General features: G+C 45.8%; 3 protein-coding genes across 9 annotated transcripts; 1 reads left to right on the top strand and 2 right to left on the bottom strand.

Moving 5' to 3' along the window:
• Positions 1-4,126: 4,126 nt before the first annotated feature.
• On the bottom strand, positions 4,127-38,105 carry TMEM44 (transmembrane protein 44). Of its 7 annotated transcripts, none has more exons than XM_036851781.1 (11): positions 37,727-38,093; positions 34,739-34,865; positions 32,933-33,026; positions 31,698-31,864; positions 31,393-31,479; positions 26,579-26,749; positions 23,803-23,943; positions 22,085-22,189; positions 17,037-17,195; positions 7,658-7,690; positions 4,127-5,048 (listed from the first exon to the last, which is right to left on the bottom strand). In XM_036851781.1, the coding sequence occupies exons 1-11, from the start codon at positions 37,861-37,863 to the stop codon at positions 4,938-4,940; spliced, it is 1,332 nt and encodes a 443-aa protein (XP_036707676.1). In that variant the 5' UTR covers positions 37,864-38,093; the 3' UTR covers positions 4,127-4,937. The 7 variants fall into 7 exon arrangements, with proteins under 7 accessions (XP_036707676.1, XP_036707683.1, XP_036707678.1 ...); XM_036851788.1 differs by lacking the exon at positions 7,658-7,690 and adding an exon at positions 12,212-12,376 and having other exon boundaries at positions 4,652-5,048; positions 22,089-22,189; positions 37,727-38,105; XM_036851783.1 differs by lacking the exon at positions 7,658-7,690 and adding an exon at positions 12,212-12,376 and having other exon boundaries at positions 4,652-5,048; positions 37,727-38,097.
• An 11,732-nt stretch (positions 38,106-49,837) lies between these two features.
• LSG1 (large 60S subunit nuclear export GTPase 1) lies at positions 49,838-75,937 on the bottom strand. The gene is made up of 14 exons (XM_036851118.1): positions 75,782-75,937; positions 74,003-74,129; positions 70,034-70,154; positions 69,768-69,854; positions 69,191-69,277; positions 64,071-64,131; positions 62,274-62,450; positions 58,226-58,624; positions 57,696-57,797; positions 57,406-57,549; positions 56,839-56,962; positions 54,372-54,451; positions 52,855-53,028; positions 49,838-51,361 (listed from the first exon to the last, which is right to left on the bottom strand). The coding sequence occupies exons 1-14, from the start codon at positions 75,878-75,880 to the stop codon at positions 51,182-51,184; spliced, it is 1,962 nt and encodes a 653-aa protein (XP_036707013.1). The 5' UTR covers positions 75,881-75,937; the 3' UTR covers positions 49,838-51,181.
• Positions 75,938-90,943: 15,006 nt separating this feature from the next.
• On the top strand, positions 90,944-94,030 carry FAM43A (family with sequence similarity 43 member A). The gene has a single exon (XM_036851748.1). It carries the CDS (start codon positions 91,879-91,881, stop codon positions 93,172-93,174), a length of 1,296 nt encoding a protein of 431 aa, XP_036707643.1. The 5' UTR covers positions 90,944-91,878; the 3' UTR covers positions 93,175-94,030.
• Positions 94,031-143,697: the final 49,667 nt, after the last annotated feature.

Raw genomic sequence — 143,697 nt, forward strand, 5'->3', positions numbered from 1 at the left:
CAAGAAGGAGGAGATACGGGGATACAAGTATACATATAGCTAATTCACTTTGTTATACAGCAGAAAGTAACACACCACTGTAAAGCAATTATACTCCAATGAAGATGTTAAAAAAAAAGTGGACGCACGAGAAGCAGGATCTTTGGGTTCGGAGGAGCAGGGCACTGCTGTTTTCCTTCATAAGCCTTTTGTTACAATCTGATTCTCTTTTTAAAAACTGTGTACCTGCACTATATTTCAAAAAACATTTTAAATGTATTTAAAACCAAATAGGATGTTTTACAGTACACCATAAAGGATGCTGAACGCTGTCAATAATTTGGGAACCATAATCTTGTTATCACCCCCTTACAAAACCAGCGGTGTGAAGTGCACCCCAGGAGCCGCCCTCAGCAGCCCCCTGGAGGCGGCGAAACAGGACCCCGCGCCGGTCTGGGGCCCCGGGGGCGGCGTGGGACGCGCCGGACTCGCGTGAGGCGGCGGCTGCTTAGTGCGCACTCGCTCGCGGGGCCGGGCATTTCTTCTCTTCCCGGAAGTCCCAGGGCAGTGGTTTGAATGGGAAGCAGGCCGCCGGGGTTAGGCCGCTTCTCTGAGGGAGAGGTAGTCAGTAGCAGGTCGGGATTCACTTCTGACGGTGCCAACAGTGGCCTCCTTCGCTGTCGCAGCTTGAGGAGACCATTTACTGCCCCGCCAGGACGGTCGTGGAGGAGCCCAGTGGAGGGTGAAGAGGGGGCGAGCGCCCCTGACCTACGACAGGGACTAAGCCCTCTTGCAATCACAGCTGCAGGACCCCGAGGACCAGGAAGAGAAGAGCCTGGCCCTCTGCTGCCAATATCGACTGCCCGTGGAAAATTTCCAGTGGAATTGGGAGGGTATGCTGAGTTCTCTAGGCGACAGATTAACTGAGACACTGGAAGTTAACGCGCTGTTCAATGAAGTGTCCAGTCCAGAAGCAGCGGTGCTGGATGCCTGGTGCCTTGTTTGGCTTTCAGAGTTGGGTAAGGAAACAGCAAATCAGATGTGCTCTAAGTCACTTGATTTAGCACCATTCCCTGAACTCTAAGACTCTCTCTCTCACGCGATGATGACCTTTAGAATAATGCTGGACAGGCACGTGTAAACTTCTTGAAGAGATGTTCGTCACCATTACACCAAATCTTGGGTTCATTCAAGGTAGGGCCTCCTCTGTCAAAACATCGACTTGAACGTCAGAAAAAAACAATGAAAAGTGGAAGAGAGTAGAGCAATGCCCTCATAGTTGGAAACTGTGGAGGGGGATGATCAAGAAGGGACAGCAAAAGAAGTGGAGAGAATCTTGGAAATGTTGCAAAATTAGTCTTGAAACACTAAGACACTGCTCTTCTTTTTCTTAATGATCAATACAGAATTCTTTTTCTGTCACTGGAAAATATTATTCATACATCACATTTTAAAATTTTCAGTACTGGAAGGAAACTGCAAAAATTTTAAACGTCAAATGCTGTGATCTCTTCTTGTTACAGCAAAGCCTGGGTTCTTCATAAAAGGGGATTTTTATCTTAAATGGATAGTAAAATCCAAACAGAGAGAAGTGTATATTATATAATGAAACCTATTTTTAAAATATATCTGAAATTTCTCTTGATATTGTCTCTTTCTTGAGAGTTTATGAAGATGTCAGTCTTCCGTAGGAAAAAAAAATTCACTGGCATATTCATAAAAGGTTAAAAAAAAAAAAGGAAAGAAATCTGTCCTTTCATTTTACAGATGAGGAAACTGTGACCAGAAAAGGAAATGACTTAACAAGGATCACATTGAATCAGACCTAGGAACTGGACCCCAGCCATGCTCCTTGGCCCAGTGACTCTCCTTGCTCTGGAGGAGCTCATACCCAGTTGTAACAATCAGATGTGAGTGTGGCATCAGATGACTGCTCATAAATCTCTTCATCATACTGAAGTACTGGGGGAGATAAGGGGATTGGTTCTTCAGGATCTAGACAGGGTTTTAAGAAAATCTTAGGGGTAGAGCTCTCCCTAAATCACACAGACTTCTTTCCTTGGGAGATTAAAATGGGTGAAATCCTTTTTTTTTTTTTTTTTTGAGTAGCTTATGAAGGGGTTGGGTAATCACTTATTGGGGTTGTTGTCAAGGCAATTCAATCCTCTGAAGTCCCTTCCATCTGTGGGTCTGATTCTTTGGTTACCAACTGGCTTGCAGGTCATATGTGGCCAGGAATTATAGGGAGGAAGGAAACTAATCCCTCTTCAGTGTCTACTTTGAGTCATGTCGTGTTATGCATTTCATATACGTTATTTAATCTTCACAACAAGCTTTCTAGATAGGCATTATTCTCAGTCTACCACAGGAGTTCACAAAGGTTAGGTAACAAACTCCAAGCCATGCAGGTAATAGGCAGCACAACTACAACTATTATACCATCTCTCATCTCCAGATGAGTGAGCAGGAGAGGATGATGACACAGTTGGTTCCCCCAGCTTCTCCCTAGTGTAGGTAACCCCCTTGCACTGCTCAGTGGGTCTTCAGGGCAAGTAACTCCCGTTATCCTCCTGGTCTGACTAACGGCTAGGGATGAAGCTGCAGTGGAGGCCCAGGGTGGGAACAGTCCTGCTGGGAGGAAGGCATTTGGGTTGGCATCTCTTCCCAAAGGCTCCAGAGTTCCAGAGCTTTGCATAACAGGCAGATTCTCATTGAACAACGAGGCCAAACTTTGCTGCCAAAATTGTCAGTTTAAAAGTTCACTCTGGGCTTCCCTGGTGGCGCAGTGGTTGAGAGTCTGCCTGCCAATGCAGGGGACACGGGTTCGAGCCCTGGTCTGGGAAGATCCCACATGCCGCGGAGCAACTGGGCCCGTGAGCCACAGCTACTGAGCCTGCGCGTCTGGAGCCTGTGCTCCGCAACGGGAGAGGCCGCGATGGTGAGAGGCCCGCGCACCGCGATGAGGAGTGGCCCCCGCTTGCCGCAACTAGAGAAAGCCCTCGCACAGAAACGAAAACCCAACACAGTCAAATAAATAAATAAATAAATAATTAAAAAAAAAAAAAAAGTTCACTCTGAGATCCCATTTTGAGACCAGCTTGGACACGATAACAACTGGTTTGTGAAGGAAGAGGCAGGGACGATGGGATCTAGAGAGATGGTTAACATCTGGAGCTCAAGTAGTTCGTGCTGCTCAAAGCCAGCGAGAGCATTTGATGTTCTTGAGTGAATGGCCATTTCCATTAGGATCCAACCAATTTCTGGTGCCCCAGGGACATGAGCCAGCCTCCCGTCGGGAGGGGTGATGTGCTAAAGACAAACTCCAGGGATGTCATCCTATCCCCAGGCCTTCTGCTTTTCCAAAGATGAGCCCTCCTCCTGCCCTGCTGTTACTAATCAAATTCAACATGTTCCCCAAGTTGGTACTGTATCCATGACTGTACATTTCTGCTTCTTGAAAAGTTGTGGCTGCAGGGATGTAAAACTCACCAATCAGCTGGGGCCCACCTGAGGCATGTCAGTCAGCTTCCTACTCTGTATCTTGCAACAGCTACCAGTCAGCCAAAGAATTAAGCACCAACTCCCAGGTTCCTTTCCAGCCTCTTCACCCACCCCCTACACCCATTCTGGCCACATCAGAGTCCTCTTTCCTTAGCTAGATTCCCCCCTTCCCTGCTTCCAATCCTCTGTGTGCTTTCATCTGCTGGAATGTTCTCCCAACCTCCCCCTGTCCCCAGTTAAAAGTTTCATCTTCCCTCAAAGTACAGCTTCAGTGATTAAGATCACAGAGCAAAACTGACTTTAGCAAACTCCATTAAAAGACAACCAGGGTCCAAAGCAGTTGGATAAATAGGGTGGCTTTAGGTTCACTTCTAGTTCAGAGATCATGCAGGGGATTGGAATCTGTGCAGAGACATGTGGAACAACCTGCTTCCCTGAGGCACCCCCTCTTTCATGCTGCTGGGACTTGCACTACCCCTTAGGAGCAACTGGGCAGCTGCAGCTGAGTCACACAGGCTGCCAGGGGCCAGCTAGGAGCAGAGCTGTGTTTCTTGGCATTTCTCCCAGGTCCCCTGGTGGCCAACTTCTGTGGCTGTGCTGGGATTCAGATGTATCTCTGTGCTCCATGGTGAGATACTTCAGTTCACTCAATCAGGATTTATTCATTGCAGCGTTCCTCCCACCTTAGCTCCAAAATAATCCTGAGAGGGGATTTCGGTACCTGAATCGAGCCCCTCCCACCATGCCTCTTACCCTTTGCATGTTTTCAGTTACCTCCTGAAGCAGACGGTCCCCTTCACCTGCAGACCCTAGCCCAGCACACACTGGGCCAGGCTGGAGCAAGTCCTGGTACCTAGAGCACTTTGCTTTGCTCACCCTTGCAATACCAGTGACCTTGCAAACACTTGGTTGATCGAACAGTCCTCTCTCAACTTCTAGCAGAAAACTCAAGTGGGTGACTGGAGGGCAGGAGCCAGGTCCCATCAGAACCTGTGATTGTGTCCCAAACCCCCCAAACGCGGGCCCACCCCTCTCTAGGCTTAGTCAGGTCTTACGGAGCGGGGCTTTACTAAGATCCAAACATATTAGCTGTTTGTTAGATGAACTCGTTTGTAGCAGATATTCAGAGTAGGGTTGAATCCAAAGGGAAAGGGAAAAGAGAGGCCAAACTATTTTAGACTATATTTCAAAGCAAGATTGGTTTGTGAACTTTGAATTTTCAGAACAAACTCTGGGTGTGTCCAGGTCTGTCCACAGGGCCCAAGGTCTTAGCTCCATTCTGAGCCATGGTGCACACCAGCCAAGCTCCGTGACAGCTCCTGGTTCCTCACTTTCATGGGCAGCCTTGGCAGAAGCTTAAATTCCTGCCATGGCTGTCTCTGCAGGTTGATCCCTGCTCAGTTCCTGACAAAACCTTGACCTTGGGCTCTGAGCTGCTGAGCTGGCTCCAGAAAGTGTTACTTATCAGAGGTCAAGTCCACTGGCTTCATAGACCACCTGTGCACCCGGGGTCTGAATATCTCCATGTTGTCTTTGTTCCCTCCAAGGTTTACGTCTTCAGGATCCCACTGTGGAGAAAAGACACAAGAGGTACCTTGGTGGAATAGGCCCTTCCCATCTTACAATTTCCCCAACAACAGCTCCAATCCTGGTTCTCATGGCCCAGGCACAGACAAGAGCAAACAGGTAAGGACAAGTTAACCAGGCCTGTGTTTCTAGAACCTAACAGGGCAAGTATAACTTTAAATCAAGGAATTAATGGACAGACACCCTGAACAGACCAGCCCTACTTCCCCTCCTACTCTATGTTCCCCTGTCTTCACCAAGTCCTTCTCTAGTGAGACTCAGTCATGTTCCCTTTATCCTGAGAATTCCCACCTCCCTGCCTAACTCATTCCTGGAAAAGACCAGGCAAACTCAACCCATTCTTTATGGCCCAGGTAAGTTCCTCCTCTTCCAAGAAGCCTATCCTGACACCCATTGAGCTCTCCCCCGCTTCTCTACTGCCTGTACCACTGGTTTGCAGCTGAGCATGGGCAGCCCTGCCCTGGGTGTCCACCTTGTCCTCTCAGGTAGATGACAGAGCTTCTTAGGAGCAGGGCACTGGTCTGCCCTTGCCCCCCACGTGGTGTTTCCTCTAAACTTGAGGTCAGCAGACTTGTCAAAAAACAAACATTTAAAACCTAATCCAGAGTGGCGGTCACTGCCAGTGAATATCTCATCACTCTGACTCAGACAAGTATGGGAAATTGAAATGCACAGGGGTTAAAAAAAAAGGTTAAAAGAAAAAAAAAAATAGGTGAGCACACAAGCACTGATGAAGCTGTTTGCAAAATCCTCCTATTGTTCTAAAACGACAGATTAAAGGAGAGCTTTTCATGTGGGCCAAGAGCAAGGGCATCATCTTTAGTGATTCCAGCCACAGAGGCAAGTAGGGGCCGGGCTCAGGTCCTCTTTCTGCCACTAACTTGCTTTCTCTTCTCTGGATCTTGATTTCTCCATGTGTAAATTGGGAGGCTGAATCAGCAACTGGATAATACGATCTCTCATTTCTGAGTTTCTATGACTGGTGATTCTGAGTCATAAGGTTGCATTTGACAGTAGCAAAAGACCCAGGAAACAACAAGCAAAGGCCACATAGGATATGTCAGCCCGGGCCAGACAATCTATCTGGGCAAGAAAATAGAGCCAGGCATGGACATGCACTCCAAGAAAAATGTTCCACCAGCTACTCAAACCTGAGCAGAATCAAACAGTCCAGTCCTTAGAGGGTCAGGACAAGGTCCTCAAGGCTCCCTGAGCCACTGAAAGATAATGCCCACACCCCACTAGTTATAAAACACAAATTATAGCTTTGTTTCCAACAGAAAGAGAGTCCCGTTCAATTACTGATTTACTGCTCATAACTGAACTGAGTTCTACTACTTGGTCATGAAAAACAGCGTCATGTTAAGAAGACCACCTCATCCCCAGTAACCTTGCAGGCCAGGGTCTGAGCTGATTTCGTTGGTGCAGCTCAGCCCCTTGTACGTGTCTGGGGCTGTGTCAGGCACATGTGTGCTAATTTCTCATCTGCCTGTGGAGGTGGACTTGGGGGGGGGCACCTCTAAGCAAATTCCTTCCAGACGTTATCAGAGATCCCAAGTAAAAGAGCTCCCCGGCCCCTCAGCCTCCGAGACCCAGTTGCCTAGTAGTGGAAGTGGGGGCCTGTTCCATTCTCTGAGAATGGACAGTGTGCTTTTTGATGAATTCTGTTTTCAAGTGGAGACCCACGTTCTAGATCTCAGTTCTGGACCAGTCTCACCAGGAGGGCCCAGGGTGCTCATCAAAAAGACTGATGCTGGGGACCCACCCTAGACCCTATCTGTGGGTTGGGACCTAAGGCTTGGCATTTGAACAAGCTCCTAGGGTGATTCTTAGCCGCCCTGATGTGTCAGAACCACTGCCCCAGCTCCTAATATGTCTTCTTAAGAGTTATCCTTGCTACTCCTGACCAATTCCGCTGCCGGCAAACAGAAACAGCCCACCACTCTGGTCAGGTGCGCTCTTTAAAGCGGGTTAAGCCTTCGAAAACAATTTAAATCTCTTCCTTCTGAATTCCCAGAATAATGTGTTTTAAAATGTCATTTTAAGTAATAAAAACATCGCTGGAATCCAGGCATTCAGAGAATTTGAGCAAAAGATAATCTACTCTCTTATCAGAAAAAAAATCCTGGGAGGTGACAGGCACAGGTGGCTGTCATGAATCATGTGCTTATTTGTCACTTGGAGGCGAGGAGGGCATAGAGACAGCAGCCAGCTGCCCAAGGTCTCACAATGACAACAGAGGGGAATGTTGATCTCAACTCCTGCAGCCACTCCCGGCACCACTACCATTAGTGACCTGCTGGGCTTCCTCTTGTTCAAAAACTTTTGTTCCAAGCACGTTTCTTCCTTGGGTTATGCATCTTCTCTGAGCCCCTACTAGATGGTTTAGACAAAGCAGAAAGAACTCTGAAATGGAGAGCCTGGAAAAAACCCTCGACTTTCAGACTCTCCTCTCATTTTCAAATTCTTTTTTTTCCTAGAGGAATCTGGCACGGGCCCAGCCATCCAAGGGGGGCTCACAAAAACAGGAACTGACATCAAGCCACAGGAAGTCCCTTGCGGAATAAAGAGAGAGCACAATTGTCCATACCTGCTCCGAGTTTAGGGCTTCCCAATACTTCTGCTGCAGAATAAAAAGAGAGATTAAAAAAAAAAGTGTTGACTAGATTTTGCCACCATCACAGAGCAGAGATCAGCGCCAGCCCCTGCCTGCTCAGTGAGCCAGAAGGCAGGCCCTCCGCTGGTCCGGAGGCAAAGGAACAACTGACTTCAGCAAGCAAAAAGGCAGCAGCTACTAGTGGCTACAACTTAGTTAAATGGTCAGTAGGATAATTGTGATAATTATGAAGGGCTACGGGCCCTTGAAAAAATTACCGTCTATGCAGATTTTTAAATTACTATTATTAGAAATTATTATTAGGCATAATCATAATAATAAAGATTCCATTTATTAACCACATGGCTGAGATGAGTCAACTCAAACCCATAAAACTAAGAAAGAGAGATGCAAATAAAATCCTCATCTTGAAACTATGGGGTATTTGCTACCAGCCAAGATTCATATTTAATCAGCCTTTACTGCACGGTTGGTTCCACCCCAAGCCTCAAATATGTCTGGCTCAGCTTCTTGAAGGGTAGCGTTGCTGTCTGCTCTCATTCGTCCAGCACCTCCTGTAGTGCCCAGGACACGTGTGTGTGTGTGTGTGTGTGTGTGTGTGTGTGTTCATAAGCTATGAATCTGCAAATGTCTGTTATACTGATCTGTGTATGTCTGTTACACTGAACTGCTGCCAATCTGCACAGTACACAGGATTTGGCTTTATTGTCACATTGAAACAAAGCCCCTACTGTTCAATTCTTTCAAAATTTCCATTTTGAACGACTTCTGTTTGTTTGCTTTTGTTTGGTCTTTCTGAGCTCCTTGAGGGCTGCAGTTTGACTCAACTTTGAGTCTTCAGGGCTGGCAGGGCTGGCACGGAATGCACTCAGCAAGTCTGTTACGTGAATCTGTATGTGCGTGCGTGTGTGCAGCTGTGTGTCTGTTAAGATTATAAAAACTTTATTGAACACCTCTATTTGTCCGCTGATATCTGTGCTAGCCCAGAGATGGGGCTCTGCTCTGGGGCCTGCACAAGTCCCATTCTGGGTCAGAGCTGGAGTTAGGGGTGGAGTCAGACAGAGAGGTCTGACCCAGGCTGTGCTGGCAGAGCTGTGCCCCAAGCTCCGTGGCAGGGCACCTGGCAGACTGGAGGCGAAGGGCAGAGGTCCCACCCTGAAACTGAGGAGGGCAGGGAAGGGGCACCAAAGCTGGGTCCTTGGTCAGTGCCCCCCACAAGAGTTCCCTGCTCCCTGCTGGGTAGGATGTGGTGGTCGCTGCAGGAGGGAGGGCAGGATATGGGGGTGTGGGTGGCAGAAATGAAGCTTGACAGTCGTCTCCCCAGTTTCTCCCTCTTCCCTCCCTCTCCCACCCACCCCTTCCAGGTCACATGCTTCCAGCCGGGTACCTATGAACTCCTTCCCCCGTTCCACGGGAGGACAGAATGGACCTAGAAAACTTGAGTCACCACTGACTTCAGCTGTACCATGCCTTTTTCTTTTGAACAACTTTTTAATGATAAGATTTTCAGTCATACACAAAAGCAAAAGAATAATCTAATGAACACCCGTGGACATATCCTCTTTCATTTCCTCTAGCTCCCCCAATTTTTTATTTGCTGAAGTATTTTAAAGTAAATAATTTCATCTGTAAATACTTCAGTATGTATCTCATAGATAAGGACTTAAAAAATCCTGAGCACAGTGCCATTAATACCTAACAAAACTGTGATAATTCCATAGCATTCATCTTTTAATGACATCCTGCTGGGGAGAACATAAACTAAAAAAAAGATTAAATGGAGAGCACACAAAATTACTAAAAATGATGTTTCCACACACACTGCAAAAGACGGAAATGTTGATGACAACATGGGTGGAAAAAGTTACATAACTTCTGCAAATGTAATAGAAATAAAAAGAGAGATGAAAGAAAATATGCTAAGAATAAGAACATTAACGGAAAAACTGGTGAAATCCAAATAAAGTCTGTACTTTAGTTAATAGTAATGTACTAATGTTAATTTCTCTGTGTTGACAAATGCAGCATGGTGGTGCAAGATGTTAACATTAGAGGGAATTGGGTGAAGGTATACAGGAACTCTCTGTCCTACCTGTGCAACTTTTCTGTAAATCTAAAATTATTCCAAAAGAAAAAGTGTACTTAAAGACAAGCAAACAAATAAAGAAGTTTAAGAGTCCTCCAACTGAATTTGAAATGAAACCTTGAAACCTCCTTTCCAAAATCTTCAGCATCACAACAATCTAAAATTTCAGAAGAGTACCCTCTAGTGGAAGTAGTAGCCAGGATTTCTTTTTTAAGTTACTTTCTAAACCAATGATAATGTGCCTAAGGAATACAATTAACCCAAATCTTTGTAACTGAGGTCTCTCTCCACCCCCCACAAAGAAGTAAAAATAAATAAACATTTTTGTAGTCTTTTCCCTGTTTCAAGAGCAAAATTTGTTCATTTTTGTATAGAAATTTTTTCAAAACCCAAAATAAAGATTGCCCAGAATTCTATCCCTAAAAGAGGGCCTCTATGAACAGTTATTGAATAGCCCTCTGAAATACACACACACACACACCCCCAAATTATGCAAATGGCTCTTCTCTCTTAAAATATAGTGAGCATTTCCACATATCCTTAAATTGTCTTTAGGACCACAATTCCATCATCTCCGTGAACCACAGCATGTAGGGTTTCAATTCACCTCATTTCTAAAGCACAATTTTTCGTGCTTCTGAAACCAAGAGGCAACCTATAGGCCCTGTCCACAGGGCACGTGGTAAGTTCTCCTTTGTTCCTGAAGACTCTGAGGTGTGTCTCAGCCACTGAGGAAACAGGGTCACTTTCTAGGACTGGGAGCTGGATGGGCCCTCAGAAACCATTTGTTCAACTCCCTCCTCTTACATCTGGGGAGAAGTGACTTCCCCAAGATGGGGGAGGTGAAATGGTGTTGAACTCAGGACCCATTATAAAGGTTTTTTGTTTTTTCTGATCATAAAGTTTTGACACTTGCCAGATACACACCAGCTACAGTTCCATCTTAGATTTCATCAAGTAGATTTCCTTTTTGATTTTCCTAGTACCTTACAGGCTTTTAAACCTTAACACCATACTCTTCAAAAATCTCATCCTTTCAATTTCTTTAGTTAGTTAATTAAGTAGTTCTATAGCACTTACTCTGGATCAAGCGCGGTTTCACCTCCCATACTTTCTTTCCTCCTCTACCAGCCCAAACTCCCCACTCAGCTCTTCCTTCCCGGGCTGTCGTGAGGAAAATGGGATGTGAGGAAAAATGGATCACAGGCCGTGGAGTGCTGTATGCAAGGCCCATGGTGAACTGGATCAGTGAGAGAGAAGTTCTGACCCACACTGGGCCGGTTTCCCTTATAAAGATGACAGTTTCACTGCAGGGACATCCCAAGGTTGGGATGAAGGGGAAGCCGAGATGAAGCCCTATGTATTACAACGGTGGGCAGCAAGGGTTGGGAGCGAGCACCTCTGAACTCCACTCACAAGGAGATGCAAATACTGTATTTAGGCCAAACTCCAAGACCACCAGTGGGAAAGGCCTTGGCAACCTTGGCTCCTGTTCCTGATTTTTTTTTAATTATTTTTTCCCATTAAAACAGGAGATATAATTGACATAAAACATTGTATGTTCCTGATTTTTTTGGAAGAAACTTTGCTGTTCATATGCTGCTCAGAACCGAAGAAGTGACCCAGGGAAGGGCGGGAAATGGCCACGATCAAGTTGGATTCAGGAGCAGGGCTGCTGCAGGTAAAACACAGGATACGCCGTGAAACCTGAATTTCAGATAACAAATAAGGTTTTAGTATAGGTGTGTTTATCTGAAATTCAAATTCACTGGCCTCTTGTATTTTTTGCCTGTTAAGTCTAGCAACCCTACTCAGGAACACAGGGAAGGCTTCCCGGAGGAAGCAGGATTTAGCCAGGGCCTTGAAGGGCAGGAGAAGACAGATGAGCCAAGGAACCCAGAGAAGGGAAAGCTGGCTGGATGTGCAGAGGAAAACCTGGAGAGTTGGCCCAGAACCAGACAATGAAATGTCCTAGAGGTCAGGCCAAGGGGTCTGGACATAAACTGTAACAGAGGGCCTTAGAGCAGGAAGGCCATGGGGCTGATCGAGTGTTGGGAAGACCTTGGGTAGGACAGCCCTGAAAGGAGGGGAGACGGAGGCAGGAGCTCAGTCAGGGGCTCTTCCCTGGATTTCAGGCAGCGCGATGGAAATGCTTCTAGAGACTGCGGAGGCCAGAAGAGGTTTTCTGAGCGGCACCCAGGCGGACACAGCAGCCCATTTTGCTGGTGGTTGACCCTGCTGTTTTCCTGATGGAAGCCTTTCCACTTCTAAGAACTGACTCAGTGTAATTAACCTCCGCCTAACTCCCCCAGTACACTTTCTCACTTAAGGTCACTTGCTAAATGGGACCTGAAAGATGGCCCAGCTCAAAGCTCAGCATCTGCGGGAACAGTGCTCTGTCGGAGCCTCACCAGCTCCCTGAGCTCATTATCTCCACTTACAGAGCAAGTCCAGAGGAATGAACGGCGTCGCCTGGCTCAAAGGCTCTCAGGGCCAGCGTAGGTGCCCGAGCCCACTTGCAGCCCGTTGTCCACTGCGCTGCATCTGGCACCATCGGCAGGCTTGCAGGGCCCCAGCAGCACCCCCATTTGATCCTCAGAATCACTCTGTAATGTAAGTAGGGCAGGTCTCCTGATTCCCATTTACAGAGGGAGAAACTAAAACCCAAGAAGTCCAGGGCAGAACCAAGGCCGCCTGGCAGGTCAGCGAGAGCCTGGACAAGCCTGTGTCCACCCGACCCCTGGTCAGCCCTCTCTCTCCTGCTCAGCCCCGTTGCCCTGGGGGGCCCAGTACAGTCTTTCCTTACCCCCAGGGAAACTAGCTGACTGTCCACACATTTCCGGACGCACCATCTCTCACTGCTGCACAGCACACAGGGGCACACAGATCTGTGCAGGGCAGATACCATGCCCTGAACTTGATTTCTGGTCTTTGGGACCTATTAGAAATTTCTGGCCTCTTTCTTCATACTTATATGTATTTACTTCTAAAATTAGCACTTTTAGAATCAGTATGTGTGTGTGTATTCTTTTTACTAACTAATTAATTGTTTTTTCCTTGAAAGGATGATTTGGCTTTAAGACTGACAAACATCCAAGGGACTCTGTCCTGGTCTGCTGGTGCTGGAAGCAGGGTCTGGCGAGGGAACAAGCAGTCCTGGTTGTCAAGAGCCTTAGGCACAGAATTAGCAGGACACGGGGGCCTGGGACGCGAGCCTCTTCAGACAGCAATCTGGTGTCTGGCGTTTGGCTCTGTACACACACACACACACACACACACACACACACACTGAGCCAGCTCCAGGTGCAGTCATTCTCAACATGCAGACTTTCTTCTGTTGACAGAAACAGCCTCCTTGCAGAATTCCTACAAAGCTTCAGTGGCATTGCTAGGAAGCACAGAAGGAAAAAAAACGACTAAACACAAAGCTGGACTCAATCTTTTCTGGCATCCCAGAGGCTAGGAGGCCAAAAAACCTTTAAAAGGCACAGGAGCAGTCTCAAGACTGAGGGAATGTCGACCCTGCGCTCATAAAACAGGGGCTGGCTGCCCCGGCAAGTGAGCGGGCCGCTCCGGAAAGCCCTGCTCCCTCTGGGCCCTGGGCCCTCACCCACGGACCATGAGCCGGTGACCCTTCCCCCACATGTGTTCAGAACGCCCTCCGACGGCTGTGTCAGGAGCCAGGCTGCCTGGTGTCGAGCGGCTGCGTGAGTGAGTGAGTGGGTGCAGTCTCCGTGGAGTGTGCCCTGTCTTGCGGAGACGTCCAGGAATCCGCACAGCCCACGCACATGGCCTGTCTACAGAGTCGTGGGTCACATTCAGGCTCCACTGCCATTCGTCTGGTGCCCTGACCAGCCCATCCAGTGGACACTTGCGAAAAGGTGAAAATAACCCAGCTCTCCCTCCACGCAAGCTCCCATGCCTTATCTGTCTCTGCTTCACCTCTTTTCAGGAGTGTTCTGCATTCACTGGCATTCCTTGTAAATCCCAGTGTTTTATCCTGTCTATTAGACAGGACCCTGCCTGAGAACACAGGTAGCGCATAGGTGAGTGGAGAGAGTCCTGTGGAGAGAGTTTTCTTATCTGTAAAATGGGAATGATAGATAAGAAACTCGGCCCTGGGTAGTTCCTGCCGAGGCAGTGGGGTGTAGTGGGTAACAACAGGGTTTCAGAGCCAGACAGAGCTGGGTTCAAATCCCCAGGTCTGCCAATTATAACGATGACAATGAAGACGATGATGATGATGATGATGATGAAGATGATGTTTTCTTGGGCAGGTTACTTAAACTCACTGAATCCCAGGCTCCTCTTCTGGGAAACAAGAATATTTAAAGGTACTTGCCTCGGGGCTGTTGGGAGGACTATACCAAACAATGCTTGTAAAGTATAGAACATACCACGCCTGCCTCATGACACACACGCAGTCACTGTGAGCAATGAATTTAAAGACGCGTAGTGAGCTGAGTGCTGTGGATACAATGTGTGTCGTGTTGAGGGACCTCTCTTCTCTCCACCTCCCCCAGCACGGCAGGAAGTAGGTCTTCAAACCTGTGGGTATGTGCCCCAAGGACATGGACACAAAAGCACCCTCTGAGAGTTAAGTCACAAAGTTGTAAAGGACCACAGAGGTGACAAGCACAACACCTTAGCGACAGAATGCCTCCCAGGCCTCCAGAGTGGGAGCGCGCAAGCATTCACTTATGGACCCGCGGGTCAAGCAGAAGCCCAGCTGGCTGGCCAAAGACACAGACGACTGTAGCCAGAGAGCACAGACAGATGCCCTGGGTGTCTCAGCCCAGTGTTAGGAAATATCTGAACTGTGCAATCCATCCTGGGAGTAAGAGGAGTTGCAAACCAGAAGAGGTGATGACCTGGGGCCCCGCCTCAGTCCCTTGGGGGTGTGGTCTGGAGGAGCAAGGTCATGATCAGACTGTGACCAGTCTACCAAGTACCTCTCACCGCGTGTGGTGGGTCAGGCCAGCCCCCCTGCCCTCATGCATTTTTCTTTCAAATCCCCCTCAAGAACATGTTTCTGAATGAGTGACCCAAACAGGTGGGTGAAATGCAGTGTCACACTCGTCGGCTAAAAGACAACTTCTTGCTCCCCTTCAGCCATCAGGGAGCCAGAACTTTTAAGGAATGTTGCTCTGAAAAACTGGGGAGCCCACCCAATCCCACCACCCTGAGGCAGCTGATGGTTGATAGGCTTGTGGCTTAACTTTAATTTTCTTCTTTACATCTTCCAAAATTTCTACAATAAACATGTATTACTTTTAAGCAGAGAATATATAGATTACCAGAAGGCCGGATGGGCCACAAGCCTGACAAGCTACACTGTCCCCTGCTCACATTTCATCAGTGTCTGTGTTTAGTGAGATTCTAAGTAACTTCCGATCGGGACTCAGCGCTTTGTCACATGTAGCGTATGGGTGTTTTGGGGAATGAGGTAGGAGGACTGTGCTGGGGGTTATGGAGGGGCTGGGTGGGGTGAATGGGGGCACCTGAGCTTCTAAAAATATACTCCTTGTTTAACAAGGGCAAAAGCATTCATCTCCATTTGCCTCATGTATGAGTGCGACCCTGTGCCCTTGGAATTTAAAAGGAAAGAGCGAACAGAGAGGGAGAAAAAGGACTGCAAAACACAGAAACGGCCCAAAACAGCCACAAAGACAAATTTCTGAATTCTTCAAGGTCACTGTCCAATCCTTAGCTCAGTTGAGGGTTTCCACTGAGCGAGCTTGCATCCCGTCCTCCCCAAGCCCCCTCCCCCATCTCACCAACTCAGCTGTCCGTTCCCCTCACTGAACACTCTCTCTCTCTCCCCTTAGCCTTAGACTCTGCCCAGACTGCTGGCTCTGGGCTGCCAAGCCATGCGCCTTGGGTTGTCTGACACATTCTGGGACCAGATCCAAGAAATAAACAGCACCAAATGAAGGACTCGGGGATACACGGACCCCAAATGGTCCTTGGTCTGGAGCAGAATTTCTCCCTCAAAACCCACCTCTCAATGACCAGCTGTGTGTGTTCCAGGATCAAGAGATAAAGATGAGGGCAGCCCAGGCCCCTAGACCTAAAAGCCTGTGCACAGCCTGGCCGGGGAGACAGGTCCCTGCAGCCCTCAGGCTACACGGCAAACAACAGCAGGGGTGGAAGAGAGGTGTATGCTCTGGGCACCCAAGGGGAGGAGGCTTTAATCTCTGGTGTGTACGTGGAGGGGAGGGGAGGGGAGTTCACACAGGAGGTGGCATCTGGGTAGGATTCTGACACACGGCAGTTGGGCCAGAGGAAATCCCAGGAAGAAAGGCCCAGAGCCCTGGGGATGAGGGAAGAGTCCACGGCCAGGGAGGACATGTATGTGAGGGCAGGGGAGGGGCACGAGGCTGGGGCAGGTGTGCAAGGCCTGAACCCCACACTAAGGGTTCTGGACTCTACCCCGCAGATCAGGGGCTCTAAGTCTTTCGGATTTCAGGGTCCACTACGAGTGGGACTGACTCAGGACAGCTGATTGATTACTTTGCCAAATAAGGCCATTAAGACCAACACCAAACCCTCAACACCATCTTAGCACTTCCTATTATCGTCAATTCATAAAAGGGCATTTAAATATCAAAAGAGTGGGAGAACCAACAAACCCAGAATGAAGGACGGCCCCTCCCCCTCCTGGTACCACCTGGCCACTATGCTGTCCTTGTTCTCACTTGCCACAGACAAAGGGAAACTTCCTCCTGACCAGGGCTGGGAGCCACAGCTGTGGGGCTGAGAGTGACAGGACCGCAGACCTGAGAGTTAGACCCATTTCCGGTATCCAAAACGTGATGTGTTTTGTTCAAAGATCCAAAAATTCAAAATGAGGCAAAGCTTATGAAAGTGCCAGGCACGATGCCCATTGAGGGCCCCCGTGTATGACCCTGACAGCATCACAGGGAGAAGCCTGGTGATCCTTGGGGGGGGGAAGAAAGCCTTCCATGGTCAAATGGGTTTGGGAAACACCAAGACTCTTTAAAAAGTTTGTTAGTCAGCATTTATTTCTGTAAGACTTGAATGTGCCCCGTGATTCAGCGTGCAGTGTTTCCATGACTCATTTGACTGCGGAAAATCCTCCTCAGCGCAGACAGCATGGGAAAGTCCTTGGGCAGATGCTTATTCACTACTGAGCGGGCATGAGGCTGGCGTGGGCCGAGAACAGAGCAGTGCAGGCACCACAGAGGCACCGGCAAGCACGGGTGAAGGAGGCCCTGTGCACCTGCCGGCGGACACAGCACCTACCTCGAGGTCAGAGTTGATGGACGAGACCTGGGAGGAGCTACTGGAGGACACGCGCGCCCGGATGACCTGAACCGGAGGGTACGAGGGGGGCTCCTGCAGGGACGTGGCTCCCGTGCTTGTCTGTCCATCTCCAGGCAGCCTGGTGGCACTGCAGCTCGCCTGCAAGGTGTGCGGGGAAGGGCAGGCAGGAGACTTGGTTGGCATCTTTGTTTTTTGCACTGTCAGAGCATCCACGTGCTTCAGCATCCAAAAGGCACGAAAGGACGCAGCCGCCGCCACCCCTCCTCCTGCGGCCACCCAGCTCCTCCTCAGAGGCAGCCGGCCCTCCTTTGTGTGTCCTTCCCAATAGTCTGTGCACACACGAGCATATGCATGTACATATTTCCCCCATTTCCACTAACGATAGTACACTCTATACTCTCTTAGGCATCTTGCTTTATTTCACTTAACAACATGCCTTAGAAATAGTTTTATAGCAGATTTTTTTTTTTTGGTAGCATTGTACACGTGTTCACAATCTATTTAAACCAGTCCCCTGCTGATGGACGTTTAGGATATTCCCAGTCTCTTGCTTTTACAATCAATCCTGGCTGCAGTAAATTATATTGTACATTAAAAATCTCAGGATATAAAGGATAAATTCTTAGAAGTGGAATTGCTGGATCAGAGGGTATGAGCGCTTGTAATTTGGATAGCTCTTGCCAAAAGTGCGCTCCATAGAGGCTTAACCAACGCACTCGCCAGCAGCATATGAGAGTGAGTTGGGAAGGGTTAAGGGAGGAAGAAACTTGTGAGATGACCTGTCTGTCTGTCTGTCTGTCTGTCCATCTATCTCAGAAGAGAGCTTCCTCCCACAGGCCTCACAGGGGTGTCCCCAGAGATCCTCAAGGCTCTGGGCTGGGCTCTCAGAGCCGGGCAGTCATCCCACTGACACAGCACAGGGGGAATAACCCGCCTTCTGGACCGTATCTTCCACCAACTAACCATATGACCTCAGCAAAAAACTTATCCTCCTGAGTCTCAGTTTCCTAATCTATAGAAGGGGCTGGTAATCCCTGCCTTGCTTCCTTTGAACTGGTGTCACAGGGCTCGGGTTTAGTAAACGTCCTGGACACATGAGAAGAACAGCTGCTCGTACTGGTCCCCAAATCACGCAGGGCTCCAGCCCTGGATGGGTCAAGGGCACACAGTTCCCTGTGAGAGTCTGGCTGGAAGGGAGGAAAGTCCACAAAGGAGACAAAGACAGCTTTCTGGGTGGGGGAGGGGGGAGGCGGGGCAGCAGAGGCCTCCCAGGCCACAACAAACGAAAGAATCTATAAATTCCTCAGGTCTGACCACACCTGAGTCAACAGATAAAATGGAGTTTTCAAATGCTGCAAGCTGTTGACTCCTAGGACCCCACGCCCTCGGCCTCCCAGGCTCAGCCTGACCCCAGCTGCATCTCCTGGGAAATCTCTCCTTGACCAGTGCTCAGGAGGGGGTGCTGGCAAAGAGTGAGCACCACTCTGGCTCTTTTGCCCACTTCCTGATGGTAGTTCAGACAGGACGTGTATCAAGGCACATGGCAACAGGGTACCAATATCACCACAACATGCCCATCGGGACATTCTCATGAAAAAAAGAAAATAATTTGCTAATGCAGCAGGCATGAAATGGTGGCATGAAACAGCGGCATAAAAAGCATGTCCTCTCTATAAGAGCTCAGGTGCCAGAGTCAGACAGGATTAGTCTGACACCTATTTCTGTGATTTTCTAACTATGGGATATTGGGCAAGTGAGTTAACCCTCCCTGTGCCTCATTTTAAAAGAATAATAAAATGATTAACTATTAATAAATGACAATGGAAATAATAATAGTATCTACCTCAGGTTGTTATAAGAATCTGCGTTGCTAATAATTGTAAAAAACATTTATCAAGCGCTTACTTGGTGTCAGCCATCATGCCGAGTAAGAAGCAGCATAGCATTTTGGTCAAAGGCACAGACTCGGCAGAGACAGGTCTGAATCCTGGTTCTACCACCAACAAAACGTGTGACCTTGAGCAGGTTGCTTAACCTCTCTGGGCCCCATTTTCCTTCTCTGTAAAATGAGCATAATACCTCATGGGTTGGCTGTTGGACGAAATGAGTTGATCTATGTAAAGCACTAAGACCAGTACTCCAAGCACTGTGACCAGTAAGTACAATAAGCGTCATGGAAGTGTTGGCTGTTATTATTTACTCAGAGCCTGGCAGGTAGTTAGCCCGCAGTAAACAGATCACCTAGAGCCCAGTGAAGTGGCTTCTGCCCAGGCTAGAGAGGGCGGGGCTCCTGGCTCCCTGCTGGGAGCTGTCTTGGAGGCAACTCTCGCCCTCTGGTGGACACAGAAGGAAGAGGCCGAGTGGAAGTATTTGTTCAAAAAGGTGCTGGCCGGCCTCAGTGGAGGAGAACGGAAGAGGAACACAGTCTTCTCTCTAGGAGTCTGCTCTCCAGCGGGCATCCACTCAAGATTCAGGTACTGGAAGGGTTCAAGTGAATGCAACTTCTGCACTATTATTTTTCACAAGTTCCACGGCTTAAAAATTTCTAGTGCAAAGCGTTGGCCAGATGCTGCCAGGGCTCCCTGTGCTTTCCCCAGGGCTTCCCATCACCCACCCACCCACCCACCCTCTTGACAGAAGAAGAGCTTAATGGCCGAAGTGGGCTCTTAATCGTGAAAGCGTGCTCCAAACCTCCCAGAACTCCACTTACGTCACATACAGGTTATTTACACCCACTTTCCAAGGAACAACAACAAAGAGTAAAACCTCTCTCTCAGGCCCAAAGTCTGAGTGTCAGCCCGTCCCAGGGGCAGCCCAGCGGGGCGGCTATCACTGCACTCTGCGTTCCAAACACACCTGTATGGAGAGCCCGTGACCTGACGCACCAGGGTTTTGGCAAACAAGACAGAAGGAGACAAAGTTTATATCCCAGCAGGAAACAGAAAACAAACAAAAGTAAAAGATCACGATAAGTGCTTTGCAGAGCATTTCAAAAGGTAATAAAATAAACAGCAGAGGGGTGGAAGCAACTTTTGAATGAGTGGTGGGGGAAGGAGAAGGTGGCATTTTTACTGAAATTGGAAAGACAGGAAAGAAGCATTCATGCAATAAATCAGGAGAAAGAACATGTAGGCAGAGGAACGGAGAGAAATTCTGTGCAGCCAGAGAGAAGTGAAGAGGGGAGAATAGGAGGCAGTGAGGGAGGGGGAAAGCGAGGGGCTGTGTCAGGAGATTAGATTTTATTCTGCGTGAAATGGGAAGCCAGAGGAGTCTTTTAAACCAAAGAGGAACAAGATGTCATTTACATTTCTAAGAGACCCTTCTGGTTACTGGTTGTAAATGGAGGGGGTGGGACAAGAATAGCAGTGAGAGGAAAACCAGTTAGGCGGCTCCTGGATCTACTGGTTTTTTCTTTCTTTATTGAAGTAAAGTTGATTTAAAATATTGTGTTAGTTTCAGGTGTACAGCAAAGCGATTCATTTCTACATATTTATATGAATATACCTATATTCTTTTTTTCCAGTTCTTTTCTACTACAGCTTATTACAAGATATTGAATATAGTTCCCTGTGCAATTCAGTAAAACCTTGTCGTTTATCTATTTTATATATGGTTGTGTGCATCTGTTAATCCCATACTTCCAATTTATCCCTCCCCCTACCCTTCTACTTTGGTAACCATAAGTTTTTTTTCTATGTCTGTGAGTCTGTTTCTGCTTTGTAAATAAGTTCATTTGTAATTTTTTGGGGTAATATTTTTTAGATTCCACATATATGTGATATCATATGATATTTGCCTTTCTCTGTCTCACTTCCCTCAGTATGATAATCTCTAGGTTGGATCTACTTTAAAAGAAGTATTTGCAAGACTCACAAATGGGTGATATGGGCACGGGCGTATAGTGAGGGAAAGAGAGGAATCTGAGTTTGACCCACTGCACGGACAGTGGTGTCGCTTACTGACATGAGGAAGGTGGGGAGAGGAGCCGGTCTGGACATGGAAATCCAGAATTCCGTATTGGACGTGGCACGTGTGAGATGCCACATGGTGACGATGAAGAGGGAGGATGAAGAGGTAGTGGGGCAGCCAAGACTGGAACTGAAGGAGAGGAAAAGGATGGAGACACAGGCCAGGGAAATCCGCCAGAGCTGGCAGGTAGGGCTATGGGACTGGAAGAGTGTACCCAGAGAAGGGAGCCCTCCTGAGGTGGAGCTGGGGTACTGCAACCTTGAAGTCAGCTCACCAGGAGGAGCCCGCAGAGGTGAGGGTGGCGGAAAAACCAGAACAGGGAGGGGCCCAGAAATCAGAAGCAGGTGGCCAAACGAGTTGAACCTCAACTAGGACAGAAATGACCCCGGGATTTAGCAACTGGGAGGTCGCTGTAGCCTCGACAGGAACGACTTAGTGGGGTGTGGGACATGGAGTGGGCTTCTTGTCGCCTCTTTCCCTCCACCCCTCTTCCTCCTGAAGGCCCCCACGTGCAGGCCAGAACCCTGGGAGTCACCTGGAGCTCGCGGTCCTCCTCACCACCACATCCTCACTGCCCCCACTGCTCTACCCGCCGACTCCACTGCAGCTCTGCTTCTCCATCGGCTGCAGCCTTGGTTCAGGCCACACCATGTCTTTCCTGGACTTACAACTGTCCCTCGCTGACCCCCTTGCTTTTAGTCTCCACTCCCTAGTCTGCCCCCCAACACTGCCTGAGTGACGGCTCTAAAATGCACGTCTGACCCTGAGTCTCCAGTCCTGAAGCCTCCTGGACTCCCGTCACCCTCTGATGATAGTCAGCTTCCGCAGTGTGACGATCTCACCCTTACCTCGCCTCCACCCTTTCATCTCCGAACTCCCCTTCATCTGACCGCCACCACCCGCCCCCCACCAAGGCCTCCGAGAGTTCCTTCCTCTTTTTACAGGCTTTCCTGCCTCATTCCGCCCCTCCTGCAGCTAAAGTGTCACTTCCTCCAGGAAGCCTTCCAGGACTAACTCCCACCCTTCTGGACACCCGGCTGTGGCCCACAGCCACTTACCTGCTGCACAGGCTCGATGGTCAGCTCCAGGTAGCGGCTGACGGCTGCCATCCTCTTGAGGGGCTTGCAGTACGGTAGCGTGGTGAGAGGCACCCAGTCCGAATTCTTTCAAGCGGGGATGGGGAGACAGAAAGGGGGATTCTTAAAGTCAGGAGACCTTTTCTAAAAATAGGATCCCAGTTTCTTCAAAAGAACCCCTACAGTATTTGTTTTCTATTCTTTTATGGCACATCTCACTTTCTGCTTCCTGTAAGATGTATCTTATCTGTCTCTTTGAGGTCACAGTAGGTGGGTGGGTCCCAAACTTTGCTACACAGTGGAATCACCTGGGCTTCTTAAAAAACCAAACAACTGAAGTTTAGCTCTCACCCCCCAACCCCGCCCCACACCAGACATTTTGATTTAATTGGTATGGATGTGACTTACAGAGTTTAAAAGCCCCCCAGATAATTCTAAAGTATGGCAAAGTTTGGGAATCACTGGAGTGGGTGCTAAATAAATGCTTTTGTAAAGCAGTGGTTCTTGAACTTTACTGCGTACCAGAAGCACCCAGAGGACTTATAAAAACACCCCGAGTTTTGGATTTGGTAGAGCTGGGTGGAGCCCTAGAATTTGCATTTCTAACAAGTTTCCAGGCAGTGCTGGTCTGGGGACCACACTTTGAGAACCACTGATGGAAAGACTGCTGAAGAGATTACAAAGGCTCCACTTCCTCTCTTCAAAATACTAAACACACCGGGCCCTCTTTAAATACCTTAGCTCCCCATTGGGATATAATTTTGTAACAGTTTCTAGAATGGAATGAAAATAACTTCCCACTAGAGCCTTCTTGGGAACTTGGATCTTTGGTCTAAGCACCTGTATATCCCCTTTTACCTTGGTCATACCCACACTATCTTCTACTTCATTAACTCAGTCAGATTACACTGTTAAACCTAGAAAATTCGGAGCAGTGGACCCGGTTCACTCACACGAAGCCTCATTTCTACTCTGAAAGAAATGAGGGTAGTGAGGAACCCAGGTAGTAGGCGAGATTTTTTTTTCCTCAAAAAATGATCTTAGAAAAGAGGGAGCTGCTTTATGTTCAACTCTTTACGAGCTCTCTTATTATTATGAGGCACTTTCTCAATTATTTGCAACCAAGGACTTCTGACAAAGAAAAATTGCCTCAGTTAGCATAGTTCTGCTTACTTAGAGGGGTCACCTGATTAAATCAGCAAAAGACAGAGACAGACACATTTACTGGTATGACATAATTGTAAAGGGTGGATGTTATTTGTAAACAGCACTTTTAAAAATCAGCTTTTTAGTACTACCAACTTTTTAAAAAAAAGCTGTGTTAGCGGTGGCGATACTGTGGATGTCAGATGCATGCAAAAGTGGGAACTTAAGTTCTTACGAAATGAGGGCAAAAAGCACATTACTTCTAAACTAACGTATTAATTTATATAGCATGTGAACTTAAATATATATATGTAAATTACCAAATAGCATAATAGCAAACTTAAAAAAAAAACATTTTGTACTTGGGAAAACAGAGGATCCTATTTATTCAGGGCACTCAGCATGGCACGTAACAGTAGTTTTTGAAAGTGACCAACTGGCCAAGCTCGTGGGGACCCCCAGGATTCCCAGGCCCGGCCCCGGTGAGGCTCGCTGCCTCTGCCCATGCTGTGCACAAACACCGGGGAGGCCCCCGTCCAGCTGTGAGACCTTGCCTCGGTCCTTGCCTCCTGGTTTTCTTCCTCCTTCTCTGCACAGGTCAAAAGGGCTTGGGTGTCGGCGTTCTCTCTGGCTTCAGAGGCAAATCCCAAGGCATGCCTCATCTTGCTCTTCATCACCCAGGAAAGGAAAATGATCTGAGAAGTGAAGTTAAGGTCCACGGAGGCGGAGACCTTCAGCCACTGGTGCTGCCTTCACCTCTGCACCCTGAGGGCTCCACCCTGGGCTGGTTCCTTCCCTCCCCGGGATCATCCTGCCGGGTCGGCCCCAAAACAGACCCAGCTCACCGGAGGACAGAGCCAGGTCCGACACTCCCTAGCTCCTGTCCCCCTGAGGGCCCAGCACCCAGCCAGACAACGCCTCTAACAAGCACTTAGTAGATACTTGTTACACAAAAGGATTTTGAAAACCATTTTCCCTGGCTTACAGGAACAGTACACGTAGTGGGTTGAATAGTGTCCTCCCAAAATTCATATCCACTCGGAACCTCAGAATGTGATCTTATTTGGAAACAGGGTCTTTGCTGATATAATTTGTTAAGATGAGGTGGCAATGGATTAGGGTGGATAAGGTAAGTCCTGTGGCAGGAACCTCACAGGAAGAAGAGAAGTAATGCAGAGACACACAAAGGGAAAAAGGCCAGGTGAAGATGGAGGCAGAAATTAAAATTATGCTGCCAGCTCAATATCAGAAAACAAACAACCCAATCCCGAAATGGACAGAAGACCTAAATAGACATTTCTCCAAAGAAGACATACAGATGGCCAACAAACACATGAAAGGATGCTCAACATCACTAATCATTAGAGAAATGCAAATCAAAACCACAGTGAGGTATCACCTCACACCGGTCAGAATGGCCATCATCAAAAAATCTACAAACAATAAATGCTGAAGAGGGTGTGGAGAAAAGGGAACCCTCTTGCACTGTTGGTGGGAATGTAAATTGATACAGCCACTATGGAGAACAGTATGGAAGGTCCTTAAAAAACTAAAAATAGAACTACCATACGACCCAGCAATCCCACTACTGGGCAAATACCCTGAGAAAACCATAATTCAAAAAGAGTCATGTACCACAATGTTCATTGCAGCTCTATTTACAATAGCCAGGACATGGAAGCAACCTAAGTGTCCATCAACAGATGAATGGATAAAGAAGATGTGGCACATATATATACAATGGAATATTACTCAGCCATAAAAAGAAACAAAATTGAGTTATTTGTAGTGAGATGGATCGACCTAGAGACTGTCATACAGCGTGAAGTAAGTCAGAAAGAGAAAAACAAATACTGTATGCTAACACAAATATATGGAATCTAAAAAAAAAAAAATTGTTCTGACGAACCTAGGGGCAGGACAGGAATAAAGATGTAGACGTAGAGAATGGACTTGAGGACACGGGGCGGGGGAAGGGTAAGCTGGGACAAAGTGAGAGAGTGGCATGGACATATATACACTACCAAATGTAAAATAGATAGCTAGTGGGAAGCAGCCGCATAGCATATGGAGATCAGCTTCATGCTTTGTGTCCACCTAGAGGGGTGGGATAGGGAGGGTGGGAGGGAGGGAGACGCAAGAGGGAGGGGATATGGGGGTATATGTATATGTATAGCTGATTCACTTTGTTATAAAGCAGAAACTAACACACCATTGTAAAGCAATTATACTCCAATAAAGATGTTAAAAAATTTAAAAAAATTATGCTGCCAGGAGCCAAAGAACCCCAGGAGCCACCAGAAGTTGGAAGAGTCAGGGAAAGATTCTCCCCTAGAACCTCTGGAGAGAGTATGGCTCTGCCTGGATTTCGGACTTCTGGCTTCCAAATCTGAGAGAATAAATTCCTGTGGTTTAAGCCATCAAGTTTGTGGTAATGTGTTACAGCAGCCCTCGCAGACTCAAATAGTACGTGATAAAATCCATTTCTGAACTATTTATGCTAAATCCACAGGTTTTCCACCCCTCCCCCGACCCCACCCAGCATCTCCACTCGCCACTGTCTGAGCTTAGCTTGCCCTTGAGGCCCTCACACCAAGGTCACTGGTGTGTCAGCACATCAGGCAACACCCCCTTGGGGATCAGAAAGGGGGTCAGCGATCACTGACAGCTTTTCTCTCTGCTTCCCCACCCCAGGCTCCAGCACCGAAGAGGACAGAAAGAAGATGATCACCCGTGCAGGGCAGGTCGTAAAGCCCTTCCCAGCCTGTGAGAAAGACAAGGCAAAGGTGAGGAAAACAGGTTCACAGAGGGCGGGGACCAATCCAGGTGGGGAGCAGCACCGAGACAGGAGCCTGGCTCTTCTGTGATCCCAAGGCCAGGAAGCTTCATACTCCCCTCTGCTGTTTCACAAAGCTCCAGTCAAGAGATATTTCTTCTTATTTAAAAAAGAAAAAAAAAAAAAAAAAAAAAAAAAGGAGGAGGGACTTCCCTGGTGGCGCAGTGGGTAAGACTGTGCACTCCCAATGCAGGGCGCCCAGGTTCGATCCCTGGTCAGGGAACTAGATCCCACACGCATGCCACAACTAAGAAGCCAGCGAGCTGCAACTAAGGAGCCAGCCTGCCGCAACTAAGACCCGGTGCAACCAAATAAATGAATAAATAATTAAAATAAAAAAAGGACACAAAGCACAAAACTGCACGTTGCAATTGTGTGTGCTTCCCCCAGGATTCAAACCACCACCCTGGCTACTGGGAAAGAATTCTTTCTAGCAAGAGGGTAGGAGGGCAGATGAGACACAGCAGCCAAGCCCCCTGGCCTGGGGTGGATACGGCGAGGTCCAGCGCTGCACGGCCGAGGGAGGTCAGGAACCAGGGTGTGGCCCGTAGCAGGTATTCAGGCCGCCGGTCATGGGCCACGATGGCCGAGGCGTAGAGGAGGCCAGCCAGGGCCGACAGGAGCCGGGTCCACAGGTAGATGGAGGGAAATGTCCTACCCCAGCACTGGGCAGAGAGAGAAGGGGGCTGGGCTGGGAGGAACACTGCCACCTCTGTCAGCTCCCTTAAAGCTGATTCTGAGACCCAGGCCCCTGGTGATGTAAGAGGTTGGAGGGCAAGCCCTCTGCCCATGGCCAGTCCCCAGAGGTGCCACTTCTGTTGGGCTTCAAGCTGCTTCCAGGAATTCCCTGGCAGTCCAGTGGTTAGAGCCCCTCGCTTCCACTGCAGAGGGCATGGATTCGATCCCTGGTTGGTGAACTAAGATCCCGCAAGCCACGTGGCGTGGCCAAAAAAAGGAAAGCTGTTTCCTTTGTCTGGTGAACTCCTATTCATCCCTCAGAACCTGGCTTAAACCCAACTCTGGGAAACCATCCCTTGACACCTCCACCCTAAGGGGAGCAAGTTATTCCCTCTTCAGGGTCCCTCACACCTCTGACGTATCCCTCTATTGGAGTGCCTTTCACCCTGATCATGACTTAGCTCCTTACACATCTGTCGGTCCAACAGACAGAGGGCTCCTGAGAGCAGGGTGAGGTCCTCACCATCTCGGTGCCCTGAAACCCAGCACTGGGCAGGGGCTCGTGAATGTCAGCGAGGAGAGCAGGACGGAGACTGAATTATGGAGAGCCAAGGGCCCACCCTTCTTGTCTCAGGGCCACCAACTCTGAACCAGGCGAGATGGGAAAGTCAGGAAAATTAGAGATAACATTCTGGAAATTTTGAAGCCAAGGGGATATTTCTGGAGAATGAGCAATGGAAATACTGGTTTTTAAAAAAGGAAACAAGCAATATTTATATGTAAGTATCCTTTACAGGTATAAAGTCACTTTATATACACATTAAGTATATATACAAATATTATGTATTTCCAATTATATACAATTACATAGGTATTTAAATTAATACATAAATATAAATTATATATTTTATATATATATATATATATATAACTTAATTTGCTCATTAGATGACATACAGGCCTTGGTTAAGGAATGGAAAAAATTCAAGAGAAAAAGCATGTTTTAGCCGATTTTCTCCATTTTAATTTTAACCCTCAAAAAGATTCCTGGGACTTCCCTGGTGGCGCAGTGGTTGAGAATCCGCCTGCCAATGCAGGGGATATGGGTTTGAGCCCTGGTCCGGGAAGATCCCACATGCCACGGAACAACTAAGCCCATGCGCCACAACTACTGAGCCTGCCCTCTAGAGCCGACGAGCCACAACTACTGAAGCTCGTGTGCCTAGAGCCCGTGCTCCGCAACAAGAGAAGCCACCCACCGCAATGAGAAGCCCACCCACAGCAACGCAGAGTAGCCCCCGCTTGCCCCAACTAGAGAAAGCCCACGCACAGCAATGAAGACCCAACATAGCCAAAAATAAATTTTAAAAAAAGAAAAGAAAAAAAAGATTCCTGGGAATTCCCCGGCGGTCCAGTGGTTGGGTCTCCACGCTTTCAATGCCAAGGGCCTGGGTTCAATCCCTGGTTGGGGAACTAGTTTCCCACAAGCCGCGCAGCGCGGCCAAGGAAAGGGGAAGAAAAAGAAAAAGATTCCTCAGGAGTGTTACATCTCCCTCTGCATCTCTTCTAGTTTTGTTCCCGGGCCTCCCTGTTCCTGGCCCGCCACCCCCTAAGCAGACGGCACGCAGCTGGGGACGGTGGCCCCTGGCCCACTGGCCCCAGAGGCTGCGGGTGGAGTGTCACCCCTTCCCATCAGCCCGTCCCACCTCACACGGCCCAGGCAGCACTGCTATGGCGGGAAGACTTTGGGGTCCTCCAGCCCACCCACCCCCACTTTACAGAGGACATTGATGGCCAGAGGGGAAGGCAGCTTGCAGAGCCGGGCTGGGCCCTGAGCTGGATGAGGCCAAGCTGGGGGGGCCCTCCGCTCTCACTCCAGTGCCAACCCATGCCCAGCGCCCACTGACTCCGAACTCAAGCTCTTCTCAGGGTCGGTGCTAGGGTCTAGAGGGCTCCGCCTGCGGCGCTGAACTCACAGCAGTGCTCCAAGCATCACTGCTTGAAGACTGGAACTGGCTTGGTGACTCGAGATGTGGTATGAATTTCTCCAGCACACACAGGCCTGTCTAGCAGGTCAGGACAGACGGCTGGGAGGACGACCTGCCTGGTGGCTTCCCGGCAAATCCGCGCTGGGGACTGGAAGCGGGCTGTGCCTCAGACACTCTTACAGCAGCAGTGATTCCCGGCGTTGTCAGCACAACGCTTTACTGATCAGTGCGTGTTTCACACCCTTTGTCCTGTTCAAGGACTTGCTCCTGGAAAAATGGGATCTTTTCCCACCAAAGCCACCCAGCCAGGCTGCTCCTCAGCACCCCCTCCAGGGTTAAATTAGAAGCGGCTTCTGGGGGATCCAGGGTCCAAGTCCAGGCTGGCTTGGCTTCCCATAGCACTGCAACCCTGCTGGCTTTCTCCCTAATGAGGGAACCCTGGCTCTGGGTTATTCATGGGACCAGAGACACTCAGGGCTGGCAGCCCCTCCGAGATTGCCCAGCTCAGTCCCCTTGCAATCTCCCTCTATCTTCTTGCCAAGGGGCCATCAGGCTTGAATGCCTCTAGTGATGAGGAGCTCACTACCTCCTAAAGCAGGAATAACAATACCAATTGTTCTCAACATGCCAGGCACTGGGCAAAGTGTCTAACCCATGGAATTCCTCCTTTCACCGAATGGGAAGCGGCCCTCCCAGTAACCTCTTGGTTATTGATTCTGGTCTTGGTCCTGTTCTCCGAGACTGAGAAGAACAAGGCTGCTCTTTCTGCCCCAAGACAGCCCTCTGTTTCCTGTATCCATGAGCTTCCTTTTCTCTAGGCCAAATGCAGTGACTCATTAAGAAGTGTCTGCTGGAACATACCCTGGGCAGACCCCAAGCACGTGGAACACAGTGAGAAATAAAACAGACAAGGTCACTGTTCTCACAGGGCTGATGCTCTGCGGGGGGACCAGCAGCAACTTGGTAAATAACTAAAGGAGCTAATTCAGGCTGTGATAAATGCAATGAAGAAAATGAAGCAGAGGGAGGGACACAGAGGTGGGGCTGGCCTGGGGCTATTTTAGGTGGGATGGTGTTATGGGTTGAATTGTGTCCCCCCAAAAAGATGTTGGGAGTCCCAACCGCCAGAGGTAGTGAATGTGGCCTTATCTGGAAATAGGGTTTTTGCAGATGATCAAGGTAAGCTGAGGTTTATTACGGTGGACTCTAATCCAAGATGACTGTGTCCTTGTGAAAAGGGGAAAGTCAGACACAGAAACGTATGGAGGGAAGCCATGTGACGACACACACACACACACACACGGAGAACTCCACACATGTCCTGGGGTTGTGCTGCCACCAGCCAAGGAACTACCAGAAGCTTAGAGAAAGGCCTGGAACAGATTCCTCTCTAGGGCCTTCAGAAAGAGTGTGGCCCTGCTGGCACTTCGGTATCGGACCTCTGGCCTCCAGGACTTAAAGACAGTACGTTTCTGTTGTTCAGAGTCTGGGATACTTTGTTATGGCAGCAGCAGGAAACTAATACAGGTGGTCAGGGCACTGCAGCGGTTCCTTCAGAGGTCCTCATGTGGCACGGCTTCCCAGCCCTGACCACACCCTGGAGGCCCGTCCCAGCGGCGGCTGAACTGAGCACAGTGCCCCCCATGCCCCCCTCCCTTGCCCTGGAGACAGCATCTTTGCTGGTGAGGCCCTGTGCCCCGGGAGGTTTCAGGCTGCAGCTCCCACGAGTGGTCAACTAAGCACCCGCCTCCTCAAATCCTGTTCTCCTGGGATTGCTATTAAACCACAGTGCTCTTGGGCAAGACTAAACGATGGGCCGTCACATTTCCGGTGTCAGGCCCGGCCATCTTCGCGCGTCCATGATACGCGGCTCTTCGGCAGGCGCTCTCCCGCCTTGGTGGCCTTTCCCGCACACTCGCCTCTGCCCTGGGCGCCTTCCCTTCGCCTCTGCCTCCTCAGACCCCACCTGGCCTTCGCTGCCAACCTGGGGCCGCGCCAGCACCCAGTGCCTGGCAGTGTGAACAGTTTTCACCCTCGCTCATTTGAATAATGTAGGAGGCTTCTCTCTTTCTTCCAAAACCCCAAACATTTGATTCTTTCTTAGAGCATTCAAACATCCTGCTTTCCATTTCTGTGTCTTCCTTGGGGAGACTGTGAGCTCCCCAAGGGCAAGCAGGGCATCTCAAGGCACATCTGTTTCCCCCAAGGGACTGGCCATCACAGGGCTTCCCTCATCCCAGATGCCTGGAAAATATCTGCCAACAAGACACTCTCGAATACACAGACCGCAGGAGCTGCATGATCCTGTTCTCTAAAACCTCAGATCTTCTCATTCCTTCGTGGGGTGCTTGCCCATCCAAACTCAGGGGCTCCTTCCGGAGAGCCTGCTTTTCACTTGCTACGAGAAATGGAGAGAACACAGGGCCCTCTCCCTGTGAGCCTCAGGACCCCCCGAGGCCTGGGGGCGGCTGTCCGCTGCCCGTACGCACGTGTATACATGCACACACACCCACGTACACACCCACACGCGCATGTGAACGGAGACACCACCTCTCCACCCCGGTGACCTGGAGCTGGGAGGATACTCCCAGATGCCCTGAGACCAGACCAGCTGGAACCCACAGTCCCGGCCCCAGACTCACGATTCTGGAGAGCTGGGGGATCCGGGAAGCCCAGGAGCCCAAGGCTGCGATGCCGCCCAGCAGGTAGCCGAGGATTTCAGTGTTGTCCTGCGGGAAGAGTGATACACTCAGCACCCCGAGGAGATGCCCATGCTCCCCAGGCCCGTCCTTTTCTGCTTTTAGGAGGTTCTTCCCAACAAGGCCTAACCCTGATGCCCACCCCCAGGGCATTTGTTGGAACTAGGAGGAGGGGAGGGGCCCGCATTCCCCACCCCCCCCACCCCACCCCACCGCTGTCAGGTCCCCCTGAGCAGGCTCGGCCTCACCTGTACCAGGCTTCCCAGCAGCCTCCGCTGTGGCCCTCGGATGGGGCCTGAAGCCTTCGGGACAGCGGCCCACAGAGCCCAGCCTGGGCCCAGGCTCAGCGGCAGGACCAGGGCAAATATGCTGGCCCTGAGCTGCCGCCTCCTCTTTCTCTCCCGGGAGCCCCGACCTGCAACAGACACCAAGATCCCATAGGGCTCCCGGGATCTGGAACTCGACAGACAGCTGCGTGGGAAGAACTGGTGTCGAACCCAGACCCGAGGCCAGGATGGGCTCCCACACTGTTGCACAGGCCAGCCCCTCACCCCCCTTCAAGGGCCTGTGGTTGGGTTTTCCCCCCTTCCCCTTATCCCCCCACCCCCCCCCCCATGACTGGCACTCTTCCCCCACAGTGTTTTATGTTTCCAGGCAGGGCAACGTGATCCTTTATCATACGCGTCTGCATGCACACAGAGTCGCCCGTCCTAGACTGGAGACCGCTGAAGGCAGGCACCGCGCCCGGCCAGTTCTATAATCTGCACGGAGCCCGGCACAGAGTGGAACCGGCACAAGCTTGGTGAATGTACTATGAGTGGGCACACTGGTGCCAAGGCACCAAAGCTGTGAGTAGGATAAGCATCGTCTTTGAAAGTCTCCTTGAAATAGAAGACAGATCCTCCTCTGAACAATTCCAAAAAGAACATTCCTCCTCTGGGCAGCCTCGAGCATCTTACATTACTTCCTGATGCAAGCATTTCCTTTTGGGACGCACTGGTGCCCCTTCTCAGGAACGTCCCAGTCCCACATGCTTAAGGCTACTCGTCCCATCTCAGTCACTTCCAGCCCCCGCTCGGCCTGAGGCAGCCCATGTGCTTCGCTTGGAGCCCCTGGACTTGCACACTGAGTATCGCTGTCCATCCCCAAAGCCCTGTCCACTCCCCTTCCTGACCTCTGCCCATGCTGCTCTTTCACCTGGAATGCCCCTCCTTGAGGCCCCAGTTCCGACGTCACATCCTTCTCTGACACCTGCAGCCCCTCCCCTCCTCTGGTTGCCCATTGTGTGCCCACACCCCCTTACTAGCAGCGCTAACTACCTTTTAGGCCCCTGACTCCCCCCTCTGGGTGAAGCCAGGGAGCTCGCCCATTCGTCTGTGCCTGGCAGGGTCCAGGCTCGGGCGTGACAGGGAGAGGCACTCAGCACATTGATGGATGAAATGAGTGGATGGATGAAGACAGGAACAGATGGCAGCACGCTTACCTGAATTGGACTTGACTTTGGAGCTGCAGACTGGGAAGAGAATGGACACAAAGTTCACCAGGTCAACAGCTGCTAGGTAGGCACCAGTGAAGACCTGGAAGCAAAGGAAAGAGGGTCTTGGTGTTCAAACATCTTTCAGCAACTGTAGCACCTCTCATTCTGGATCTCCTCTACCACATGTGTTCCACTGATGTAGGGCTTCCAGGGACACCTCCAACCCCAGGAAAGGTTGGTTATCACCTCCATTTGACTAACGAGGAGATGGGGTGCTTAAGTAACCATCCCATTATGCAGACGCCCATCAGAGAGATGGGACAAGAACTCAGCCCGCCCCACTTGCCACTGGACAGCATAGTCTCTGCTGTGCAACTATGGCCCAGCCACTGAACTTCCCTGGGCCTCGGTTTCCTCATCTATAAAGCAGGGATAATAACAGTGCCTCCCTCATTGTTAAGTAGATTGTATGGGCCGATACATGGGAAGTTGCTTAGACCAGCGACTGGAGGAAAGTAAAATGCACCCACCCATACATGCACTAGCTACTGACAGTATAGTTGACACTTGAACAACTCAGGGGTTGGGGCACCGACTCCTCTGCAGTGGAAATTCCAAGTATAACTTTACAGTCAGCCCTCTGTATCCGAGGTTCTGCATCCATGGATTCAACCAGCTGTGGATCCTGTAGTGCGTAGTGTGTATTTATTGAAAAAACTCCACGTATAAGTGGACACACACAGTTCAAACCCATGTTGTTCAAGGGTCCACTGTACTTAGTGCTTAAGAGCACGCATTCTGGGATTTGAATCCTGACTCTGTACTTACTAGAGGGTGACTTTAGCAAGGTTATTTAACCTCTCTATGCCTCAGTTTCCACATGTATAAAACAGGGATAATGAGAGCACCCACGTCATAGGTCGATTTGAGGATTAAATGAGTTAATATATGAAAAGCCCTTAATGTCAAGTATATAGTTTAGTCTTTAATAAATATCAGCTATTATTATTGGACCTGAGCTAGGCCTCATTATAGTCTATCAGCTAATGAGAATGGGCTCCCAGAATGAAAGGTGATTTGTTTCTGATAGAATGCTGCTCACAGCAGGGTCCAGAACTCTCCAGATCTGTGTCCAACCACTAGGCTCCCCTCCTTCACATCTACCTGGATGGCAAAAGGCCAGGACCAGCCCCCTGAAGTGGGACCCATAGGTCCTCCTTGGGATATGTGTTTTGGGATAAGCCCCTTCTACACAGATTTGTTTGAGGGTCTAGACTTTGGAAAAACTTGAAACTGCTTCTCACTTGCTCCAAAGCCCACATCACCACCTGGGAAAGGAGTCACACACCCCTGCCTGAGCTGCGGCTGGGCCCTGGGCTCTAAAAACAGTAAGAGCAACAATCCCTTTTTATTGGACATCTACTATGCTTCAGCTGCTGTTTTAAGTGATGGGGATATGGTAGCGAATAAAAATTTTTGCCTTTATGGAGCTGACATCCTAGTAGGGGTTAACATACAGTAAGCCATAAACATAATGAATAAGTAAAGTCGATGGTATATTAGGGAAAAATAGAGCAAGATGAGGTGGTCTGGAGCACCTGTGGTAGAGGCAGGGCACACTTTTAAACAGGTTATCAGGGAGGCCTTATTGAGAAGGAGATATTTGAGCAAAGACTTAAAGGAGGTGAGCAGTGAGCCACGTGGGTATTGGAGGAGCAGGAAGACCAGCAGGGGCACAGGCCCTGAGGTGAAACTGCCTCGCATGGGGAAGGAACAAGACAGAAACCACTGTCACCTGTGGGCCCAACACACCTGGATGGTGAGCTGTTTGGCCAGAATCGCCCCGATGGTGTCACACAGGCTGGTCAGGAGGCAGCAGGCAGCACACAGCGCCGACTGGTCCCGTCCGGATTTCTTCCCACATCTCAGATAGAGAAGGCTGCGGGGACAGACAGGCGTGTGGGCAGAACACAGAGATGTGAGTTTGGGTTCCCAAAGCAGGTGTCTGAAGAGGGCAATTGTGACTTTATGTCCTTCAGAATCACTTTCTTCCCGATATTCAGCAGGTGGTTTTGACCTTAGTTTACAGATGGGAAAAGAAAGGATGGAAAGCCTCCGAGCCTCTGACCAACAAGCCCATGGCAGGAGGCAGACCTCATGGAAGGAGGAAAGAAATTCCTCCTACAAATCCGGCTGCCTCAAGTTCATGACCCACCACTCAGTGCTGACAAATGAGCTGTCAGCTTTTACGTTTTGAAAGGAAACAGGAGGGTTATAAAAGTAACCCAATCATTGCAGTTTAACTGCAGAGCAGAGTTAATTGCCTGGATTAAAAAGGCAACTCGCTTCTTTGAAATTAAAATGAAATCCTTCTAATCCATCTGTGCAGTGAAATGGCCTGGCTTCTGCCAGCTGCATCCAAACTGATTTCATTTTGGGTGCATGTTCTTCACACACTGGGGGAGACTCCTCGAAGTTGCGATGGCACTTTGAGCTGACCTCCCCCTAGGGGCCCCACTGCTGGCTTCTCTCCCTTACTGCCTGCTTTCCACCCCCAGGAACAAGCGCAGGAAGGCAGGACAGACTGGAAAGGGCCAGATGTCTCTCTGTCAGCATCATTGATAGGATCTTGGAAATACTTTGTTCTAGATGTTTCCCTGCTCCATTTCTATGGAGAAACTGAGGCATGATTGCAGCTCTGGTTTCATTTCCTTTAACCACAGTGTGGTACTCACTGTACATCATTAGGACCATTTGGCTGGTTCTGAGCGTCAGCCCTTGGGACTAATGAATGAGGACAGAAGGCCATTGGGCTCCCAAACATTCCCCGACCGGCCAGCCGAAGCCCAAAGCTCACGGTGGGAACACCAACTGTTAATTTGGGTCCTGAAACTGTTTCAAGGCCCAGGAGTGAAGACTCCTACATTAGAGACTCTCTGAGTTGGACCCAAATTAGAAATAATTCATTTAGGGCTTCCCTGGTGGCGCAGTGGTTAAGAATCCGCCTGCCAATGCAGGGGACACGGGTTCGAGCCCTGGCCTGGGAAGATCCCACATGCCACGGAGCAACTAAGCCCGTGCACCACAACTACTGAGCCAGCGCTCTAGAGCCAGCGAGCCACAACTACTGAGCCCGCGTGCCACAACTGCTGAGGCTTGCACGCCTGGAGCCCATGCTCCGCAACAAGAGAAGCCACCGCCATGAGAAGCCCGCGCACCGCAACGAAGAGTAGCCCCTGCTTACCGCAACCAGAGAAAGTCCACGCACAGCAACCAAGACCCAACACAGCCAAAAAAATAAAACAAACAAATAAATAAATTTATAAAAAAAAAGAAATAATTCATTTCAACCCTCCCATTTGAGAAAGGAGAAAACTGAGGCCTACGGTGAAAGGCGAGTTAATGGCAGGCCTTCTGCTTTATGTGGGGCGGCTCTGCATGTGCCCTGCGGCTCTTTGGCCACTTCCCCAGCTCTCAGGGGTCACGGATCCCGGGCTGACCCTGACCCAGTCCCCACACAGCTGAGGCAATGCGAAAAGGCAGAGGCTGTGCTCTCAGCCTGGCCACTGGGCATTCTCGAGGGAGCTCCTTAACCTCTCCACGCCTTAGTTCCTGGAGGGTAAGACGTCTAATAATACTGGCTTCAGAGGGCGGCGGTGAGGGACAAGTGAGATAATACACAAAAAGTGCCTTGTTAGTTCCCATCCTCTCATCTGGGTAGTTTACCTCACAAGCCCGCCCCCTTCTGTAGGTTCTGGGATTTCGGTTCTCCCCATTCACTCAGGCAAGTTAGTTAACCTCTCAGCAGCTCAGGCTTCTCATCTAAGCGGGGTCAATGACAGTCCCTACCCCATGGGGCTGTGGCAGGGATCAGTGAGTTAAGGCAGCACAAGGCCCTCAGTCACTGTTCTAAGTGTCTTCTTATTCATATTCCAGGGACTGGGCAGTGGGGCTGCAGAATCTCTCCACCAGCGTCAAATGCCTGAGGGGAACGTGATTGACTGTCGAAGGTGAGCTGGTGCCAGCCTCCCTCAGGGGTGGTCCTTCTCCCCTGCCAGGGAATATGTGGGTGGCACCATCCTCCAGAGCTTGGGACAGGGTGGCAGAAGATCTGGAGACCATCTTTAGCCAGACTTCACCCTTAGAACCCAGGTTATGGGGACCACTTGGCCAAACCACTCCAGGTGTCGGACAGACCAGGGCAAAATCTGTGGCCAGAGTCGGGTACTAGCCTCCCCTCTTCTCAGCTAAGAGGGCCAGTAAATTGAGGCCCGAAACATTGAGAGACTTGTCCAAGGCCCTTGCCCTCCGCCAAGGGTTGATGGCAGTGTTGGAGCAATAATAATGCTGTTTAATGAGCACTTAGTAAGAGCTTTACCAGTACTATTTGATCCTCCCAGCCGTCCTATGTGCTATCATCCCCATTTACGTGAGGAAAACGAGCCCCAGGGATCTTATAGCTCGCCCAGCTCACACGGCCAGTAAACGGGGAAAGGCTGACACTAGAACCCAGGACTGGCTGCTTCCGGTCCACGGCCCCGTCCACTGCACCACCCAGCCTCCTCCTGCTGGCTCCCAGCCCAGCCTCCTTGTGCGTGGAATCCGGAAAGAAGTAATCTGATTTCAGTCTACAGCAAAATGTTCCTCTCGATCCTGCAATTGTGCTGCCTCCTGCATCCTCCCTTTCTGCCCCCTTCCCTCTAGGTTTGCAAGCGCGAGTTAGCAGAGGGCAGCGCCCCATTGCCCCCCACGGCCGCCCCGGTCCCCGCCCCGGCGCCGCCCGGCCCCAGTCCCCATTACAGCGCATGGACGGCGATCCAGCAGGAAAAGGCGCAGATCCACAGGCCGAAGGAGATGCAGACACGGTGGCGGGCGAAGCAATGGTCCAGGTAGTCCCAGTTCCAGAGCGCGGGAGCGGGGCTGGGCGCCTCCTCCATGGCTGTCTCGGCTCCGCCTGGCCCGGTGCCCGCGCCTCCCTCTGGCCGGGGACCCGCGCGCAGCCTCCCCCCGCTGCGCGCCGCCCCGGGCGCTGCCTCCCCGCGCGTCCCCTTCTCCGAGTCTGTTCCTTCGCAGCGGCCCCAGCCGAGCGCGCCGACCGCCGGCCGGAGATGGGCGCGCCCAGCTCCGCGCTCCCGGAGGCGGGCGGCGGCGGTCAAGACTCGAGGGAAAAGTTTCCGGGAACGCGCGGCTCCCCACCCCTCGCGCTATTGTCGGGGGTCGGCGGGCGGGAGGCCGCCCCCCAGCGGCGGAAGCCGGGAGCAGCCTCCGCACAAAGGCTGCGCCGCCCGCCCCCCAGACAGCGGCAGCACGGCTCCCGCGGACCCCTTCGCTGTCACGCACCCCCAAACCAGGCGGCCAGAGCGGAATACAGTGACCTGCCGGCGCACTGTGAGGCACCTCGTCCGTTCATTAACCCACCATATTTCCTGAGTCAAACAATACATACTTGGCGCCTGGGGAGCTTGCTTGGGCGCTGGGGATCCCGCGATGAGTGGGGCTTGGTCCAGATCGTTAAAATGGCACAATACAAAGGGTGCTGTGGGAGGCCAAGAAGGAGGAATCAAACGCGCCCCTCTGCATCCTCCCTCACTCTTTTCTGAGGCTGGAGCTGCACCCTGTGTCCCTGCTCCGTTGCCCAAGCGGGGCTCTGGAGGCGAAGTCCTCTTACCCGGCGACCCCCGCAGCCAGGGAGCCCCGTGATTTTTGCATTCTGTCCCCTCCCATCCAGCCACACTGCCATCAGTTCAAGTACACAGGGCTATTGTTCTTGAAAACAAACTATTATTATGTTTTAAAATTTTCCTTGTTGATTTTAATAACTTTTCTTAAAGGACATGACTATATCATTTCTTATTTTTTATTTTTAAAAATAGCTTTACTGAGATCCCATTCATATATCATAAAATTCACCCATTTAAAGTGTGCAATTCAGTGGTTTTTAATATATCCACAGAGTTGTGCAACCACCACCATTATCTAATTTTAGAACATTTTCATTACCTGCCAAAAAACTTAGTACCCACTAGCAGTTACTCTCCGGCCCCCCTCAAGCACTCCCAGCCCTAGGCAACCACACATCTACCTCTGTCTCTATGGAGCTGCCTATGCTGGACATTCCTTATAAATGGAATCATCCAATAGTGACCATTTTGTGACTGACTTCTTTCACTTAGCATAATGTTTTTAAGCGTCATCCATGTTGTAGCATGTATCCGTATGTTATCTTTTTTTATGGCTGAAAAATAATCCATTGTATGGTTGTACCACATTTTTTTATCCTTTCATCAGTTGATGGACATTTGAGTTGTTTCCACTTTTTGGCTGTTATGAATAATGCTGCTGTGAACATTTGCCTACAAGTTTTTGTGTGGACATAGGTTTTCAGTCCTCTTGGGCACATACCTAGGAGTGGAATTGCTGGGTCCCATGGTAACTCTGTGTTTCGAGTTTCGAGGAACTACTGGACTGTTTTCCAAAGTGGCTACACTATTTTATTGGTTCATTCTTTTTTTTTTTTTTTTTTTTTTTTTTTTAATTTTTTTTATTTATTTACTTATTATTATTATTATTTTTGGCTGTGTTGGGTCTTCGTTTCTGTGCGAGGGCTTCCTCTAGTTGCGGCGAGCAGGGGCCACTCTTCATCGCGGTGCGCGGGCCTCTCACTGTCGCGGCCTCTCTTGTTGTGGAGCACAGGCTCCAGATGCGCAGGCTCAGTAGTTGTGGCTCACGGGCCCAGTTGCTCCGTGGCATGTGGCATCTTCCCAGACCAGGGCTCGAACCTGTGTCCCCTGCATTGGCAGGCAGATTCTCAACCACTGCGCCACCAGGGAAGCCGGTTCATTCATTTTTAAAAGTTATGACCACACACGGGAGAAATAAAACACTATCTGTCAGGCATTGTGCTAGGAGCGGGGGACACATTGTCGAGAAAAACAGATGTTTTTCTACCTCAGTGGAATTTACAGTCCAGTAGAAAAGAGAGAGATATTAAACAGGCAATCAAGCAAATAAAGATAAAATTAAAATATGTTGGGCTTCCCTGGTGGCAGAGTGGTTGGGACTCTGCCTGCCGGTGCAGGGGACACGGGTTCGAGCCCTGGTCTGGGAAGATCCCACGTGCCTCGGAGCAACTAGGCCCGTGAGCCGCAATTGCTGAGCCTGCGCATCTGGAGCCTGTGCTCCGCAACAAGAGAGGCCGCGACAGTGAGAGGCCCGCGCACCGCGATGAAGAGTGGCCCCCACTTGCCGCAACTAGAGAAAGCCCTCGCACAGAAACGAAGACCCAACACAGCCATAAATAAAAATAATTAATTAATTAATTAATTTTAAAAAAATTAAAATATGTTATTAAACAAAAGGGGCCAAAATTCAAATAGTAAAATAATTAAGATGAATTGATATAAAATTCATGCCAACTAAGACAAGATTAAAGGGTTAAATTAAAAGGAAAAATATATGTAACCCAAGTTTCTCATAGTGTATAAACAATAAATGCTCCTAGTCTGAAACCTCTGCCTTCTGATTCTTTTTTTTTTTTCTTCTTCATCTTTTTTTTTTTCTTCTTTATTTTTGCCTTCTGGTTCTTTTCGGGCTCTTCCGGTGTTTGTCCTCTGTGCTTACAAATGGTCATCTCTGCCTTGCTCTCCTGTGGGTGCTGACCGGTGACTGCCTAGATCCTGGGTTCCTCTAGTGATGCTGTCTACTTACTGCTCCCAAAGGCAGATCTATCCAAAGATAATCTATTCCACTAATTATCTCACTGAAGTGAGGACACAGCCCACAGTCTTGTGTCACTCTCTCACCAGGCCCTAAGGTTGCCTTATGCTCTCAGTTTTGTTTTGACTTGAAGATACCACTATTTAATTTGATTCAATCTTTGTTCTGGTTTCCTGCTCTCTCAGGTTCAGCATAGACCCTGGGGAGGTGGGCCTAATTTAAAAGTTGCGGGGACTTCCCTGGCTGTCCAGTGGTTAAGGCCTCGTGCTTCCAATGCTGGGGGCACGGGTTCGATCCCTGGTCGGGGAACTGAGATCACACAAGCTGCATGGTGTGGCCGAAAAAAAAATAAAAAATAAAAGTTGCTTCAGGGAATTCCCTGGTGGTCCAGTGGTTAGAACTCTGCACTTTCACTGCCGTGGCCCCGGTTCTATCCCTGGTCGGGGAACTAAGAACCCTGCTTGGCCAATTCTCCTCACCCACCTTGGACCAGGTTTACACACATTAACGTCTCTTTCTTAAATTAGTAGTTAATTCTCCACCTTTTCTGTGACTCCTCTGAGAATCTGAAGAAAACCTCATCCCTGAAAAATATGAACTTGTGTGCACACCCACACACAGTTTCTCACATAATCTTAAGGAATTTATGGAACTCTTGAAATTCAACTATGGATTCCATAGCAGAATAGACCCAGACTAAAAACCCCTAGTTTAAGGGTTTAAGTCCTACAGGTCCCCTGCCTGAGCAGTCGAGGCGGTGTGGTCCACAGATTGTCGGTATCAGAATCACTCTGGCTGCCTGTGAAAAAGCAGACCTACTAAATCCAACTCCCTGGGCACGTGTCCTTGGAATCTACATGGATTAGTTTCCTGGAGCTGCTGAAACAAATCACCACAAATGCAGTGGTTTAAAGAAACAAAAACGTATTCCCTCAGTTCTGGAGGCCAAAAGTCTGAAATCAGTTTTCACTGGACCAAAATCAGGGTGTTGGCTGGGCCGCCTCTCCATGGCAGCTCTGGGGGAGAAGCTGCTTCTTGCTCTGCCTCTTCCAGCTTCTGGTGGCTGCCCGCGTTCCCTGCCTTACGGCTGCAGCCCTCTGATCGGTCTCTGCCTCCTGCCTCCGTGGCTGCATTGCCTCCTCCTCTTCTGTGTGCTAAATCTCCCTCTGCCTTTCTCTTATAAAGACACTGTGATTGCATTTGTGGCCTACGCAGATAATCCACCATAATCTTCTTGTCTCAAGTTCTTTAACTTAATCACGTCTGCAAAGACCCTTTTTCCACATAAGGTAACATTTACAGGTTCCAAAGATTAGGACTTGAAATCTTTGGAGGCCATTATTTAGTCAACTACACTGCTTTGCACAAGCTTCTTAGGAGATTCTTTTTTTCTTTTTTTAATTTATTTATTTTATTTATTTATTTTTTGGCTGTGTTGGGTCTTTTTTTTTTTTTTTTTTTCTTTTTCTGGTAGTTACATTTTATTTTTTTAATTTATTTTCTTTATTTGGCTGTATTGGGTCTTTGTTGCTGTGCGCGGGCTTTCTCTAGTTGCAGCAAGCAGGGGCTACTCTTCGTTGCGGTGCGCGGGCTTCTCATTGCAGTGGCTTCTCTTGTTGCACAGCACAGGCTCTAGGCGCGCGGGCTTCAGTAGTTGTGGCACGTGGGCTCAGTCGTTGTGGCTCGCGGGCTTAGTTGCTCTGCAGGGATCTAGGCGCGCGGGCTTCAGTAGTTGTGGCACGTGGGCTCAGTCGTTGTGGCTCGCGGGCTTAGTTGCTCTGCAGGGATCGAACCCGTGTCCCCTGCATTGGCAGGCGGATTCTTAACCACTGCGCCACCAGGGAAGTCCCTCTCACCCCCAACGGCCCTCCGCTTGGCCGCTACCCCGGCGGGCTGTGTTGGGTCTTCTTTGCTGCATGCGGGCTTTCTCTAGTTGTGGCGAGTGGCAGCTACTCTTTGTTGCAGCGTGCGGGCTTCTCATTGCGGTGGCCTCTCTTGTTGCGGAGCACAGGCTCTAGGCATGCAGGCTTCAGTAGTTGTGGCATGCGGGCTCAGGAGTTGTGGCTCGCGGGCTCTAGGGCGTAGGCTCAATAGTTGTGCTGCATGGGCTTAGTTGCTCCACGGCACGTGGGACCTTCCCGGACCAGGGCTCGAACCCATGTCCCCTGCATTGGCAGGCAGATTCTTAACCACTGTGCCACCAGGGAAGTCCCTTCTTAGGAGATTCTTATGAGACACACTGTGTTATGAGATGGCCCTCAGTGGGGCTGGAGAAGCTGCGGGGAGCTGTTCCCAGTCTCTGTATATCTTGGCTCATTGGATGATGCAGTGGGAAGACGTGGGCTTTGGAGAATCTTGACTGGAATTCTCACTCTGTGTCCTTGCAGGTGTGATTGGGGCGAAGCACTGATTCTCTCTGCACGGGAGTATTTTTACCTGTAAACTGAGAATAGGAGTACCTACCATAGAGTTACTGTGATTATTAGACGTCCTGCAGATAAAGCATCTGGCACATGTCAGCAGTGGCAATTATTATTGTTATTGTCCTTCCTAGGAAGAACCTCAGATCCACGAAAAAAAAGAAGTATAAAGAAAACGTGAAAAGGAAGATCAACAATGGAGGGAGACACAGAGCTCAGTTCTGAGCTCTCTTCCCTTCCCCACCACCAGATGTGCCAGGAACATCTGCCTTCTGTGCTTGTGCCTCCTGAGTGAGTTATCTGCAGCTCAGAGCTCCCAAACTTTAGACTCACATATGCAACTGCCTATGCGTGACATGTCTTGCATGTCTTAATTGAGCACGTCTAAAACCAAACTGGGTGATTTTCCTTCCCAAAGCTGCTCCACCGGTGGTCTTCCCTACAAAGGTGATTGGGCGTCCTGGTCCTGAGGGGGTAGGTGTCTGCTCTCCTCCTCTGTTAGGGTGCCTCTCAAGCGCGATGAGTGTTGTCTTTCTACCAGGTGTGAGCACCTTGCAGCCGGGGTTGGTTAGTTCCTACCTGTCTCTCCAGCTCAGTGCCTGGCACATAGTTAGAAAAATATTTATGGAGTGAAAATATTGATTTTTAAACAGGCCAAAGAAATATGATATGTACTTAAGAACATATTGAAAATGCTTTGGGTAGTATAGTCATTTTCACAATGTTGATTCTTCCAATCCAAAATGGTTCTGAAGAACCTAGGGCAGGACAGGAATAAAGACGCAGATGTAGAGAATGGACTTGAGGACACGGGGAGAGGGAAGGGTAAGCTGGGATGAAGTGAGAGATTGGCATGGACATATATACACTACCAAATGTAAAACAGATAGCTAGTGGGAAGCAGCCGCATAGCACAAGGAGATCAGCTCCTTGCTTTGTGACCACCTAGGGGGTGGGATAGGGAGGGTGGGAGGGAGACTCAAGAAGGAGGGGATATGGGGATATAAGTATACGTATAGCTGATTCACTTTGTTATACAGCAGAAACTAACACACCATTGTAAAGCAATTATACTCCAGTAAAGATGTTAAAAAAGAAAAAAGAAAGAAAATGCTTTGGTGATACCTAACATTGCATGTGTGGGTACATTGAGGAAGGCTTTCAAGAAACGCATGAGATAGGCTTTGGAGAATGTTTGCTTTTGGTGGCAAGGCCATGGCAGCAGTCCTGCAAAGGTGCTCCTGGAGGTGGGAAGAGCTGGCCTATGGGCAAGGGAAACAGCAGAGGTTCTGCAGCAAGGGGAGATGGGCAAGAGGGGCAGCTGGTCCTGTCCTCAAGGAGCCAGGACTTCATCCTGTAGGGAACACTTAGGATGATGTATTCTAACCAACTCCCTCCCTGCCATTAGGACCCCTCCCAAATTCTTCCAGTACCTTCCATAGGGCTCTCCACCTGATCCGCCCTCAGGAAGTGTCTCAGTTCCTTTACCAGGCTCCTCCGAGGCCCAGAAGAGAATGTTTTTTTGGCCATGGTCCAGAGTTTGCCAGAAAGAAAAACTAACAAGAGGACCATAACACACGTCCTCCCTCGCAGCTTGTAAACTTGTCCTGTTGGTAGAGGCACTGCGCCCATCGGCATTATCCTGACGAAGGAAGGGCTGCAGCGGGCTGGGCATTTCTGAGGAATGGGCAGCCAATCAGGCCGTAAATCCCAGTCGCTTGTGGTGGTGGGTGGGACAGGCTAGCAGCTCAACAGCTTTTCTCTTCTGAGGATGCATTGCCTCCTGCCAGTGTTCTTTAAAATGCATTATTGAGAGGAAGGGCTTGGGGCTACTCCTCAAACAACAACATTTAAAAAAAAGTTCTGCATCAGTTTCTTTTACCTGCTATAAATACAGAGAAGTTAATTCTAAGAGAATGCAATACTGACTCTTCCAAATCTTTTAAAAAAATTTTATTGAAATAGAGTTGATTTACAACGTTGTGTTAATTTCTGCTGTACAGCAAAGTGATTCAGTTATACATATATATTCTTTTTCATATTCTTTTCCATTGTGGTTTATCACAGGATATTGAATATAGTTCCCTGTGCTAGACAGTAGGACCTTGTTGTTTATCCTGGCCTTTCCAAATCTTAATCAGTCCCGTTGTGGACAAGTTGGAGTGCTGTGATTGAAGCAGGTGGTAGGACTGTTGGGGTCCTGGGTTCTATTTAAAACTCTGTCATCAACACACTGTAGGATCTTGTGAGGGTTTCTTCACCTTTGTCCCCTCAAGTTCCTCGTAACGTCTGATCGCTGAAAGTCACTTCCTGCATATCACTCAGAAGCTAGGCAAGGGCTAATGGAACGGACAGATGTTGAGATGTTACATCAAGGAAAGTCCTTTTTTAAAGGGGCTTTAAAGCAAGGCAACTCACCTTTTTAAAAAAATTATTTAATTAATGTATTTATTTTTGGCTGCGCTGGGTCTTCGTTGTTGCGAGGGCTTTCTCTAGTTGCAACGAGCGGGGCCTACACTTTGTTGTGGTGCGCTGGCTTCTCACTGCAGTGGCTTCTCTTTTTGCGGAACATGGGCTCTAGGGGCGCAGGCTCACTAGTTGTGGCTCACGGGCTTAGCTGCTCAGCGCCATGTGGGATCTTCCCAGGCCAAGGGTCGAACCCGTGTCCCCTGCATTGGCAAGTGGCTTCTTAACCACTGTGCCGTGAGGGAAGTCAGGCAACTCACCTCTTAAAGCGAATTCAGTACTTGAATATATGCATTGAGATAATTATTTAAAAGAAATGTAAGTTCTCACTGCCATTTGCAATTCAGAAAGCAACCAGCCTCCAGCTAAGTTCCTACATGCCAGTATGGGAGCTGGATAAACCCCCTGCCTAAAAGCCAGCAAAGGCAAAGAGTAAAGACGGAAGCTCTGCATGTTTCTGTTAATCGTTGTAACTGTTTGATTCTGTAGTCTTCTGGTACAATTTTGTCTGTGCTTCTGAATGGCTCCTGAGCCCTTATGGTATTTAACTGTCAACTCTTACAACCCCTCACTCCCCGATTTTTTATTTTGAAAAATTTCAAAACTACAGAAAGGTGAAAGAATACCCACCTAGATTCACCAACTGTTAACATTTTGCCGCATTTGTTTTATCTCTCTGTCTCCACTTGGAACCATTTGAAATTGCAGGTATCATGACATTTCACCCTTAATATGCATCAGCGTGTTTCTCCAAGGATAGTCTCCTCAGAACCACACTTCTATTGCACTGATACAATAATCTTATCTAATATGTAATCCGGGGATGGGGGTGGGGGAGGGGGAAGTGGATGAAGGTGGTTGGAAAGTACCAACTTGCAGTTATAAGATAAATATGTACTAGGGGTGTGATGTACAACATGATGAATATAATGAACACTGCTGTATGTTATATATGAAAATTGTTAAGAGAGTAAATCATAAGAATTCTCATCACAAGGAAAACAATTTTTTCTATTTCTTTAATTTTATACCTCTATGAGGTGATGGATGTTCACTAAACTTACTGTGAGAACCACTTCATGATGCATGTAAATCAAATCATTATGCTGTACACCTTAAACTTACATAGTGCTGTATGTAAATTATATCTCAATAAAACTGGAAGAAAAAAATTTAATCCATATTAAAATTTGCTCAGTTGTTCCAATGATGTCCAGTAATGTAGTTGATTTTTTTTTTTTTTTCAGTTTAGGATTCACTCATTTAGCCTTGTGTCTCTTTAGCCCAGGTCCCTTGTTTTATAGATTGTCCCAAATGTGGAATTCGTCTAGTTGTTTCCTCGTGATTATATTGAGGTTAAATGCTTTTGCAAAAGCGGTACAAGGTGATGTCGTGTACTCCCTAATACACCGCATCGGGGGTGCAGAATGCCAGGCTGGCATTCCACGGGTGATGCTGAGTTTGATCACTTGTTTAACGTAGTGGCTGCCAGGTTGCTCCACTGTAGAAAGCACTTTCCCTTTGAATTTAATAAGTAAGGGTGGGTGATACCTAGAGGGGTGTGACCATCCAGTTGCACAACGACCCTTCACTCAGTGCTTTCAGCATCCGTTGGTGATCTTGCCTGAATCCTTGATTTCGTTGATGGTTACAAAATGATGATCCTATCATTCCTTCTACATTTTCTCCCTGGGGTGCTTTTGTAAAAAAAGTTTCCCTTCCTCTCCCTTTTTTGAATATTACTATGGATCCAAAAATCCTTTTTAAAAAAACTCAATGGTTTATAATCCAAAGGATTATAAGTGTTTTAATACTGTGTGTTGCCTACTTTAGAAGTAGACAAGATGTATAAATTATAAATGTGAAATTTACCCCTATTCTCCCCCAACTCTGAAAAAAAGCTCATCATACTGACCTTTGATTGTTGGGTCAGGCAGGAGTTAACAATCATTACCTTTAGCAGTTAACTTCTGAAGATGTCACTAGCCACATTTTAAGTGCTTAATAGTCACATATGGCTGTAGTTACGTACTGGACAGCACCAATTATAGAACATTTCCATTATAGCAGAAAGTTCTGTTGAACAGCACTGTATTACAACATCCATGGCAGCACTATTTTAAAAAACCAAATCCAATTGGGTGATAAGGATGTGTTACTGTAGGTTCATCCATTGTAACAAACGAGCCACTGTGGTATGGGATGTTGACAGTAGGGGAGGCTCTGTGTGTGGGGGGACTGGGGATAAATGGGAACTCTCTGTACTTTCTGCATAATTTTGCTGTGAGCCTAAAACTGGTCTAAATAATAAAGTTTATTAATTGAAAAATTAAAAAAACCCCAAACCTGAGAAACCTCTACAAGTCCACCAATAATAAAACAGACAAATTGTGATATATTCACACCATAGAATACTATTTGGCAATGAGAATGAACGATTTACGATTACACGTGAGAATATGGACGAATCTCACAAACCCTGATTAAAAAAGTGAGATACGTAAGGGTACATGTCGTTGATTCTGTTTCTATGTAATATAAAGTGAGGCGAAAAGGTTAGAATAGCGGTTAGGTGGGTGCTGGTCATGCTCTGTGCCTGCATCAGGGTGCTGGCTGCATCGATGTGTTGCTTGTGAAAATTCAGCTATCGGTACACTTATGATTGTGCACTTTCTGTATACATATTGCACTTCAATAAAACATTTAAAAATTTTATTGAGGATCTACTTTTTGCTAACATAATGCCTTTTGTTTTTAAATTGCTCAAAATGGTTGTTGTTTCCTCTTTATACTGGAGACTTTTTAAAAAAATATTTATTTATTTGGCCGCATCGTTGCAGCACATGGGCTCTAGAGCACACAAGCTTAGCTGTGGCATGCATGTGGGATCTTCGTTCCCCGAACAGGGATCGAACCTGCGTCCCCTGCATTGGAAGGCAGATTCTTAACCACTGGACCACCAGGGAAGTCCTTATACTGGAAACTTTTGAAAGCACCATCTTTCCTTTCCGTAGGGCCTCTCACCCTTGCCTGGTATACAGTATGTTGAACACAACAGACAACAAATGGTTGTTAAGGGTGGAAATTTAAAACGATTTTCCTCACTTCTCCACAAAGACCGAAGATGGGAAAAGGCTGGTAAAACAAGGTGGCAGTAAGTAGATTTCTGGCTTGCTGCCAAATTTTTCCTGGTTCCCCACCAAGAAAACATACACTGTTATTGGTTTCTTGAGAGAAACCACACTTCCTTCTAATTTCCTGAAAAGTAAACAGATGACAGATGTATACAGCAGTTTCTACTTGAAAACGGTGGCATAGTCCTTGTAATTAAATATTGGAAAAAAATTTTGAAACAAAAAATTTGATAATGTGATAATGCTGCACTTCGTAACTTTAAGTACTAACCTGTAAAACAAGGGTGAGGATGCTTAAAAATAAAAATTGCGAGGATGCTTAACGAGACATATTCTGGGCAGAAGCAAAGGTGAAAATAGAAATTCCCTTTTCATGGTGTCCTAGTTTGGGTTCCTCAGACTGTTAACAAAGACTTAGGTTCAGTTAGTTTATTTGGGTGGCACTTCCGTGAAGCAGAAATGAGGAAGAGGAGAAAGTGAGACCGGGAAGGGAGAAAAGGAAAGGTGAGTTAATGAGACAGTTTTAGCCGTGGGCAAGTGGGGCTCACTTCCACTGAGGAAGAACATGTAGAATGTACACACTGGGTGAAAGGGAAGCTGGGGTGCTTACCAACTGGCCCCCATTCCTTACTGGTTGGGGGTTACCCCAGAGAGTGTTAAACCCCCAGCCCTTCTAGACTGCCCTGTGTGCAGGCTGAGCAAGCTCCTGGGGTGCAGGAAAAGTCCTCAGGTGGGAAAGCAGAAAACACAGGGCTTGTGGAAAGCTGTGAGCCTGCACAGGAACCGTGTATTGGGCTGCAGGCGAGCTCCAATTAGGCTAAGGGATGAGGAGTGGGTGGGGCACCTGCACAGACATCATCTCTTACCAGCAGTACGTGCTAGGAAATTGAGTCAGATACTCTTCACAATTGTTACACACCCATGAATGTTAAATATCAAAGGCATACATTGAGAAATAAGCCCTCACACTTACGTTCCACTTTTGACAGGGTTATCAAAATAATAGGGAAAGGCTAGTCTTTTCAACAAATGGTGTTGGAACTACTGGATATCCACATGCAAAAGAATGAAGTTGGCTTGTCCCCTACCTCACACCATATACAAAAATTAACTCTGGCCCAAAGACCTAAATTTAAGAGCTAAAACCCTAAAACTCTTGGGAAAAAACACAGGAGTAAATCTTAGTAAGCTTTTATTTGCCAATACTTTCTTAACTATAATACCAAAAGCACAAGCAACCAAAGCAAAAAAAGATAAATCTGGACTTCATCAAAATTAAAATTTGGTCAATGAATACTTATTAATGAACAAAATTTTTTAATTTCCCACATATAACAATTTTCAAATATACCAAATACATTATGGTCAGTTAAAGGCAAGGCTTCTTTTTAAAAAAAACTAAAAAAAAAAATTATAACACTTTTTTTTTTTTGGCCACACCTCATGGCTTGCGGGATCTTAGTTCCCCCACCAGGGATAGAACCCAGGCCCTTGGCAGTGAAAGCAGAGTCCTAATCACTGGACCACCAGGGAATTCCCAAGGCAAGGCTTCTTAACAGTGAATTCATGAACTCTGGGGACCTGTGAATCTTCTGATACATTTTGCAAAATTGTGTAGGTGGGAATGTGCATTTTTCTGGAGAAAGCATCCATAACTTCCATTAGATTTCCAAAAATATTTATGACACAGAACAAGGTAAGGATCTGAATTAAGGGAATAACGAGGCTCAGAGAAAAAGAGACAAAAGTAAAGAACTGAGAGGCTGAAGCAGCCATAGTGTATTATAAAGGTGACTGTAAAAGGTCAACTGCCCTTGTTGGTCAGCTACTCCTGATGGTCCTAAGTGCTAAGGACATCAAGGATCCCTACACCTAAAACAAGAACCAGCTGCTTAGCTGCCTCTTTCCTCACTCGCTGTGGGTTTGGCTATAGAAAAACCCACGCTCCCCTCTGGGGAAGAGACTCACGGTGACTTTCAACAGAGGATTATGCTCTTCAAGGGCTTTTAAAAATCACCTGTGCTAGCCCCTATTCCAAGATCTGATATGCCTTCTGCCATATTAGGGGTGTGTGCTGGGTATGTGTGTGAGGTGGAGAATCACAAATCTCATAATGTGCTCAAAAATCCATCTAAAATCCCAGTATGTTTTAGCAGATTAAAATTGTTTAAATAATGTGAAATGTCCAAATTGCAGTGTAGCTATACGAACAAATAAAAAATCCATAAGTGGCAATTTAGTTTTACTATCTCTTCAAGAAATTCCCAGTTTACAAATTACTATGCATTTGTATATATGTTTACACAAATAAACATACATCATTCGTTCCCTCATCTCAGATTCAGCCTCCTACAGGAGCAGGTTTCTGGGGCTCCAAGACGACCCTGTTAATTGGAGTTGGTGCTCTGAGGAGCCCCTCGGTCTTGACATCAGCTGTTGGGTGTGAATCACAAGGGCAGGGTCCACCCTATAGCACCACAGATGCACAGTGCAGATGCTACTTCTGTTGCAGCCCAAGTTCACGTATCCAGGTGCTTATAGAGTCTACGACTTTTCTCTTTTTTATTTCTGTTACCATGTTTTTTCCAGGGCTTCCCAGCCCCCGTCTCAGAGCTCACAGTAGCTGCCGTCACCAGGCCACTCCCAGGCTTGTAGCCCATCACAGCCTGGACTCCTTTGGTCAAAGCTCTCACATTTTCCTAGGAAATAAGAGAAAATATTATTGGCGATGTCAGCAGTCTCCTTTACAGGATATACACAGGATTGCTTATGGAGAACTCCAAGAGAGTGGACTTCCATCTCTCACTGGTCCTCTTTCTCTCCCCATTCCTTAAATAAGCTTCTCAGCGTTCTGTCTTCACTTCATTCTCTTTGTCCTCAACTTTGTTTAGTCCATGGCTTCAAACAACATCTATAACTAGACTCAATACCAGCTATTTTCTGGAAATCTCTATCTTGATATCAAACTTCAACCGGCCGCAACCCAAAGTTAGTTAGAAGCTGACTCTCCATTCTTTATTTCGGCTAGTGGTATAAGAATCTGCCCAGCCCTGAAGATGGCACACACTCTGTCTTCCTTATCTATCACATACAGCCAGGCCCTAAGTTCTGTGGATTCCACTCTCAAGAACTTTGTACATCTTTCCCCCTCTTCTCCATCCCCACTGCTCTAACCCAGGTGTTCATCAGCTTTCACTGGACCACTGCAAGACTCCTCAAATCCAGTGTGCACATTTCTATCAGAGTTCTCTATTCTGTATCTCTCTAGTCCTGTTCTCACAGATCTCTGATGGCCGCCTGTGGCCTGGGGAATCAAGTTCATATTCCCTCACATGGCACACAAGGCCACCTACAACATAGGCTCTTTACTGAAAAAATCCACTCTCACAACTTTTTGCCTTTGTTCATGCTACTCCTTCTGCCTGGAAATCTGGCCCTCACCGCTTCTTCCAACTGACACATTTTTATTTGTTCCTCAAAGTCCAGCTTAAATATCACTTCCTTTCTGTAGTTTAGCAAGGATGTGGAGAAATTAGAACCCTCACACATTGCTGGTGGGGATGTAAAATGGTGCAGCCACTTTTGGAAAGTTTGGCAGTACCTCAACTGTTAAACTTAGAGTTCCCACATGACCCAGCAATCCCACTCCTAATGTATATACCCGAGAGAAATGAAATATATGTCCACACAAACACTTGCACATGAATGTTCATAGCAGCATTATTCATAACAGACAAAAAGTGGAAACAACCCAAATGTCCAACAACTGATAAATGGATAAACAAAATGTGGTCCATCCATTCAATGGAATATTATTTGGCAATAAAAAGGAATATAGTACTGATACATGGGTGAACCTTGAAGCCATTAGGCTAAAGAAGCCAGTCACAAAGGACCACAGAGCATATGATTTCATTTACATGAAACATCCAGAATAGACAAATCTTTATATAGAGAAAGTAGATTAGTGGTTGGCAGGGGCTGGGGCAGAGGGGAGTGGAGAGTGAATGCTAATGGGTACAGGGTTTCTTTTTGGAGTGAGTGGTGATGGTTACATAACTGCAAATATCCTATAACCTACTGAACCGTGTATTTTAAAAGCGTGAATTTTATGGTATGCGAATGTTATTTCAATAAAGCTGTTATACAAAATGTACTGGATCAGAAGTTAAAGAAAAACTTTAAAAGTTACCTGATGGAAAAAAGTTTTGTCCACTACATTTTCAATCTGATTTGTTTTTTTATTTCTGCGTGGCTGCATTTTGATTTCCCCACCATTCGCTTTTTTCTCTAGGAGTCGCTGGTGTTGATACTGAAAGGTCACAGGATCTCTTCCAGGAGGAGGATGACAGTACAGGAGTTTACCCTGCAAAGACAACATGCATGGTAACAGCACATCCTCAGGGCCATCTGTGTGAGAGTCCACAGGGGAGGCCTCTCCACCGTGCACACTCTGATGGAACTTTTGGCCTTTTGACAGCTGAGCTGAGTTTTGGTCACTGCAACTGGAGAGTCCCAACTTACACCCTGATGATGATCCTTAGTGTTCTAGAGGCCTACCTCTTCCCACAGCTCCCACACAAGAATGAAATCTTCCCTGTGCCCCCTTTGACCTTGTTTACCGTACTCTTCAGTACATGTATATGATTATACTTAGGAGAATATTTTCCAAAACCAAAGCCAGGACATAGTGGGACAGTGTGGCTGTACTAATGGGGACACTGGGCCTGCTGCTGCTGTCCACTGGGTGCCAAGTTTCCTCTTTCCACCATAAACACTCTAAAAACTGTGGTTGTTTTTACCTCATCTCCCCCACCCTCCACAGTTTTACAAATGGTAAATGAATAAATAATTCATCTATACAAATATTCTATTAACTGTTTTCCTCCCGAATTTTAAAAAAAGAGAATATGGCTGCCTTCTTTTATTTCTATGCTCCAAGCTCCGCTGATGGTGTATTGAGAAGAGGAGGGAATAAAGTGAAATCCTCACAACCCATTAAGCCCCTGGAATGCTTTTTTGTAGAAAGAAGTAGCTTAATAAATAAAAACTACTGGGGCTAATTATGTGCCAGGCACTGAGCTTAGTGGTGTGTGTGTGTGTGTGTGTGTGTGTGTCTCCACACACATACACTGTTCTCATTTATTTCCCATAGTAATCTCATGAGATAGGTACTATTAATTCCTATTTTACTGACGAAGAAAACCCAAAACTTAGCATGTCCTCACTTGTAATAGGAGAATAATACTTCACAGACTTACATATTTTTAATGAGATGACAAACGTAAAACATTTAGAACTATTCTTAGCAGGCCTAGCTTTGAATAAATGTTAGCTATGATTATTATTGTTACTGGACAAGTGTTGGAAGACAGGTATATAAACAGCTACACTACAAGGAATATTGTGATATAGCTGCAGTAGAAACACCCAAGGGCTGGAGGAGATGGAAAAACTGGAGACATAAGTTTATCACCTTCACTGCGAAGAGGTACTCAGAGATCTTCATCTCTTTCACATTATGTCAATCACTTCTATGATTTATATGATGTTAGCTCTCCTGGATCAAGAATATAATTCCAGTTATGTCACAATATCAATGAGAAGATATCTCCTTTATAGCCCAGCTGGCTGCCATTACCCTAAACATACGCTGTGGAGAAAGAAGACCTACTTATTCCAGAGGAACGAGAAGCAGGGTTCACGTACATTGACATAATCCTTCAGGATGTAGCGTGCAGATCGAGGTTGGTCTGGCTGTCCATGTGCTGTCATGAATCCTCGCATACCTGCGAGGAGAAATGAATTTTGCAAAACCTAAGTTAGAAAACATCACAACAAAGACAACTGAGGTGATGGAAATCTAGCCTTTTCTGTTATTACACTGTGCATTCTTATTTAACTTTAAAAAAAAAAATCAATTAATAATGTAGAAAATATTTTGGTTAGCATTACAAAAACATCTGATAATCCAGAATAGACTATATTGTTACATCTGATCTTCTGACAACCACCTAGCAACATGCTGTGACACATTCAATCTCTCTCTACTCCAGTCATTTCTTCTACCTCTCTGATTTTAATTACTGATTCAAGGAGGCTACTTGTACAATGCTATGTCGTCAATATTATTAGCAAAATCCAAAGCAATAGAGCAAGTTTTCTTATTTAATGATATGTCTACACCTTTTTCAGTTTCCCAAACATACAACGAAGATTCCTTTAATACTAACTCAATTAGAAGGGAGTAGCAGAGCACAGTGGGCAAAAACACAAGCTTTGGCTGACAGGTTCAAAACTCAGTTCCCTCCCATACTAGCTGTATGTTGGCTCCTTCAGTTTAGAAGAAAGTATCAATAGTTAGAACCGTACACAAAAATACATTTAGGAAAACGGGAAAAAAACCCCTAAGATTTTAAAAAAAAAGGATTACAGTAAAATAGTTTTTCCCAAGTAAAACACTGAACCCAACAAAACTAAGAAGGAAAAACATTGCTGGGCTTCCCTGGTGGCGCAGTGGTTAAGAATCCACCTGCCAATGCAGGGTACATGGGTTTGAGCCCTGGTCCCAGAAGATCCCACACGCCGCGGAGCAACTAAGCCCATGCGCTACAACTACTGAGCCTGTGCTCTAGAGCCCATGAGCCACAACTACTGAGCCCGTGCGCTGCAACTACTGAAGACCGTGCACCTAGAGCCCGTGCGCCACAAGAGAAGCCACTGCAACGAGAAGCCCGCGCACCACAACGAAGAGTAGCCCCCGCTCGCCTCAACCAGAGAAAAGCCTGCGCGCAGCAGCAAAGACCCAATGCAGCCAAAAAAACCCCCCTAAGGAACAAAAAAAACATTGTTTATTAAAGTCATTAACTTCTACAGGGCTAAAGAAACCATAAATAAAAACTGGGAAAAACATCTGCAGCACAGGTAACAAAGAACTCCTACAAATCATTACGACAAAAACAAATGATGCATAGAAAAAAGTGATTCTCAGAAGACAAAATGGCTAACAAATATATGGAGAGATGTTGAATTTCACTAATACATTAAGAATGTTTAGTCATCTGTTTTTATAAACTGGTTTTGCCCTCACTCTCTTTGATTTCATCAGAGAGAATCAGATGAAAAATCTTAAAAGACTCACATTCCTTTCAGTTTTATCTGGAAATCAAACCAGATGCAAAGTTTAGTACAAAGTCTACCTTTCCCATCTTTCAGGTTAGCACACTGGAGAGGTCTAGATTAGGAAATCTGGGTTCTCACTGAGGCTATGCCTCTGACCAGACACCACCTTGGGCAAGTCATTTCATGCTCTGATTTCAGATTATTTGTCTTATGAAAAGGGGGATGAGAGGTGGGGGAATCTTTAAGGCCCCTTCTTGTCCTATGATTTTGTGACTATAGCAGTCTTGCAACAAGTGCTTAGTATTCATCCTCTTTAAAGTCGCTCAACTAAAGTAAATTCAAGCTCTGATTTTAACCATATAACTGTGGTTTATATCAAATCACCTTTCTCTGCCAGTAAATACGCAAATAACCTGAACTCCTTCCCAGCTGGGGGCAATTCCTTACAAGGCAAGCCACACACGCATGGAAATTTTTTTAACACCGCTTTTTCTTTAGGTAGATACGCGTCTTTCCAGATTACCTTTAAAGTTTGTGTTTAAGGTAAATAAATCACAATGAACTGGAGAAATGACAAAGATAATTCCCATGCAGAAAAAGAAAAAGCCAACATAGCCTTAGATCAGAAGCCCTGTGTCTACACTTGGGTCCTAGGCCTCCTATAGGAAAGGGCCTGAGAGAGCCTGGGAAGATGTGTCTCCCAGGCACTTGATTTCTATGATGAAGACCTGGGGAAGAGGCAAAGGATACAGAGCATCTCCTTCTCTAACTCTAGGATACAGAGCATCTCCTTCTCTAACTCTAAAAAGCACTTAACACTGAAGTAAAATACCACTCAGGCAGTGGCCGGCTCTCCCTCCTTTACTGCTGGACCAAGTCAGCTACCTGGAGGCCACTTGGTGGGCAAGACCAACAGGACAACAAAAATATCAAGCCTGAAAGATGACATGACAAATGCTAAGGAAAAATTCTGAACTTGTACCTTTGCAGAGTATTTCTCTTAGTAGCTATACTGTTATTTTTTGTTCATGTTTTAAAATAAATCACAACTCACATCCATAAGCCGTCAACAGTTCTTCTGATGTTGGAGGTCGCTGGGGATCTTCATCTTCTCTAGGTTTTATGATGTCAATGCCGTACGTAGCTTCTAAAACACGTCTTGGAATATTCTGGCAAACGTAAGATTGTCAAGGAATCCGTTTCTTTGAACTGACCCCCTCCTCCTCCCCATGGTGTCTTCTAAGAACATGGTATTTCAGCACATCTGTGACAAAAAAACTTTTCACCTCTCCAAAGTAGTACGATTACTCGTTAATTTAAAAGACTTTTCTCCCCTCTTTTAAACAAAGCCTTATGCACAATGATCACTTCCAAATGTATCCTTTAAAAATATTAAAATATGATCTCTGAAACAGACCTTAAAGATGATACATTTTTATGTAAATACACTATAGATTTGTGAGATGACCCTAATTCAGACATAAAGCACCGAGTCTTTGTTTCTAATCCTTACAACTATGTAAGGAGTGATTAGTTTTTCCTCCCCTGTCTATTACCCAGACTTTTCTTAAGCCCTAATATACACATAACAACCAGAATTTTGGCACAGCACAAAGGATATTAGTGATATAGGTGGGAGGTGATCTCTCATCTGGTCAATCGGGAGGATTCCACTGCAAATCATCTCGGCTTTGGTAGAGACAAAGGATGGCATCACCAGGCCTGGGCAGTCACATAAGCAGAGGCCAGGTTCCACATAGAGAGTCTGAAAGACAAGTAAGAGGTTTATGCTGGGCATACAGCACAGGAAGGGAAAGGAGAGCAGCACACGAGTGGCAAAGAACTCCAGAAAACACCCAGAGGGAGGAACTGGCGGAGAAGGAAATACAGAGGCCGATGCTGCAGAAATACCTGAAAATGCTTGGTGTGACCGGGCGTGGCAGACACAGACACCTTCTTGTTGCCCATGATGGTGTTGATTGTCGAACTCTTACCAACGTTTGGGTAGCCCACCTAGAAGGGTGTCAGAAGGAATGTTTACAGTAGAAGTTGGCAAGGATCACGGGATGCCGAAAGCCTGCCCTATCTAAAAAGCCTATCTAAAGGTAAGAACGTTGGACTGTAAGTCTGAAGACAGCCCTGAAAGCTCTCATTCTAGTATCTCTTGGAAGTGACGTGACAGGTAGGGATGAACTGGGAGACTGCAGAAGATAATTAATATGAACAGTGGTGTAACCAGTATAAGCCTTGAGAAAGTTCATTCTTTGAGTTGGGCTTTGCCTGTCACCCAGCCTGCTCCCAGGAGGTCCGTGGGCAACAAGAGGGCATCAATGTTCCCTATGATGCCAGGGCCTGACTGATCTCTGGGGTTCCAGTGTAGCTACCAAAGGATGGGGAATACAGACCCTCACGGAACAATTTTATGACATATTTCATCTTACCAGTCCAACAGTAAGTTGTCCACTCTTCACCTTCTTTCCAGAGTGTAGCTGCTTAAAGATCTCCAGTAATTCCTGCTTTGATACCAGGTGGCTAAAGTTGCATATTTGCCTCTTCTGTGGGGTTTTCCTTCCTTGAGCCTCAGAATCCACAGTGCAGCTTTCCTGCCAATCCTGGCCACAGGCCTCCTCGTCAGGGCTGCTGCCATCTTCTGAGCACGTCTGCCAATCCTCCTCCTCCTCCTCCCGACAGTCCTCATACTCGCTGTCATCTTCATCACTCCTGGCAACTTCATTAAGTGAAAGATGTTTAGTCTCTTCGTGTAGAATTTCAGCTTCGTCACAGCTGGAGTTTCCGAACTCAGCTGTGATGGCTTCTCCACTGTCTCCGTTTACTTCTTCCTGATGAAATAACAGAAACCACAAAAGTTCAGAAGTGTGTAACAACTGCACTCTTCACTCTGGTGAACAACATTCAGAGTTGGTTATCTAAGATGAGCAGAGGACAAGGAAAGTTATGAAGGAGAAAGAAAAAGGTGAATAGAGGGAGAAGATAGCATGAGGATATAACCAAACTATCAACAGTGGTGTCCTCTGGAGTGGTGGACCTTCACTTTACACATTTTTGTATTATTTGAACTCTGTACAAATAACATGTATTACTTTTCTAATAGATAACTCTTTTACCTATTAAAAGAAAGCAAGGGTTTAGAAAAACCTGTATCAAGCTGAACTCCTTGGCAGTACATTTTTTTTGCAATGGGCTGTAGAATAAAACAAAGCATTTCTCATGAACGATAAAACATTTAACATTCTCTTCTCTGCACAAAGCGAGAAGGGTATAATTTGTAATTTGAGCTTCATTGTATATTTGCATTTTCAAAGACAGTGGTTTGCATAGTTAAGCAAACTGCTATTCTTTTATAACTGCCTTTAATAAATCATAGCACCATGGAGCATAGGTCTGTGTGTGTGAAGTATGAGAGCAATAAAACTCAACTCTACGTATGGAAATTATTCACCAACCAACGATTTCCTTTGGAAAGAGAAAGGTAAAAATCATTTACGATTCATGGGTGTGTTAATCCTTCTGAATTCCTATGGATAACAAAGCAGAAATATGGCAATTTATAGTATTACCAATCAGTATCAACAAGGGAGAACTGATTCAGATTTAGAAGTGATGGAAACCTATCATTTCCAAATAATCTAGCATTACAATGAGTAGCCGCCACAGGAGAGGGCATGATGGACTCAGTTAAACAGGCATCCCACATTTTAGGAAGGAGATATTAAAAAAAAATGTCAGGGAAAAAAGGTATGATTTCATTGTCATTCCTGGCAACTCAAAAAGAAATATGGAATTGGAAGCAATTTCTATGATAAATGAGCAATAAATGTAAAGAAGTCACTGTGTGCTCTTCTGCAGAACACAAGAATGTAAACTGAACATGAATGTGTATCAGGAAAACTAAGGCTAGAAGCAGTTTTGGTTCAGGAAAAATGATAAAGGCAACAAAAGGACTTTGCAGTAGTTACATCAAAAATAGAAAGAAAGAAGGGAAAAGTCAGTCTTCTGGGGGAACACAGTGCAATTTAAGAGATGGCCAAGAGAAAACCAAAGTACTCAATTCAAAAAATTGTCCTATTTTTTTAAAATAAGAAAGGTTAAGCAACCATAGAGAAAGAACCAAACTTCAGATAGGTGAGAAAACAGCAAGTATCTATTTTTAATAAGTTCATGTTTGATACTCAAATGACAGATGTGATTAGATATATCACAATGGTAGCTGGTTACTTGACTTGGAAAATCATGAATAACAGATTTCAGAAGACCTGGGAGGAATAAATAGGGTTCAACTTTTAAAAAGGAAGAAAGAATATCTTCCATAAATCATGCACTGTTAATCCAGAGTCTGACAGGGAAACAATTCCTCAAGTTAGGAAATTCCTCCAAACAGTTCCTCCCCTGACAGCAACGGGAGGCAACAAGGGTTCCCTGAGAACAGATGGTGCAAACAAATCCCACTTCCCTTTGCAATCTACTCCTTGGTTGATAGGTCAGGGAATACCACAGATGTAAAAGATGAAATGAATAAAACACATAAAGTACTCAGAATAGTAGTGCCTGGCTAAGAATAAGTTTTCTATGGGTTAGTTTTTATTAACATTAATAACAGAATAACTATTGTTATAGCCTTTCAAATACATCTGTATGCATCACACTAAAACGCTTGGTACTGAGCGCTTCTTAAGTCCACAAAAGGTCACAGAGCTCTATCCTTGGCTCCGGTCTACTCAACAGCGTTATCAATGACCAGAAAGAATATATAGAAGGGCCAATACAAAATCTGCAGATGATTCAAAGCTGGAAGAAGAGAAAAGCAAATGACACATGCAAAATGATTCTACCTTGTTCCCAAATCACTAATATTTAAGAGGAACAGCATGATCCTAAGCTGAGCTAAAACCAAAATGAATACCTTGTGCCACATGTAAAGATAGGATGAGATCTGCTCAGTAAGTCTTGTCTTTTAAATATTTGAGGGATGTGGTTTTTCACAGGTTCAATGGGCCAAGAGCATAAGCTCCTTTGAAAGGGGGTGAATTAACAAAAACTCTGAATTACTGGGAGTATCCTGATCACAAGAAGTAAGAGTACATGTCCTGGGCAAACCACACCTGGAATACTGTACTCAACCAGCTGCCACCCATTTTAGGTGTCTGACACAGGCAGGCAGGCGCTCAGGGTGAGGAGTGCTCCGGAGGTCATGTCTATAAGGAGCAGGAAAGCAGACAATGTATCTTCTGCAGAAGAGAGAACAGAGGCAGAGAGGAAGAGGCCTCAGAGCAAAGGTAGGGAAGCTGACTTAGCTTCACTGGACCGAAGAACTTTCTAACCTTGGAGATAAAAAGGAATGAGACACCTGGTGTCTGCCATTTAAAGCAGTCACAGAGACAGCATGCAACTGCCAGGGAGGTGGAGGGAAGAACTCCTTCACAGAGTTAGAGCTCGCTAACTTGTGAGCTCACCAAGGGAGGGTGCTGTATTCACAGCACCCAGCTCAGCACACTAACCAGTCAGCAAACAGTTGATAAATAGAGGTGAGAGGAAAGGAGGTGGATAGGAAAAGATATGACTTTAAGTCTCTTCCAGCTCTAAGATTCTATTACTAATTTCTTTTCATAGTTGGTTATCATTAATTTTTACTAGAAAATAACTCCTAAACTGTTTCTGTAAAAAGTGGATTAAAAGATACAGGAAATAACATGGTATATCTTAATTTAGGACTACTTCATTTCTTTGTTTTCAAAACAAAGTCAAAAGAGAGTTTAATCAAGTCCAGAGAAGTTACTACATTCAGTTGTATCTGACTTTTTGTTCTGACTTCTCTTAAAAGCAATTACAGGGCTTCCCAGGTGGCACAGTGGTTGAGAATCTGCCTGCCAATGCAGGGAACACGGGTTCGAGCCCTGGTCTGGGAAGATCCCACATGCCTCGGAGCAACTAGGCCCGTGAGCCACAACTACTGAGCCTGTGCGTCTGGAGCTTGTGCTCCGCAACAGGAGAGGCCGCGACAGTGAGAGGCCGCGCACTGCGATGAAGAGTGGCCCCCGCTCGCCGCAACTAGAGAAAGCCCTTGCACAGAAACGAAAACCCAACACAGTCAAAAATAAATAAATAAATAAAATTAAAAAAAAAAAAAGAAACAATTCTTTAAAAAAAAAAAAAAAAGCAATTACATACAAGGTCAGTATGAAACTTCCTATACAATTTTCTGCCTCAAATTTAAAAAAATTAAAAATTATAGCTACTATCAGTGTGCATCATAGACCCCTGGGATAGCAGACTATTTAAAAACCAGAGAAAGCAACCTTGTGACTCACTTTTCTATAGATCACCCGACTATCACAGCACTTAGGGAAAAAAGAAACAAAACCCCACACATCAACAATAAAAAAAAAAAAAAAAAAAAAACCCCAGAGCACACTTAACAGAAGCCAAAATCCTCCTCCTTGAAACCCAACCTGAAAAAGTCCCCCAGGTTACCTTAGAGTCACCAATCAGTTGAATGGCTTCAGACAAAGCCGACCAGAAAATGACTTTCACATTTTCCTTTTCGAAGAACTCAGCCCAGGCACTCCGCTGCTCGGTAGTCAGCAAGTCAGCCTTATTTATCAGAATAACATTCTCCTTGTTGTCATCAATTGTTTTCACATAACATTCCTATGCAAGATAAAGATATTTAGATATTTCTCCAAAAGGGGAAAAATTAGGCTAATTATACTGAAGATCCCCAGCTATGACTAAAAGTTTTTACTGCCCCCAGTTTTTTTTTTTTTTTTAAGAGTGGTGGTCAAGGACTATGTTTACACAACTTGCTTTACCCCAAGTCTGTCCCGCATCCTATTAGTTCCAGGTTGCATTTATCAAGTGCTGGCTTGTTCCCAGCACAGATCTGTGAAGGGATGAAACAGAGTTACTGTAGGTAAGGAAGCTTTTTTTTTTTTTAAATTTATTTATTTATTTCATTTATGGCTGTGTTGGGTCTTCGTTTCTGTGCGAGCGCTTTCTCTAGTTGTGGCAAGCGGGGACCACTCTTCATCGCAGTGCGCGGGCCTCTCACTATCGCGGCCTCTCTTGTTGCGGAGCACAGGCTCCAGACGCGCAGGCTCAGTAATTGTGGCTCATGGGCCTAGTTGTTCTGTGGCATGTGGGATCTTCCCAGACCAGGGCTCAAACCCATGTCCCCTGCATCGGCAGGCAGACTCTCAACCACTGCGTCACCAGGGAAGCCCTGCTCCCAGTTTTAAATCATTCCTAATTTAAAGATTTTTAATCATGATACATTCTATGGATCCTTTGAGCAAGCTCTGAAAAGAAGTTAGGTCATCTATACTTAGAAAAAATACTCTTCACATAAGAAACTGGGAAGGGTAAAAAGAAATGCTTTCCTGCCCAGTTTAAGTATAACACGTTCTTATTTCTTTAAATTATACAGTTCCTCTCTTTAATAATCCTGAATTATTTCTTTTAAGCAAAGTTAAAGAACTGTATAACTAGATTTGTAAGCCAGCAGGGACTATCTTCAAGCCAAGTGATGATAGCTAATAATAATCTTACCTATTAATATAAAAAACTATTTTTGAAGTCTAAAAGGAAAATAAGACCCAGTGATTAAATTAATTTCCAAGCACAGCTCTCCATTAGGAAATACACCAGAAGTATGAAAGCTGAATTAATAAGAGCTTCCCCATTAAGATTGTTATTCACCAGTGGATTTTAAAATAATCAGTACTATTCCTACTCTGGTCCTCAAACAAAAATAGGAATACTTCATGTGTGTTCAGTGTCTTATTAATTGAAAGCCTGTATCACTATTTCTTGTGATCCTCACACCTTAATGATTACCCCCTGTGGTGTTTTACACACTTACTTCATTTGTAAAATACCACAGGAGGTAATAACTACAGTGTGAGAAGAGAAAGCTTAGTGGGATGGGTAAGTGAAGGGACTAGGCATATGCTAAAGTAAGCAAAATGCTATTTCAACTAGAGTCTCTTAAAAAATGAGAAACACTGGCAAATGCCTATTAACAAAGTGGCTTCTAAAAGTAGAAAGTTCAAGTGTTTGTGCCTTGCTGCAGATGGAAACAACTGTTTGAAGAAAACATCTGTCTAAACAGTCCCAAAATGCAAGCTCCTGACCTTGGGAGGAGCAGGAGGCCAGATTAAACAAAGCTAGAGGAGGGTGCAAAGGCCTGCCTAGGGTCACTGCTATCGGTGATGCTGTCCTCCCACTGCTGCCCAAGGACTTAAAGTTTGAATCATGTCACATTTTACTTACCAAATCCTCACACCTAAATAGGAGTGGATTTCGAGCATCTACTATCTGGACCACGATATCACTGAAAAACAAATGTGAGATACACCAATCACTGTGAAGTGAAAGGAAATAGTAGCAAACACTTTCCACATTATTAAGCACTGATATATTTAACTTTTTAAGGTACAATTATCCCCAGTTTATATGCGAAGAGACTGAAGTTTAGAACAGCTAAGTGGCTTGTTCAAGGTCACCAGCTACTAAGTGAGGGAGCTGGAATGAGAACGCAAGCACTCTGGACCAGAGCTTGTAGTCTCTGATGATGTTTCATTGTTAAAACTTTTACCTGTATCTTCTAGTAAACTCTCCTGGAGAGATCAAAGAGTATTCCAAAGACTTCAATCCAAGGTGAGGTCTACTGTACACTCAGTGCCTAGTTTACACTTGTGTTAAGTAAGGCCTCAAAAACCCCTAATATATCACCTGCTCACAGCTGCCACCATCAAAGCCTATATCTTATTTAAACCTAGGGCTGATAAGTGTACATGTAGCAAATCATCATCCACCAGTTCCAAGAATGTGTTTAAATGGCAAAAATTCAAAACAGCAAAATATCAACTTAAGTTGCCATAATGAAGCAGGAATGATGAGTCCAATGCCTTCCATCACATGTAAGATGATGTAGCAATATGAAAACTTTCTGCGGCTGACAGCAAGCCCCTCGAATCCCTCACAAATGTAGTGGGGACGACAGCAGCTGAGCACTGTAAGAATAAATACTGCACTTCTCCGGCAGAATCCTCCCTCCCTTCAGACCCTGTGGCTAGGAAAGCTGCTTTAAGGGCCAGCTGTGACTGCCACTGGAAGGAAACAAACTGTGGATGTGCTACCACCTTCCACCAGTCTCCTCCAAATCCGTATCTGGTCAGCTTTTCCTGAGGTAACTCCTATGTGACTGAAGGAAATGTATTAAATCAAGGTTACCATTTAGGACAGAGCTTTTGACAAAGTGCATTCTCCTTCAGAATAGTTAAATTTCCAGCATGATCTTGTGAGTCAAAGAAACTCACAGACCTGATAATTTATGACAAATTGCTTTTAAGTTCTCTAGTTAAGTGGGTCCTAGTATTTCCTTCTTTAAGGTAATACCTACCACTTTCCAACTGTGAGGATTTAACAGTAAATGCAAAAATGACTGCAAAAAATGGACAAAGCCTAATGAACTAAAATTACAAGGTCCACACACATTATGTCTACCTACCAAACAGGTAGAAAGAATAACCAGCTTAGACACGCCAGTAAGAAAAGAAGAAAAGTTTAAGGCAGCTTGCTTCGTGTGCTGAATTAGGATGCCTAGCAAAGTGCCTGCTATGTACCGGGAAGGGTTGATGCAACACAATGGAAGCGCCTTGTCTTACTGGAATACAGCGTTCTGCCCTCGGTGCCTCGGCAGTTTCCGCCATTTCAATGACATATTATACATCAAATCTTTTCTGATAACTACTCTTGAAATTAAAGAGGCAGATGGCATAGCTAGCCTGTTACCAAACAGGAGACATCTGCTGTACAGAACATATCAATAAATATTTCCTATTAAAAGACACAGCAGTAGTCACTTTATTGATGTTTCTATGTGACTCAGATCCACTTCTGTGTGATATAAACTATATTCCCTGAGTCAGAAACATGTTCTCTCTTATAAAAACACAGAGAAATATCACAAAAAAGTAAAAGAGCAAGTAATGCTGTAATCCACTAGAAGCTAGAAGTTTCAATAGTACAGGCTCACTCTGGGGAAACAAATTGCTCATTTAGGGGCATGAAAAGCAAGGGAAGGGCCTTGCTGTTAAACTTGGAAGAACACATATGGTTACCTCTGTTCCCTCTCAAAGCCTGCAAAACATGAAAGCAAAGACTGGAACTCATCAGGACAAAGAGAAAGAAAGAACAGCAACTAAGAAATGTCAGCCCAGCGAGAAGTGAGCCTGTTCACGCCCCAGAGCTCCGAGAAAGCTCAGGATTAGAAGCAACACGTCTAGCTTGCATGGCGAGTGAGGTATAGGACTGAAATCACTCTCAGCAGGGAGCAATTAGGTCCACGCCCCTGTTCCATTCAGCCAGGCAGCCGCACGCCACCCCACAGCCCCTGTGGAGAAAATGAACCCATGGAGAAAATGAACCTGAGAGGCTCCTGAACTGGGACCTCAAGCACAGGAGAAGGTGGGAAAGAGGTGCTGTACTGAAGAGAGGAGGATTAAACGTAAGTCTACACCCCAAATGATGGAAATGCCCAGCTCCCTTGTATTACACCACCACCTTTAGCCCTGTTCCTGGCAGGAGACAGTCCTCCTCTTTAAGAAACTGACTGATCCTAGGTAAAACACCCACAGATATTGACATCTTGGCATATTCCAAAAAAATAAAATTGATCCCTGCTCAGTTACTGTACAGTGAAGTTCACCAGTGGGCAAACTCCACCCAAACAAAAGTCCTGTCAATCAGCTTTGTAATGCTTTGTTCTTAAATATGAACAGACAACAAACATCACTTGACATCGGAGGAAGGCCTCTTATGTAAAAGTCAGAAACCAGAATAAGTAGGGAAAAAAAAAGGAATGCAGAGGGAAGACAGACAATAAAGGAAGTAGGAGAAAATCTACAATTAAATAGTAAACTATAAGCCTGCAAATGGGGGCATTCCCTCAAGGGTGAGGTTTCAATATTTCACATTGTTACCATTTATCTTTGGAAATAAGAAAACAGACATTTTCAGCAGTACATACCCCAAACGTTAATGAGGCCCTGAAGGAGAGATTAGCTCACTCTGCTCCCTGGGAGAACCATACTGGGTCTTCCCAAGCCCCATTCAAGCCTGCATGGAGCCCGCGATCAGGAGCAAGCTTCCCCTTTCTTCAGGCTTAGAGATTTGCCTTGCTACTCTGACCTCCTCACATCCCAGGCCAACAGCCCTCTCTGCCCCTGAGGGAGCAAGATGAGGTGGGGAGGTATATAAGTGACTTAAAAAAAAAGAGAGATGTAATTCACATATCATAAGATCCATCTTTTAAAGTGTACAGTTCAGTGGTTTTTAGTATATTCACAAAGTGGTGCAACCATCCACCACTATCTAATTCCAGATCATTTTCATCACTCTAAAAGGAAATGTAAATAACTTCTACAAATTTAATCCAAGTCCTTTTTCTTAGTAATGGTGCTAAATGTGCTAATATTCTTTCCCGAGAATCCCAGTTAAAGCACCCTGTTTCCTAATGTTCTTATTGGGTATATTTTATGGACTAAACAAACAAACAAACAAACCAACAAACCCACATCCTAAGGGCTCCTTGTTAAAAGCATCATTTCAAATATAAGGTTCATTTATGATCTCCAAAATTTACAAGCAGCTCATGCAGCTCAATATCAAAAAAACAAACAACCCAATCCAAAAATGGGCAGAAGACCTAAATAGACATTTCTCCAAAGAAGATATACAGATTGCCAGCAAACACATGAAAAGAATGCTCAACATCATTAATCATTAGAGAAATGCAAATCAAAACTACAATGAGATATCATCTCACACCGGTCAGAATGGCCATCATCAAAAAATCTACAAACAATAAATGCTGGAGAGGGTGTGGAGAAAAGGGAACCCTCTTGCACTGTTGGTGGGAATGTAAATTGATACAGCCACCTATGGAGAACAGTATGGAGGTTCCTTAAAAAACTAAAAATAGAACTACCATACAACCCAGCAATCCCACTACTGGGCATATACCCTGAGAAAACCATAATTCAAAAAGAGTCATGTACCAAAATGTTCATTGCAGCTCTATTTACAATAGCCAGGACATGGAAGCAACCTAAGTGTCCATCGACAGATGAATAGATAAAGAAGATGTGGCACATATATACAATGGAATATTACTCAGCCATAAAAAGAAATGAAATGGAGGTATTTGTAATGAGGTGGATGGAGTTAAGAGTCTGTCATACAGAGTGAAGTAAGTCAGAAAGGGAAAAACAAATACCGTATGCTAACACATATATATGGAATCTAAAAACAAACAAACAAACAAAACATGGTCATGAAGAACCTAGGGGCACGGGAGTAAAGACGCAGACCTACTAGAGAATGGACTTGAGGATACGGGGAGGGGGAAGGGTAAGCTGGGACAAAGTGAGAGAGTGGCATGGACATATATACACTACCAAACGTAAAATAGATAGCTAGTGGGAAGCAGCCGCATAGCACAGGGAGATCAGCTTGGTGCCTTGTGACCATCTAGAGGGGTGGGATAGGGAGTGTGGGAGGGAGGGAGACGCAAGAGGGAAGAGATCTGGGGATATATGTATATGTATAACTGATTCACTTTGTTATAAAGCAGAAACTAACACACCATTGTAAAGCAATTATACTCCAATAAAGATGTTAAAAAAAAAAAGGTTCATTTATGGAATCCTTATAAATAATTCATACACTCTGACAAAAATAAAAACCTTTTAGCTATCAGGATATGGAAAAGACTTAAAAAATCTCCCAGTCTCAACTTATCAAAGGCATTCTCTTGTTTTCAAAGCCCAATTAAAACAAATCACTCCTTAATTTCCCCCAAAACTACTAACTGCTCCTTCCTCTGCTCTGACTCAGCCCACTACCCTCTCTCTAATACAACAGGAATCACACTCCAGTTTGTATTTTACTAATACCTTAGTGCAACGATTGCGTTTCATCCGACTGTATGACCCTGGTGCTTGGCCCTTTTCTTGGCCTCCCCCATTAACATATTTGCTCTTTGCAAGCAGACACCTACCCCTCTCCCAGCCATATTTTCCGTATCACCGGTAGGAACTCATATACATTTGCTGAAAAACTACAGGTGCTTCAGAACTCATCTTACAGAAGATAGTCACCATTCTTGCAAGTTTATCAATGTGTTTATCTAATAACAAAAACCCCTTATATTTAAAAAGAAATATAGCATCATACTTTCAGGTTTTATAATAATTCTCAGTAGCCCTGTGCATAACTTGATCCTGTCCCCTCAGTCCCTCCCTGGGCTCACAAACATACATAACTTCCCAATCTAATATACCGCCACCACCATATACTCCTTACACAAAAGGAAAACGGTAACCTACCTTCTTTCAATCACCCTCCAGAGCTGGCGCCAAAAATCCAAATTTCTTTCAAATGGAGTCAATATCAGGTCTTGTTCCTCTTCCAACCTGGTTTTAGAATGAGAAGTTTAACACCCAAATTCACTGCATTAAAAAAATAAGTACACAAGTATTAACTGTCAAGTGATTTTTATATACTTTCTGCTGAATCAATATGCAAATCAAATGCAAGTTTTATACTTAAGCTTTTTAAGCCCTGAAAGTTTATTTAACACACGAAGTGACATTTCTCCCAGACATCTCTTCCTGGAAGAATGCTCCAGAGAGCAGTGATCAACTCCAGGGTGACTAATGGCTAGAGAAAGGTATGAAAAGGAGAAAAGGCCAGGAATGGAGCAATCAACTCACCATCTTTGTGCAAGGACGCATGTGCACAAAGCAATGCGGTTTGCACACACACCAATTTGCACTTATAAGATGAAATCTACCATTTCCCTTTTAAAAGAACAAAGCCTTCAAAATGCAAATAGCAATGCAAGCACACTAAAATGCCTAACTCAGAATTTCAAGGCAAATCTTCCTGTAGGCTAACACTCACCGGACAAGTTGACGTCTCCATTCTAGAAAGTTATCTTTCTCTGCCTGTTTGAGTTCTTCTGGGCTAGTTTTTTGGTCCCACTTTGGTCTGCAACAATCATAAAGGAAAAAAAAATTCCACATGAGTTACCAAAATAATATAGGAGATTGGGATTTAATAATAGCAGCTGAGAAAAGAAAGCAGAAAAACGTGAACACCAAATAAAAAATTTTATATTTAGTGGCCTTGTTATGCCTTTTAATGTCCTATATTTTTATTCAACTCACCTCCTTGGGATACACAAGAACTGTTTGTTTTCTTCATGGAGTTTCTTAATTCTCTGGTTCTCCTCAAAAGACAGTAGTCCAGTTCTAGCCTCAGGAGGCACAAATTTAATATTAAGCTTCTCTGTTTGTAGGAAAAAAAAAGTACTGTTATTTAAGAGGAAGTATAGAGAGTGAATGTTGGTCATTACTTAGAAAACTAAAAATATGAGCACCTAAAACAGAATTTAAGCTTTCTTGATTTAGATAGATTCCCCTAGCCTTGAATTAATTATAATTTCTAAAGGAAGTTTTCTAGCCACCCCCCAAGAAAGAATACAAGAACAGATCTTTACTAAAACTTTCAAAAGATCAACCACTTTTTCAAGTACTGATTTTATAAAACTCCACATGCTAAATGCATTTCATGGAAACAGAAGCAATAAGAGTGGGAAGGGATTGTAAACATTCATTACAACCAATCTCCTCATTTTACATGTGGAGAATAATTGTAAGCCAACGGGAGTGAGGGGGGAAGCAAAGATTCAGCAAGGAGACTCACTCCAGTTAGAACTGGTAAATTACTACACAGCTATAATTTATATGAAATATTTATGAACATCCACAATTAAGCTATATAAGAATTCAAAGGAATAAAAAAACATCCAGTCTATGTATGAACCAGAGACCTCTGCTCTAGGGCTCTATCCCCCTCAAGTTGCTCCAGGCCCCTCTACTGTACCACACATGGCCACCTAGTCTCCTGGGCAGGAGATATCTCCACTGAGATAAGCACCTGAGAAGCCAGCTAAGCTTCTTACCAAAATGCCAAGGGGAGGTCCTATCCAAGGATAACAGGACATCTTCAGCAATGTTCCTCTCAACCTTTAAGCAAAGACTGCAATCTGCTACCCTCATTGGACCACCAATACTGCACGGTCCAGTCACCTAGCGCAGCAATCCCCAGCCTTTCTGGCACCAGGAACCAGTTTCATGGAAGACAATTTTTCCATGGACTGGCGGGGGGTGGGGTGGGGTGGGATGGTTCAGGAGGTAATGCGAACAGTGGTTCAGGCGCTAATGCGAGCCATGGGGAGCGGCAGATGAAGCTTAGCTCGCTCGCCCACCGCTCACCTCCTGCTGTGCGGCCCAGTTCCTAACAGGTCGCGGACTGGTACCTAGGTTGGGGACCCCTGACCTAGAGTACAGCCAATTCAGTCACCATTCTCATTCATGTCATCCTCAACCAACAGTCAGAATACACATCCCTTTAGCCCCATACTGGATAATTCTTTCACATTATTTCCTCCTTCCAATGGTGATCTCCCACCCAGTGTTCCCACTTTGCTTGGGCCAACCTCTGTAAACGTCTCCAGCCCCTTGATTCTTTCCTCTTCTCCCAGTGTACCACCCAGCTTGCAGCTTCACTTCTTTCCCTATTTGGCTAAAACCACATGGTCCATCCATTCCACCACTCTCTGACCAAACATCAAATTCCTTAGCCCACTGCACCGAGCCAACTATCCATTCTCGTTCTCATTCAGCAATGATGCTGAGTTCTGCTGGAGGTAATCACACAATAATGCAGCCACCTGTCTCTGAACTGTTTTTACTACCAACACTTCTGACACCGAATGTGTGGGTTTTCCCACACCAACAACCAGTTCTCCAACTCTCCAGACACCAACTGGGTGTCCTACAATTCAATTCTATTCTGACACTAACTATCAAGTGACTTCCCCACTTCAGATGCCAAATCTCTGAATGTATTTTTATGGAGGCCCCATAGATTAAATCATTGGCCACTGGTGATTAACTCAATCTCCAGGACATCTCCGCTCCCCAGTGGTTGAGGGAGGAGTTTCTGAAAATCCCAACCCTCAAATCCCAGGGTTGCTTCCTGTGGCAATCAGCCCCCACAAAGAAGTTACCTAGGGGCCCACCGGTCACCTCATTAGCATAAACTCTAGTAAGGCTGCAAGAGGCTTATTATGAATAACAAAAGACACTCCTCTCACCCCTACCACTCAAGAAATTACAAGGGTTTTAGAAGCTCTTGTATCAAGGATCCAGAGATGAAGACCAAATATAAATGTATTTCTTATTATACCACAATATCACATCTTCCTCTTACTTGCTGAACATAAGAAGTGAGTACGGCCTGTGCCATCTTTTAAAAGTAAAGAGTTCCCAGTGAACACTTAGCATTTCTCATTGTTTTGCTCTCCTTTGCAAGGTCAGGGATCCATCCATGTGAGAACCGGCTTAAAAACCACGGACCTAACCTGATTCAAAACGCACTCTGTACACACACACACACGTACAATTTTGCCTGCAATCTGAGGGGTTCACAGACAGCTGAAACTTGTAGCCTCCAGGTTAAGTCCCTGGCCCTGTGTGTCCAAGAGACAAGTGCTGTCTGAAGGCCACAGAGAGTTGAGACAAAATTCTATCACTTCTACATTATTAAGGAAAAAGGGAAAAAGGCATGAAATTAATTTCAATGAGGAATTCTTACCGATTTTTGAAAGGCTTATGGAAACTTCATTATGTAGGTATGTAGGTTCAAGTCATTGGTCATTAGTGATTAACTTAATCTCCAGCTCCTCTCCTCTCCCCAGTGGGGCTAAAAATTCCAACCTTCTAATTATACTTACATTGCTCACAGGACCAACCCCCATCCTGAAGCTATTTAGGGGTCCTCATTAACATGCAAAAAGACACTCCTCACTCTTCACTTACTCCACCCCCTCCATAAAGTCTGGTTTATTCTAGCCCACTAAAAATCTTGTTCCTATTCTTTTCTCCATTCTTCTACTACTACTATTTCAGTTCTGGCCTGATTCTCTTGCTGGACTAAAGCAATAGTTTCCTAACTAGTCTTTCTTCCTCAAAATCCATCAGTGATCTTTCAAAAAATGTTTCCTACTTGCTTACATCCCTCTAAAGACTCCTTTAAAGCCCTTATTCTCTCCTGGCCCTGGCCCTCCTCCCTAGTGTTTGTGCATCACATCCTGTCCCCATGTACTTTAAGCACCAACAGGGCGAAGCTCCTAACCGTTTTCTGAACAAAGTAGACTGCTGCTCAGATCTCAGTTTCAAGTGCTCTGCCTGCCTGTGTATAATGTCCTGTGTCATCTCACCTGTCCTGCTAACATCTACTCATCTTTTAAGACTCAGCCCCAGGGTAAAGCTTGCCCTGACTGGCCCTAGTTTTCCTTCAGACAGAAATGAACACCAACTCCATCTTTTATGACCCCATTCCCTGATACAGACTTCTTTTATAGCACCTTAGACAAAGTTCTGCAGAAACAAAATTTGTCTTAGTCAACACCATACTTTCAGGAGCCAGTACAATACCTGAGAGTAGCTGGGGCTCAATAAAAGCATTTTGAACAAATGAATGAATTTGCTAAACAACATAATAACACTTATAATAAGAGAAGAGCAATAGAGATGGTAGTTTATAATGCTGTCTCTGTGCCAGGTAGTTTTCTAAGTGCTTAGAAAAAACAAAAACAAAAACAAAAAAAGGGAAAGCAGTGACTAAAACAAATTACATGCATGGAAAAATTCACTATTATGTGTTAACAAGTGCTTCAAAATACAATTCAAATTGCCTACGTTACAGCAGCAGGCCCAGGATTTTGCTTCTAACAATGGTATCAGAAAACATTTTCTGGAAAATGTTGGTATTGTCACTGTAATGTTGACTGGTCTCTTTCCTTATGAGAGACTGAGGTTCTTGAATTTGATATGATGATGGATAAGCTGAAGTGTTTTTAAGAGTTTAATTTGAAAAGTGTGGCACATTCTGTACCTCCCAGTTGAGTTCACCTGGACCTTCCCACACTGCTTCTGGGATATCTGCCTTTGGATTAAAGACAGCTCCTTTATGAGTTTGGTAGGATCGGCAAAACACTTCCAAGTAGACTTATTTGTATATAGTCAGCAAAGACACAAATGTGCTGTAGGCACTCAGCAACAACTTACCAGCTACAAACTCTGTTCCTGCAAGTTCCGCAGTGGCAAGGAAGTCATCCAGGGAGCTCTGTTCAGTCACGGACTGAAGATTAAGACGACCCCAATCATAGCCATCATTGAGTTCACTTGTGTGCAACTATGAATAAAACACAAGGTGGTAATACAGCTGCTCTCTTCCGCTCTTAACATCCAAACTAACTCCCAAGTAACTATTCTATGGTCTTGAGGGTGGTATCAGCCCCTTTAGAGTCAATACTAATAACAGTTAACATTTAAATGAGCACTTTCTTACCTCATGATAGTTACTCTCTATTTATTTTCTCATTTTATTTTCAAAATCTTTTAAGATAAATTTTATTGTATCTCTATTTTACTGATGAGGAAACAGGATTAAATTAGATAAAATAACTTGCCTATAGTGGCAAGCTAATACGTGGTAGAGGTAAGAACCTGAACCCATATACCATATACTCTGGTCCTGGCAGCCACTGTTAGTCACATTTTTTTGATGGAGACCCACAGTAAGAAATACATTTCACATAGTGACCCAAATGCTGTGAGAAACTTAGTGATACAACCGTGTACCATTCAGTATAGTAAAATGGAAACAAAGGAATCCTGAAACAAAGTTACTTTATTACATGCCACACAGACTGGTATTTTCCTGAATTCTATTCTGTAGGGTGAAAAACCTGGCTAGTTGCAAGCTACTGAACTGATTTCCAGACACAACCCATAGTTTGATAAGATAAACACCATCCTAAGCTCTACACTCTGTACAGGTGCAAGTAAGTGAAAAAATTGAAGGTTAAAAGGCTAGGTGGTTTGCCCAAGGCCACAGAATCAGCAAAAATCAGCATAAGGATTAGAATCCAGTTCTTTAGAATTCATAATCGAATCTTCCCACTGCTTCCTAATGGGTACATTAACAACAAGGTGCTTCAAAATCAATTAAAATTACTTGTAATCTAATGTCCAGAGTAACTCTGACCTGATGAATATTGATGAGCTCTGTATGCTGTTTATTCTGCAGATTACACAGATGGAAGTTAGATGGTGTGAAGTGCACATGGATAATTAGAGACACCTTTGACTTTGCACAGATTCTTACAGAGAACTTCGTGAGTTCTCAAATACATGAGGGAATGAATGTCAAAATGACAAACACAAGTCAAACTACTTCATCCGCTTTTCAAGGATCCTAAAAATGATGATCGTTCCCAGGCCCAGGGAACTATTAGGCCCGCCAAACTTTGGAGATAAGTTGTTCAGCTTTGAGTGAAACCACTAGGGAATAAAAAGGGTGAAGCAGGAATCTGAGTTATTTTGTACTTCTGGTACCAACCAGCGGCTATTGGAGGGTCAATTCTTTGAACAAATGAATACAAAAAAATAGTTTTTATGTCTTTCCTGTGCAGAAACTTGCAAACGCTTCCAGGGCTTACAGGGCAAAGACCAAACTTTCATCCTGGCATTCAAGATCTCACTGCAACCTCATCACCACCACCTCCACCTCTGGGCCCTGTGCCTTGCTAGAAGGAGGGCCTGTTTATCTGCCTGGGAGGCTCTAAGGGACTTGAACATTTGCGCATTGTGGTATCCGTGGGGAGTTGGGGGGGGGGGGTCCCAAACCGACCCCCGCGGTTAACGGAGGACGACTGTATTCATCCTTAGAAACCCTATTTTGGCATCATTTCCTCTGGAAAATTTCACTGTGACCTCTGACCCCAAGCTTCACAGCTTTCAGACTCATAACTAGACAGAATGGGAAAGATGACAACGTCTTACCCAGGAGTCGGTGGGACGATGGCTACGGCTCCGCTGAACTTGCTGGCGGATAAGAGCCCGGCCAAGGGTCCCAGCCTCCGGCGCTCTCCTCCGACCCATAGCTGCCCCGTCGGCGCACGAATCTTCCTTGCCGGGCCCGCTGCTGTTTTTTGGACAGTTAGACGGTAGATCTCCGGAAGTGACGTATGAGCTAGCCCAAGTAGTTAAGGCCCGAAGTTGAAGGGAAACACAATAATTGCTTCAAATCGCCACTTATATATCTAATATTTGCCACTATGATGGAAAATAAATGCAAAGTGGTCTGAGGACTTAATTTTCAATGTATATTCCTAGGAATATCTCAAATTTTGATAAGTTGATTAAATTAAAAGAATGGTACCTTCCAAACTTGTGCATCGGTCTTTAGCGTCCGGTGTAGAACTAGGAGACTTGGAAAACGTGGCCGTTCATATTCGGGATACTAGCCCCGCCTCCCTGCTACTTTCGTCAGAAGGAGGCGGAGGCCCGGGTGAAGGGTGTTCCTGCAGCGCTAGGTGGCGTTGCTTCCTGGCGCTAGTTTTCGGCCGGTGTTCTAAGGTGTGTCCTCGCCGCTGTCACGCCCGGCAACTAAACAGCTTTTTGTATACTTGGTCTTCCGGAGCTGTGAATTGGTGAGAAGAGTCTCAGCCTGGATGGCAGTTCGGAATGGAAAGAGCTTGGCAAGTTTCCAAGGAAAGCCAAATGGATCTGACTTAAATGCTTTTTTTTTTCAAATAATTTTTTAAAAAGCGTTTAAAAGTTCCACCTAGAATTGTATTTAAATTTTCCCATAAATTAAAATAAAGTGAAAAACAGTGACCCCGCTCCACTCTTTGCGGCCTGGATTTTGTTTCTCACTTTATCGTTAGAAAAGTCGGGTTAGAGTTGTGTGGGTGTTGGGCGTTTAAGCTCCATTCTCCTTAATCAGGAGAAACACCTCAATGTTGTGATGCTCCGGAGAGGACGCAGCTTGCCCAAGTCAGAGATGAAATATATTCGGAGTCAGGCATCGAACCCAGGTCTCCTCACTGTTTTATTCGTTCCTGGGGCAAGGGGAGAATGACGGTTGTTAGTGTGTATTTCAGAATCCAGTTCTCAAACTTTGATGTGCATGTGAACCCCCTGGGAATCTTGTTAACGTGCAGATTCTGATTGATAAGGTCTAGGGTGGGGCCGGCCCTCTGTACTTTCAGGAGATGCTGATGATGCTGGTCTGGGCCACAGGCCACTCTGAGTAGCAAGAGAAGTCCACTGCCTGCTAGTGAAGACACTGAAGTGGACTGGCTAAAAGTCAGTCACAGCAAGTTTGGGTCAGGAAGAGCTGGGACCCTGACCGTTGTGTGCTACACCTCACTGCTGACTCTTACTGAATTGGAGTGAACTTTGGGAAACACCCAAAGGGCTGCTGACAAACCATGTAGTAGCTGGCAAGGCTTTGGGAAGGCAGTGCTCACAGATCAGTGAAGGAATACATTAGAACATGGTTTCTCCCATTTCTCAACTTAGAAACAGTGTATCTTTAAAAACCCTGAACATCATCTCCAGAAGTAAGATATGGAGAAGACCCATGGAAGAGAATTAGCAGACAGTTTCTGGCATTCTCTTGGAGCTGAGTGGTTAAAGATAAAACTAACTCATACAGTAAGATTCAATGAACTTTATATTCTAGTGACAATAATAATAATAGATGACATATATACACTACCGAACGTAAAATAGATAGCTAGTGGGAAGCAGCCGCATAGCACAGGGAGATCAGCTCGGTGCTTTGTGACCACCTAGAGGGGTGGGTTAGGGAGGGTGGGAGGGAGACTCAAGAGGGAGGAGATATGGGGGTATATGTATATGTATAGCTGATTCACTTTGTTATAAAGCAGAAACTGACACATCATTGTAAAGCAATTATACTCTAATAAAGATGTTAAAAATAAATAATAATAATAGATGATATAAAGAAACCTGCCACCTCATTCCTAGAGCTCAATCAGAAACTTGGGACTTCACCCTCATTTCCTCTTCCAGATTTTGTCACCTTCAGAGATTTAAGGAAAACAAACACTTTTGGTTTCTGTTGTCATTCCTCTTATGGGCTCCAAAAAATCTTGACCAAATAAAGTGATAGTTTAATCAAGATGGGTGGGGCGTCAAAAAGACACTGACATTATAAAATTAAAATAGCAGCAACTATTCTTAGCTGACATATAAGTAAGGCATAAATAATTCTATCCCCCCAAGATGCTCCTCAAATCTACCATTGAAAAAGAACTAACCGACCGAGCCTCAGTTTTCTTATCTGGTTCATGGGAATAATAATAATTCCTGTCCGGCAGAGGTAGCAAATGAGATAATGCTGCAAGTTCATTGCCTGGTATTTTGTGGGGTACCCATTTTCACAACTGAACAATTTTTTCCCCAGAAGTGGACAATGCAGGTGAGAATCCAGATGTATAATTGGTCCATGTTGAGGGATTATGAGGCTAGTTCAGTGAGAAGGGCAAGGAGGAAGGGGACTTGAGGATGCTGATGAGACACGATCATGGTATCCAGATTCAGAGGAACCAAGTGAGATGAGGAGGGAGTGATGATGGTGGTGGTGAAGGATGGGGAAGGTGTTGGCTGCTGCTCCCGAGCGAGGGGGTTGCAGAGATGAATCAGCCCAGTCCCTGCCCTCTAACTACAAAAGCCACTCCACCCACACACTTCAGGGAACAACACAACCCACTCAAACTCCTCTCATCACTTCGTCACGATAGTGGAAATGTTTCTGTCTGGAAGACTGCTCAGATCCTCCTGAATGCCCATACAGCTTAGACCTTCTCTTGAAGCCAAGATTTTCTGAATAGCTGACCCTTGGAGAAAGTTGCATTGATTTTGAGATTGGAAGCCTCATATCCAGTTTCCAGATAGCAATATGGAGTGTTCTTCATTCATGATGTTGCATACTACTTGATTTACTGTGATTCAACAAATGTAGTTCCAAGCCCCGCAAACCCACACTCAGGAACAAACCTTGGAGTAGCTTTCTGCTCTCCAACCCCACACTGTTCTGCCTCTGGGCTCCACCTCTCTCTGGGAGTGGAGAGGGGTGAGTAGGTGGGTTTCTGTTTTGGTTTTCTTTTCACCCCTTGGCCAACAATGTGTCACTGGTAGAAAAATTGTTCCCAGGCAAGCTTGCAACCCTGCCCCTCCCTCTCTCCCATTCTCTACACCTACTACTTCCACAAGGACATTAAAGCAGTTTGCATAATGCTGAGAGTTGTGAAAATAGAAGTCTGGCAGTCTCTGCAGAGTCACTGAATCAGTAGGGAAACTCCCTTCGGTTATCTGCGATTCTCAATTTATCCCTGTTGAAAATGAGTGGATTCTTACACATAATCAAGTTTCAGTAGTTCAGCAGCCCTTTGTGGTTATTATAAATGATTAATTTGAGTCACTTCAAACATTGATTTCGTGCTTGTGCAAGTCATTGTGTGTGCAACGAAACGTGTAAATGACCTCTTGTTTTGGTGTGTAGGCTACAAGATCCTACGTGTACTGTATTTGAACCTGTGGATTTTTTTCCCAACTCTTGTAGTTATATGTGGAATTTCTGGGGTCTTTTATTCACAGATGACTTTGCCATTCTTTTTTGCCTCGCAACAGTCAAGTGAGAAAGGGCACTGTTGTTTTTCTGAACTTTTAGTTGTAGAAATTGAGACCCAATAAAGTTCAGTGAAGTAATACAAAGTAAAGAAGGCTCCAAGTAGAATGAATAATCACCAACTCTAAAATCTGCAGATGGAAAGTGCCAGGTTTCTCTTGTTCATTCATTCATTCATTCATTCATTCATTCATCTCTAGGCTCTGGGGATTCAGCATTGGACAAACTCCTTGCCCCTATGAGCTTGTATTTTAGTGGTGATCAGTCTGACAGAGGGACTCATCCGAGGTTAAATAGCTCAAGTCGCTGGTGGAGCCATGAACTATACCACCAGGCAGACCCTAATCCACCGGGAAAGTCTTCTGACCACTGGGATTTTACTTTTTGTGTCTAACTGTGGGCCCTCCCCTAAGTCACTTGAATAGATACGTTGATAATGTGAGCAGGTACACTTGCATGGTGAGGGAATGAGGAAAAGGTGGAGGAAGTACGGCTAGTCTCAGGAGAAGGTAGGATGGGCCATTTCTATTTCTGTGAAGGACTACCCTAGGACAGGAGAGAAGAGAGTTCTGAGTAGACGTGAGGCAAGCAGAACTAGAACAAACAGGGAGAAGCTACAGAGTTGCCACTGCCATCTGTCTGAACCTACTTACAATTGGAGTGGTTCAAAGATGGAATGGATAGCTTTGAAAGGTAGTGAGCTCTCTGCCACTGGAGGTGTTTAAGCAAAGGCTAAATAACCAGGCATCAGGATGTTCTCAAGTAGGTTCATACTTCAAAGTGGGTGTTGGAATACATAATCACTAAGGTGCTTAACAGACTCCTTACCTCAATGGGTTCCCTTCTGCTTCATGCTACCCTTTGTTTCACCCCAGTCTCTGAAATAACAGGGGCACAGTGACAGTCTCAGAAAAGGTGCCCAGGCTGTCAATAGCAGGGCGGTTCCTTCACCATATAACCCAGGGAGAAGACAACATTGTGCCCTCTTTGTCATGTGAGGGTTGAGGGCACCATGAACCAACCATCTAGCAAATGCGGTCATCATTAGTTACAGTACTGTTAGCACAAACGGAAAAGTGAAGATACAAGGTTTCAGTTTTAAAGGGAACCATGCAGGCATAGCAATTTCTCTGCCCTCTGCTTTTGGAGGGGACAAACTTGGCATTCCTTGCCTCTGGTGGCCCTGATGAGAAAGGCTCACTTGCAAGGCTCATCGTTTCACTTCTCTTGACTGCCTTCTTATGCCTTTGCATTTCTGCCTGGCCCTTGTCCAGGTGGTAAATATTCCAAGCAAGCAGCGCATGAAAGGAGGGGCTTCAGGGCAAACAAGGTCCTGGTGACAACATCTCTGGGGGCTTCAGACACAGGGTGACCTTCAGAGTTTATAGACATCTAACTTGTCTATTTTCTTCTCTTACCCCTGCAGTTTCCTATCATGGCCTCTGCTTTGAGTTGAATGGTGTCTCTCAAAAACAGAGGTCCCCCCCCAAAAAAAATAGAACTTCCAGTCTTAACCTGGATGTGACGTTATTTGGAAATAAGATCTTTGTAGATGTAATCAAGTGAAGACGAGGTCATATGTGATTAGAGTGGGCCCTACTGTAATGACAGATGTCCTTATAAGAAGACACAAATTTGGGCACACACAGAGAAAACACAGGGGGTGAACACCATCAGAGGATGGAGATAGAGATTGGAACGATATGTCTACAAGCCAAGGAACGCCAAGGATTGTGGAAACTAGGAAGAGGCAAGGAAGGATGCTTCCTTCTTCCAGCCTCAGGACCTGTGAGAGAAAAAATGTCTATTGTTTTAAGCCACCCTGTTTATGATAATTTGTTATGGCAGCCCTACAAAACCAACACAGCCTCCTATGATCTTAGAACCAGAGGGGAATTTGCTCAGCTCACAAGCAGGAAGGTGAGGGCCAGAAAGGGGCAACATCTTGCTCTGGGACCCTCATTGAGTGAGAGCTGGGATGTGGGTGTCTGAGCTCCGGCTCTGATCAAGGCACGTCCCTACTCAAATGCCTCCAGTGACTCACCCAGTCTGTGAGATGCCTCCACCTGCTATTCAAGGTCCTCCAGAGTCAGGCCTGACCTGACTCAACACAAAGAGCATAGGCTTTGTATGGACTGGGAGAAAAGACTTGCAAATGATGTAACTGACAAGGGCTTAATTTCCAAAATATACAAGCAGCTCATAAAACTCAATAACAAAAAACCAAACAACCCAATCGCAAAATGGACAGAAGACCTAAATAGACATTTTGCCAAAGAAGACATACAGATGGCCAACAGGCACATGAGAAGATGCTCAACATCGCTAATTATTAGAGAAATGCAAATCAAAAGTATAATGAGGTACCACCTCACACTAGTCAGAATGTCCATCATTAAAAAGTCTACAAATAACAAATGCTGGAGAGGGTGTGGAGAAAAGGGAACCCTCCTACACTGTTGGTGGGAATGTAAATTGGTGCAGCCACTCTGGAAAACAGTATGGAGGAGCCTCAAAAAACTAAAAATAGAATTACCATATGATCCAGCAATTCTACTCCTGTGCGTATATCCAGACAAAACTACAATTCAGAAAGATACATGTACTCTTATGTTCATAGCAGCACTATTCACAATAGCCAAGACATGGAAACAATCAACAGATGAATGGATAAAGAAGATGTGGTACATATATACAATGGAATACTACTCAGCCATGAAAAAGAATGAAATAATGCCATTTGCAGCAACATGGATGGACCTAGAGATTATCATACTAAGTGAAGTAAGTCAGAAAGAGAAAGACAAATATCATATGACATTCCTTATATGTGGAATCTAAAATATGACACAAATGAACTTATCTACGAAACAGAAACAGACTCAAAGACATAGAGAACAGACGTGGTTGCCAAGGGGGAAGAGGGATGCGGGAGGGATGGCTTGGGAGTTTGGGATTAGCAGATGCAAACTAGTATATATAGAATGGATAAACAACAAGGTCCTACTATATGGCACAGGGAACTATATTCAATATCCTGTGATAAACCATAATGGAAAAAATATGAAAAAGAATGTATATATATATATATGTATAACTGAATCACTTTGCTGTACAGCAGAAACTAACACAACATTGTAAATCAGCTCTACTAGAATAAAATAAGTTTTAAAATAAAAAGAGCATAGGCTTTGGAAATCTTTGGCAGGTTTATTTTCTTTCTTTTTTTTAATTGAAGTATAGTTGATTTACAATATTATATTAGTTTCAGGTGTACAGCCTAGTGATTCAGTGTTTTTGTAGATTATACTCCATTTTAGGTTATTACAAGATAATGGTTGTAATTCCCTGTGCTATACAGTATGTCCTTGTTGCTTATCTATTTTTTACACAGTAGCTCGTATGTTAATCCCATACCTCTAATTTGTCCCTTCCCCCCAACCCCAACCTTTCCCCTTTGGTAACCACTTGTTTGTCTTCTATGTCTGTGAGTCTGTTTCTGTTTTGCATATTCATTCAATTGTATTGTTTTAGATTCCACATATACATGATATCATGCAGGTGTCTTAACTTCTCTTAGCCTCAGTCCTTTCCTTGTGTAAAATGAAGGGAATATCATGAACCTCACAACAGTCTTTTTTTTTTTTTTAATTTTATTTATTTATTTATTTATTTTTGGCTGTGTTGGGTCTTCGTTTCTGTGCGAGGGCTTTCTCTAGTTGCGGCAAGCGGGGGCCACTCTTCATCGCGGTGCGCGGGCCTCTCACTATCGCAGCCTCTCTTCTTGCGGAGCACAGGGTCCAGACGTGCAGGCTCAGTAGTTGTGGCTCACGGGCCTAGTTGCTCCGCGGCATGTGGGATCTTCCCAGACCAGGGCTCAAACCCGTGTCCCCTGCATTGGCAGGCAGATTCTCAACCACTGTGCCACCAGGGAAGCCCCTCACAACAGTCTTAAGAGGATGAAACGTTCAGATGGATGTGAAGCATCAGCGCAGTGACTACGTGTAGTAGGTGCTCAATACGCTTGAGTTTCCTACTTTTGCCCGTCATTTAGGGTTCAACACTAATGCCATCGCACAAGCCCTTTCCTCCCTCTAGACTTCTCTCTCCCATCTCTGTCCACACCAACCTGCCCATCCTTCAGTGAAGCCTGTAACCCACCCCCTCCATGAAGAGGGCCCTGGTCTCTCACTGATTGGCTAGAACTTCTTTTTCCCTTTGAGCCCTCAGAGCACTTTAGCTCAGCCTCCACTATCTCAGACTAAACCTATTTGCACCTATGTTTCATCCCCTACGACAGAGGTCCCCAAACTTTTTGGCACCAGGGACCGGTTTTGTGGAAGACAATTTTTCCACGGACTGGGGTGGGGTGGGGGGATGGTTCAGGTGGTAATGCGAGTGATGGGGAGCGATGGGGAGCAATGGGGAGCAATGGGGAGCAATGGGGAGCGGCAGAGGAAGCTTCACTCACTTGCCCACCACTCACCTCCCGCTGTGAGGCCCGGTTCCTAACAGGCCACAGACCATTAGTGGTCCATAGCCCGGGGGTTGGGGACCCCTGTCCTACCACATACCCAAAGTACCTCCTCAAGTCCTCTCTGAATCAGTGAACACTGGATTATAGGCTCCTTAAGGGTGAGACCCTGTGCATCTCCCCAGCACCCAGTGCGGAGAGGCCAGTGCAGTTAATATTTGTGATTGAAGAGCTGTGACTTTGCCAGCTCATTTGTGTGGCCTAGTTAGAGATCCGTCAGGCCCACATGCCCAGAGAGAAGTTCAAAACTGAGAGACAAACTAAAACACAGATTGCATAATATCCTCTCTACCCTCAGTTTGAAAACCTCCAAGTATTTACCACACTCATTTCATTTTACTGTACGTCTTTTGCTATTTCCTGAGAAGTAAGAACTGCTACAACGCTCATTGTTTTGGAGGTGAAAACCCCAGCGAGGTTGAGGGTTACTGGGCAGAGCAGAGGAGCCCAACGGGCCACCAGACTGTCGTGGACCTGGGTGAGATCTCGACCACTAAGGAGACCAAAGTCCGACCATGTAGATCCCACGACAGTCATGTTTGCCTTGAACCTCTTTGGTGCCATGAAGGCCAGTGACAAGGGGACTTTTCAAGGGGCCCAGTGAGTGGCAGCTCAATCGTGTCACAGGGAGATGTACGTTTGAATGATGAGGGCGGCTTCTGCCCAGTCCCCCCATGAGTCCCCAGACGTAGCCCTTCATAGAAGGGAGAGAGTGCAGAACATGTGCACACATTTATGTGTTTGAAAGCCTCTGGCTTTATGTTTAGCTGAACAGATTACCTGGATTGAGATTCAGGCCACATGCGTCCTAATCTTGGCCTGGTCAGAAAATAACTGTATGACCAGTGCGTGTACTCTCAGGACCTGATTTTCCTGTCTATAAAACCGAGGGGCAGGCTAGATTATCTTTTTTTTTTAAAGGAACTCCTTTATTTATTTATTTATTTATTTATTTATTTATTTTTGGCTGTGTTGGGTCTTCGTTTCTGTGCGAGGGCTTTCTCTAGTTGCGGCAAGCGGGGGCCACTCTTCATCGCGGTGCGCGGGCCTCTCACTATCGCGGCCTCTCTTGTTGGGGGCACAAGCTCCAGACGTGCAGGCTCAGTAATTGTGGCTCACGGGCCTAGTTGCTCCGCGGCATGTGGGATCTTCCCAGACCGGGGCTCGAACCCGTGTCCCCTGCATTGGCAGGCAGATTCTCAACCACTGCGCCACCAGGGAAGCCCCCAGGCTAGATTATCCTGAGGGACCCTTCCAGTCCTGCCAGTCTGTGCTTATGACAATTCGATTGCTATGAAAATAAGCACATGGTTGACGTCCAGTCCACAAATGTTTTATCGTATACTGACTTGGTGGCAGGCCTTGTGCTAGGAACTGGGTACAGAAAGATGAATTAAATACAGTCACTCCTGTTGAGGCGCTCACAGCCTAGTGAAGGAGGCAGAGAATTAAAGGCACTAGTATGACAAGCAGGTGATCACAGAGGTCGAGATACACACAAGGGAGCATGGAGTAGGAATTAGGGATCTCGGGACATTTTCCTGGAGACGGTGGGACCCCAGTCCGGGTCAGCCAGGGGACATGGTAGGAGGAGGCCATTCCAGTTAGAACCACATAAGCAATGGCAGGAAGACAAGAAACAGTCTCACGAGCCCTGGAGAAGCATAGGCTCTTCTCCATTGCTGCAGCATAAATTATGAGGCCAGGAGAGGTGACAAATGAGGCTGCAGAGGTGGGCAGGTGCCAGACCTGAACATTCTCACGTGTTATACTGAGGAGCTGGGGCTGTAACCTGTGGCTGGTGGGAAGCCACTGCAGGGTTATAGTGAGAGGAAGTACAATGTCAGATTTGTGATTTGGTGAGAGCGTGAAGGGTGGATTTGAGGGGGGGGCAGGCAGAGAGATGGGAATGGGTATAGATGGAGCTAAGTGACCGGGTTAATTGGGGTTGGCACACAGTTAATGTTGCTCTAATTGCCTTAGTTTTTTTAAGGAAGCACCAGGTCCTCTGCTTGGCTCTGATGGGGAGTGGGTGCCTTCTAGAAAGTGCGAGGATTCAGGGTACACATTGAGGGGAGTGACAGAGGAATGGACAGCTAGATGGGAGGTGTACTGCTGCTGTAACAAGTTACCACAAGCTTGGCTTAAATCAACATAAATTTACAATGCTGCAGGTTACAAGTCCAATACAGGTCTCACTGAGCTAAAGTCAAGGTGTCGGTAGGGCCTCTTTTCTGGAAACTCTAGGGGAGAATTCGTCCTTGACTTTTCCAGCTTCTGGAGGCTGCCTGCATCCTTTGGCCTGTGGCCCCTTTCTCCATCTTCAAAACCAGCAAAGGAGAGTTGGGTCCTTCTCATATCACACTACTCTGACCCGCTCTTCTGCCTCCTTCTTTATTTAAAAAAAAATTGAGGTGAGATTCATATAACATAAAATTAACCCTGTAAAAGGGAAGAATTAAGTGATATTTAGCATATTCACAATGTTGTGCAACTACCACTTCCATCTAGTTCCAAAATATTTTCATCACCCCAAAAGGAAACCCTGTATCCAGTAAGCACTTGCTCCCCCTTCCTCCATCCCTCCAGCCCTTGGCAACCACCAATCTGCATTCTGTCATTATGGATTCACCCATTCTGGATGGCTCATATAAATGGACTCATACAGTATGTGACCTTTTGTGTCTTCCTTCACTTTAGCATAATGTTTTTGAGGTCTCCACTTTCACTTTTAAGGACCCTGGTGATTACATTGAGCCCATCTGGATAATTCAGATTATTCTCCCTTTTTAAGGTCAGCTGGTTAGCAACCTTAATTCCATCTATTGCAGAATCTTCCTTCCCCTTTGCCATGCACTGTAACATATTCACAAGTTCTGGAGATTAGGACATAGACATCTTTGGGGGGGGTCATTATTCTGCCTACCATAGGAGGGGTCAGAATGGGTTGAGGCACTGCCTGAACGGCTGAGGGATTCTACTCAGCATTATAGCTCCAGAAGCAGAGCATAGAGATTGTGGTAGTGGTCCAGGGATGGGGTGGATGCAGTGCACAGAAATTGTGGACCCGATGCTCATCCAGAAGGTCCTGGATGGGGAGGAAGGCAAGGATAAGAGGCTAGGAAGGAGTTGATAGTGGGAAAAATGAAGTGGGCTAGGGCAGGGCTCACTAAACTTTAGTAACTGTTCTATCATGGAGGAGTTTAAGCATGTATACCCCAGCCCCTAACTCCAGAAATTCCCATTTAAGGGTGGGATCCAGGACTTGTCCCAGGGAATTCTGATGCAGCCAGTGGGTGAGTCTACTTGTGAGGAATGCTGATGTAGATCCTGGAGGTCTTGAGAAGGTTAAATAACTGATGTGATAGAGTAAGGAATGAAGAGGGCTGGAAGGGTAAGAGGCTGTGATCACACAGTGGGATTTTGAAGCCAGAGAGTCCTTGAACCCACTGGAATCATTCCCACCTTGGGGACTTCATATTGGGTGTGTCCTTTGCCTAGCACAAAGCTGTCCATATGTATAGTTTTAAATGTTCTAGCAGCCACATTAAAGAAGTAAAAGGAAACAGGCAAAATCAATTTTAATAGTATATTCTATTAACTCAAAGTAGCCAAAATATTATCATTCAATATATAATTACTATAAAATTATTGAGATATTTTACATCCTTCTTATCTTACTAAGTCTTTAAAAGCCAGAGTGTATTTCATGTTTGCATCACATCTCAATTTGGACCAAGTACGTGTCAAGTGCTCATTAGCTGCACGTGGCCAGTGACTACCACGTTGGCCAACACGGGTTGGAATGTTCTCCCTCCATCTCTGTGCCTGGCTGGCTCCATCTCATCCAGGTCTCTGCCCAGAGATACCTTCCCTGGCTCTGCTGTCTAAGCCAGCTACTTTCTACTCCTAACACTGTTTTCTTTTCCTCAGAGACTTACCACTAACGGATATTTGATTAGTTATTTGTTTGCTGATTATCTGCCTCCCCATAGGATATAAATCCCATGAGGGCAGAGACCCGTCTGTCTGCTTTGGGGCAGTATCCCCAGCAACAACATCACATCCACAGTATATCCACAAATCACATCCACAAATATTTGCTGAATGACTTTGAAGATCCCAGATACGTCATTTGTCATCTCTGAAGCCCATATTCATTCAGTGGGGTGTAGGGGGAGGGGGACCAAGAGGCAGGAGCGTTATACAAGAAATAAGGTGGGAGAAAACCAGCCTGAAAGCTTCCTGCGCGCTAAAAGGCTGACTCTTACATGTTACGTTAGAGGCTGGGTTTCTTTCCAGCTGTGACTTGGCTGTGTATTGATTCAACCACTGGCTTATCCAGTTCTATGAGAAACCATCTCATCAAGTGTCACTTCTGCCTGGCACCAGTAGATGGGGCAGTGTCATAAAAAACAGGTGCAGTCTGCGGTCCCATGCAGGTTCTAAGCCGTTTCCGGCTGACTTTGCTGAGGTCTCTTCTGGAACTGCTCTGTGTCTCAAATCTGCACAGAGCGGGACTCACATGTCAGAGTGTTGACATTTGTCTAGAATTTCTCTGTCCTCCCCAGGTTGAAAACAGCCTTATTAACAGGCTTATTAAACAGTCAGGAGCAGGCTCTGTGGGCCTGTGCATCTGGGTCTGACACTCTGGCTCCACTGGAAAGCCTGGCCCGCCAGTGGAGTCCTCCCTGCTGCTGTGGTCCACTGGTTTCCCTGCCACCGCATGAAGCCCAAAGAGGTGCCTCTCGCGGAGGCTGAGAGCAGCCTTAGCTCCCACCACTGGTCCCTCCTCTTCCTGCTCAAACACTTCTGGTCCCTGGACCTCTGACTAATTTGGAAATGTTAACTGCTTGAACATGATGCCTGCTTTTGTAGAGTCTAGACTTTGAGATTATGGACCAGCTAAAGGTCACTTAGCACAGGTTAATTTGGTGGGTTTTTTATCGGAATTTTTTGTTGGGAGCACATACCACCTGCTTCATTGCCACTGCAAGATATTCCAGAAATGTGAGCAGAAGAGGAATTAACCTTGGTTTAAATGGGTTATTATAGTCCTAATCAGCTCATTCCAACACCATACCTCCATTAACCCATCAGTGCAGCTGAGGAGTAAGGCATTAGAGCTTTGGTCTAATGACATTCTGGGACCAGCCAGCCATGAAAAGGCCATTCCTTCCCTCAGAGACTAGGAGGGCATGATCAGAAGACTTCCTTGTTTGATCAGGAAATTTTCTTCTTTCATTGTCACAATTGTCAAATGCCATCCTCAACTACACATGTGCACGCATTTTTAGGTTCTATAATTTTGCCGATCTCTATATCTGGAAAGCCCTTTAATTCTTCCCTCCGTGGCAAAATCCTGTCCATATTTCAAACTTCACCACCTCCATGGAACCTTTTCTGATTTTCCTAGTCACAAAGAACCTTTTCTTCCAGCTTCTCAGAGTACTTTGGGTCTTTCTCAGGGCATTTAGTTCACTCTGTCTTCTTGTTCACATGCATGTTTCAGTCATTCATTCAACAATTAAGTAGTGTCAGGCACTGGGGGGAGATAGGGTGCTCTCACAGGACTTACATTCCAGAAGAAGCCCAGAGGTGGGTGAAGTTTACATCCTTCATTGGACTGGGAGCTTCTTGGAGACGGGAATTAGGTGTGTTCCCAGCTCAGGGCCTGGTACCAAAAGTTACTCAGGAAAGTTAGTTAAATTGAAACGCAGCACCAATGACTCTAGGAAATTGGGTTAGAGTTCAAAGAAAGGTTAAAAGTTAGCAAAGGTAGAGGGCCAGAGAATTTCCATGAGGAGCTACAGTTGTTCTGAAATCAGAATCTGGCATGGCAGCCAGAGACATCCAGATACCCAGTAGACTGGGCCTGGGGAGTGGGAGGGCCTACTCTCCTCCTCTGGGATGAGTTTGGAAGTTTGATGCAGGGTCATCTGGACATTTATCACACATTCCAGCTAGAAGTGGTTTTGCTTTGATTGAGCAGACCATAGAGGCAAGCTGGTTGTTTCGAGGGCCCAGAAATGAGTTACTAGCCAAGGGTCAAGCTGGCCAGATGATTAAAGCGACATTATCCAGCTGGCACAAGAGAAAAGAATAATTAACGCTAACCATTCTCTGTGGAGGGTGGCCGGGCATTATTTGACACAAATAAAAAACGTCATTTGAATTTTTACTAGGAATTCTCATCCATAATGTGATAATGATGTAATAAAACTGAATGACTGGCCTGCCAAATTATAAACTGAGTTCTAACCACACACAAGCATTACTTAGAAATTGAATGTATCTCAGAAAACTGCTCTACTCTGAGGCCTGACAGAAGGAGGGGGCACTGCTGGGGGTTAGGAGCTGGAAGCACCTTATTTACCAAACACATACTATAGTGTTCACTCTAATCATCCTATTACCACTCATCTCTCTTTTCACTATCTGCTCTTTGCCTGTGGAGAAAGGGCTCCAAGATAGTGAAAGATAAGTCTCAGCGTTTTCTTTGCCCCTATTTATTTTCTTTAATAGAATAAAATTCTGGAAAAAAAAATTAAACAGCACCCAGTCAATTTCAGAAAGCTATTACACACGGAAAGAATCACTATTTCCCCAACCTTTTTGTATTTTATAGTGTAAATCCCACCTTCCACCACCTCCCCCAGAAGTTCCGATGGAGACACACATCAGTGAGTTGCAACTCAGGCTGGGGGTGGAGTGTCAGAATTCAAGTTGCTTTTCTTGCGGGGTAACCAAAGGTCTTGGCGATTTTTGTAGATAAATTCTACAGAATTTCTGCTGGTAAACTTGGGATTTAATTGCCAGGTTGGACCGTTCTGCCCTTTCCCTCAACCAATGGCTGCAACCAGGTCCCTTTAAGAGACCAGGAACCCGCCGGGCTTCCAAGCCCGAAACAGATCCTCTTCTCTGCTCCTCCCCTGTCCCCGCGCGGCGAATGGTTCGCGCCGGCCTATATTTACCCGAGATCTTCCTCCCAGACGGCAAGGATGTGAGGCTGGCGAGGCAGCTATCGCTCGCGACACCGGAGGGGGCGCGCAGCAAAGGCTGGCAGCCGAGCCAGGGGATCCCGGGAGCGCAGTCGGACACCCTCCGGAGGGAAGAAATGAGGTAGCGACCATCCCCGGAGCCGACCATGCGCACGCCCCGCCCTCGGAGCCTGGCGCTGCCCTGGCGGAGCCAGCCCGGACAGTGAGCCGGAGAAGCCCGAGTCCCCGGCGTCCTGCGGGAGAGAAGATGCAGTGAGCCACGGCGGGACTGCTGCGCTGGGCCCGCCGCGGCCAGCCGGACCCACCATCTGAGCGCACTTGGGGCAAGCAGCTGATTCTGGGACCCGCTCAGCCGAGGGCCTCTCTGCCTCCAGCACCCCTTGGGGGTGGGGAGCACCGACCCCTGGGCACACTAGCGGTTGAGTTTCCGCGGTTTCTGGCCCTAGCCCTGGGGATTGTGTGTGTGAGTGTGAGAGGGGGCCCCTTTTCACCTTCGCCGAGGAGTTCCTGCGTATTCTCGCACCATCCCGGCTGCTTTTGCTGCACGCGCGCATCCCTTTTTTCTAAAGACATTTTCTGCTCCACTCTCGTGCTTTCTCTCATTTTGCTTGCCCAAGACTCTTTGCCCTGGTCCTGCCCAGGCTGGGGTAAATCTGTGTGCTCCTCCCTCCCCCCCACTCGTTGCAGTTAAATCCTCTTTAAAAAAAATTCTACCCCTACCTCTTTCGGCGGGGTTCTCGAACATCTCCCCCGCCCCCACTCCCTCCGACTGGGCCACTCCCAGCAGAGTTTTATTTTTCGGTCTTGCCCCGGCCGGGCCCGGCCGGGGCGGGTGGCTCAGCCGGGCTCTCAATCGGCGCTCCGCCGCCGCCGCCGCCCAGCTGCGCTGGGGCGCCCTCCGGAGATGCTGCCGTGGAAGAAGCACAAGTTCGAGCTGCTGGCCGAGGCGCCGCCACGGCAGGCGTCCAAACCCAAGGGCTACGCGGTGAGCCTGCACTACTCGGCGCTCAGCTCTCTGGCGCGGGCGTGCCCCGAAGGCGCGCTCAGCCGGGTGGGCAGCATGTTCCGCTCCAAGCGCAAGAAGCTGCACATCACCAGCGAGGACCCAACTTACACCGTGCTCTACCTGGGCAATGCCACCACCATCCAGGCGCGCGGCGACGGCTGCACCGACCTAGCGGTGGGCAAGATCTGGAGCAAGAGCGAGGCGGGCCGTCAGGGCACCAAGATGAAGCTGACTGTGAGTGCGCAGGGCATCCGCATGGTGCACGCCGAGGAGCGTGCGCTGCGCCGCCCGGGCCACCTCTACCTGCTGCACCGCGTTACCTACTGCGTGGCGGACGCGCGACTGCCCAAGGTCTTCGCCTGGGTGTACCGGCACGAGCTCAAGCACAAGGCGGTAATGCTGCGCTGCCACGCGGTGCTGGTGTCCAAGCCCGAGAAGGCGCAGGCCATGGCCCTGCTGCTTTACCAGACGTCAGCCAACGCTCTGGCGGAATTTAAACGGCTCAAGCGGCGGGACGATGCGCGTCACCAACAGCAGGAGCTGGTGGGCGCGCACACCATCCCGCTAGTGCCTCTGCGCAAGCTGCTCCTGCACGGACCCTGCTGCTACAAGCCGCCGGTGGAGCGCAGCCGCAGCGCGCCCAAGCTCGGCTCCATCACCGAGGATCTGCTCGGCGAACAGCAGGAGCAGGAGCTGCAGGAGGAAGAGAGAGGGTTGCACACGGAGGGCTGCCCGGAGGAGGAGGAGGAGGAGGAGGAGGAGGAGGAGGAGGACCGAGCCGGGGAGGGAGACCCGGCAGAGCAAGAGGCCGAGGCGCAGCGGGCGCTGGTGGTGGCCATGCACTTCGAATGCGGGGACTTGCTGGACACGCTGGAGAGTGGCCGCGAAGAGGCGCTGGGGGGCGGCGGGGTCTCGCCGGGTCCTGAGGCTGTGTCGCCGTCTCTGCTGCTGGGCAGCACCTCCGACATGAAGGCCGAGCTGTCCCAGCTTATTAATGATCTGGGAGAGCTCAGCTTCGGCAACGACGTACGCAGCCTGCAGGCCGACTTGCGGGTGACGCGCCTACTGTCGGGTGAGAGCACGGGTAGCGAGAGCTCCATCGAAGGAGGGGCCCCGGAACCCACCACTACCACCGCCGGGGACCAGTCCGACCCCGCCGACTGCGCCAGCTCAGACGAGCCCCACTCGGGCTGAGCTCCCAGCAATGTCCTGTGCGCTCCCCTGTTGCCCCATCGTGACCCCCCCCTCTCTCCACCACTTCCTTACCTTCCCGACCCCCCCCCCCAAAGAAAGGGGAAAGGGGACACTTGAGGCCCAGACCCTCCCCCACCCCCATACGTTTGGCTCTGTTTGAAGCAGGGCTCAGATTGCACGTGGAGATATGGGGGAGGGAAACTCTACAAGGAAGGGGAGAGAGGCAGCCTCTGGGGTCTGGGGAGGGGAAGGGCAGCTGGTGTTAGCAAAGCCCCACAGGCGTGAGGTGTCTGCCGGCCAGTTTCCTGTTTGTGGGGCAGCTGGGGCCTGAGGAGGAGGGGTTAACTTCCTCCACCAGCCCCCAACTGGGAGCGGCCTGGCGCTGTCATTGACATGTCATTAAAAAAAAAAAAAAGAATTTGCTCTCACAATGTTTGAGGCTTTAGTGCCACCTCCTTGCCCCCAGTCTTTTTGGTGCGAGAGCTTGGGTTGTTTACCTCAGACTCAGACCCTTGAAATTCTGCCAAATTCCTCAAATAACTGGTGGGGAAGGGAGGAGGGGAGAAAGAAAGTTGCATTTTGTTTACAGTTAAAGACATCTAATATCTAAAAAAGGAGTTTTCCTTTAGAAACACACACACCTTGCTCCCGCTCAAAAGATCTCACTCCATGATACTGTGTAAAATATTTTTGCACTGTTGTGAAGTATTTTTGACATCTTTTTGGTTTTTTTTTTTTTGTACATAACTGTGTTCTGAGTCCAATGTTTATATCTTTTGCTGTGCAAAAGGGACATGTAAAATGTTGTTCAGCTGTATATACAGAAATGTGTATAAAACATTTTGTTATTTTTAAAGAGTAGCACTGCTCTGGTTCTGTTTGCCCGCCAGTGGGGAGAGAATAAAGAGGAAAATTTAACAGAACAGGTGAGCGTCTAGACCTGCTTCAGAAAATGCTTGGCCGTGGGGCTGGGCGGCAGAAGGTGTGACCATGGCTGGGATGGGGTGGGAGAACAGTCTTTGTCCTTTGCGGGGCTTGGAGGTAATTAGGGAAGGGGAACCCACTTTATGCGTAGCCTGGGGCCTTTCTGGTCCTCTGCAACTCTGGATGCTGCAGCTGGGACCATATTCTTCACTTATTATTAGTTAATGTGAGTGTGGGCTTTTTCTGGCTTCTTTGAGGCAATTTTTGGAGATGCCGGGTGAGTTCTGTTCCTCACTGCCAGACCTATGATGTTATTTAGGGAGGGGTGACTTTCAAGGTCTTCTGAGGTTTTACCACCTCCTTCTGTGGTTCACCTTTTCCTTTCCAAACAGCTCAAGGAGCTTTAGATGTGAATTAGAGAGCTAAGGAAAGTCCCCATGATGCTCTCTGAGGAGTGGGAACATCTCTGTTTTTCCTGGGAGGAAAGTCAAGGAGAGAGGAAAGTGGAGAGGTTCCAGTCATGGCTTGAATGAGTCATGGTGCACGTGGGGTGGGGTCGGGGCAGGGGCAGGTGGAAGAGCCTATTTCCTTCCCTTCTACAACCCAGCATGACCCAGTGGGAGGATGGTTTGGAGGTCAAGGCGGAGAAGGACTGCTAGAGCTTGGTCTGTGTGTGTGTCTTAGCGTTTTCATGCTTTCCGTGTGTTTGTTTCTGTTGTAAACTCCAAACAGATGTCTCTAGTTTGGCTACACCCGATCAGCTGGAAGCTGTAATAAGATTCTGCCAAAACTGTGCCTTCTGCAAACTATTTTTTCCCTTTGCCCCTATGGGCCCCTTTTCCTGTGTTGCAGAAATTGAGCGCTCTCCTGGCCTTCCCTAGTGTAGTGTCCTGAGGCCCTTGGTTTTGTTTTCATCATAAATACGTTCTGAGCAGCTAGACCCAGTGATCCTAAGAAGTCTGGAATTCACTGGAGCCATAGAGGAAGGGGGGGGGGTAGACTTTCTTCCTAATTAACAGGAGTGGTTCAGGCATAAGATGATCTTTAGAAAAGCAAAGGGTGGGTGGGTGTGTGGGAAATTGAAAAATATTCAGAGTCACTTTCTGAGGGCATTAGAACAAGGCCTATCTTATATTTCTCTTCTATTATATTTTGGTTTGGTTGAGAGTCCCTATCCCTTTCCCTGAATACCTCAGCTACACATTATTGAATGATGTTTTCAAACCCCCAGGTAGAGAGAGGGCAGGAAAGTCAGCTGCAGGTCATCGCTAGTTTGCATGATTAGATTTCACATTTCAGTAATTTCATATTTCAAATTATTTCCATGCACTGCCAGTTCCTTTGCTGTTTGAAACTGATGAGAACGTTAATCACGGTGAAGATCATTTGATGAACACTTGGGGGGTGGGGCAGGGTCTTCATGTCTTCCTTCTTAATCCAATTGATGTGTCCAGAGAGAATGCCAAGGTGGCTTTCGTCTGTGACTGATGGGGGTATGGTGATTGGTCAGAAAGTTCAAACAAATGACATTTACACCAACACCATCAATAAATATAAAGCAACTGTCTCTTTAAAGTCTGATTTTTCCTGTTATCTGATTTATAAATAGGGAAGGGGTGTTTAGGGGGTGAGGAAGGAGAAAGAAGAAAATAAGCAAACTGCAAAAGAACCAGCTCTCTTTTTCCCTCCCCCACCGGCACCCTCCCTTTCCCTCTTTCCTCCCCTCTACTTTTTGGCTTTTATCCCCACTGCACCCCAGGGCTCTGGCTGATGTAATTCTAGAAGAGATGCGAAGGTGATACATGATTCACCTCTTCTTACATCTTAGTCTTCCAGGGATGACATCACTAGCGTAAGGAGAGATGTTTTAAATGAAAAAACAAAACAAAACAAAACCGGAAAACCAATTTTCTCTTGACACTCAGGGGGAAAAGAGTGGTGTGACAAAAGCACAGTGAAGCAGAGGAAATACACGTTCCAGAAAGCACCTGAGGTCTGGTTTATTCATCAAATTTAGCTTTTCCGTCTTGCAAGGTGAGGCTCACGTTTCTCCTTTACTACCTGATGGTACTTTAAATGCAGTGAGACTCTTGCCACAGTCTTCCCCAGCCTAAGTAATCCTCGGTGTCCAACAATGCAGCCTTGACTGCACGAAACACGGAGTGAGTGACTTCCGGCTGAAAGAGAGATGGTTGCAGGGGTGGCCGCGTGCGTCCACAGAGGAGGTGTTTCTCCACCTCTCTCGGCACAAACATCCCATTTGTACAATTTTTGTGTGTGTTGAGGCAGAAGGAGAGAGGAGTAGGACAGTAAAATAGACAGTGGTATTACATAGCCTCTCAACTATTACAGTGTCAGACAACACCCACTCTACACACACGCATGCGCCCCCCCCTAAAGAAAACCTTCCCTCTCACTGCCCCTCAGTCAGCAGAAGAGTAGATTTTAAACAAATTAGAAAGGCTCTGTTATACTGAGAAAGCACAATGCCCTCCCAGGGACAGAGTTGCTTTTAAGGGTTCTGCTTGTGAAAGGAGAAGGAACTGGCTGGTAGAATCCACCCCTGGCACCACACTGGAGATTAGAAAACCTCATGGGAGTCACCAAGAACCATGAGAAACGTAACAATTCTATTAGGAGCTCGTTGCCCTCATTTCTAAAGGGTTTAGTAATGTAATAAGAAGAAATCTTTCCTCTGTGTGGTATGCAACCGTAGCCTTAGCATCTGCTGGTAAGTGATGCATGACAGAGCTAGCAATGTGCAGGGATTGTTGGTGCTAGGAACCTTGCCTGACACGTGGGAAACTACTCAGGGCTCCAGGCGGGCAGGAGGGCCCTAGGGCCAGGGCGCTCTATACTCTTGGCACCAGGTTTTTCTGTACTTGGCCACATCTGTCTCTAGGTATTTTTTGATTCCCTCTTTGATTTCTTCAGTGATCCATTGGTTGTTTAGTAGCATATTGTTTAGCCTCCACATGTTTGTGTTTCTTTCAGTTTTTTTCTTATAGTTGATTTCTAGCCTCATAGTGTTGTGGTTGCAAAAGATGCTTGTTATGATTTCAGTTTCCTGAAATCTACCGAGGCTTGCTTTGTGACCCAGCATGTGATCTACCCTGGAGAATGTTCCATGTGCTTGGCCCCATCTGGATCTGGCTTTATGGTTAGCTGGGGCCTTTCCTGCTCCTGCTGGCTCATCCGTGTTCACAATGTGCCTGGGACCAACCCCACTTCCTGCCCTCCCCCCCCCCGCCACCCCCCCAGCTCTGGAGTGACCCAATCTGAACAGCCTTGACTAACCATCATTTTGGTGGTTTGAATGGCTAGGTGGCCCTGGAGCTTGGCACTAATTCCTTGACCGCTCTAGGGCTGTTCAGTGGCACCAGCAAAGGCCCTTGTTTCTAACCCCCAGGGAGAGCAGCCCTTCTGACCACCTCCTTTCCTGTTTCTCTTCTTCATCTACCTCCCACCCCACTTCCTCCTGTAACACATCAATCCCCTTGGACTTCTCCTATTACCCAGCTTCCCACCTGATCCTGGCTTCATTTTTCCTTCTTCCCACAAACCTAGTTCAGACTTTAATCACATGGAATAAAAGAAAGCCCAAACTTTAAAGGAAAAACAAACCAAGTACACAGTCATCCATCAACACCAATCCTGCAACTCCAGGGCATGCTTTGGCCCTGCCCACCCCCCACTTAGAAATGAACAAATGAGGTACAGAGGGGTGATGTCCTGCCCAAAGTTATACAAGGAGACACCAAGACCCAGGGTTTCAAACTCCTAAACCCATGCTCTTTTCACATTCCTCCAGTTTTTATGGCTTGTGACTAGATTTTTAGCTTTGGGATGGCAGAAACTGGCAGTTGAATTGTTCTTTGTTTCCCCCTTTCTTAGCTACCCCTACATTTTACACATGGTAGATGCTGGATGATAAACTTGTGTGCCATTCTTTAACATGCCACTCCCACCAACAAGTGCGCATGAGTGTCTACTAGCTGCACGATGCTGAAGGTAGAGGGGCCAGGTGTCTGTCTTCCTGGCAAGGATGCTGCTGGTGGGTGTGGTGGCCACCCCCAGAGGAACTTGGTCTCCTCTTGTTTCCACCCCTGAGGTCTGGTCTGGCAAGGCCTTGCCCTAGAAGAGCAGGTGTAGTTTGAGGGTGGAGGAGCTCTTTCCCTTGCACCATATTTATTAATCATCTGTATCCCTCCTGGTTGGCTGAGTTCTCCCAGGACAGGCATGTGACTTTAGGCATCTCTGATTCACCAAACTTAGCATAGAGCCCAACACCTAGTAGGTGCTCAGGAAATGCTAAGGAGGGAGTAAAGGGGGTGATTCCACTTCATGCTATGAGAATAGGGCTGATAAAGTTCAAGGTCATCACCCAGATGGAGGAGTCAAGGTTTTAAGGATATTATGTTTGGAAGGGAGGGAAGATTGGGATTCAATTGACTCCTCCACTCCATATCAGGTAGATTCAGTTCTCAAGATTTTCCTTGGAACTTCCCCGACCTTCTTAGGGAAGGGATGGTTCTGGTTTGGAGAAGGATGGTTTACTTGGAATTAGCTTTAATGGAATTGTAGTCACCAAAGTTATTGCCCATATCCCTCCCTGTAATTTGAGCCAAATGAAGGCTCGTAAAATGTGGTATGGCAGAAGCCTGAAGGAAGAGCCTTGAATCCAGGCCTTGAAGTGATCGGGACTCTGTCTGCACTGACCCAGTCAAGTCACTTCCCCTCTCTAGCCTTGGGATCCTCATAGGTAAAATGGATGGATTGCATTAGATAATAGCAAAACTAATGTTCTGAATTAAAGAAGGAGCAAAGGTTAAAGTCAAGCATGTTTCTGCCTTCCTCCATCCCCTAGTGGGTGAGAATAGAAGAAACCTCTGACTGTGGGCTAGAAAGTGTCTGGGGCTCTGGGGACATCTTTAGGACTCATTGTGGCCTGGACCCTCACCAGAGTCTAATTTGGAGGTGATGTTCTCTTGGCCAAGCCAGAGCAGGAGTTGCCTGCTAGACGTCCCTTTCACTACCTCAAAACTTGGAGGCCATGCTGTGTCCTAAAATGCAGACTGATACTGTATCTAAGGGCCAGGTTAGGAAACATAAAATAACTTGCCCTAAGATCACTCAGCAAGTTGGGGCCAGAAGTCAGGTCTCCTAACTCCAAGTCCTACCCTCTTTTTCTCTGTATTTTTTTGGTTGGGATAAGTTAGTTTGAAAGCAACCCAGCCACTCTTCAAGGAAATTTGGCAGAGCCCAGGCATCTGATCAAAGACCATAAGGGCACCTGATAGCACGGTGTTTTGTTTTCCTAACAAGGGTGATCAGGACCCACTGGCAACAAGTCTGGGAGTAGGAGGGAGTAGGCATCCTGGGGCATCTTCCCCACCCTCTCGCTCCTCCCTACTCCAGGACCCATCCCAATCCTGGATCCCTCTCCTAGGGGAATTTATTCTTTGCTGCCTGTCGGGGATTCTCCCTCTCCTCTGTTCCAGGATTAGCCAACAATGAATGGCTCAAGAGGTCACCAGCTCACTCCAAGATCATCTACTCTCCCTGAGAGCCTGAGAGCCAGACAGAACCTCAGCGCACTTCCAGACCAGTCCCTTCCTTTTATAGATGAGGACACCGAGCTCAGAGAAGGGAAAGGACTCGTTCAGGTGTTGCAGGGAGCTTATAGTGGAGCCACGATTAGAACTCAGGCTTCTAATTTCTCCCCCCACTGCCTTGGTGACATGGGCCAAGTGTGTGTGTGTGAAGCACAGGGCCTGCCTCCCTCCCTTCCCTAAGTGGTAATGTTCGCACTTTTGCATCCTCAAGCAATTGTTCCTAAAGCCTACAGTGTGTCCCAAACTCTTACCTAAGTGGCCTTTTCAGGGAACTGACATTTTAATAGGGTATTCTTGGATATTAAAAGCCTTTGAGATATAAAACCCCATAATAAGAGAATTTCAGGCACCGTGATGTAGGAGGCCACAGTAGGCAGGAAAAAATGTTTTAGTGCAGGGAATACCTCTCTTAACATTACAGATATTCTAACATCATAAGCCACGTTCCTAAAGGTCACACTCTTGCAGCTGAACTCATACACAGAGAAAGTGATGTTTCCAAAGTCTCATGGGTTCAAGGAGGGAGGGTGGGTAGGGCCACTGGGTCCTACTATCAGTTCTGTGTGCCAGATCAGGGCTTGCAAATGATTCCCAGGCACCATCTAAAGATCTACAAAACCATCAGCAGTTCCTTGTCCACAGCTGCTGTCTGTCCTGCACCAAGGCTTCCTCTGCAGGTAAACCTGTCTTAGCCTTTGCAGGCCAACTCATCCTCCACGTCCTCGATTCCCAGGGAAAACGCTCACACTACCTGATTTCCAGTAGAGGAGCTCATCTCTTTAAAGGAGCACCATGAGATCAGGTGATCCTGTTTGTGCCCGCACCAAACCACACTACTGCCCGAAGGAGATGTGGAGCCACACCAAGGTGTGTGGGACCCTTCCTCTCATATCTGTAGCAGTTGTTGCTGATGAAGGAAGCTCACGGAGCCCATGGCTGGTCAGACCCTTTTGGAGGCGTTCACGCTGATGAAGTCCAAAGAGGTTTTAGTTACGTAATATCTCTGCCACTTCATTTCTTTGACCCAGGTCTTAGCAAATGTCCAATGTTAACTGACAAACGAAATAACTGGGGGACTAGGGTGGGGTGGGGGGTAGTATTCTTGTGGATGAGTCTGTGGGTAGAGCCAAAAGAGAATTGGACTTGAGACCTGGTTCTAGCCTTGGTTTTCCCGTATATCAGCTCTTTGACCTTGGGCCAGTTTCTTTTTGTGAAATGGAGGTAGTAACAGCTAACCAAACGATCTCTCAGGTTGCTTTGAGGCTCAAAATCTAAATGTTGGATAAGTCAGTGCTCTCGGTAAAGAGCAGTCCAGGAAAGGAGTGGTGGCTGCTGGAATATTCAGATTGAAATAACACAGTCGGGATGACTGAGCCTCAGTGGGGCTCCTCCACGGAGGGAATGTATAGCTGGGCAGGGACATTTTCCATGAAACATGTTCCAGGGACCCAAGGAGGGAAAACAGGCAAACACAAGGAAGTAATCTATTAAGAATAGGAAACAGTAGGTGGGCGTTCAAATGGCATGCTTTATGTGGAAAGATTATGGGCCAATTTTCCGTCTGAAGCTCTAGATAGCCACCTGAACTATGTGGCTCCACCTCCAGCCCAATCTCTTCCATCGGCTGTGGCGGGAGAGCGTGGCAACTGCCTGTGTTCTCTGGCTAGATTTTTATTTGTTCTCTGTAATTAGATTCATTTTGTCAGCATGTGATGATCAGCTAGATCAGTATTTCTAGTGTGATTACTGTTCTACACTCAGACTGACACACACACGCACACACACACGCACTACTTCCTGAAACTTTTCACAAATATTCACAAGCATGATTTCATTTACTTCTCAAATGGATGTCCCTCAAATGGACACGGTTCTCTTAGAGTGATTCTTTAGACTATTTTCTAGAAATGTGGAAGTTCTGAGGTGTTCCTTGGAGACATGCTATGTAGATAGAGTACACACAGGAATAATTAGGATCCTCCTGTTCTGATGGGACTGGTGTGTGTGTGTGTGTGTGTGTGTGCGCACGCATGTACAAGTTCCTGTGGGTATGCCTGGGACTGTGCTCTAGGACGCAGCTGAGCTGTACTGTAAACTCAAGATGTTGTACTTGGCATTAGTGTGAAATGATCAGTGAAAGCTCACAGCGCAATGAGAGAGCTATGCTGATCCTCCCAGATTTCGGCCAAGAAAAACTGCAAATCACGTCACCCTTTCCTTTCCATTGTACTCTGAGTCTCCTTTTTGGCTTGTTTTTAATCTTAAAGGATCCTTAAACTAATAGAAATCACCAATTTCCTTGAGGAATGCTCTGTATCGTGGGAGACCACGATCCACAGGGGCCTCTGCTAGGATGACCACAGATTCTCGTTTGCCCAGGACAGTCCCCATTTATGCCTGATGTCCTCACATAATTATAGTAGAGCCACATTTCACTCTCAAAAGTGTCCTAGTTTGGATGATAAATTATGTTTCCCTACCTATTACCTAGATAATTTTGACCTTAACCTGTGCATGTCTTTATACATGCATTCCAGTTCTCTTCTTCACTGGAGAAACATTTATAATGCACCTACTGTGTACCAAGCACTGTGCTGGCTGTGGGGTGAGGTGGGTGAGTCTGAGGTGGGGGATGGGGTGCACCCAGGGAAACAAGAAGGCATCCCTGCTGTAATGGAGCTTGTAATCCAGTGGAAGAGACCAAAGCATGTAATACCTGTACAAGCTAAAAAGAAGTAAGGTCAGTCAGTGTGTAAAGTATTGAGGGAACACAGGACAAGCAGCCAACCCACCGCTACCCAGCCAAGTGAGGGAAGGATGGTCATAGAGGGCTTCACAAAAGAGATAGTTATCCTTTTCAACCATCAAGATGGTCTTCTCAAAGGCTCTGACTGAGTTAAAACTTTGCCTCATCTAGGTTCTGGGGGAAGTAAAATCCTCCAGAACTTTTTTCTTTTTAAAAGGGTGAGATTGGAGGATGCTTTTGAAAATTTCCTACCTGCAACCTCTCTCCAGCCCTGTATTTCTAAAGGCCATTTTAGAAGAATTTTTGGGTTTTCTTCCTCATTGGTCCATTTCCTGATCCATGAACCTGGCAACCAGAAGGAACAGAATATGTTGGGTATAATTAAATAGGGTAAAGACTGTTAACTGCTTTAACAAATCCCATACTCTTACTGGCTTAACATAAGGAGAGTTTATTTCTCACCTATGCAATATTCAGTGTGAATACTTGTGGTTGTCAAGCAGTCATTTAGGGACCCAGGTTCCTTCTACATTGTGGCTCCATCATCTTCTAGAGCAGGAGACGTGGGCCAAGTTGGACTTGCTGGCTGTTTTTGTATATGAAGTTTAATTGGAACACATTCATGCTCATCCATTCACACATTGTCTATGACTGCTTTGCACTATGGCAGCAGACTTGAGTAGTTGCAACAGTCTGTATAGTCCACAAGCCTAAAATATTTGCCATCTGGTCCTTTAGAGAAAAAATTCGCTGACCTCTATCCTAGTACCTCAAAATTCTCTCTGGGTCACCTGCTTCCGGCTAGAGAATGTCTTCCAGTGGACAGAGAAAAAGTGTGCATGATCATTTGGAGGTTTTAATGGGCAGGCCTAGAAGTGACACACACAACTTCTCACCATGTTCCATTGGCCAGAATTCAGTTCGTGGTTACATGTAACTGCAAGGCCAGCTGGGAAATGTAGTCCAGCAGTGTGCTCATAAGGAAAGGGAAATGGACTTGAGGAAGAGATACAGTCTCTGCAACAGAGACTCTTCATCTTATGACCACAGGCCCAGGTTTAGATGAGCTGAGACTTTAGGAGGATCAGAGGAAAACTGTTATTTATAAAAGTTTGTGAAGACAGTCATCATTCAGTCTGCACTTGGTCCTAAGGGCTGCTTTGAAGAGCTCAGGGCCCAGACTTCAAGTAACTTTTCAGAAACAGTTGCTGTAAACATTAGCCCAACACTAGAAGGATTTTTGAGGGAAACTGTCCTCTCTCTGGGGGCTCTGTGAATTCCTACGGCCTTTGGGAGCAGATCTCTCTTTCTCCTGAGACAACCCAGCCCCTGGATGACAGCTCTGATTCTTGAAAAGTTCTTCTAAGATTTGTCACACTGCCCTGTGAGGCTGTAGAGAACAAGTCAGCGAATTCTTCCTTGGTCAGACCCAGCCGCCTGCAGGGAGATGCCTGGGTCCTTCTCTCCTACAAAGACCTCAGCTCCTCCCACCAGGGACCCAGACACCTGGACAGAGGACGGCTCTGCTTTTCCAGTGAGAGGGAGACCTGGATAGATGCGTGAGTGGTCACTGCAAGTTCTGGGAAGGCCCTAAGTGAATTGCACTGTCCCCCAGAGGTCTGAGAGAGGTCTCACTGTCCCACGTCAGAAATGCCTCTACTGGGCTTCCCTGGTGGCGCAGTGGTTAAGAATCTGCCTGCCAATGCAGCGGACACGGGCTTGAGCGCTGGTCCAGGAAGATCCCACATACCATGGAGTAACTAAGCCCATGAGCCACAACTACTGAGCCCTCATGCCACAACTACTGAAGCCTGCGTGCCTAGAGCCTGTGCTCTGCAACAAGAGAAGCCACCGCAATGAGAAGCCAGCGCACCACAACGAAGAGTAGCCCCCACTCACTGCAACTAGAGAAAGCCCGTGCGCAGCAACAAAGACCCAACGCAGCCAAATATAAATAAATAAAATAAATAAATTTATATATATATAAAAAGAAATGCCTCTAGTAAACAGCTCAATCTGCATACTGACCTGAGGGAGGGCAGGAGAGGGGGACTTTATATGATACTAGACTGGCTGAATTTTTATTTTATTAGCATGCTACATTTATAATAAACTAATCTAATTTTTAAAAAGCACTGTATAGTGCATTTTAGAAATATTTTAATTCAAAATAGTATTTTTAAAAAGGCTTAGGGTACCTAACAGGATTAACTGGGAAATTTACTGGTGTGGGTGTTAATGGAATATGGCATTACTTTATTCATTATTATTCTTTGATAAGTTTAGAGATAAACTAGCAAATAGTTTAAATAAATGCAGCATTATCGAGAAAAAAAAAAAAGAAGAAAGGAAGGAAGGGAGGGAAAAAAAAGAAAACAAAGGCAACAGGCTGTGTCTCTTCCAGAGGTAACCACCACACGGATAGAAGCACAGGATTCCAACTCAGAGACCTGGGTTTGCACCCCATTCTACAAGGCTCCCTGTGTGACGTTGCACAAAGAGGTGCATTTCTCCTAGGTCTGATAAATTTGTAAACAAGGTAATTATGCTTCCTTATGGCATTGTGCAATTCAAAGGAAATCACGTATATAAGCCACTTCTTATGGAAAAGCATGACACAAATGTGAGGAATTTTCCTTGCTGACAGTTGGGTCTCAGGCGGATCGGGAAGCATGCCCCGGAGAGATTCTGGCCATGTGGTGGCCAAGCCTGCTCTATCCTTCTCTAGTTGCTTCCTGGGAGTTCCGCTTCCCCCAAAACTTCTTGAGGATGGAGACCTATTTCCTAGAGACCTGCATTACTAAAGGCTAGACCCTAGATTGGGGTCTGTCCAAGGGACTCTCCCCCCGGGAGGCTCTTCTGGTCAGTGATCCCTCCAGCACTCCAACCCTCCCTCCTTCTGAGGAGGCCACCCTTCTGTGTAGCATACCTTACAAAGGATGCTCTTAGCCATTTTCTCTTCTGACGCTCATAACCACTCAAGGGAGGCAGGCTGGGCAGCATAAATAACTCAATTTTCAGGTGAGAGACCTAGGGGTTAAAGAATGGAATGGAGTAGAAAGGAAGGCCACCGCAAGTGTTTAGCACCTACTGTATGCAAGGCAAAGTGCTGGGCACTTCAAGTGCATGCATCTCATGGTGGTGGAGTAAGTAACGGGCAGATCTGGGACTGCGGTCCAGGCCTCCAGATTCCAAGTGCTCTACAAGCACAGAATGGCATGAGGCAGGGGGATTATGAGCAAGGGATACTGGGAGATGGCTGGGTAGACAGGCAGGAGAGGAAGAGGGAGGGGCAGGTCGGGGTGCGGAGGGGAGGTGGACAGCTGCTGGCAAGTATGAGGCTATTGATGGGGTCTGGGCCATAGTTCCCATTACGTGGCTGTCATCAAAGTGCCCAAATAAATAAAGGTTTGCAATTACAGGGAGACATGGGTTTGGGACTCTCCCAGCAGCAGAGCCCAGATGTTAATTAAGCCTAAGATAGGTTATTATCTCTCTCCATTGGATTGAACAGAGAAATTGATGCAGATGGCAGGTTGGGGACTTGCCCATGTGGCTGTTACGTGTTATTATTTCTGGTTTTTAAGAGGCACCTAACTTGGGGCTCTGGGGTACAGCCGAAGGGAAGGAGGCCACATTTAAGTGCTAGTCACTGAGGACATTTCCCACTCCTCCCTCACGGTTAAGGAAGGGCCTGCCTAGGCACTCAGCGTTTGCCCTGTGGCTTTCTGAAGCCACCTGACTTGTGTTCCCACAATGGGGCTGCCACAGAGCCAGAGAGCAGAGTGTGGGGTGCAGAGTACAGGAACCCTGCAGGCTGTTCCATCCTAAAGTCCTCAGTGCAGCTAGGCAGGGAGGTATTAAAATAGTCAACAACCAGTGCGGCATGTTCACCTACCCATCTGAATGGACACTGGCTGTAGCACTGGCCTAGCACGGGTCTTAGGGACCTCTGTTTGGCCAGGTGCTAACTGTTTGATTGCTGGATCTTGGACAGGTGTGTGTGTGCGTGTGTGTGTGTGGGAGGGGGGAGGGGGTCCAGAGGAAGGGCCCGGTGGTCAGAGTGACCCAAGAAGCACTACTGCAGGGAGGCTTGGGTCAGTGGCTATTTACCAATAGATATGGAAATAATTCAATGTTTCACCAATCAATATGACTGTACTAGCAGAATATCAATCATGAGAAAAGTACTTTTTTATCTGTAAAGTAATTTATGAGTATCAAATATTTCATAATAATAATAATATTTTATTAATAATAAAATGATGACATTTAGTCCCTTCATAACAGCACTATTGGACTTTGCTTTCATGCCTATTTTCTAATGCGCTGCCTTTCAGATACCAAGAAGTTGTTCCTTTTCTTTTCTTTTTTTTTTTTTATAAAGAACAATAATTATGTTTGAATTTCACTTTCTTTTTTTTAAAATTAATTAATTTATTTTTGGCTGTGTTGGGTCTTCGTTGCTGCATGCAGGCTTTCTCTAGTTGTGATAAGCGGGGGCTATTCTTCGTTGTGGTGCGCGGGTTTCTCATTGCGGTGGCTTCACTTGTGGCGGAGCATGGGCTCTAGGCACACGGGCTTCAGTAGTTGTGGCATGTGGACTCAGTAGTTGTGGCTCACGGGCTCTAGAGCGCAGGCTCAGTAGTTGTGGCGCATGGGCTTAGTTGCTCCGCGGCACGTGGGATCTTCCTGGACCAGGGCTCGAACCTGTGTCCCCTGCATTGGCAGGCAGATTCTTATCCACTGCGCCACCAGGGAAGTCCCAAGAGGATGTTTCTGATTGGCTGGTCAGTGGACTGGGAGCCTTGGTTAACTCTTGCTTTTGGGGTGGTGGGGAGGGTAAGTTTTTCTTTCTTCCTCAGTGTCTTCCATCAGTAAGATACATTTACATTGTTGCAAGATAGATGGTCACCTGTGGGTAGGCCACCTGTGTCTGTCCACCTTTGTAGATCAGGTAACTGTATATTGATGAAAAAGTGGGTTCCTTAGGAGTCAACCTTTTATTCTAAGCATCAGTTGGAACCACTGAACAGAAACTACACTCCCAATATCACGTGTGTGGTGCGAGGTACAGAGGGAGGGCCTGGGTGGCCAGGGTGGCCAGGATTACACAAGCAGGAGGACCGCAGGGAGGTCTGGGTCAATGGCTATTCACTCACAGGTGTTTACCAACAAGTACTTCTCTACTAATCTACCGAGCAAAAGAAGAGTGTCATTCTTTGGTTGGAGGCTTGGAAGAGTGGCCAGCCATCATTTTCAAGCAAAAGCTGTGGAGTGACATGGACTCCTCTTGTTGTCCCTGGCCTCAGTTACCCCCGGAGTCCCAATTCTCAAGGACACTATAAAGATTTCCTAATTAGACTTTTACTGTGCTTGGAGACACGGGTATGTAGGCTGCTGAGCAGAGTGTGCCCATGATCTTGAAGATCAAAGTAAGACATGGCTTACTTCTGAATCTTGACCTTGGTTTTGAAGGGCTGAATAATAATAATGATAATAAAAAAGATGGAATGAAGACGTTTTGCAATACTATAGTGACCTAGCTACACTCCACCTGGGAAAGGCGAACAGGCATGAGTTACTTTGATTCTCTTCAGCTCATCTGTTACGAGGCTGACTGAACATTCAGGACAAGCCTTAGAATAAACCGGCATGCACAGACTGTAATGGCCAGTCCTTTGTGTAGATCCTGTGGAATAAAAAAAGCCATAATGAAAACTGCTGATACAGGCCTGGCCTGTAACTGTCCGTAGTTCACCGAGGAGATGTCTGACCTATGAGTCTGCCCAATTATGTGAAGAGTCCCCATTTAGGAAGTCTCGCCTTTAATGTACTCTCGCTTTTCTCCTAAATTCACAGTCACCATGATGACTACCATCATGTTAAAATCTATTTAAATCACCCAGGAATGTTTATAAAAGACTTTTAGTGCCCTCATTAAATTTCACAAATAATAATACTAATATAATTATAGCATACAAGAGTATTTTTATGTCCATTATCTCTTTTGATCTTCACTAGCCCTCTGAGATGGGTAGATATTATGACCATTTTATAGATGAGGAGATTAAGGCACGGCGAGGGGGAATTGGCTTAGAATCGTAGCACCAGAGATATTAGTGATCAGCTGGTCACTGACTTTCTTTTTCAGATGGAAAAACCAGCTGGAGGGAAGAGACTTGCCGAGTCTCTTAGTAACTGGAGCAGAGATAACTTGCCAAGGGTGTTTTCTCACAATTATTTTAAGGAAAGTACCTGAAATCCAAGACATTGTCCATTTGATCTGGGACTTAAGTTTGAATGTGTTTGGGGAAAGGGGAGTGGCTGTCCTCCAGCCTCGGGATCAGAGCCTGGACCAGAGCCTTTAACATGTGGCCCAGTGGTTGTTTTGAGCCCGTAATCACCAATTTAAAGCGACATAACAGACATAGAACCTAAGAGACGGGTTTTAACTCTGCAGAGTGGGGCATTCAGTCCCAGAAGAAGGAAACAGATGGGGGAGGAATCCTGGGAGCCTCAGCCACCATAGAGCATTCTGGAAAGGCTCCTGGTCCTCACTCCCCTCCCTCACACTCCCCCACCTCCCTCAGCAACCTGTACCCCTGTCTGCCAGGAGCTCCGAGGCTTTGGGGTGGGAGAGGTGCTTGGCTGGGCACATTCCCACTGCCTCACCCCATTGACCTCATAGCACCACCCTCCCTCTCCAGAGCCAGACAGCCTCTCCCATCACGCAGGACACGGTGCCGGGCATGGAAGAGTAGGAGACTCACTCGAGGCTCCTGCCCTCAAGGACCTTGTGGCTTTGGTGGGGAGAGAGAAAGGCGGAGGCACACAGAAGCAGCCGTGGTTCCCCGTAGCAAGTTCTCCCACTGAGTTCTCCATAAAACGCGTGAGAATGTGGGGCAAGAGGGGCTGGAGGAAGAGGACAATGCTGATAAGCCCAGAGGGAGGAGTGGGGCAGTGACCGGAGACAGAGCATTTTAGGCTGTAGGAACGTCAAGGGGGGACATGAAGAGTATCATGGTTCCTCAGAGAAATGCCTTGGGGCTCAGTGTGCGTGTGTGTGTGAAGATGGATTGGTGGATGGGGGTCAGATCATAAGGAGCTGGCACACCCGACAACTCTGATCTTTCCATTGAAAACCGTGGGTTTGAAGGATCTGAAGGATGGGCAGCACGGTGCCGTGAGACGACCGGTGTAGGAGCGCTCACTCCTGATGCTGGGGAGGAGGGGTGGGGGTGAGGAGGGAGGAGGGGTGGGGGTGAGGAGGGAGGAGGGGTGGGGGTGAGGAGGGAGGACGGGTGGGGGTGAGGAGGGAGGGCCCGGAGGCAAGGAGAACAGGGAAGAGGCTCTTGCAATAGTCCAGGCAGGAGTTGATGAAGACCTGGGCTGAGGGAGAGATGCTGGGCATGGGGAAGGGGGACAGGTCCCAGGGACATTTCAAAATCATCAGGAGGACAAGAGTACGGGAGAGTGAGGTGTCCAAAATGCAGGGGTGTGCTGGAGCCGGCTGGCACTGGCTCAGGAGACGGACTGTGTACATCTTTTCCTAACTCTGCACTCAGGAACATCATGTTGGCAGCTTTAAAGCAGCCGTGGGAGTAGTATTAACACCACAAAAATTAAAAATAGTCTACAAATCAGGACTTTTTCTCCTCAGAGAGCTGGTTGTTAAACATTTACCAACACACCTTTGCTGAGCTTCTGCTGCTGTGGGTGGTGCAGAGGGCGGCATCAGAGGCAGTGGCCTCTGGAGATTTCAGAGGCATTTGAGGTGAGCCTTGGGCAAGCGATAAGTTTGTGGTCGGCAGGGGGTACGGGAAGACATTTTTAGTGAACGCTCAGTGTGAGCAAAGGCCTACCTTCCTCTGGGGTATCTCGGCACAGAGAATGGAACTTAAGAGATGCTTGGTGACCGTTTGTTGGCTACTGCTAGCATAATCTTCAAGTAGATCTTTATGAATTGATAGATCAGATGCACCAATGAAATGTTCTTTAAATACTTACAGGTACGTGATGCACGTTTACCAGGAACTAGTCTATTTGTGCCAGGAGTTCATCTTTACACAGAGCATTCCCTGAATCCAGCTGTAATGGTTAATTAATTACCTTAAGAATGACTCAGAAATTTTCCTAGGTTATTTTTAGCAGGGGAGCGCCAGAGAGTGTTCCAAAGACTTTCTCAGGATCACAGCTAGTTAGTGACCTTCCCCAGGATCAACACTTTGGAGGTGGAAGTTGTAATAGTTATCTAAAACTGCAAAGCACAATTCCTCCCAACTTTCAAAAAACAGTTAAAAAACTGGCTTAAAACAACAATAAACATTTATTATCTCAGAGTTTTTGTGAGTCAGGAATTCAAGAGTGACTTAGTTGGGTGGATTTGGCTTGAGGTCTGTATTAGCCAGGGTTTTCCAGAGAAAGAGAACCAATAGTTTTACATATATATATATAAAATATATAAACTATTGTATATTATATAAAATTTATATGTTATATATAAACGATATAACTATAACTACATATAACCTATATATATTATGTATATATAATTTATTATGAGAAATTGGCTCACACAATGTGGATGTTACGAAGCCCCATTATCTGTTGTCTACAACCTGATGCCCAGGAAAACTGGTGTTGTAATTCAGTCTGAGCCTGAAGGCCTGAGAATCGGGGGAGCCAGTGGTGTAAATCCAAGTCTGAGGGCAGGAGAATATAAGATGAGGTGTCCCAGCTGAAGCAGTGAAGCAGGAAGAAGAGGGATGAATTCTTCCTTCCCCCACCATTTGTCCTATTCAGGCCCCTCGGATTGTATGATGCCCATTCACACTGCGGAGGGCCATCAACCTTACTGTTTCTCATCCAGAAACACCCACACAGACACGCCCAGAAATCATGTTTAATCTGGACACCCCATGGCCAGTCAAATTGACACAGGAAATTAACCATCATGGGGTGTCTCGTGAAATTGCGGTAGAGACGTCGGGGGGGGCCGCCATCATCTGACGGGTTAGAGGATCATCTTTCACGGGGGCTCGCTCACGTGGCTGGCATATTCGTGCTGGTGTGGGCAGGAGGCTGCAGGTCCTCACCGGGGGCCTCTGTAGGGCTGCTGGCATCCTCACAGCAGGGCAGCTGGTTCCTCCTGAGTGAGTAATCCAGAGAGATCAAGGCAGAAGCTCCAAAGTCTTTTATGACTTAGCTTCAGAAGTCATCATCATCATTTCCACAATATCCTAGTGGTCACACGAGTGAGTCTTATTCAGTGATGGAAGGGATAATACAAGAATCAGGGATCACTGGGGACCAGCTTGGATGTTGGTTACCACAGAACCCAATACAGGAAGTGAGTTAAAACCGGGAGACTCTTGAAGTCAGAGGACATGATCCTGCCATTTGGTAGGTAGGGGTCCCGTTAAAGACTCAACTTCCTTTACCTCTAAAGTGGGACAATTGGTCCTGCCTGGTTTGCCATAATGAGTTGTGATGAGGGCCAAACTGCACAGAACAGTACAGATGTTAGTTCCGGTGATTATTCCTAAGCCGCCTTTGTTTAAAAAAAAATGCAAGAGAGAGAACCCTACATCCTTGCTTATTGATGGCTATTCAGCAAAGCATGGGGGTTCAGACCTCCAGGGGAGGCAGCTGCAGTACGGTGGGTACAAGGATGGGCTCTAGAGTGAGGCTTCCTGGGCTCACAACTCAGCTCCACCACTCACCAACGGTGTGACCCCGGGCCAGATACTCAATTCCTTTGTGCCACAGTCTCCGCACCTATTTCCGTGGAAATGATGACACTACCTGCTTCATAGGGATGTTGTGAAAATTAAATTAGCTAATTCAGGTGAAACATTAAGAACAGTGCCTCCTGACGTTTAGTGACTGCTTGATATAAATCCTAGCTTTGGCTCCAGAGTGGCCACAAAGTCTGGAAACAGAGATGTTATTTTATCACGTGTTATAACGTGATATCCATAAACCATTTATTATATATTGGCCTGTGTTGCCAGACTTGGTGGCCAACCTCTACTATGCCCTCTGATCCTGATTGCCCAGGCAGTTTACTCTGTCCTTTAGTTGTGCCCGTAATCCAGTTGGCTGATCTGGTATAAGATCCTAATCTCTCATTAGAGAGGAGAAGGCCCTCATTATACTTATTAACGTTGACCCCACCTCCAAGCTTCCCCAGATGTGGGTGCTACTAGCACTGCTCTCCAGGGTGTTGCTCACCCCAGTGGGCCTCTTTATTACATGAGCACACAGGGCAGAGAAGATGCCCCGTGCTATTAAGTTGGTTTTGCAAACCGCAGTGGCCAACTACCTAATGGCATAAAGATACACTTCACCTCGAAGGGGGCAGGGTACCAGACATCACATGAAAAGGGTTCCGAACAACCTGTAAAATTGCCCTAGGAAAAGAATGTTCCAGAGTAGGAAGGTTTGGAGTTGCAGAGATGTATCTCATGTTAATAATATCGAACATACAAAACTCTGAGCCTAGAAACTGGTAGTTTTGATGGTGTTATAACTTATGTTATAAAACGACTCTTTGCAAATAATTTACCAGTTTCTGTAAATACCCAGCTCTCTGGTTTGTTTAAACATTTTTTATTTTCTTTTTTAAAGGATTTGAGGCACATCTTTCTGGAGAACATCTATCACCTAGGTTTTCCCAAAACGTGTTCTTGGAACACTAGTCCCATGGGGTGTTACTGGACGTTACATTAAAAAAGTTTCAGTGATCAAATGAGGTCAGGAAACACTGGATTAAACATAGTTAAACAAGCTTCCTTTTTACAGGACTTCTCAGAGCCTTTAATATACTAATATTCCTTATGAATCTCTATGAGGGTGATACAATCTAAAGTTTTTCCCACATTTATTTGATCATAACTGTTTTGGGAGGGGGGATATATTTCAGAAAAAGTATTCAGCAGAAAATAGATACAGGAAAACATAGACCTAATAATTGCAAACCTACCGTTTCATCTGCGTGCCACATCCACATTTGATTATTTCTGGTAACACCATACCCCTTTCTTGAGAACTGCTCCCAGCCCCATTCATGTGGTCCCCAAGAGAGCTGGCATTTTCTTGACCACAAGCAACACACCTCCTAGTCATAGGAGTGAGCACCAGACCTGGGCTGTGTCACTCAGTCCCTTTTCTGAAATCTTTGGATTTGGGACCAATGATTCCTTCCCTGGTGGCTGAGCCTGTAAGACGTAAAATGTGAAGAACTGTTAGTTGTTATGTTTTCTCGTATCCAGAGAAAGCTGTTCTGTGATGGTGTTTAATAGTACTAACAGGTAGAGGGAAAAACATGGGAGACGGAGAGACCAGATGTATTTGACTCCTTGGTTCTGGCTCTGGACTTCTCATTCCATTCCCACTTTTGTGCAGTTTGGATAATCTATGTTGGTACTACTCAAAGTGTACTCAGGTGTGTTTGTGGACCAGTGCTGTTTCCCAAACTGTGCATTATTTGTCTGTAGTGAGGTAAATTCAGAAAGTGAGTGTTTAGTAAATTAAGAGGCATTTTATTTTTCTAGTAATTCGTATTGATGTAATTTACCAAAGTATTGCTCTACAATGGATAATAATAATAATAAAACCTGGGCCTTGGGGCTTCCCTGGTGGTACAGTGGTTAGGAACCTGCCTGCCAATGCAGGGGATGTGGGTTCGAGCCCTGGTCCGGGAAGATCCCACATGCTGCGGAGCAACTAAGCCCGTGCGCCACAACTACTGAGCCTGCGTGCCACAACTACTGAAACCCACGCACCTAGAGCCTGTGCTCCGCAACAAGAGAAGCCACCGCAATGAGAAGCCCGCGCATGGCAACGAAGAGTAGCCCCCACTTGCTGCAACTAGAGAAAGCCCGCATACAGCAATGAAGACCCAATGCAGCCAAAAATAAATAAAATAAAGAAAAAAACACACAAAAAAACCCTGGGCCTTCAGCACAGATAGTTTGAGAAACACTGGCCTATGAGATATTCCAGCAGGGCTGCTATATATGGTTGTGTAGGTAGTGCACTGCACAACTCTAGGAAGTGCAGTTCATATAGGTGGCAATGTGAATGATTCCACCCTGCCTGAGTTGTACAGTGTACAACTGGCCCAACAGTTGACACAGTCCTTTGATCCCAGTATCCTTCCAACAAATTCCTTTTTGTTTTGCTTAAATTAGCCAGAGTCTTTTTGCTGTTGTCACTTTCAACCTAAGGAAATTTAAATAATACATCTTCTACTGTCCCAGTGGCCTATTTCAAGTGTCTACTATATATAAGAGACCTGGTTCTGGAGTCTGACTTTCCCACAGTATGATTCATCCATTTTGCTGTCTTGTTAGTTCTCATGGAGGGAAAGCAGGTTAGTACATACTGTTTGGGAGGACGCCAAACATTCTACTCCACCAAACCAGACAGTCTGTGGCTGAGCACGATGGCATTTATAGGTTCCCTTTCCTTCCACCTCTGAGCCCCAGTATAACAAGCTCTCACAATTAGCTTCAGTGAAGGTAGGCCCGCTGGGCATTCTGAACACTTTGTTGGTGGGCTCGTAATATGGGTGTCTTTTATAATATCAGTTTTATAATATCTAAAGCTTTAAAAATGCTCTTTCCCCTTCTGAGAATTATACTTCTACGATCCACTCTTAAGGATCTGAAAGATCATCAAAGATTTATCCGCAAAGACGGCCACTGCGTTTTAATTGTAAAAATAGAAATTAGGAATAAACTAAATATCCAATATACAGTTGACCCTTGAACAACACAGGTTTGAACACAGGGTCCAAACCTGTGGATTGGATTTTTTTTCAATAAATATACAGTTGGATCTCCTTATTCGTGGGCTTTGCATCTGCAGATATGGAGGGCCAGCTGTATTCATTGTACTCCACCATTTTATATAAGGGACTTGAGCTTCCCAGGATTTTGGTATATGAAGGGGCTCCTGGAACCAATCCCTCATGGATACTGAGGGGGATTAAGTAGATAACTGAGTATCTAATTAAGTAGGTAATAGAAAATGAGTAAAAGAATAATCTGAATCCATTAAAGTTATGTTTACAGAGTTTTTAACAATATGGAAAATTATATAATGTTAGGTTAAAAATCAGAATACAATAGAATATATATGTAAGGGGAAAATGCTAAGAAAAAAGACTGAAGCTATTTAGGCTAAAATGCTAATAGTGACTGTTTCTGAGGAGTGATATTTTATCTTATATTTTAAAAAATGTTTATTTATTTATTTATTTTTGGCTGCGTTGGGTCTTCTTTGCTGCACGTGGGCTTTCTCTAGTTGTGGCGAGCGGGGGCTACTCCTCACTGAGGTGTGCAGGCTTCTCATTGTGGTGGCTTCTCTTGTTGTGGAGCACGGGCTCTAGGGGTGCGGGCTTCAGTAGTTTTGGCACGCAGGCTCAGTAGTTGTGGCTCACGGGCTCTAGATCACAGGCTCAGCAGCTGTGGCACACAGGCTTAGTTGCTCCGTGGCATGTGGGATCTTCCCGGACCATGGGTCAAACTCGTGTCCGTTGCATTGGCAGGCGGATTTCTAACCATTGCGTCACCAGGGAAGTCCCAGGAGTGGTATTTTAAATGATTAACATAAAACATATTTGTCTAAAATTTCTAAAATTTATGTTAAGAATACATATTACAGATTGTAAATCAACTATACTTCAATAAAATTTAAAAAAAGAGTACATATTACTTTGATAGTCAGGGGAAATAAAGTTAAATATTTAAAAAGAAAAAATAAAGACAGGGCAGCTGTGTGTTTGAGGTTGGACCCCAAAACATAGCTGGTGAGGTCACTGCAGGCTTCAGGTCTCAGTCGAGCAGGTTGATGTTCTTAGCTCCTGGAGAACATCTGGACCAGAGGCCCCGATTCACTGACAAGCACACTCAGCCCAGCTCAGAGTGGGCACTCATGCATGTACTGAGAGCATATGTCCAGCGGTTTCTGTTTCCATGGTTAACATTTCCTGATCTTCCCCTTGGTGCCAGGAGTGCCTCTGAAATACCCATGATAGCAAGGTATGGCCAAAGAGGCTTAAAAGAGACTGAGGCATAGATGAAGGATATGCATTCCCCCAGCCCAGCAGCTCCACCCCTGGGTACACAGCCTGGACAAACCCACGCACATTCACGAAAACTCATTATGCCATTGTTTGCAATAGTAAAAAATTGGAACACTGGGAAAAAAGTGGACACATTGCCTTCCATCAAAAGGCGAATGAATATATAAATCATAAATTTTCATACAATGAGATACTATTCAGCATCAAATTAAATGAATTAGCATTAACATAGATGAATCCCTGATCAAGAATATCAGCAAAAAACAGAGCAAGTAGCAGTTTGATTCCATCTATACTAATATCATATTTATTTGTTTATTATCATATTTCATACATTATTTATTATATAAATACAATTTATTAATACTATATTAATTTATATTGTTTACATTTATGATTCCATTAAGATTAAGTTAAAATATGTGAAAACAACATTATTTATGGATGTCCACTCGTAGCGAAAGTAAAGTCATGCGAAATGGGAAGGAGCGGCTGATAGATTGTGATGTCTACCCGGGATGTAGAAAGTAGAGTTGGTCTACTGGAGCCACACATCTGCCATTCCTGTAGGGACATATCGAATTCCTTCCCATTACTCATAGCGAAAGTAAAGTCAGGAATAGTAAACATCAAATTCCAGAGAGTGGTTTCCCCTGGGAATAGAAAAAAGAAAAAGAAATCAGCCTATGGAGGCTTCAAAGGTATCTGTGAAGTTTTGTCTTTAAAAATATATATCTGAAACAAATATGGAGAAGAATGTTAGGATTTGACAAAGCCTGGTGATGTGCACAAATTATATCATTTTCTATACTCTTTCCTTTTGGAAGTATTTCATAATAAAAAAAAAATATAGTAACAAAAAGAAAGTAGGGCACCAACCAGGATGTTCTGAGCATGAGACAGGTGGAGATGACCAGGGGAGAGATGGGCTGGCGTGCACTCGGGATGCAAGTCTGGATGTGGCAACACCAGGCTCGAGGGCCCCGGATGCCGCCATGCATGGTGCAGTCTCGGCTCTGCCCACCAACACGTGCGGTACCTCTTTCCCCTTCCTGTTTTCATGTCCGATCTGGTGGCTCCTCTCTGAACTGCTGTCTGCTGGGAATCACACGTCTCAGCACCTGCCTACTTTTGCACTGGAGAACTGCCTGCCCGCGTGTGCCTCCTTGGGTGGCTCCAGCCTTTGTACTCCTGGGGCTGTGTAAGAAGAGCACAAGTTCACACCCACCTCCTGCCACAGGACAGGGGAATCTTGGAGGCTTGGAGATCCTGATTGGTTTATCTCCCTCAGGCTTTCCCAGGTGCTCACATAGTGCATGGGTCTCCGATGTCCTGGTTTCAGGCACTTATTAATCTGTCTACCTCATCTTCTTTATTCTTCATAAAAATGGGTTGAGTCCTGGTCAGTGCCAACATTCCAAGAAAATCCAGTCTGGGCCTCCTCATCTGGTCTTGGAATCTGGAGACCTACCTGCTCTGGAATCCCAGCTCAGCCAGCAAACCGTGTCTGCTCTCTGGACCTCCCTTTTTTCCTCTGGTAAGTGGGTCATGGACCTCACCAGGTTGGCATGATGTCATGATTGCATAATGTCTCACTTGTCAAGGCTCCAAGCACAGTGCCTGCACAAGACACAACACATTAATTTAACTTTTCCTAGGGACAAATTTAGCAATTAATGTTGGCAGGCCTTTCAGGTTCTGGTCATTTCTTTCTTCCCACCAAGCTACTTCCCCCTCTTCCTTCCTCTGCCCCTCTCTTCCCCCAACTCCCTTTCCCTAGGTTACCTCTGAGTGCTCAGGCTCCTACAGAACAGCCTGAACCCCAGCCTCCAGCTCTGGATAAGACTTTCCAACAGTGATTCTCAACCTTGCAGAACCTTAGAATCCCCTAAGGAGCTACAAAAGCACCAAATGCCAAAACAGCACAACGACAACAGTCTCCCATCCAACCCCCAGCCCCACCCCTTGGACAATATGATTCACTTGGTCTGAAGCGGGGGTAGGGGGCAGGCAATGTATTTTCTTTTACTCCCCACCCCTACCGGGGCAGGTGATCCTCATGTCTATTTGAAGACTCTTAACCCTGAAAGCACTACAACTTCCTCTTGGGCCCCTTCCCTCCTTGGCATGCTCCCCTATTATCATAACAATGGGGAAACCCACCATACCTTCATTTTTCCATTTCCCAAACTCTTTTTTGAGAAACATTTAATAATTTACAAGTTCTTCCTGAAGTTTTCCCTTAACTTTGACCTTGGATAACTTGTATGGTAGACAGAACAGAAATAACCCCCAGGCTGCCCTGAAGGGTGAATTGGGTTTTCCTTCCAGAGCCGATATGTACTTCTGTTTGGCTTGCCCTGGGACCCAGCTACCAGTCTGCACACAGGGCTCACTTTTCCTTTGCCACAGATCTAGAATAAATAGCCAACATGGAACCCAGCTAAATCAAGCCCACTGTGAAGACTCTGTATTCAGGTAATGTTTCCCTGCTTATTTTTGGCTCATCTGCTCCTGAGACACAGGTGCTCCACCATGGCTGACACCTCTGAGCAGCCCTGGTGTTCTTGGCCCTTGCAGGCATTGTGGGCTTGAGGATCCTTCTGAAATCTTCTACATTAGCCCATGTCCTTCCGTCTATGGCTCCTCCTAGCTATTAGACTTCCCAGATGTGTATGACACAGCAAGGCTGGGAGGTTCTGGTTCTCTCTGAGGCTGCTTCTCCAACTCCAAGCACAGACCCCGGGCTAATGGAGGATCTGAAGCCTGGAGAGTAGAAGTGGCTTACCCACAGCAATTAAAAATGGTGTGGTTGGTGGGCCAGTGCTTGGAATTCTTGGCTTTGCTTCCTTCATGTCCAGAGCCTAGGGTTGGGAGGTTGCATCTGGAGCCGCATACTTAGATCAGCAGCATTTAGCTTTGAATGAGCAGCATGGCTAAAGTCTATCTTCTGGCTAAATGAGGTGATGACCCCCTGGGAGGTTCCACAGGCCTTGGCTTCAAACTTGCTGTGAAAGGTGAGGGGGAGGCTCACTTATACTTTAACAGTCATATTAGTTAGACAAGAGAGACAGGAGTACCAAGGAAGATTGGCTGAAATTTGGGGAAAACACCAACAGGTTGAATATACCTGACTATATATTTTTTGATATTTGGTTAGGCTCTTGATGGGTAGGGGGAATTTCATACTTTACTCCCCTACTCCTGTGAAACAACTTGCATGCTTATGCCATTTGACGGCTTATGCCATTTCAGCCTCACACCACCACTGGTTGAGATTATCATTGTTTTACAGATAAGGGAGCTGAGGACCAGAGAGGTGTGGGCTGGGTTGTCAGAGGAGCTGGGAAAGGCCATGGCTCCTTCTTCTAGAGCATTCTTCCTCCAGTTTTTCAGCATTAGCCCATCAGTTTTCCAGGTTTCTACTTCACTGTTGCACACCAGCCCAGTCCATTTCAAAGCAAGGATTTACCTGCTTGTAAGACTCTATGTAGTCCAGGTGATCATCTGACTCACAAAAGGGAGACATCAAAAACTATGTTGGGGAGAGAGGTTTTGTCTCATGTTCTGAACCCCCTTTAGTTCCCATGCCCTCCCTCCCTGCCTTACACCACTATGGTAAGAATCACTAGCCAATTAATTATTTCTCTGCATATTTGCTGAGTACCTTTCATGTGGAGGGTCCTGGAAAGGGCTTATGGAAAGACAGAGATGAATTTGATATGTCCCTACAGGAATGGCAGATGTGTGGCTCCAGTAGACCCACTCTCCTTTCTATAGCCCGGTTAGACATCACACATCTATCAGCCATTCCTTCCCATTAAGCCTGAACATGACCTCTCAAGATTCTGATCTAGGCATCCATGAACATTCAGTGGAATTTGTACTCAAGTTAATAAGAGCTAGAATTTGATAAGCACTTACTATGTGCTGGGCACCATGCTTCATTCACTATCACATTACTTCCCCGTAACACCAGGAAGCAGGTGCTGTCATTATCCTCTTTTTACAGATGAGCAAACAGTCTTAGAGAAGTTAAGTATCTTACCCCCACCCCTACAATGGTTCTAAGATTTGAACCCAGCCAGTCCAACTCCAGAGCTTGCATCCTTGTTCGTTTACTCTTTACTGCTATCTACTAGTTTCCAACCCTGAGCTGCTGTCGTGTCTGCCTTTCTGAGCACAGAGCTGGTGCAACTTGTGGGTGAGAATAAGTTAACATCTCCTGGCTGCTCTGCCAGCTCCCCTGATGTTTCATAGCCAATGATCATGAGCCTCATTTCACAGAAGGAAGCACGTATGGGCTGTGACATCTCCAAGGTGACAGCTCAAATGACAGGAAGAAGTGGGAGAGGGAATAGTGAATTCCCAAACCCAGACCTCTACATCAGCCCAGGAACCTTGGGGACTTTGGGGGTTTTCTAAATGCCTCTTCTCATTACTCAAAGCCTAACACAGTTTAATTTTGCAAACACACCTGGGGTGTGGGGCTGAAGAGCAATATAAGCAATAGATCTGGCTAAAACCTGCCTCAGGTTTTGTAAAAGAAAGTTGCTGATGAAGTAGAAGCAACTGGTGTTAAATGATTATCTCATAGGAATTCCTACAAAGTCTCACTATCAGCCTGGGCTCCCCTTTGAGCTTCCTGGGGCCATCTAAATGAATAGTTACAACATTAAATTTGAACAACAGAAGGAGTTCGCAGTTCAGGTCCTTTGTGTGTGTGTTTGTTATATAGTCTGTCAAGCTTCATTAGGAAAAAAATGAATTCATTACACTTTAACTATTACATATTTCCTATTTCTGAACATGTATGGAACCAGCAAAATGGCTAAAAATGTGGAATAAAATCTAAAAAAACAAAAGCACAATACCTGCCTTTTTCATCCCTCTGTATTGATAACACTTAAAAGGCCAACCTAATTAGCCAAATTGTTTTCCTTTAACTATGGGCAGATGGCTTTCTTTCTAAAACTCTAGGGAAGAATTAAGTATCTAACTAGACTTACAGGTAGACTGCAATAAATGTTTCTACCACCTGCATCCTAAGAATGAAGAACAAGAATACCCACAAGTAGTATATGAGCTGTTTTGGGTTCTGTAGTGTACCCCCCCACCCCCAATTTGTGTCCTACTGGAACCTGTGAATGTGATCTTATTTGGAAATAGGGTCTTTGCAGATGTAATCAAGTTAAGTTGAGGTCATACTGGATGAAGATGGGTTATACATTCAATGACTGGTGTCCTTAGAAGGAGAGAGACACACAGAGACACAGGGAGAAGGCCATGTGATAGCAGAGGCAGAGACTGGGGTGGTGCAGATGTAAGTCAAGGAATGCCAAGGATTGCCAGCAACCATAAGCTAGGAAGAGGCAAGGAAGGATTCTTCCCTAGAGCCTTCAGGGAAAGCATGTTCCTGCTGATCCCTTGATTTTGGACTTCTAACCTCCACAACTGTGAGAGAATAAATTTCTGTTGGTTTAAGCTACCTAGTTTATGGTACTTTGTTACAGCAGCCTTTTAAAAGTAATAAATAATGGAATTTGAGATGGAATTTGGACTGACATTCATTCCAAACTTTCTTTCTCAGAGACCCTTAGATTGAGGCCTTGATGTGGGTTAAGTGTTCTCCAGATGGTCTCCCTCCCATTTCATCAAGTGGTGAGAAAAAGGAACCCAAACGGTGTATGACGGTTTCTGGAAGTCAAGATTAGGCAACATTTATGAAGGCTTTTCTCTAGCTACCTGATTACCATATCAACTGATAACTGGAGACCAGAATCCACTTTTATTTTAGAGAAACAAATGCTCTTCCCAGAGAACTGAGCTGACTAAATGCAATAGCATTGAGAGTCCTGCTTCAGGCATGGGCACATATTTATTGAGTGGCAATGAGGAATACCTGCCTACTTCTATTTAGGGAAGAAAGTCTGACATGGTGTTTGACTGGGCACATTGGAAGAGCCCAGAAACTTTAAAAAATACTGATGACTGGGTCTCATCCCAGAGATTCTGATTTAACTAGTCTGGGGTGCCACTGGGCATCAACATTTCTAAAAGTTCCCCTGGGTGATTCTGAAGTGCAGTTAAGGTTGAGAAGTAGTGGCATAAGTACCTGCAGATTCCAGCCATTTGGTGACATTTTCCAATGGTTACAGTAAATTAAGAAAAATTAGTAAAAACATTAAAATATATATTGAAGAGAGAGAATAAGATAAACAAAAAGTCAACATCCAGGATGCAATCAAACTCTATAGTAAGGTCCTCAAATATTTAAACAATGCAACAGCTATTTTGTAAAGAATGGTCCCTCTCACGAGTGCAGATCTGAGGTCAATGAAATGAGATTGAATCATTTTGTTTATTGGCGCCTTCAGCACAATACCTAGCACAGAGCAGGCTTCAAGAAACATTGGCCAATGTCGTCTCTTTAAGAAAAATAGAAAGCCATGGTTCAGATTTCCCTTGGCAGCTTCTCTTCTCCTCCAAAGAAATCTAGATCATCCAAATTACCCCTCAAAGGCTTCTTAATTATTAAGAAGGCAAACCCAATTCTTTCAGTTAAAAAGTTAATTACCATTTACTGAAGTTCCTATATTCATTTTAGATGGGTTAAACTGATGATTCAGGAGAGTTGGGTGTTCTTACGTGGTATTTGAGCACTTTATAAACACTGACTAATCGACATACATACTTAGGCCCATTTTAAGGGACTTTAAAGTTTCACACTTGAATTAATCATAGGAGGCTATTGTTTGATAATTTTGTATGACATTGTTGATCATCTTTGTGATTTATTTGCTGCCAAGTTCTTAATTAGAAACACAACCTCCATTTATTCTATTGTTATAAGAAAACATAATCCACTTATAATATGATTTTCAGGAGTATAAATTGGTAAAAGGTGGGAATTGCCCATCCTCACATGAACTAGTAGGTGCTATGTGGACATTTAAGGGAGGGATGATTGTGGGGTGGAAATACTCAACTCCCTGGAGGTGGATGGGTTTGAATCTAGCTTTCATGGCATAGCACCACTGCTGTCATCTCTTTTTGGTTTTGAGCATGTATATGTGACTATACAAACACTTAGCAAGGACCAGACAAGAGAGGCCAATTAGGCTTAAACTTGTTTGCCAAAAGTGATAGATCCATTGGCAGTGACTGCTTGGGCTACTGGGTTAAAAATTGTTCTGAAGAAAAATTGTTCTGAAGCCATTTGGACCGTTTCCAGCTTTTAATCCACATTCAGAGGGAAAGAGTACCAAGACTGATTAGCAATGTCTTAGAGCATGCAAGAGGAGGGAAAGGAAGCATGAATGCCAAGCATTTGCTATGATCATCTTAGACCCTTTTTTGGAAAGACAAGAGCCAATAGGCCTTACACCAGTCACAGGAAGTCCTCCTTATTTTCTAAGCAACTATATGCCCACGTTGGAAATTCAGTGTGTGGTGTAAAGCTGGGTGAACTTTGGCTAAGAGTCCCAGTTGAGAAGTTCCCTAATAAGGTGAGCATTTAGTCTGAGACCAACTAAGGTCTGCACACTGCTTTCCATTTAAGGCTGAACAATCGCTCTCTACTACCAATTATGCTATTTTTATTCATTCATAAAAAAGAACTTCATTGTTTGTGAGGTGTTTAAGAATATAGTGCAAGAGGTCACACTCTGCTTCAAAGAACAATGGTCAATGTCCAACCTTGATGTTCAGGCTTGTACTCAGCAGTCCTTTAAAAAGCTGCACGTGACATTATTACCCCACCCCCTCTTATTTCCCACCATTCAGCACCATGATGCTCACAGTTTGACTTCACTGTATGAGAGAAGAGTCAGGATGACCATTTTGACCTGAGGAACTGGAGTTGCCTTTCTGGAGATGAGGATGATTGTGGGAGGAGCAGGTTTTAGGGACAGATCATGAGATCAATTCTGGGTATGTGAAATTTGGGATGCCTATTAAATATCCAAGTGGGCAGCTGGACAGATGTGTCTGAAAATCCAGAGGGGGAAATATGGGCCACAGATATATATCTGGGAGTCATCAGCTTATCGATGGAATTTAAAAACATGGAGCTGAATGAGATCAGATAGTGAAGTTCAGATAGTTCAGAACCTAATAATTTCAGAAAGACTGAGCTTTGGGGTAACTTCAGGGTAAAGAGGTCCAGAGATGAGGAACCTGCAAAGATTGAGAAAGAGCAGGGTGTAAAGTAGGACGAAAGCCAGCAGAGTGCCCTGGTAGCCAAGTAAAGAAAGGGTTTCAAGGAGGAAGAGTCATCATTAACTAGGTCACATGCTGCTGATAAGCCAAGTAAGGTGAAGACTGGAGAACTGACCACTGGGTATAGCAGTGTGGAGGTCACTGTTTTGATGGAGTTCTGGTAGGATAAAAAGTGGAAGCTGCAAGCATTAACAAAGTTTTTAGGAGTTTTGCCAAAAAGAGGAAGAAGTGAAGGGATAGCTGGAGGGGGAAATGAAGAAGTGAAGTGATAGCTGGAGGGAGAAATGAAGGTCAAGAGCATCTTTTTTTTTAGGGTGGTAGAAATGGTTGCACCTCTGTGTGCTAGTGTGAAAGGCCCAATAGAGAGAACAGGTTGGTGATGCATGGGAGAGAGAGGGCATTGCTGGAGCCATGTTCTTGAGTGGATGAGAAGGGAAGGGGTTGCGTGTAGGCGTGGAGGAGCTGATATTTGCCAGGAGAGGACAGTTCACCCACACGACCGGAAGATAAAAGGTTGATGTGATGGGAGGTACTTTTGCAGGGTCTCAGCTGCTTAAAGACCCTTCAGTGGCTCCTGATTGTGCTTGACACCATAGAGTCCATTAAACTCAGCCTGGGGTACAGGTTATATCTCCCTCCTCTTCAACTCTTGACCCTTCTTAATCCCCTCTCCAGTCTGTACTTACACATGTGGTTGTCTCTGCCTGGAATGCTCTTCAAGATCCGTTTCAAATGTCGCCTATACTGTCCCTCTAGGTTCGCATATTTATCAGCTCGAATCTGCATCTTAGCCTTTTATCATGTTGTAATTTTTTGTTTACCCATCTGTCTTCCCTCAAAGCTGTGATCTCCTTGATGGTAGATGTTTTGTCTTCTTATTTGTCTCTGTATGCAGTCAGCTCTATCTACCCCTCCCCCAGGACAGTGTCTGGCACAGAGGAGGAAATGAAAATCAGAGATCCTGGAGACTGAAAAGGGTTCTATGCATATTTTTAATGTAAACTTTTTCTTGAACTATTATATATGTGTGTGTATATACACACACACACGTATGCACACACACACACACAAATGTGTTTTCAAAGCAGACATACCTTCATCAATAAGCAGAGCCTTACCAGCTCTCCAGAAACTTCCCTCATACCTTCTCATTGCTCAAAGGTAACCACTGTCTTGACTTGTAACATCATGGATTCGTTTTGCCTGTTTTTGAACTTCATATAAATGGAATCAAATAGTATGTACTCTTCTATGTCAGACTTCTTTTACTCAACAGTTTATTTCTGTGACCCATCCACTGTGTGTGTGTAGCAGTCATTGTTCATTCGCATGGCTGTATAGTATTCCGTTGTTTGAATATACCGCAATTATTGATCCATTCTACTATCACTGGACATTTGAACCATTTCCAGCTTTTATAAGTAGACCTGCAATGTATGTTCTTGCACACATTATTGAACACATGTACACTTTTCTGCTGGATATTTACCTGAGAGTGGGATGGCTGGGTCATATATCCAAGTGCTATATATGCTTTTGGTCATATTCTCATTATTCAGCAAGCCCAGGAGCAGAGTTCTAGACCCTGAAACCACACAGTATGAGTCTCTGCAGTCTATGGCCTCTGAGATGGTTTGTCCAGCCCCTTCTTTTTCATATGAGAAGCCTGAGACTCAGGCTGTGTGACTTGCCCCAGGTCTCCTCATTTCTGGGCCAGTATGAATCAAGACTCGTGTTAGTCAAATACCTCTTAGTATCCACATGGGGGAACTCTCCTCTCTGACCCAGGGATGATCACACGCCATTGCAATTTGTTTAACAAACACTCTTGTTTATTAAGTATCTGTAAAGTGCTGGGCACATGGTGTCATATGTTTACTGTGTGTCATATGTTTAAATTATATATTATCTCTAGTCCTTACAACAACCCTTCAAGACGGGTAGTATCAACTCTGCTTTTCAGATGGGCAAATGCGCTCAGAGGGGATGAATAACTCGTTGAGGTTTCCACAGGACATGGCAGAGGTGGGATTGGAGCTCTGCTTGTAATTCCTTGGGAGACAGAGGAGTGAACACCTTATGAAGCTATTGCTGCTTGGGTGCAGGGAAACATTTTCTTTCCCTCAGGCTCTAGGGCTCCTCCCAAGCATAGATAGTCCAGTTTTCTATCACAGACCATGTGACTAAAAGAAGGCAACTCAACAGGCATGCGCTTAATGTAGCTCCAGCTTTCCCTGTAAGGGACTGCTGATAGTCATTGTGAGGATAAACATCTCTCTTCGAAAGCTACAGAGAGGGTGAACTCTTGCTCCCTTAGCTCTCCCCAGAAGCCTGTAGGGCAGTGAAGCTTGATGTTCAGAAACTAATTGAACCCATTTCAAAGGAGCTAGAACATGGTCTTCATTATTGCAAGAATCTTTATAGATATCCATTTCCTGTTCCTGTCCCATATCCTGTATGATATCTCAAAGATAAGAAAAAGATAAATGATAATCATCAACATGTATTAGGTACTTACATTGTGCCATGTACTGATTACTCTTATATGAATGATTGCATTTAGTCCTCCCCGTGACATTTTGAGGTAAGAACTGTTATTATCCCCATTTTACAGATGAGGAGGCAGATGTTTAGAAAGATGAAGTAACTTACCTAAGGGCACATTAAATGAATGAGCTGGGGCTTCACTGTGGGCCTGCACAGCAGCGGTGCTCTGTTCTTGTTGGCTGAGTTGATGCACAGATGCACAAAAGAAATGCAATGCTTGCTTCCCGATTGATACCTCCTTTTGATTAAGGTTTTTGTTGTTGTTTTAAATCATTCATCTGGGAATGTTCATAGTCTTATCACAACCACCACAAGCTAACAAAGTGAATCCTTTATTTGTGAGGACAAGTATCCCCTACCCTCCACCTTGGAAAGAGAGAGGCTTTTTTTTTTTTTGCTTACTGAAATCAGCTTAAATAATCGACTGAGTTAAGAAAGATATGGGTGGGGGAGGAAGAGCGGTTCAGGGAGAATGTGGGTGTTGAGGGGATTGGAGATGGCAGCGTGGATAGTACCATGCAGCCGTGGGGTTTGGTTTAGCCTCTAACTGGCCCCCTGTGTCTTCTTTGACTGACCCTACTTCAGCTTCTTCTCCTCTGTCGATAAGATTTCCAGGTAGCTGGCTGGTGGGGTAAATGTATCTGTGGACTATTATTTTTAGGATTTTTGAAAAACGTTGAAAGGATCTGTGCTGTTTTGAAATTCACTGATGCTTTTAGGGCATAGCTCTTAATTTTTTGTTTTGTAATTATTTTATAAAGAGAACACATTTTATGAAAAGAACACTTCAGGTTTTAAGTGTTCATCTCCTCTGTTTTACAGATGGAAACTCAGTGTATTACCAAGTGATCCATCTCTGTGGGAATACAGATTTCCTGCTCATTCTAGCCTCTCCACAATTGGCATTAACTAAAGAGCCGCGGCTAGATCCGCAGAATCAGCAGGTGACTCTCTGGGCCACATGCCGAGGAAGACAGCTGTTTTACTTAAGTTCACTGAAAGGGGAATGTAAAAGGCACCTAAAAGTCTGCTGGCTTATCTCTCTTCTCCCTCTCTCTTCTCTCAAAGTCCCTCCACTGACTGAATGATCTTGTGTATGGGTGTAGGGGGAAAGAGAGAAAGAGAAAGAGAAAGAGAAGGAGAAGGAGAAGGAGGAGGAGGAGGAAAGGGGCGGGAGAGACTGAGACAATCCTGGGGCTTTCTGTTCCGAGGCTGGCTATAACACACAGCCAAGAACTTCCAGTCTTTTAAGACTCCTTCCCATTTTTGCCAATACCTGAAAAGGTAGAGGTAAGGAAAAAAAAAAAATCCTTTGGGAGGAAAAATGCTAACTAAACCATTTTCCAAAGCCACGTTCCAAGAGAGAACCCTGGGAACAAACACTTGAGCTTCTTTCTTTCTTCTGAAAAAAATTGCTTTGTGCTTCTTTTCCCTCTAAAACTCTCATTTTACCACTGGGGACACAAATATCAATCAAGTTGGTAATGGAGTAATCTCAGATGGCAGCTAAGAGCCAGCACACGAATTAACTGCATGACCAGCATAAGTGACTTCACCTGTCTGTATCTTAGGGTCCACACATGGCAAAGCTATTGTACACTGTTAGGAATGATTCAGACTTGAGAGACGAAATTTGTCAGTGCTTGGTGTGTGTTGGGAGGAGGTCAGGTGTGGCAATATCATAGATTTATTGCCATACCCACAGTGGTCCTATAGACACTTTGCAACAGAGATTTCCAACCTGTTTGGACAAGAAACTATTCTCAGTTTTCCCTAGTGTGCAGTGAAGATGTTAAGAATTTCAGTTACCCCTCTGATTAAAATCTAAATGGTTATCACTTTCAAGATAATATGGAGAACACCACCACTTTGGGGCTCTTTTAATTTTCCTTTGTGTTCAGGCTTTCTATACAAGTTACCTGGAACAAAATTAATTAAGGTAGAAGAGCTTTTATGAGTCTAATAAGATGGGACTCAACTTAAAATGCCTGGGGATTATCTAGATAGGACGTTGATCCTTTGAAATACAGATTATGACATGGCAGGTGCTGTGTTCAATTCGTGCCCTTAAGGATGCTCACAATGTAGGACCAGGCCAGGGGGCTATGGGCTTACTCTCTCAGTCTTATTTGATGAGCACTAATGCAAAGCAGGTGCCCTTGAAGTGACAGGGGCGTGGCTTCACTAGAAGAGCTGTCATCCACATGGACCTTGCTTTGCACTTCAATGGCTTCTCATATAATGCTCACAGCAAAGAGAACTTCCAAGAAGGGACACAGCTGTGAACTTCAGGTTCTCAGATTCTGAGTCACTAAAGAAGTCCTTGACCCAGAGTGTCAACCGCAGAGGCTGGGGTCCCTGGCAGCCTGCCAGGCTTCTTGGAGGGTAGATTTGACAAGAGCAAGTGCCCATGCAATGAGTTTCCAACAAAGAGCCTGTTCCACTGGCACATGAAAAGCGTTGTGTGGGAAAGTGCAAATTTCAAGAGCCTCTGAATTGTTGGGAGAAAATGTCTTGTTCAGGGAGCGACTGGAGTCAGGTTCTTATCTGATCCTCTTGAATTACTCTATTTTTTCTCTGCTGCATTTAAATGATGTTTGGGAATAAAGTGTGCAAATATGAGACACAGGCTGCTACTGTGGAAACAAAGTGGGAATAATTATTACTTTGCGTTCCAAGCAAAAGGTTAGGTATTCTAACTCTAGAGATCTAAGAACGGAAGTTAGAAGGAATGAAAATTAAATAGAGAAGAAATATATCCTAGGGCAGAAAGGGAATCCCCAAAACTAATGTGCCCAAGAGGTCCTTATTTATTCTTTAATAGAACATGAACAGTTGTAAATGATTTATTTTAAAGACTTGCCTGTGTTAAATTTTTAACCCATAGCCTACACATCATGCCTTTGGGACATGCTGTGGTGCTTCATGCCCACTTTCTGGCGTCTGGAGAGGAAATGGAAAGTTTAAGTCACTCATTTAAGTAACTGAACCAATAATTAAACTGCAGATGACAAAGAATTCCCTTGGCTCTGGTTGTGAAGGCCACTTTCAAGCACAAATGTTCTGACAACAGAGGGAGCAGGGGAATTTGTTTCTTTAGGGGATTTATTCGCACCTCCACTTCTGCCATGTCACTGCTAGTTCCAAAGTCTGTTTGGGCTGGAGGAGTCTGAAATCAGTACCCTCAGCAACAGAAAACCATAGACCAAGTGGGGAGGACCCTGGGAAACCAAGTAACCCAAACTCCTCAGTATCATTCTAAGGATTCCCAGTCCCAAGGTGGGATGGGATTTGCCTAAGGTCATAGGATTGATTGGAAGGGAGAGGGGCTAAAATGCCATCATATTTGCATTTTAAAAAGGTCTCTCTGGATATATACCCAGGAGTGGAATTGCTGAATCATATGGTAGTTCTATTTTTAGTTTTTTGAGGAAACTTATACTGTTTTCCATAGTGGCTGCACCATATATCCAAAGAAAACAAAAACACTAATTTGAAAAGATACATGCACCCCAATGTTCAGAGCAGCATTATTTACAGTAGTCAAGATATGGAAGCAATTTAAGCATTTATCAACAGGTAAATGGATAAAGAAGATGTGATGCACACATACACAGTGGAACACTACTCAGCCAAAAAAAGAATGAAATTCTGCCATTTGAAACAGCATGGACGGACCTGGCGGGTATTAAGCTTGGTGAAGTCAGACAGAGAAAGATAAACACTGTATGTTATCACTTATATGTGGAATCTAAAATATACAACAAATGACTGTATATAACAAAACAGAACCAGACTCACAGAGGTAGAGATCAAGCTAGTAGTTACCAGTAGGGAGAGGGAAGGGGGTGGGGCAATATAGGGGTCAAGAATTAAGAAAAAATACCATGTATAGAAAAATAAGCTACAAGGATATATTGTACAGCAAGGGACAATAGTCAATATTTTACGATAACTTTAAATGGAGTATAATCTATAAAAATATTGAATCATTATGTTGTACACCTGAAACTAGTATAATATTATAAATTAACTGTACTCGAATTAAAAAATTTTAAAAATAAGAAGATCTTTCTGGCAGCTGCAGATCTGAGACCATCAAGGTCATTGGGCTCTAGAAGAGCCATAAGAGTAGCTTTGGCCAGAGTGGTAGGGGTGGACATGGAGAAGAATAGACAGGTTTGAGAGGAGATGTCCCCTTTGCTGACCATCAAGGCCAACTGATGTTTCAACATACGAATGAAACGTTGGATTGGAAACCTGGCCTGGAAAGGTGAGCTGAGAGATCTCGTGAATCATGGCTGCATAAGGCACAGAAGTCAGGCCTCCTTCATTTCTCACTCAGAGAAGCCCCAGAGCCTTGTTCCTCCTACGCCATAACAATTTCTTTTATCTGTAGCTCTTAAAGCATTTTGCAAAGATGCTCCAGCATGGGAGGGGTGAGACGGACAGCTAGGCCTGCCATTAAGTGACTTGAAAAGTCACCGATTTTACTTTACTGTAATTGCAAACTTGGAGGCAACCCAGGTGGATACAAGGTTATTGGTGGTATTAGTTTCACCCAAAGTAAATAGGATTCAAAGACAACACTGGTTTGAGAAAATGGTCCTAATCCCTCTTATTGCCCTCATGTTGAAGGTCACTAGCCTCCTCATTCCTGAAATACTTTCAACTTTGACCTGCTCAGAACAAGAATTTTTGCTGCCCATTCAGGTATTAAGATAATTTTTCTAATCAATTAACAGGCATTTTTAATATGCTTCCTTTAATAATATAATAACTAAGAGTTATTGAGCATTTGCTGTCTGCCAGGTACTGCTCTAAGCCATTTACGTATAGTAACTATGGGGGGAGAGAGAGACCATCTTACAAATGCTGTGAGAGGCAAACTGGTTTCTAAGCCAGGGCTCCAAGCACCACAGCACCCAGCACTTCGTTGGATGCTGTGAAGAGAAATCCATCACTGGGCATTTTTCAATTAATATTCACCAGACCTAGGAAGCTTCCTTGTATTGACAAGGCTGAAGAATTTCCTTTCTGTCCTTTCCTTATCCCCTCTGACTTTCCCGTTTTACCCCAACTCTTGCTATCACTTGGAATTTCCCCTTGTGACAGATCCCATCACTGCCTGGAACTCCCCAATTTCCCCCATCTCAACTCTTTCTCTCTCTCTCTCTCTCTCTCACACACACACACACACGTGAGAGACACTTCCTCTCTCTCACCCTCGTGGTGGGGTTGTGGTGGCCTGAGGGGAGGGGGGAAGGGTCTGTACCATCCACAGAGATGCTGCCTCACCAGGTGATGGCCCCATCATGTTGGCTTCATTGTCACATTGCCATGGGTTTTCAGGAAGGGACATCTTCATAGACTCTGGCTGGAGCAGGACTCAAGAAATGAGGGCTGGGTTCCTTGGGGTGAATGAGGGAGCCTCACCCTCTGCCGGACCTTCACAGAGCCTGAGATTCTCCGCTCAGGGCCTGACTCTCACTTACTCTGGGTCACTCCTTGCTCAAAGGCTGGGGCAGCTATGGAGAATCTGGCTCCTGAGAGGAATCGGGGAAGGGTCTGCTCTGGGGACAGGCTGGATCTCCTCACTAGATTCGGAGGCAACACTGAAGCCTGCAGTCTTCCTGGAAGGAGCAACCCTGCAGAGGACGGGGGACCCTGGAGTGTTACTGACAATCCCTGCTCTCTCTCCCCTCGAGCTCATCCTCCAGGGTCTGGAGACGTCTGCTTTTCAGCACCAAGGTCCCTCTGGTCACCTCCCAGGCACTTCTAGTCAGTGGGGTGGGGCAAGTCCAATGGCCGTCTCTCCCCCTGCAGGAAGATTGTCCCATGACAGGCCTGATCTCCGTATCGCAGACCTCTTGACTGGGAGAGGAATTGTTTCCCAGACAGCGGCTTGCTGTGTTCAGCCCTGGGTGCGAAAGGCCAGTATCTGATCCAGGCCACCAGCCTGGCTGAACGTTAGAGCTTTGGGTGCACCCCTTTCCTGGGAGAGGAGCCCTTCTTCCCCACACCAATTCCATGTATTAAATTCCATCTCCACTTGTTGACTCAGAACTCAAATCCCACCTCTTTCTAAAGCCTCTCTGATGTTTCCTCATTTCCCAAATTCTGGACCTGAAAGATCTCTACCCCTCCTCTGACCACGAGTACTGCCCTGCCCCGGACTCTGAGCTCATGGGAAGCAGGGACTGTGTCTCCTCTGTCTCTGCTTGGCTCTCAGAAGGCACTTGATCAAAGTTCATTCCTTCATTCTCGTTTTTGTCTGGGGAACAAAAACGAGAATGAAAGAATTCTTCTCGGTCCCTGGCCTTGTCTTGAGGGCCCAAAGAAATAGAATTGCAAGAGCCTCTCACTGGTTTACCTGCCTCTCTGGCTGTAGAAGGAAACTGGGCTTCGAGGAGCAGCCGGTGCCCAGCCAGCCCCGCGTCCTCTCATCCTCGCCCCTGGGGGGGTGCTGCGCCTCTGCCCCGGGCCCTGCTGCCGCCGCTGTGGCTCCTTGCTTCTGCTGCTCTGGCTTCAGTTTCTGCTTTCTGCGCTCTGACTTGTGCTTTTCCTGCTTCTGCTTCTTCTGCTGCTGCTGTTTCTTGCACGACGGATCCTTCTCCTACTTCTCTCTCCTCCCTCTCTCCCTCTCTGCTTCCTCCTCCTTTCTTTTCTTCCTCTTCATCTGTTTCTTTCACTTCCACTTCTGCTCCTTTTCTGCTTGGGCTGCTCCCGCCTCTTATGTTTTCCGTCCACTTCTGCTTTTCCTTCTTTCTCCCCCCACCAGCTTTTTCAGCGGCTGTGGCTTTGGCTTCAGCGTCTACTTTCGTGACTTCCGCTTTTTCCACTTCTCTTCCTTCTCCTCCTTCTTCTGTCTCTTCTTCTGCTTCTTTCACTTCTGCTTCTGCTTCTTCTGTTTGTACTTCTTCTGCTTCTTCAGCATCTCCTCTGTTTCTTCTCCTTCTATGCTGGCAGCTGCTGCTGCTTCTGCTTTTTTTTTTTTTCTGCTATTGCTGCTGCTTCTTGTTCTACTACTTCTTCTCCTCCTTCTCTTCCTCTTCCTCTTCTGCTGCTTCTGCTTTTTCTGCTTCTCTTATCTTTTCTGCTCCTCCTCCTCCTCCTCCTGTTCCTCCTCTTTCTCCATCTTCTCCTCCCGTTTCTCCTCCTCCTTTACTTCCTCCATCTCCTCCTCCATCTCCTCCTCCTGTTCAGTTTTTATTTTTTTTTAACATCTTTATTGGAGTATAATTGCTTTACAATGGTGTGTTAGTTTCTGCTTTATAACAAAGTGCTTCAGCTATACATATACATATATCCCCTTATCTCCTCCCTCTTGCGTCTCCCTCCCACCCTCCCTATCCCACCCCTCTAGGTGGTCACAAAGCACGGAGCTGATCTCCCTGTGCTATGCGGCTGCTTCCCACTAGCTATCTATTTTACATTTGGTAGTGTATATATGTCCATGCCACTCTCTCACTTTGTCCCAGCTTACCCTTCCCCCTCCCCGTGTCCTCAAGTCCATTCTCTAAGTCATCATCTTTATTCTTGTCCTGTCCCTAGGTTCTTCAGAACCTTTTTTTTTTTTTTGAGATTCCATATATATGTGTTAGCATATGGTATTTGTTTTTCTCTTTCTGACTTACTTCACTCTGTATGACAGGCTCTAGGTCCATCCACCTCACTACAAATAACTCAATTTTGTTTCTTTTTTTTTTTTTTAATGATCATATGGTTTTTATTCTTCAATTTGTTAATATGGTGTATCACACTGATTGATTTGCGTATATTGAAGAATCCTTGCATCCCTGGGATAAATCCCACTTGATCATGGTGTATGATCCTTTTAATGTGTTGTTGGATTCTGTTTGCTAGTATTTTGTTGAGGATTTTTGCATCTATATTCATCAGTGATATTGGTCTGTAATTTTCTTTTTTTGTAGTATCTTTGTCTGGTTTTGGTATCAGGGTGATGGTGGCCTCATAGAATGAGTTTGGGAGTGTTCCTTCCTCTGCAATTTTTTGGAAGAGTTTGAGAAGGATAGGTGTTAGCTCTTCTCTAAATGTTTGATAGAATTCACCTGTGAAGCCATCTGGTCCTGGACTTTTGTTTGTTGGAAGATTTTTAATCACAGTTTCAATTTCATTACTTGTGATTGGTCTGTTCATATTTTCTGTTTCTTCCTGGTTCAGTCTTGGAAGGTTATACCTTTCTAAGAATTTGTCCATTTCTTCCAGGTTGTCCATTTTATTGGCATAAAGTTGCTTGTAGTAGTCTCTTAGGATGCTTTGTATTTCTGCGGTGTCTGTTGTAACTTCTCCTTTTTCATTTCTGATTTTATTGATTTGAGTCCTCTCCCTTTTTTTCTTGATGAGTCTGGCTAATGGCTTATCAATTTTGTTTATCTTCTCAAAGAACCAACTTTTAGTTTTATTGATCTTTGCTATTGTTTTCTTTGTTTCTATTTCATTTATTTCTGCTCTGATCTTTATGATTTCTTTCCTTCTGCTAACTTTGGGTTTTGTTTGTTCTTCTTTCTCTAGTTTCTTTAGGTGTAAGGTTAGATTGTTTACTTGAGATTTTTCTTGTTTCTTGAGATAGGCTTGTATAGCTATAAACTTCCCTCTTAGAACTGCTTTTGCTGCATCCCATAGGTTTTGGGTCGTCGTGTTTTCATTGTCATTTGTCTCTAGGTATTTTTTGATTTCCTCTCTGATTTCTTCAGTGATCTCTTGGTTATTTAGTAACGTATTGTTTAGCCTCCATGTGTTTGTCCTTTTTACGTTTTTTTCCCTGTAATTCATTTCTAATCTCATAGCGTTGTGGTCCGAAAAGATGCTTGATATGATTTCAATTTTCTTAAATTTACTGAGGCTTGATTTGTGACCCAAGATGTGATCTATCCTGGAGAATGTTCCGTGCGCACTTGAGAAGAACGTGTAATCTGCTGTTTTTGGATGGAATGTCCTATATATATCAATTAAATCTAACTGGTCTATTGTGTCATTTAAAGCTTCGGTTTCCTTATTCAGTTTCATTTTGGATGATCTGTCCATTGGTGTAAGTGAGGTGTTAAAGTCCCCCACTATTATTGTGTTACTGTCGATCTCCTCTTTTATAGCTGTTAGCAGTTGCCTTATGTATTGAGGTGCTCCTATGTTGGGTGCATATATATTTATAATTGTTATATCTTCTTCTTGGATTGATCCCTTGATCATTATGTAGTGTCCTTCCTTGTCTCTTGTAACATTCTTTATTTTAAAGTCTATTTTATCTGATATGAGTATAGCTACTCCAGCTTTCTTTTGATTTCCATTTGCATGGAATATCTTTTTCCATCCCCTCACTTTCAGTCTGTATATGTCCCTAGGTCTAAAGTGGGTCTCTTGTCGACAGCATATATATGGGTCTTGTTTTTGTATCCATTCAGCCAGTCTATGTCTTTTGGTTGGAACATTTAATCCATTCACGTTTAAGGTAATTATCGCTATGTATGTTCCTATTGCCATTTTCTTAATTGTTTTGGGTTTGTTTTTGTAGGTCCTTTTCTTCTCTTGTGTTTCCCACTTAGAGAAGTTCCTTTAGCATTTGTTGTAGAGCTGGTTTGGTGGTGCTGAATTCTCATAGCTTTTGCTTGTCTGTAAAGCTTTTGATTTCTCCATCAAATCTAAATGAGATCCTTGCCGGATAGAGTAATCTTGGTTGTAGGTTCTTCCCTTTCATCACTTTAAGTATATCATGCCACTCCCTTCTGGCTTGTAGAGTTTCTGCTGAGAAATCAGCTGTTAACCTTATGGGAGTTCCCTTGTATGTTATTTGCCGTTTTTCCCTTGCTGCTTTCAATAATTTTTCTTTGTCTTTAATTTTTGCCACTTTGATTACTATGTGTCTTGGCGTGTTTCTCCTTGGGTTTATCCTGTATGGGACTCTCTGCGCTTCCTGGACTTGGGTGGCTATTTCCTTTCCCATGTTAGGGAAGTTTTCGACTATAATCTCTTCAAATATTTTCTCTGGTCCTTTCTCCCTCTCTTCTCCTTCTGGGACCCCTATAATGCGAATGTTGTTGCGTTTAATGTTGTCCCAGAGGTCTCTTAGGCTGTCTTCATTTCTTTTCATTCTTTTTTCTTTAGTCTGTTCCGCAGCAGTGAATTCCACCATTCTGTCTTCCAGGTCACTTATCCGTTCTTCTGCTTCAGTTATTCTGCTATTGATTCCTTCTAGTGTAGTTTTCATTTCAGTTATTGTATTGGTCATCTCTGTTTGTTTGTTCTTTAATTCTTCTAGGTCTTTGTTAATCATTTCTTGCATCTTCTCAATCTTTGCCTCCATTCTTATTCCGAGGTCCTGGATCATCTTCACTATCATTATTCTGAATTCTTTTTCTGGAAGGTTGCCTATCTCCACTTCATTTAGTTGTTTTTCTGGGGTTTTTTCTTGTTCCTTCATCTGGTACATAGCCCTCTGCCTTTTCCTCTTGTCTATCTTTCTGTAACTGTCAATTTTGTTTCTTTTTATGGCTGAGTAATATTCCATTGTATGTATGTGCCACATCTTCTTTATCCATTCATCTGTCGATGGACACTTAGGTTGCTTCCATGTCCTGGCTATTGTAAATAGAGCTGCAATGAACATTGTGGTACATGACTCTTTTTGAATTATGGTTTTCTCAGGGTATATGCCCAGTAGTGGGATTGCTGGGTGGTATGGTAGTTCTATTTTTAGTTTCTTAAGGAACCTCCATACTGTTCTCCATAGTGGCTGTATCAGTTTACATTCCCACCAACAGTGCAAGAGGGTTCCCTTTTCTTCACACCCTCTCCAGCATTTATTGTTTGTAATCTGTTCAGTTTTGAATGTGCTGTTTGTGGTGCCCAGGAGACATGCATCCATCCTTTCTTTAGATTTTCCTAGTGCTCTCTAAGAGCTACAAAATTTCTGCCAGCTTGGGACTGGTTGGCCAACCTTCAGTACAGTCTCTTTAGTAAGTGACAAATATTAACAAGAAGCTCTCACAGAGGGACAGTGCTCTATAATTAACTCAATATTTAAAAACCCATTAGTTTATTTGATTCTTACAGTAGCCACAATGGGTAGAACAGGGGAACCAAGGCTCAGAAAGACTCCATACTTCCCAAAGCCACACAGAAAGGTGCAGCGCTTTTATAAGAACTTAGGGCTTCATTCTCTGTCCAGGGTTCATTGTAGGGCCTAACATTTTTGTTTGCTTGTTTGTTTTTAATAGACTTTACTTTTTAGATAAGTTTTAGGTTTATAGCAAAATTGAGTGGGAAGTACAGAGTGTTCCCTCAAGACCTGACATTTTCACAAAGCTTAAAAACTTCCTTTGCATCTGCGATTTCACTTATTCAAGAAACACTTAGATAGGATATCAGTCCAGAGAGGCGTGAGATTCGGCTGTGGCCACTCAGCCAGGTAGTGACATCTGATTGGGGTGAGACCCTCAGCATCTTGTCCAAGGGCTCAGAAGGGGCTGGTGCCATTCAGGAAATCAGGGGGCGGTGAGTGGTAGGGGTGGGCACTGGGCCAGTATGTCACCAGCTTCTCTCACTCAGGTCCTGGCACTGGAGAGACATCCAGATCTGGTTCTCTGAGCTCTTCCATCCTTAAGGAAAATTCTAGTGATGCCAGTTCAGAGCAGAAAACCAATAAACACAGGATTAACTTTTTAAGAAAGATTCAATTGATGATAGGTTGAAAGTGCCACAAGACCACAGGACAATTAGAGTGTGCTAGGCTTCAGACTCTGAGCAGATGCCATCCTGGTTGGGAGCCAGGCTCTGGGAATAGAAACGTAAGCCCTTCTGTACCAGTCCTGGCAGGGCCTGGCAAGGCAGCTGGTCTCCAGCCAGTAGCTCCCCTCTACTGCCAACACTGCATGGGCCCCAGGAGAATGGAAATGGAATTTGGCAAAATTCACACCTCTTCTTTTGAGAATGGGTGGGAGTGGCCCCCTCCTGTGGGAAGTAATACATTATCCATCAGCCCCATGAGGGCAGGCCTAGCCTGCTTTTACTAATCATCATATCCTGTTAAGAAAAAATGATTCAGTGACACCATTGAAGAACGATAAGGCAGACCTTATTCAGGGAGACCAACACGATAGGTGAAGGCGGGATTTTGCAGTGGGGGAGAGAGATTGGGATCAACTCCAAATGCAGCATGGCGAGGGGGAATTTATAGCTGATGAGCAGCATGTAGATCAATGGATGGAAAATTACTAAGAGGAAACATCGGGGCTTATAAGTGGGGTTCTGGCTAAACTACCTTAACAGGATTATTGCTCAAGGCAGACCCTGGTGATCAGATATCAGCTGGGAGCTGGTGGAGGGTGAGTACAGTTCTGCTCACCAGTTCCAATGTGTGGAGTTCCCTCACCCCCCTACCCCAAGCGATTCTTCTACACTAGCTGGGTGTCCTACAATTCAACTCAGTTCTGACACCATCTACCTGGAGAGAGCATCGGATTCCACAGGTTAAGGGCTCAGCCCCACAAAACTGCCCTTGACTTCAGATGCCAATCACAAGTCCAGGGTATCAACTGTGCTTCTGACAGGCTGGCTATAAATCAGAGGCTCCTATACCCCCTCCTTTGCTAGAGTAGCTCAAAGAACTCAGAGAAACATTTTACTTACTACATTACCAGTTTATTATAAAAGGATATAACTCAGGGACAGCCAGATGTAAGAGGTGCGTAGGGCAGGGCATGGGGAAAAGGAGCAGAGCTTCCATGCCTCTCTGGGTCCAACCCTCTCAGCATGCCCATGTGTTTACCAACCCGGAAGCTCCCTGAACCCCGGTCTTCTGGGTTTTTATGGAGGCTTCATAAGCATGATTGATTAAACCAATGGCCATTGGTGACTGATTCAACCTCCAGCCCCTCTCCCCTCCCCAGTGGTTCCCACCTTTCAATCACAAGGTCAATTCCCCTGGCAACCAGCCCCTATCCTTAGGTGATTCAAACAGTCACCTCATTAGCAACAACTCAGGTGTGGTTGAAAGGGTTTTTTTATGAATATTAAGGCATATTTATATCTCTTATCACTTAGGAAATTCCAAGGGTTTTAGGTGCTCTGTGCCAGAAATGGCAAGCAAGACCAAATACATATTTCTTATTATAAATCAAACTATCACAATGATGACCCTGACTACACACCAAGAGGATGAGGGATTCTAGCTAAACTGACTTAGTAGGATTCTTGCTAAAATTGGACAATGAAGAGACAAGGAAGTTAAGGAGAGAATCTTCATCAATCCTCAGGGCTAAAACTAGTACCAAGCATATAACAGGTACTTAAAAATATTTGTTTATTGCTGCATACATGCTGAAACCAGGGAAGGAGATTTCACTACTTCTTAACATTTCCAACTCCAGCATCTTTATGTTTATAGGACTCTCGGTGGGTTCTGGTTAAGAGCCTGGTGTCTAGGGTAGGGGTGGAGCACCAGGAATAACAGGGTAATGGCTTCCACAGTCAGGCTCAGTTTTTGAGGAGGTCCAGAGGATAAAGGGATGGACGTAGTTTCAAAGGGGAGAGGTAAGCTGGCTATGCCTTGGTCTTGCAGGAAGATAGGAAAGGAGACCTCGGAGAGCTGTCTTGAACACATTGCCTAGGGCTTAACTGTAGAAGGGCTGGTGTAAGCAATCTTGTCATTTAGCCATTCACCAAACACGCCTGCCTGCTCTTTGTGATGAATTTCATGGAAAAGTATTGCATCTCTGTGGAGAGAAAGGGCTCCCCCTGGGTCAGTTCTTTCCAGGAAGTCCTTTGAAGGCATGACTTGCAATCCAGGTGTGCAGATGCCAAAGGCACAGCATGCCACTGTTGCACTGCCCCCCTGAAAAGAGCAACCTTTGGGACTCCATCGGGACCACGTCTGCCTACTAATAAGGACAAGCTCCCAGGCACACTGATCATGCCTCAGTGTGGTGCAGAGGAAGGGCGTGGCTGCTCAGAGGTGGGAATCTCTGGAGGAGGCTGCAGGGGCTGGACTTCAAAGGGTGGGGTGGACCTGGCTGTAGGGGGGGGCAGCCTCATCAAAGGCGAGGAAGCAGCAGTGCTGTGTGTGGAGCTGGTCTTCCTGTTTGACCTGAGTGGGAAGTGGCAGCTGAGGTTGGGAATCTCAGCCTGGGCCAGCTCAGAGATTTCTGTGTCCTTCCTTTTGATGTTTTTTAACTTCGAGGGGAGAGGATTGAGTTAATCATGTTCTTCTCTTCATGACACGTTGTCATCATTGGTCCCTACAAATTCCCTCTCTGTTTTATTTATTTAGTCCCATTTCCTCATCCATAAGCCACACATTTTAATATGCTTGACCTCTTTTGTTCTGTTTGTACATTTTCTCATATAAGGTGCATTGTTGTTGAGTTGCTTAGAAGGCATGTTATTCTCACTTATGTAAATGAGTTTGGGTTTTCTCTGTCTCATTCCACTTCCGATGTTTTATTTGACACTGTGGTTTTAAGATCCATCCATCCTGCCTTGTGTGCCTCTGGACAATGGCTAACCGCTGCATAGTACTGCATGAAGTCTACGCACTGCATTTTGCCTATCTGTCCCCCAGGGGTGGACATCCGTGTTGCCCAAAACTGGCTCCTTTGCAAAGGAGTGCCATGTCGAGAGCTGCTTTTGGGCAGGCTGGTGGCCTCACAGGGCTGTCACATGCTCCTCATTCAGCAAGAAACTTGTGAGGTCAGCTGGATGTGTCCAGCCAGAGCAGAAGTGACTATGACTTCAGATCCTGAGGCACCTGCAAGGTTGCTTACAGGCTGTCCACGTTCATGGTAACCATGTAATGTGGTGATGCATGGGATATTAGGTCTCAGTCCTGGCTTTGCAAGGACAATGTGTTCTTTATGCATAAGAGGAAGTTTAGGAAACAAATCCAGGATGTGTTTTCCTGAAGGTCTGAAGGTCGGCTTGTGAGTAAACATGGTCTTTGGTTTGATGCGGGGACAGGGTTGGGGGAGGGGCAGCACATACTCACAGCAAGGAAAAGGGGTTGGAATGCAACTGGGAAAGAGTGTGTGTGTGTGTGAAAGGGTGACTAGGCCAGAGTGGAAGGTGGAAGAAGGAAAGGGCATCGTCAGGAAAGACTGTCTTCCTTCCCTCTTACCTACCCATCCTTGTCATGACATGGAGATAACCTGTTGCTGGGTCCCAGTTATAGCTTCTAAGGGAAGAGCACACAGAGTGAGCTGCTATTCTTACTTTAACAGGGTTGGCTCCTGTCCATGCTTCCTGTATTTCAGGAGAATTGTTTTTCGATTTGGGGAAGCAACTACATTCACGCGGAGTCCAGAGGGTTTGCCCTGCATCAGTGTGTCTGTCCATCTGATGCTGCAAAGGGATTTGGGCAGCTGGAGATGCTGTTTTGCTTCTTGACATCTTCCTTTCAGGCTGGCCAGGGTGGCTCTGACTTCAGGCTGGACGTGGTAGGAGAGGGTGGGGGAACCATGGGAAGCAGTCATGGAATTCCAGGCATTTCCTCCTCCAATTCCAGGATCTACAGGCGAAGCCTAGAAGGGACTGGGCAGGTTGCAGATTGAACCCATCGGAATTAGTGGGAATCCCCAGTTTACCTCGACTGACTGATTCTTTCCATGAAAGCCATATCCCTCGGACAACCCTGTCAGTGAAAGGATTAGAGTGGCTCCACGGTTGCCTTGACGCAGAGGGCAGGGGTGTAATATTGACATCAAGCATTAGAGATTCATGGAGGCTTGGGCTGGCTGTTCCTGGTTGCCCATTTCTTCACCACCATACCACAGCATCTAGTATAGTGCCTGACACAGGCTATGCTTTGGCCTATAAGGCCCTACACCTTCTGATCACTTCCATTTTTCCCATTGCTCAAGATGCTCCAGCCCAACTGGGCTTTCTGTCACTCTAACATAACAAGCCTATTGCAGTCCTGCCTCAGGACCTTTGCACCTGCTGTAACTGCCCCCTGGGACTCTTTACCCCTCAGATCTCTAAATGCCTGGCCCCTTGTCATCATTATGGTTCCAGCTCTAACATCGTCTTCCTAGAGAAGCCTTCCCTGACAATCCCGCTAAAAGTCCCCATCTTTACTTCCCTGACCATTCTCTATCCCATTACTCTGTTCTATTTCTTTATAGCATTTGCCATTCTGTCAAATTCTTTTATTTATATAATTGTTTAGGTACTTACTGCTGTCTCTCCCTCCTGACCACAGGCTCGATAAAAGCAGGGACGTTGCTTTGCTCACCACTGTTTCCTTAGGGCCTATGTCACCCTGTGTGTAAAGTATGTGCTTAATAAGCATTTGGCAAATCAGTCAGTGAATGAATAAGTGAATGAGTGAATGAGCCAGCTGAACTGGAAGCAGGGCAGTAGAAAAG

This window comes from Balaenoptera musculus, chromosome 4 (genome assembly GCF_009873245.2).
Source record: "Balaenoptera musculus isolate JJ_BM4_2016_0621 chromosome 4, mBalMus1.pri.v3, whole genome shotgun sequence".
Taxonomy (NCBI): Eukaryota; Metazoa; Chordata; class Mammalia; order Artiodactyla; family Balaenopteridae; genus Balaenoptera; species Balaenoptera musculus.

Coding starts and splice junctions, on each gene's coding strand:
- LSG1 (XM_036851118.1), bottom strand. CDS start 75,880: ATGGGTCGGAGGAGAGCGCCGGAGGCTGGGACCCTTGGCCGGGCTCTT. Junction 74,130..75,781: donor ATCGTCCCACCGACTCCTGG/GTAAGACGTTGT, acceptor TTTTATTCATAG/TTGCACACAAGTGAACTCAA. Junction 57,550..57,695: donor GTCACACCAAGCATTTTCAG/GTATTTCTGCAG, acceptor CTTGTCTTTCAG/ACTCTCTATGTGGAACCTGG.
- FAM43A (XM_036851748.1), top strand. CDS start 91,879: ATGCTGCCGTGGAAGAAGCACAAGTTCGAGCTGCTGGCCGAGGCGCCG.
- TMEM44 (XM_036851788.1), bottom strand. CDS start 37,863: ATGGAGGAGGCGCCCAGCCCCGCTCCCGCGCTCTGGAACTGGGACTAC. Junction 31,865..32,932: donor CAAAGTCAAGTCCAATTCAG/GTAAGCGTGCTG, acceptor TGTCTGTTGCAG/GTCGGGGCTCCCGGGAGAGA. Junction 17,196..22,088: donor CTGACCATCGAGCCTGTGCA/GCAGGTAAGTGG, acceptor CACACCTTGCAG/GCGAGCTGCAGTGCCACCAG.